Below are 144,179 nucleotides of genomic sequence, written 5' to 3'. Positions count from 1 at the left end.
TTAACCTGTAATAATGTTTGGCTCTTGTAAAAATAATATTAATTTTAATTTTTTATGTTTGAATAACTTTGTTAAAGTCAACAAATTTACACTTTAAATAAAAATATATCATCAATTAATTAATTATTTGTGGTGACTATGAAAGCCCTTATAAAAACTGGCTAAATTTATATCAACCATAGGGTGGCATCTATGGTATAGCTTTACAATAACTTGATCAAATAAACCATTTATTGTGTTTGTAATACCTATTTGTGTTGGTCCAGATACAAACCATAATTAATTTATGGTAGCTATATTATAAAATTTATACCTTCTGTAATATTTGCACACGAACCCTGGGAAGCGTTGCACACGCTTTCTTGGTCAGACGGCCCTCAAGCAAGGGACAAGGGGCACTCCTGTGCCGCCTATATCAGAGAGCATCGTTGTCGGAGTTCTCCCGGCAGTGCCGGGCAGCGCCACTAAATAAATCGTGGTAAGACATCCCATGGCTGATAAGCACCTCTTGGAGCATCGCGGTAATACAGCCCATTAAAGGTGTTCGATCCGGGAACCGTGTGGACCATAGGGGAATCGCTGTAACGCATCCCAGGCAGTGTGCGACGTTCATACACTGTGTGAACTCTCGTCTGAATGTGTATAAGTCCGCCGCAATACGTACAGTGTATCTAATTGATGTTGTATAAAGAACTGTTCAATCAAACGACCTCACTACCGGCATGAATTCTCATATTGTGTTATTGCACTTAATTATCACACCCCCACACTAACTTCAAGCAAGGATGGACTGCATGCATCTTCCCAGCCGCTCGGAATAGTACAGCCCGACCGCATCAAGGATTCGCCTCTGTCATTCCCTCGCTGGAGGTTTGCGTCGTTATCCAGTAGTCCATAAAAGAATGTCCCAATTATAAAACTTAACAGTGTCCACTGTAAGCGTGGTATAGTGTTAGGTCAAGGTCGCAAATAAAGAGTAACTGAAACAGTTTTAGACAAGTGAATGTACGAATACTACTTTTTTTATTTTCTCGTTTGCAGCGCCACCTTCACGAAATAGAGAATCCTGAGCGAAAAGCGTTTTTTTTTTTTTTGTTCTGTAATTTGCTAAGAGTGAATCTATGATTTCAGTTCAACGTGCGTTTCTTTTAGAGTTCAAATGTGATCCCCATGTCTCAAAAACATCCGCCGATGGTATAGGTAATTCGATACGACAGATCACTTTTCCGCTGGCCTCCACGTTCACTTGACATAACGCCAAAAGTTCTTATTTTCTTTGACGCTTTTTAAATGATCGTGTTTACATCCACCACTACGTAATGATTTGCCACTCCGGCCGTGTTAACCAAATTGTGGGAATAATTGGTCTTTAGGTTTGATGTGTGCCGTATAACCAAAGTAGCACATATTGAACATTTGTAAGATAAAGAAGGTAAGATTACCTCATATGTTATGTATGATTTGTTGCATGGAATCTAAATTAAACTGTTATAATATACCATTTAAATTAGGACATTCTTTTATGGACACGCTGTTTTTACCTGTGAAGATTCGCCCTGGAAATGTCCCGTAGCCCTCAGAAGTGTTGCGAAAACAATTTAGACTTAATACCCGAATTCGCGAGAACAATGGCATCCTAGTTACGCCCCTTCACGTGTCGGTGATCTCTTGATGCTCATAATGTTCCACACAAGAGTGTCATGTACCAGAAATATTTGGAAACGCGCTTGAAGATGGGAATGGGGAAATACGGGCACTAGACCCTACAAGAATCGCAGCGGGGTTTACACAGAGATAAGCGTGGCCAATGCGTCGGTCTGGCCAACTCTGGCCGCCTCGTAACAATAGTTTATGGAGAATAGTGTACACAAGTAATATGACTTCTGAAAGCCCAAAATTGTGACCAGAAAATGGATAAAAGTCATTTGTGCAGTTCACAAGTAATTTTTAACTTGAAATATAATTAAATGGCTTCTGAACTCTTTTAAGCGTGTGAATTCATCTGCAACCCAATTTCAATCTCAGTTTTAAAATGTATTATTTACCAGATAACCATTACTATGTGTGAGGTATTTTGTCTAGTTCACGCAGAGTCACAGAGCTATAAGTTATTGTTCTTTTACAGCTTCCCTAAAGGACAAGCTTCAAATGGTACACATCCCTCAACAAGCAAAGCCTAACATATTCATATTACCAACTTATTTTCCGTTATATATAAATATTTCAATTTGTGTATATAAAGCTACCACGGAGAGTAAAACAACCAAGTAAAATATCACATGAATAAAAAAGTATTAATCACTTTACATGTTGATAGCAATCAACGTCAGTAACCAAATCAGAACGCTGTTAATTCTTGGTATAGCGGTCGCAAAAGTGATGCTCTTATTGATATCCTTGAATTAAAAGTTCTGACAAAATAACACACAGTGGTAGAGGAAAAGGTAATACATTTTTGACGGGAGCTTCAGATGATATTTATTACTTGAAAGTTGAATATTTTGCATTAACAAAGCAACCCCATTCATGTATTATCAAATCTTTTAAAGTATGAAAAATGTGTTTTTTTAAACTATATTCGGGTGTAAAAAATTTAGTTTTCCTTACATCACTCGTAAACAGAGTCCCACCTTGTTATGAACAAAGTGTAGTGATACGTAGTAAGTCCTTACAATGGCGTAATGATGAAACTTACTGATAACGGATAAGATTACGGAAGCATCCAGAGAAAATCCACCATTAAAGGCAGCGCTCACCCTACACGCGGAAAATGTAGTAAGTATTCCACCAGAAAATAAACTGGTTTTATCACGGTGGAAGCAGGCAGTCTAACTTAAATTTTGTATTATAAAAACATCCGAGTGCACTGTTAGAAAACGCAGTAAATGAACGGACTTTTTAAAGAAGAATTTACTTAATATAAAAGAAGATTTCTCCGTAGTTTCAGATAACTGAATATTTGTAAAAACTTCGCCGTATTCCAACTTCTGAATTCTGTGCTTCGCTGTAAAAAATGTAAACAGGTAAGTGTACGGATTTAACAAGTTTTGAATGTCTTTGTGGAATACCACGATAAATTCTTGTGGATTCGTAAGAAATGTAAGTAGAGTCATTACCCATTAACTGACGAAGGTAACCGTATAATAATGAAGATTCTTGGATAATGTGAAGCCAGCGTTCTTCTTAAGATTAGTTTTAAACATTTTTAACAGTGTAGATGGGACTCAAACCTGGGACTTCGTAGTCGTAAGGAAACTCTTAGCAATCTCGTGCGCACACGTATTCTACAGTCGTAAAATGATTTTCTCACATCTTAATTTATTATGGCTTGGAAAAACGCAAGCTCATCTGGTGACTGGCAATGCAATCAAAAGTCATTTGACGAGTCATGGCAAAATATGAACAAAGAAAAGATACGCTTCGTGTGACGTGGGGCAGTAGGCAGTAAGCAAATCACTTTACACCAGGGTGTGCCCACGTATGAATGATTACATGGTAACGGGATGAAGCCTTTTATTTTCCAGATCTGCTCTAGGTTGGTTATATACCCACAACATTAGCTGAAGCGTTGTAGAAATATTCTTTAATGATTATATTTTATGGAAGTGACTGCGTTGAACGACGGAGATCGTAAATCATATTTACGAACCAACATCCTACGTTGTCAAGCTTTATTTCCGTAATGTATTGGATGAGACAATATGGCGATGGCAAAGTAAATAGTGACTTTAACTATGTCTTAGCATGCCGTATACTGACAATTCCTAACTCCATGATTAAATCACTGTTCAGTCTTTCGCGATCTGAAACTGTTCAATTTTTTTCAACAAGGATTTACAAGTACGAGGAATTTTCACTTTCGAGTAAATACATTTTTATGGGTTTATTTCTGTTTATAAGTCTTAGGGCACGTTGAAGCTGAGTTCGTCATTGACAGCAGAGCCAATATAAAAAATTGAACTAATTTTGATATAAATTTTTGGTGAAAGAACCAAAAAATCTGTCTAAAGTGATTTGAGGAAACAACATGACTGATATCAGAATGGCTGGACCGACTTCTGACAATTCACAGCAGTCTTCGTGTTGACGTCTCGATCATGTATAGTTTTCAATTATCATCAACGTCCAATGCGTAAGAATCTTCCAATAGTGTTGTGAAGTTCTCTGCTCTGCAGATTATAGAAGGCCGTGAAAGAGAATAATATTCTAATGTCTAACAGATTTTTGCTATTTGCAATCACAAACTATTATTTATATCAACTATGTAAATGAAAAAAAAAATCCATAGGACTATAAATCTTTCAGGACTATAAAGAGCGACCAACATTTAAAACATATTTTCGGGTTTTTATTACTTCACCTATGTAAACAAATGTTTTTCAACAATAACATATATAATGTATACGTGTATACCTGTGATATTAAATTTATTTATCCCTATTATCTATTTGTTGTGTAAGCAAATGTAACACCTTAGCCAATTTAAATAAAAGTGTTTGTTCAATTGCACAATTGTGCTTTCTTTTTGTTGTTTGTGCTTTATTTTTGTCATATTTGCTTCCGATTGTTTTTCCTTTTCGTTGATTGTGCTTCCTTTTTCTTTGATTAAGCTTTTATTTGTCAAAAGTGCTTCCAAATTTGCTTTCTCTTCGTTGATTTTGCTTCCAATTGTGCTTCTTTTTCGTTCATTGTTCGTTCAATAGAACTTCCTCTTTGTCGAGTGTGCTTCCGATTGTGCTTCCTTTTCGTTGATTGAGCTTCCGATTGTGCTACCTTTTCGTCAAGTAAGCTTCCAATTGTGCTTTCTGCTAGTCCTGTGTGTGATGTGTCTGTTTATTTCATATGTTGTGTGTCCAATGGATGTCCATTGTGTGTACTGTGTGTCCATTGCGTGTACCGTATGACCATTGCGTGTACTGTGTCCATTGCGTGTACTGTGTGTATATTGCGTTTCCCGCGTGTGTACTGTGTGTACTGTGTTTCCAGTTTGTGAACTGTGTGTGTATTGTATGTTCATTGTATGTACTGTGCGTACTGTGCGTCCAGTGAGTGCACTGTGTGTTTACTGTTCGACCAGTGTATACTGTGTGTTTACTGTGCGTTTAGTTTGTGAAATGATGTGTGAACTGTGCATCCAGTGCGTGTTTGTGTGTGTTTATTGTGCGTCCATGTGTGTACTGTGTGTTCAGTGTGTGTAATGTGTGAACTGTGCGCGCAGTGTGTGTACTTTGTGTACTGTGTGTCCATTGTGTGTTCTGTGTGTCAAATGTGTGTGTACTGTAAGTCTAGTGTGTGTACTGTGCGTACTGTGAGTTATATTATTTTGTTGAATGTGTGTCGTTTCGTTAAATACGGGTCGTATAATCTGTAGTTAAACTGAATATTTACTAATTAAAAACCTCCTGTTCTCGATAAAACAATTTTCAGACATTCTTAGTCCTTTAGTTATCGTAAAAACCTGTTCCATTGTTCTAATTGCTTGTAATTGATTTTATCGATACTTTAGGTATAAAGTTCGAAGACTTTCACTTGATTGCTTGAAATATGTTATATAAGCTATCGACGAAGAAGGTTTTGTAGTTCGGATATATCTGGTCCTTACGTCTGACATTGTACATGAGCTGCCTTCGTGGTATCTAACACTTTGCCTATACGTCTAATATTGTATATTAACTGGTTGGAAGGTATTCCAGGCATTGAAAAATTATACCTTCATGCTAGGCACAGCGACAGAAAATTTAATGCGTAGTACAGGTGTCTTGTATAGAGTCGTTTTTTGTGAAGTGAATGTTTAATAAATTCCACGAAAAGTAGTGGGAAACCTTATTTGAAAAATTTCCTTAAGATTAAGTTATCCTTATCACTTACATAGTGTGAAAAAAAAAGACGGAAGTATATGGCATCAGTGCTTATTTTAATATATGATTTTATTGATGAATTTTGGAATTTTTCCCCGAATTTCTATGTCAATAAATACACATTTAATAGACGGTCATATCGGCTTGTAGGAGGCTGGTGTATGTGTAATTTAAGCTGCTTTAAGTATTTTGATCATGATTTATTAAATAAGTATGTTTTACATAACATTAAAATTGTTAGCATTTGTCAAGTATCGAACCAAGGACGGATATCGATCGAATCAATCAATATATTAATTTCATATTTTAAAAATTAATTTAGTACTTATTTGTTATAATGAAACTAAAATTAGTAATTAATGTTTAATACCACAGAACTGCAGACATTTTTTAAATAATAAAAGTTTAAACGTCAATGTTTTTAGATTTCCAGTTAAAAATTATTAAACTCAATAACAAACATTTATGAATTCGAAAAACTAATTTAATGGAAGTCTGGTCTAAATTTGTGAGTTATAGTTATAATGAAAGCTCTTTACTGGCTTAAAACTCGGCAGGGATATTCTTTATATCACATACACATCAACTGAGTTCGTTTTTTCCCTAAAATCAGCAGGCGGGTTACGGGAGTGTTGAAGATTTTGTGGTTTTAACCCCTCCCCCGACACATTTTCCACCACAACCCGACCTTATGGATCGGAAACACTTCAAATCAGAAAAGAATACACTTTTAAAATTATCGAAATTTAGGGGGGCCAATCCACGTGGAAACAGAAAAAGAATATTTATTACAAATAGCTCTAAATTAGTGGTTTTTTGATCCTCTGACTCCCCTCTCCACTTCCCCTTAGCCATAAGGTCTCATGTTTTCAAAATATTGTATTGTCTGAGGTTCTTTATACAAAAAATTTCAACACATTCCGATGTCGAAAAGAAGATAAAATTTGAATGGAAATATTATTTAATTACATAGTCCATTCATACTTACAGATCAAGCTAATAAAAAAACGTGATAAAATACACACTTTCCGTGTAAATCAACGATTATTCTGATAGTTTTACACTTGTAAATGTGCATTAACATGAAGTAAAATAACACATAATGGTGTGATAATTATACACCAAAATATTTTGTGTAGTTTACACAAACAATGCGTATCTAAACACAATCAGGAAGTACAAATTCACTCAAATTCTATTCTGGCGTGCCAGGCAGGCACAATTCCTTGAGTACTTCTCACATTGCATCGTATAATTTTTCACCTAATGTAGGTAATACGCTTTAAATTGAACATTAATAAAAACAGAGTTACAGTATAAATCTTCTGATTGTATTGCACCAAAAATTTAATGGTAAAATTACACTAACATTATATATAATAAAAATGTTTGTTGTGATAATAATGTACCAAATTTGTGTGCGTAATTTTACACAAGCAGTGTGCATTTTCAAACACAATCAAGTGCTTATTTTCTGCACTGTAAAAAATTGATTTCTCATGTTTGAAGTACGTGTATTTTTACATGTAATTATGGGTAAGTTATGAAAACCTATAGTGTGGAATTTTATATGCAGTAAAGGCAAACCTGTAAAATAGGAATACTTGAAATCATAACTTAAAAAACATCGACTTTGTGTATTTTTACAAAAATGTATGTGTGAAATTTAAACTTTGTTGGTAAAAATAATATTAATAAAATATTTTTACACAGACGTTCACCGCATACAATCACTGCATTATTACATAGACAATATATGTGTAAATTTACATTTAAATTAGTAAAATTTGTCACCCAAATTGTAAAACCTCGCAAAAAGTGTATAGGCCTACGTGATTTTTAATGCTTAGTAGGTAAATTAACTGTCAAAGTTATATTAAATTACACCTTTTTTGGTATTATTTTACAAAAAAAACTGTGCTTTGTACATACCTGTGTAAATACATGTGCAGTTTTAAATATACTTACAAATGTGAGGTGAAAACACAAACATAAGTGGAGATACACATGACACACACATTGGTTTAAAATAATATATTTTACAATGTATCCATTAATATTTTTTAATATACACACAGTGTGATGGAAAGCAAATATAAAATGAACATGGTTGTAGTGCATCAATAGTCAAACGTTTGAGATAATGCTTTTCAACTTAAAGCAAAAAATATTGGAGAGCAAAAGTGGTTCGGATTCCTAAGAAAGCTAAGCTTTTACAAGCTGCAGAGTTTAGGTATGCACCGCTTTTATGAATCAAGTTATTAATTTTTTTAAGTCATTCTGCTAAGAGTAATTCAGTCTTGTAAGCTCATTTCGATTCTCAACTTGCATGCTTGTGCTGAATTTGCTGTGTTTAACGGCATAAGGCAGTAATAAACATTGTCAATAATTGTGGAAACCTTGACAGAAACCACAAGCGATCTAAAGCTGAGTCAGAAAACAAAATCTGCTGTCTGTACAATTTCTGTTTTGCAGCATAGTAATTATATACGATAGCCATCGCTAACGGTTTCTTTCACTTGATCTCGTAAAGCCTCTAAAGCTGTACCGGACACACATTTAATGCAATAATAACATTAAGATTTCTTTTTATGGCAATACACAAATATGGCACCAGTACAGCTAAATAACTGGGAGCTGACTTCAATACATCAACCCACGTTGAAAGGCAAATGTTTAGCTTGAACCACGAGTTCAACAGCGGAAAGGAATAGGTACCTTAAAAAATCTATTTACAATGACCTGGAGGAATGCATCTGAAATGAGAGAATACAATGTTTGGACTTACGTCATTTTTTGCCTCGTTTTATATTAAGGATTGCAAACTTTCAATTTGAATTAAGGCTAAGCCTACTTGTTGGTTTTTATGGTCGACTTATTCAAGGTGGTATCAGAGGTCGAAGTGTAACTGTTGTTACTGTTCTGGATGGTGAAAAGTTGAGGGAAAAGAGTGTAAAAGTGGGAAAGTAAATAAGGTAACCCATTAACAGAAAATGTGTTTTAAGTAATAAACTCATGCAATTTTTAATTTATTTCCAACTTCATTTTTCCTTCTTATAGTCTGTCTATTCTCACATTGCCTGTCAGCGAGTGCGGAGAAATCTTTCCGTAGCCTTCAACTTGTAAAATCATGGCAAAGAACACGAATGAGAGTGGAAAGGTTGTATGATATGTGTCTGTTATTTATCCAACTTGCTACAAGTGATGACATTGGAAGAATTATAGAACGTTTTGCTATAGGTGGTAAACAAACTATTGCTTTGGAGTTAATTGTGAACGTAGAACATAATTTGTTTATAATATTTGCTAAACATAAATTTTATCATTAATTATTTTAAGAATTAAAAAAATTAATTAATATGTAACAGTGTCTGTAGGTTTTTCTTAGTAAAAAAACTTTGCTTTTCTTTTTTGATGTGTAAACATCTGAGCTCTCGTTACGGCATTTCGTAGGAGTAATTTCTTGAATAAAACGGAAGTCTAATGAACGTAAATGTGTCAACACGATGCTTCCATCTGTCGAAGTCTCAAAAATCTTGATAAGATGACGGAGTCACCTAATTCATAAATGAAAATCGCAGAATTTACAGCGCACATACCTAACCATTAAAAAAATTAAAAAAATAATTTTGCAGTTATTTATACATAGTTTATGTTATTAATTTATAGTAAAAAAAAGAAAACATGACAACTAAAATATACGTACAATATTGCAAGCATAAATTAACATTGAAATGTAAATACATCAATTATTTCATTATACTATATAGACAACCAATTGTCATCCTTTATATTCATATTGAACGACATGATAAATAATAGAATTTCATTGCGAAATTGTTACTGTTGAATCAGCTCAATGAGGTTAAGGTTGGTTTTTTGGAATAATTTACTGACTGATATTAGTCGTTAAGAAATAAACCAATACAAAAACATAACTTGTGGTTATAATATGTGTTTTGGAATGATTCAGGTTATTATTTTATTTTTAACAATTTTGCGTTAAATTTCGTGCCATAATTTCAAATAATAAGTGTATTTGCAACATTAGAACACACAAACTTTCTCGCTACCGAGGTAACATGTTACAGGTTTCTGGCGAGTATTCAAAGAATCGCTGTTTTTGATATTTTTTTAATATTTTTTTTATCAAACCCAGTTTTATTTCAACATTCAAATACAGCAATTGCATTAGTAAAATAAAGCTTTTCAAATATGAATAATATAACATTTCAATTATATTAACTTTACCGACCTTCAAAGAAACCTCTGGATTCTCCTCTGCTAGGGAGAAAATTGACTAGAAATTTAAGGACTTATGTAGACAGGTAGAGTTATTCAACATACCATTTTAACAAACGCTTGTCTTTGACGAAATTTTAATTGCAAGTAAAACGCATCTTGAATTATATTTTGGAAATGGAATCGTACATGTGTAACATAACTAAAATCGTAAAATATATATTTTTATACATACAAACATTTTAATACTATAACGTTTGACTTTCAAGAAAAATGATTAATCTGCTCAATTTCAATTTTTAATTTTTAATTACTGCAAAAGTAAGTACCTTCCAATGCATGAAATAAATTTGCAGGTATTTGTAGTTGCTATCTGACACTGGTTACAGTGAACCGGCTCTGTGATATATTTGGCCTTTTATCTGTAAATTAAAAAAAAATATTATTTTTTCACCAAACACTATAAAATAAAATAAATAATCAATGTGGGGTATAAATTTATGGATTATCAGTGATCATACTTAAATATTTTTTTTCTTAAAAATTATAGCTGTCTCCTAATTAGTTGTAACTAATATCTATCTTCAAATAATTATATTGTGTTTCAAAACAATAAATGTGTTGCTAAAAATGAATCAACAAATAATATGATGACTAAGTGATGATTATGATAAGTGACACATCTTAACATAGGTGACAGTACATATTGTTCGCTAAAATAATTATGATTAATTGATATAATACATACCTTGAAAGTTGGCATAAAATTTTCCCGAACTACATTTGTTGAACCAAATGAAGTCATTTGAAAGCAATTATTATATTGTTGAATATTTGTCAAAAAGTGTATGGAATCTGTTCCTATTCCTGAAACCAATGAGTACAATGGCTCTGGTGGTGGTTCCAATGGTATCAATTTCAATTTACCATTTGCGCAACACAATCCATTAGCTTCGTTTTTATATTCCAATGCCTTACAATGTGAGCAAACCGAGTTCATGGAACCAATAACAACACTAGTTTGTTGAGTTTATACTCCATTTTTTATGAGTGGTATCAAGCAAACTCAGATGTTGTTATTGGCTGTTGACAATGGCAGAATTTATGAATTTGTGAGGCTTCAGGAAGACGAAAGTGTATGATGTGCGAAGAAGTGTTACCGAAAGAAACTGTGAAGTACTGTACAGATTTAACCCTGAAAATGTGTCATGGTTAGCCAACTATTTTCTTGGGGAGTATGAAGAGGCAAGAGGCAAAGCTCTATCAAGCCAAGAAAAAATGAGGGTATTTCTTCGTTATGTTGGTGATCCAGGCTTCCAGTAAGGTGTTGGTGAAGATGTAGGTATTCATCAGACATCTGTTTCCAAAACTATAGGTTATGTATTGGGAAAAATAACAGAGAAGGCAAATGTTTGGATTAAATTTCCAAGGACCCAGCAAGAACTAGAGGATGCAAATGCTGCATGGCAAGATAATTTCAAGTTTATTTGTGCAATAGCAGCATTGAATTGTACTCATATTCCTATAAGCAAACCTTCTGTTCATGGAGATGAATACATTAACAGGAAAGGTATGGCAACTTTGAACGTGCAAGCTACTTGCAACAGCAAAGAAATATTCACAAGTGTAGGTTGTTCTTGGCCAGGATCAGTGCATGATTCGAGAATTTGGAGGAATTCTGCTCCATATAGGCTGATTCGAGAAAATGCATGTGGTGCACTGATATTAGCAGATCAAGGATATGGATTAGCACCCTGGCTAATGACACCATTCAGAAACCCAAATACAGAAGAATAACAGTCTTATAACAATTTACACAAAAGGGAGAGGTGTGTGATAGAGCGGTGCTTTGGTCAGGTCAAACAAAGTTTTCCAATACTGCAACACAAAATACGACTAGCACATGACAGAATACCATCTGTTGTGCTTTCATGATTTGTTTTACATAATATAGCAAAATATTAACAAGACAATGACTTCCCTGTTGAAAACTTTGAAATTATAAACCTCGGAGAATAATTCGAAGAAGAAGTCAATGTTCGAGAGAGAGGTGTGGCTCGAAGACTGGAAATTACTCGAGTAATTCACGGATTTATATGAAAAAAATCTTTTAACATATATGCCTACCTTAGGCACATTTAGCGCTACAGTACCAGTATTTTAATTCAAGTTCATTCGAGCACATACCTAATTTTATCAATTGGTTCATACGTTTAGCACTATGTATTATGCATATGGGTTATGAGAATTTTACCTAATTTGAAAACAATTGTACAATAGGGTACAAATAATTATAAGACACTAGCTGTCCGACCCGGCTTCGCACGGCTATACTAATGGGAAAAAATTAAGCCACATCTCCCATTTACATTAATGGTAAATAAAAAAAATTCAGTGAAAATTTATTACAATGCTGTATAATGTACCGGAGAGAAAATGAATAGCACCGATGGTTTCCCGACTCGTGCACGCAAAGTACAACTGATGTACCCGTACTTCGCTACGGCAGTCTACAGGCAGATCACTCTTGCGCCGCTCATTATACATACCCCTCCTTGTGGGTACGCCACTGCCGCGCAATGCCCGTTGCCATGGAGACGCAGAAGGCATGAACAATGCAGAATCCTGTTCTCATGCAGACAAAGTACCCACTGTTGCCTGGTTTTAACTACCCATGTGATCTAATTTTCGGAAAATGTCATCCTGCGTAACATAAGGAACATTACTGTGAAGTTTCAAGTCTGTTAAATATATATACTTGAAAAAAAGGGCAATTTTTGATATTTTAAGTACCCGCAAAATTTCAACGGTGATGAGGACTGCACTAACAATGAAATAGTCGTTGCCATAGAGACGAATAAAGCATCAACAACGCAACAGCCGTTGCCATGGTGATTTCCTACCACAAACTGGAAATTTTGATATACTACGCCCCCGAAACTCCCCTTGGGATCGGATTTCCACAGAATCCGTTCTTAGTGAGCCTCTACATCACAAAATGAGTAACTATTCTAAATTTCAAGTCAATCGGGTGTATAGTTTTAGAGATCTCGTGAAGAGTGAGTCAGTGAGTGGTATTTCGCTTATATATATATATATATATATATAGAGAGAGAGAGAGAGAGAGAGATACAAGTCCTTGTCAGAATTGTAACGGGAGAGGAAAATTATTGATGGTCCGAAAAATGAAAATTATTTAAAAATAATAAAAATAATTGTAGTAAAAGAAAAAAAAACAATTTAAACACAGAGAGAGGATAAAAATTATAGTTTAGGTTTGCGATTTAAAGTGATAAAAAGTATTTAAATACTAATTTAACTCTTATGAGGTTACTGATTGCTTCGTTGTTAATATCACACGGGTGTGTTTTACTTGTATGGGAAAATTAAGAATGATAAGGCATCTATAGTGCGTGGCAACAATGTTAATATGCAATAGGAAATAAACTTCTAGCGCCTGCGGCATTGTCAACACGCACTTGGTACGTGTACTGCATGTTGTATCTAACTCCCTCCAACGCATTTGATTCTAAATTGGACTTTTAGTAAGGATCCCTAATGTTATTAATAATATAATAAAGCCTATAGCCTTCCTAGATAAATGTACTATCCAACACTGAAATAATTTTTCAAATCGGACCAGTGGTTCCTGAGATTAGCGCGTTCAAACAAACAAACCAACAAACTCTTCAGCTTTATAATATTAGTATAGATTAATGTTAAAAGGATCTTGTGTATCTTACATTTGTTTTTATTATGTAATTAAGGCAGATGGGTGAAATACCTATTAAATACGTTATTGTTAACAAAATTTGAATTTAGCAAACATTAAACTGAGGTTATGTTATTTTTCACACACAAATTTTAGTTAGTATTCTTTCCATGCCTTGGTAATTGTTGAGTTTACATACTCATGGACTTAAAATTATTCTTTACCTAAATCAAACTGACATTAACTAACCTAAACTAAATTAAACCTTAGGCAAAACAACTGTCAAAACCTAACCTAACCTAAACTAACTGAACGTGCTTGGGGATGAGCATATTATGTAAACTAACCAAAATTAACATAACCTAAACCAACCAAACATAAACAAACCTATTTGTTTCTGACCTAGCACATTTTACACATATCACAGGAACATATTTTATTAACAAACGACCTCATGGTCTATAAAAGTAGCCAATGTCCACAATTACACATGCCTTATGTTTAAATTAAAATCAATCAATCTTGTAAAGTTTTGAATATACACAAACTATTCTTACCAGAAACATGCTGCAAAGTGGGATTGCTCTCTCCTTGCAGGGCAATAAATAATAATTGCTCCCAATCTTTAAGTACAATTTTCTTGTTGCCCGTTTTCTGGACATCTGTTTTCGCCTTCAAACGAGATTTCATGTTATTTATTTTCTTAAATATTTGAGCTTCACTGAATTTTTTTCCAGAAACACCAACATACTTATCTCGTATTGACTGCAAACAGATTTTTTTTTTCCTTGCTTCTGGTGTTTGAGATTTTAAAAACACTGCCGGATAATTGCAAATGATTTTCACAAAGCTATCATCAGTTATTTCCCCGCATTCCACTTCTTCACCGTCAGAAGATGATACATCTGCCATTTTTTGGTTATGTTTACAAGCGTAACATCAGGGAATAAGAAGACTATTTGCAGCTTCACTTGAGTTTATACTCCAAAAGTAGGGTAAGTTTGAGTATATACTCTGTCATTTTTTTTCATACTGAATAGAGTATAAACTTCAAAAACATGCTCAAACTCAAGAGTAATTGCTCCAGAGTATATTCTCATTTTTATTCATATCACTCATTGGTAGTTACTGTAGTCAATTGACACATCGTACCTGAAAGCAGCTCGATTCAAACTCGCGCGATTATTAGTTGAATATCGCGCTTGCGCTTCACGCGTTTGTGATATCCGAATTCTTTCACGTTCATTTTGGCCGTTATGTTCTTGTGCAGCATGATTAGATCGGTAATTAGCTTGGTTTGTAGCATTTCGGGTTCTTCTACCTAAATTGCTTCGTCTAATAGAAGGCATATCTATATTATAGATTATTTTGTCACATTCAATAATTAGCGATCATAGGTAAATAAACACTGCACAAAATACTATATAGGTTAAGAATTTGTTTCGTGTATTAGTTGACAAAAGCAAACTCATTACGTTAGGTAACCTAAAATCCAAGAAGAAAAAAAAACTGACATTGACAGTAGTATAGGAATGGGCATACTGGCACACGGGTTCTGGGTGTGGATTGTGATTGTCGGTCCGCCATCTTGGATTGTGACGTCACGGCGGCCATCTTGGATGAGTGTAACGGGACACAGCGTAACGGGACAAGTTTGACCTTGACCTTTGACCCTAAAAATTCGCCAAAATTGGGCAAAAATTGCCCAAAATTCCTCAAAAATCACCAAAATTTCCATTTCTGTGGAAAAAAATTAAGCCAAAAAATCTCAAAAAATTCCTCAATTCAAAAATTAGGATTTCGAAAATCCTCAAAAGTCATTTTGTCTTAGAAAGAGCCCAAATTCCTAAAAGAGGCTTAAGCATCCTTGTTTACAGCCTCCGAAAAGCCTCTTACGTCATCTAGGATTATGACCGCCATCTTGGATTATGTCGTCACCGTTGCAGTTTCCGTTACGTCCGCCATCTTGAAAATCTTTATTTATTATCCGATTTTAATGAATTTTTTTTTTAAATTTATAAAAAAATTCAAATAATAAAATTTTAACAAAATAATTATAAAAAATATACTTTTACGACACGGAGTTCGGAGTCCTCGGTTCGAACCCGGTGAGGGCAAACAAATAAAAATGGCGACCGATCCTTCCCTCACAGTGGACACAGGCAGACTGACCCCCACCACTTTTACCAATGCATATATATCGTCACATAGTATGACGTCATGTACACCATCTTGAAATTTGGACGCCATCTTGAAAATCTTTATTTATTATCCGATTTTAATGAAAAAAATTCCAAAATTCATTAAAAAATTAACGTAATTGAATTCTGTTTGATTATATCGATGTACGTCCTTGGTTCGATTCCCGGCGAGAGTAAATGGTCGATCCTTCCTCCATGAAAGCTACCTAGACTGATCTACCACCACCAGTACCAAGGTATATATCATCAACTGGTATGACATCATGTCCGCCATCTTGTCTTCATCCGCTGGAGACCACCATCTTGTTTTCGTCTGATAGAGTGTGCCGATACCATGTAGTATAATTATCTGTTCACGATACTTTTGTCCTCAACTGTTGACATTGAACATTGACCTTGAACTTTGACCTTGACCTTGAACTTTGATCTTGACCTTGAAATTTGACCTTGACCTTGAACTTTGACCTTGACCTTGAAATTTGGCCTTGACCTTGAAATTTGACTTTGTCCTGGAAATTTGACTTTGTCCTTGTCGACCATCATGGATCCGACATTTTATGTTCAGTACATGCTACCAGAGGATACCACCTGCTGGAGTACGCCATCTTGTGTGTGTACTTGTATTATAGAGTACATTTCCATCTGGATAATTTTATTCTAACCCGCTACAGTGCAGTAATCATTTATTACCGAGGTGCCCCCGCCATCTTCAAATTCGACCGCCATCTTGAAATCATGTAATAATGTAGCTAGAAAAGCGGGAAAAAATCCAAAATTCATTAAATAAATCACTCATTAACTTACATATCGATTCGATCCGCTCCAGTCCTTGGTTCGATCCTCGATCGATGCAAAACATTTAATTTTATGAAAAAAATAATAATAATTCCAATAAACCATGTTCAACATTCTTAAAGAGACTTTAAATCATCTACTACCATCATCCTATCAGACATCAAGACCACCATATTGGAAATTCGTAATTGTAATGCTAGAGATTCGGGAAAAAGTTCAAAACTCATTAAATAAATTTGTAATCTATATACTGATTGATTAGATCGACTAAGGTCCTTGACACGATCCTGGACGAAGCTAAAATAAATTTAATTAAAATACCAGAAAAGTGTAAGGTTCGAGGAATAAAACACCTAAAAGTCTTTTACAAACATAACATTTATTACAAAATTTCTATCCTACTACAGAATCACTTGCGAAAGCCAGCAATCTTATAAACATTTAGCCCTGCATAGACGTACAACGACTACTTCTTAGCTCCAAATGGCTCCAAATGCTCCAAACGGCCTCCAAATGGCTCCAAAAGCTCCAACAGCCTCCAAATGCTTAACACAGTTACAAATGGCTCCAAATGCTCCAAACGGCCTCCAAATGTTTGACAGCTCCAAATGTTTCCAGCAGCTCCAAATGCTCCAAATGCTTGACAGCTCCAAAAGCTCCAAAAGGCTCCAACAGCTCCAAATGCTCCAACAGGCTACAACAGCTCCAACAGCCTCCAAATGCTTGACAGCTCCAAATGCTTCAAAAGGCTCCAAATGCTCCAAATGACTCCAAAAGGCCCCAAATGCTCCAACAGCCTCCAATGCATAACACAGCTCCAAATGGCTCCAAATGTTCCAAACGGCCTCCAAATGGCTCCAACAGCCTCCAAATGCTTAACACAGCTCTAAATGGCTCCAAATGCTCTAAACGGCCTCCAAATGCTTGACAGCTCCAAATGTCTCCAGCAGCTCCAAATGCTCCAACAGCTCCAAAAAAAGGCTCCAAATGCTCCAAACGGCCTCCAAATGCTTAACACAGCTCCAAATGGCTCCAAATACTCCAAACGGCCTCCAAATGCTTGACAGCTCCAAATGTCTCCAGCAGCTCCAAATGCTCCAACAGCTCCAAAAAAAGGCTCCAAATGCTCCAACAGCCTCCAAATGCTTAACACAGCTCCAAATGGCTCCAAATGCTTGGCAGCTCTAAATGCTTCAAAAGGCTCCAAATGCTCTAAACGGCTCCAACAGCTCCAAAAGACTCCAAATGCTTCAAAAGGCTCCAATTGCTCCAAGAGCTCCATCTTCAATTGGTTCCAACTGATTCCTATTACTTTTATCGAACTTGGCATGATTACTAACATGTCTTTATCAGTATACATTTTGACTGGCAGTGGTAACGTTTTTTACACCTTTAAGTTATAAAATTTATTTAGAAATCAGATTTCGATAAATGATAGCTTCCATCTGGAAAGAAAATATATTAATTTATCTTCAAGTTTATACACATACATTTAATTTAATCCATTATTGTATGTAGCCAGCTTCCTTCAGTTCTTTGAGTATGAAGGATATTTCTTTAATGTTCGAATAGTTTCCTGCACAAAGCGATCCATGTAGTAGTCGTAGCCTGTTAACCAATATGTTAGGATCTTCCCATGAGGTATAATCAATCTCTTCTGCTGCCTTCATCATCCTTGCATGTTTATAATAAATATTATCTCTGGTGTCTATCGTTTTAACACCAACCACAAGGTCACTTTCGTCATCTTGTCAGTGATTATCACAAGCTTGATCAGGATAATTTATTTTATTACGTCGTTTCCATCGTTTTGGTCTCAAACCACCATCACAGTCTTCGCTCTTGCATGCTTTTGGTGCTTCAGTACAGTACTCAATCATGTCAGCCTCAGATGTGTCACCACAATCTTCAATCATGCCAGCTTCTGATGTGTCACCACAGTCTTCAATCATGTCAGCACCACAAACTTGATCAGGATAATTTATTTTATTACGTCGTTTCCATCGTTTTGGTCTCAGACTGCCATCACAGTCTTCGATCTTGCCTGCTTTAGGTGTTTCAGTACAGTACTCAATCATGTCAGCCTCAGATGTGTCACCACAATCTTCAATCATGCCAGCCTCAGATGATTCATCAAAGTCTTCGACCTTGTAAGCTTCAGGTGGTTCTCCATCTTTCACATTTTCATGGAGACGACTAGATATTGGAGTAAATATATTTTCATTTCTAATGTGGTTACAACTTCCTTCGTTTGTTTTAAATTTTAAATTATTATCTTGATCTAGATCAGTAATTTTAGCATTAGCTTTTTCGCCTTCGTTCCTCTTCCGCGATGTTGTAGCCCAGTCTTCGTTACCTTTATTCATCTTAATTGTACAGGTCTTGTAATGTCTATCCAAGTAATATCTTATACCAAAGGATTTCTGACACTGACTGCAATGAAATGGTTTTTGACAAGGACCCAAATTACACTCGCTTCTCTCAAGTCGTTTAGCATTCTTTCTCAAGGTAAACACCTTGCTACAGTATCTACAGTGATGACGTTTTGATACAGCAACAAATCCCGTTTCAGGATTCATATTAGTTATTGAGACTAATGCCAGATGCAAACTAAGAGTTTTAAATTAGATATATTACTTAAATAGAACTTTTTAATTATTTCATCAGCGAGAATTAATTTATCTCATTCAAAGGTACTTGTTGCAAGTAGTTCTGCTTTTCAACAACAGATGTCGCCACATGTTACTTGCAGGTAAATAATATCTAGTTCTTTTATGCGGGATTCGGGATGCTCACTAACGATCGCAAAAGAAGGATGGCTTCGCTAGACTCCAAGGAGAAGGAAGTTCATCCATCCTGTTAGTGCTTCTTAGATTTCTCAGAGATTATTTGACTGAGTAATGATTTTTTTTTTTAATTTCCACCTGATAAAAATATTACAAGTGCTGATTTATTGGCAGAATTTCAATAATTAAATGCAACCTTGAATAAAAAATGACATGACTCATTAAGTAAAAAATTCTTCATGCAGAGATCAATTCCTCATCAGTAACCAGAAGCACTCGGAGAAAACCATCAGATGTCTAGTCAGGAATAATCAGAAGCACCCAGAGAAAACCATCAAAATATTGTCAAGAATAATCAGGAGCACACGGAGAAAACTACCATAATATTGTCAAGAATAAACGGGAGCACACGGAGAAATCCACCATATTATTGACAAGAATAATCAGGAGCACACGGAGAAAACCACCGCAAGTTTTCTTTGATATCATAAAATTTCAGGGAAAAAAATAATAAAAAATAAAAATAAATTAATGAAAAATTTAAAAAAATAAAAAATAAAAAAATACATAAATATATTCTGCTATCTTGTGAACTTCTCATTGTTGAACAATGAGAAGTTCACAAGATAGCAGAATATATTTATGTATTTTTTTTTTTTTTAAATTTTTCATTAATTTATTTTTATTTTTTATTATTTTTTTCCCTGAAATTTTATGATATCAAAGAAAACTTGCGGTGGTTTTCTCCGTGTGCTCCTGATTATTCTTGTCAATATTATGGTGGATTTCTCCGTGTGCTCCCGTTTATTCTTGACAATATTATGGTAGTTTTCTCCGTGTGCTCCTGATTATTCTTGACAATATTTTGATGGTTTTCTCTGGGTGCTTCTGATTATTCCTGACTAGACATCTGATGGTTTTCTCCGAGTGCTTCTGGTTACTGATGAGGAATTGATCTCTGCATGAAGAATTTTTTACTTAATGAGTCATGTCATTTTTTATTCAAGGTTGCATTTAATTATTGAAATTCTGCCAATAAATCAGCACTTGTAATATTTTTATCAGGTGGAAATTTAAAAAAAAAAAATATCATTACTCAGTCAAATAATCTCTGAGAAATCTAAGAAGCACTAAGCACTAACAGGATGGACGAACTTCCTTCTCCTTGGAGTCTAGCAAAGCCATCCTTCTTTTGCGATCGTTAGTGAGCATCCCGCATCCCACATAAAAGAACTAGATATTATTTACCTGCAAGTAACATGTGGCGACATCTGTTGTTGAAAAGCAGAACTACTTGCAACAAGTACCTTTGAATGAGATAAATTAATTCTCGCTGATGAAATAATTAAAAAATTCTATTTAAGTAATATATCTAATTTAAAACTCTTAGTTTGCATCTGGCATTAGTCTCAATAACTAATATGAATCCTGAAACGGGATTTGTTGCTGTATGAAAACGTCATCACTGTAGATACTGTAGCAAGTTGTTTACCTTGAGAAAGAATGCTAAACGACATGAGAGAAGCGAGTGTAATTTGAGTCCTTGTCAAAAACCATTTCATTGCAGTCAGTGTCAGAAATCCTTTGGTAGAAGATATTACTTGGATAGACATTACAAGACCTGTACAATTAAGATGAATAAAGATAACGAAGACTGGGCTACAACATCGCGGAAGAGGAACGAAGGCGAAAAAGCTAATGCTAAAATTACTGATCTAGATCAAGATAATAATTTAAAATTTAAAACAAACGAAGGAAGTTGTAACCACATTAGAAATGAAAATATATTTACTCCAATATCTAGTCGTCTCCATGAAAATGTGAAAGATGGAGAACCACCTGAAGCTTACAAGGTCGAAGACTTTGATGAATCATCTGAGGCTGGCATGATTGAAGATTGTGGTGACACATCTGAGGCTGACATGATTGAGTACTGTACTGAAACACCTAAAGCAGGCAAGATCGAAGACTGTGATGGCAGTCTGAGACCAAAACGATGGAAACGACGTAATAAAATAAATTATCCTGATCAAGTTTGTGGTGCTGACATGATTGAAGACTGTGGTGACACATCAGAAGCTGGCATGATTGAAGATTGTGGTGACACATCTGAGGCTGACATGATTGAGTACTGTACTGAAGCACCAAAAGCATGCAAGAGCGAAGACTGTTATGGTGGTTTGAGACCAAAACGATGGAAACGACGTAATAAAATAAATTATCCTGATCAAGCTTGTGATAATCACTGACAAGATGACGAAAGTGACCTTGTGGTTGGTGTTAAAACGATAGACACCAGAGATAATATTTATTATAAACATGCAAGGATGATGAAGGCAGCAGAAGAGATTGATTATACCTCATGGGAAGATCCTAACATATTGGTTAACAGGCTACGACTACTACATGGATCGCTTTGTGCAGGAAACTATTCGAACATTAAAGAAATATCCTTCATACTCAAAGAACTGAGGGAAGCTGGCTACATACAATAATGGATTAAATTAAATGTATGTGTATAAACTTGAAGATAAATTAATATATTTTCTTTCCAGATGGAAGCTATCATTTATCGAAATCTGATTTCAAAATAAAACTTATAACTTAAAGGTGTAAAAAACGTTACCACTGCCAGTCAAAATGTATACTGATAAAGACATGTTAGTAATCATGCCAAGTTCGATAAAAGTAATAGGAATCAGTTGGAACCAATTGAAGATGGAGCTCTTGGAGCAATTGGAGCCTTTTGAAGCATTTGGAGTCTTTTGGAGCTGTTGGAGCCGTTTGGAGCATTTGGAGCCTTTTGAAGCATTTGGAGCTGCCAAGCATTTGGAGCCATTTGGAGCTGTGTTAAGCATTTGGAGGCTGTTGGAGCATTTGGAGCCTTTTTTTGGAGCTGTTGGAGTTATTGGAGCTGCTGGAGACATTTGGAGCTGTCAAGCATTTGGAGGCCGTTTGGAGCATTTGGGCCATTTGGAGCTGTGTTAAGCATTTGGAGGCCGTTTGGAGCATTTCGAGCCTTTTTTTTGGAGCTGTTGGAGCATTTGGAGCTGCTGGAGACATTTGGAGCTGTCAAGCATTTGGAGGCCGTTTGGAGCATTTGGAGCCATTTAGAGCTGTGTTAAGCATTTGGAGGCTGTTGGAGCCATTTGGAGGCCGTTTGGAACATTTGGAGCCATTTGGAGCTGTGTTATGCATTGGAGGCTGTTGGAGCATTTGGGGCCTTTTGGAGTCATTTGGAGCATTTGGAGCCTTTTGAAGCATTTGGAGCTGTCAAGCATTTGGAGGCTGTTGGAGCTGTTGTAGCCTGTTGGAGCATTTGGAGCTGTTGGAGCCTTTTGGAGCTTTTGGAGCTGTCAAGCATTTGGAGCATTTGGAGCTGCTGGAAACATTTGGAGCTGTCAAACATTTGGAGGCCGTTTGGAGCATTTGGAGCCATTTGTAACTGTGTTAAGCATTTGGAGGCTGTTGGAGCTTTTGGAGCCATTTGGAGGCCGTTTGGAGCATTTGGAGCCATTTGGAGCTAAGAAGTAGTCGTTGTACGTCTATGCAGGGCTAAATGTTTATAAGATTGCTGGCTTTCGCAAGTGATTCTGTAGTAGGATAGAAATTTTGTAATAAATGTTATGTTTGTAAAAGACTTTTAGGTGTTTTATTCCTCGAACCTTACACTTTTCTGGTATTTTAATTAAATTTATTTTAGCTTCGTCCAGGATCGTGTCAAGGACCTTAGTCGATCTAATCAATCAGTATATAGATTACAAATTTATTTAATGAGTTTTGAACTTTTTCCCGAATCTCTAGCATTACAATTACGAATTTCCAATATGGTGGTCTTGATGTCTGATAGGATGATGGTAGTAGATGATTTAAAGTCTCTTTAAGAATGTTGAACATGGTTTATTGGAATTATTATTATTTTTTTCATAAAATTAAATGTTTTGCATCGATCGAGGATCGAACCAAGGACTGGAGCGGATCGAATCGATATGTAAGTTAATGAGTGATTTATTTAATGAATTTTGGATTTTTTCCCGCTTTTCTAGCTACATTATTACATGATTTCAAGATGGCGGTCGAATTTGAAGATGGCGGGGGCACCTCGGTAATAAATGATTACTGCACTGTAGCGGGTTAGAATAAAATTATCCAGATGGAAATGTACTCTATAGTACAAGTACACACACAAGATGGTGTACTCCAGCAGGTGGTATCCTCTGGTAGCATGTACTGAACATAAAATGTCGGATCCATGATGGTCGACAAGGACAAAGTCAAATTTCCAGGACAAAGTCAAATTTCAAGGTCAAGGCCAAATTTCAAGGTCAAGGTCAAAGTTCAAGGTCAAGGTCAAATTTCAAGGTCAAGGTCAAAGTTCAAGGTCAAGGTCAAAGTTCAAGGTCAATGTTCAATGTCAACAGTTGAGGACAAAAGTATCGTGAACAGATAATTATACTACATGGTATCGGCACACTCTATCAGACGAAAACAAGATGGTGGTCTCCAGCGGATGAAGACAAGATGGCGGACATGATGTCATACCAGTTGATGATATATACCTTGGTACTGGTGGTGGTAGATCAGTCTAGGTAGCTTTCATGGAGGAAGGATCGACCGTTTACTCTCGCCGGGAATCGAACCAAGGACGTACGTCGATATAATCAAACAGAATTCAATTACGTAAATTTTTTAATGAATTTTGGAATTTTTTTCATTAAAATCGGATAATAAATAAAGATTTTCAAGATGGCGTCCAAATTTCAAGATGGTGTACATGACGTCATACTATGTGACGATATATATGCATTGGTAAAAGTGGTGGGGGTCAGTCTGCCTGTGTCCACTGTGAGGGAAGGATTGGTCGCCATTTTTATTTGTTTGCCCTCACCGGGTTCGAACCGAGGACTCCGAACTCCGTGTCGTAAAAGTATATTTTTTATAATTATTTTGTTAAAATTTTATTATTTGAATTTTTTTATAAATTTAAAAAAAAATTCATTAAAATCGGATAATAAATAAAGATTTTCAAGATGGCGGACGTAACGGAAACTGCAACGGTGACGACATAATCCAAGATGACATAAGAGGCTTATCGGAGGCTGTAAACAAGGATGCTTAAGCCTCTTTTAGGAATTTGGGCTCTTTCTAAGACAAAATGACTTTTGAGGATTTTCGAAATCCTAATTTTTGAATTGAGGAATTTTTTGAGATTTTTTGGCGGAATTTTTTTCCACAGAAATGGAAATTTTGGTGATTTTTGAGGAATTTTGGGCAATTTTTGCCCAATTTTGGCGAATTTTGAGGGTCAAAGGTCAAGGTCAAACTTGTCCCGTTACGCTGTGTCCCGTTACACTCATCCAAGATGGCCGCCGTGACGTCACAATCCAAGATGGCGGACCGACAATCACAATCCACACCCAGAACCTGTGTGCCAGTATGCCCATTCCTATACTACAATTGACAGTTTGTTGTTTCAATCTTTTTTTCATTTGATATGACTTGGAGTCAAATCCTTCAAGCCGTATTTAAAATAGGGAAATGAAATCATAAAAACTTAAACTTATGAAACACTTTTGGTAACGCTAGTTTTGTTGGACTGATGTAATGACTTGAAAACTGATGCATTTTAAAGTAAAACAAATGAAATAATATCGCAAAGCCGACCAAATTGAACTATTCGATTTCGGTTTATTTTTTGTTTTGTTTTTTTATCTGTGCTCCAACGCACACTGTTTTGATAGATATGATTGAACTTTGTACAGAGGTAATAAAGTGCAAATTGACTCTTTGACGTTAGGAACATACCTACATTGTTTAAACAACAATGAGTGCTCGTTTTAGTTAGAAAACGTTTGTATGGGAAAAAGAAAAGGGCTGGTTTTAGGGTGTTTCCGGCAATTATTCGAATTTTTCTCGCGGTAAAAACCATCTTTGAACTTCAACGAACATAAAAAAAAAAAAATTGGCCAAATTGGTCCAGGCGTTGTTGAGTTATGCGCTTACCAACATATTTTGCGATTCATTTTTATATTATAGATTTATCTGTTTTTATTTATTTTAACGTAGTAAATTCAAACCAAGTAAATTTTGAAAATCTTTTAAATGCATCACAATTATAAAAAATAATTAGTGTTTGGAAAAAAATGTTTATAAGATTCCGATTCAAATACCAAATATAAAATAAACCCAAAATTGTATCGTGCTTAGAGATTCAAAATTATACAAAATAATTTTTTTATATACTCTGGAGTAATTTTTCACTTATTACCCAAAGTATTTCTACTAAATAACTTCAATAATACTTTAAAATAACTACATTTTGCTAGAGACAGAATGAGTAATTAAAACTTTGATTAAGTGCAATATTTTTTGCTGCAAGTGGTTCAACACATGTGTTAAAATAGTGTTTTACATATAGCATGTTTAAAAATTGATAAGGGGTGGCAGAAAATGCCTAAATATTTTTTTTTGACGTGACGTCTAATAAATCGATGAACGCGGGATGCACGCACGAAAAAGTGTTCCGTTACGCACATTGTTCTGTTACGCTGTGTACCGTTACGACTGTTTATAAAGTGAAGTGAAAAGTTAATGTGGTTTTCATTGCTTATTACAACAACAATTTCGGCAATAAAGGTTAATTATTCTTGCATTTTAAAAATCTGATTACTAGTATAATTTAAATTATTTATTCTTCTATTATTAAAATAAAAACGATTCAATTTTGTTCATAAAGGATGCAATCATTTCATCAATGTTTTATTATGACGTCACGTTAAACTATCGTCCGTAAACCGATTTTACAGACAACCAATTTTTTTTTTAAAGTCCAGAAACAAAACATAGGAAGTTAGGAAGCTACAGGAGCGGAAAGTAGCACGCGAATTTGTGTTCGGTGGGTTTCAGGGGACTACGGCACTGGCCGAGAGGACGAGCAGTCGTAGCGCTGTGATGATCACGTGCCCTGCTGCAAGCAGGCGACTGAAATGCTGCCCCTTGGAATGGCCACCCTTCAGGATTTTTCTGACAGTAGTGTTTTTGAAAGGTTGTCTGAATTGTTGCCCCTTGGATGTGCAGCCCCTCAGGATTTTTCTGACAGTGGTTAGTTTGTAAAGTGACCTAACCTAACATAACCTAACCTAAACTAACCACTGTCAGAAAAATCCTGAAGGGCTGCCCATCGAAGGGGCAACAACTCAGACAACCTTTGAAAAACATTACTGTCAGAAAAATCCTGATGAGCTGCCCTTCCAAGGGGCAAGTTTTCAGGATTATTTAAACACTTAAAGAAACATGTTTTCAGAAATTGGATGGGCTGCCCTTCCAGTCGTTGTACAAAAAACCATTGCCAGAAAAATCCTGAAGGACTGCCCTTCCAAGGGGCAACAATTCAGCTCCCCCGCTGCAAGCAGGCGACTAGCCCGACGCAGACACTTAGAGTTAGCCCCACTAAGTTTTGTTGCATCACCCATCGTGCTATGAAATTCCCCGGTTTCAGACAGTCGCTGGTGAAGCCGAACAAAAGTCGTCCTATTCCATACACGTATGTTGTGAAAGCGCCCATGGTAAACGCGCACTAATCCTCCTCAAGTTTAATTTATACTGCCATTACGTACACCGCTAACATACTCGCCGTCTCTGGGAATGTAAAGAAAGTATTGGCATTGCTTTTTGTTGATTTTATAATAACAACACCGTACTCACCCAAAAGCCGAACGTGTAAACGTACTACAACAAACCTCAACCCCGTGCTGTGCTGTACATCAGACTGCTGGTTGCTGGTATGTGAGGCCAGTAGTATGTTTTGGTTCCTCCGGCGCCAGGGTTCAGGGTGTGGTGCCGGTACCGTGGAGCCTGACGATTGCTCTGACGTCACTGCGGCCATCTTGGACTCAAAAATTCCTCAAAATGCCTCAAAACTGATTCAAAATGACACAAAAATTACCGTTTTGAGAAAAACTTTCTCGTTTTCTTCCTCAAAAATTCAAAGATTTTGATTTCGAAAAACATCAAAAGTCTTTTGCCTTAGAAAGGACTCAAAATCCTAATAAAGGCTTAAGCCTCCGATAAGCCTCAGCCATCATCTAGGAAAATGACGTCACCGTTGCAATTTACGTTATGGCCGCCATCTTGAAAATTTTTATATATTATCCGATTTTAATGAAACAAACTTTTTAATTTATAAAAAAAATCAATTAATAAAATTAAAAAAAATTAATTACATACTTTTTCGACAAGGAACTCGAAATCATCGGTTCGAACCCGGTGAGGGCAAAAAAAGGCTACCAATCCTTCCATCATGGTGGATGCAGGCAGACTGACCCCCACCAATTTTTTTCAAAGTAGGGGAAGGGTTGGGTAGCCCCGGACATCGGGTAGCCCCGGACAAAGCTAGTACGACTAAACTCCGCTATATAGCAGTACCAATCTGTTACGAGCCTTTGCCTTCAGCGTAGTAGACAGCCGTGACGAAGTGGGCGGCCATTGTGGAGTGTTCTGTAGGTAATACGAGTGTCTGTGTGTTTCGCAAGTGAGTTTCTTGTTACGGACATAGTTTTTAATCTTTACCAGTGTGGATATAGGTAAGCATTTGCTGTTGATATTACTTATACATGATCAAATGTTACTCGTTTTTAAAGTGTTCAGAAGATGATTGCGCATCGGGTATCCCCGGACACATAAATAATGGGTAACCCCGGACAACATAGACTAATGCGTTTATAGGAGAATTAACAACAAATAAATTGTGTGGTATTTTTTCTGTTACAGGGCTACTGGAAGATGCCAAAGTTTAAAGAAAAAAAGACAGATAGAGGGTCTTGGGGTGAAAATAACATGAGAGTGGCTATGGACCGTGTAGTTTCTGGAGAGTTGACAGTAAGAGAGGCAGCAAACCGGTACAGTGTTCCAAAGAGCACACTGCATGACAGAACAAAGGGCGTTAATTGCGGTTTGCAAGTCAATTTAAAAGCCAAACTTGGTCGGTTCAATAAAACTTTTCCGGACGAGTTTGAGGTACAACTGGCTGATCACATCCGAGACCTGGACAACCATTTAATGCTGCTCACGAGAAAATAATTCCTCACATTAGCATTTAATTTAGCTGAAGATTTGAAGTTACCACACCGCTTCAATTAAACTACTAAAATGGCAGGCAAAGATTTTTACTCTGCCTTTATGTCCAGATTTCCAGAATTAGCCTTGAGAACGCCGGAATCTACAAGTGTTATGAGAGCTGTTGGGTTTAACAGACCTCAAGTAGAACTGTTTTTCAAAAAGCTGGAATCTCTATATCAGAAGTATGCTTTCCCACCATCACGCATTTTTAATGCTGATGAAAGTGGCGTATCATGTGTTCATGAAAATTCGAAGGTAATATCGGTCAAAGGAAAAAGGCAGGTTGGAAAACTGACTTCCGAAAACGTGGAAAAAAATTACAATATTGTTTTGCATGCGCGCTAATGGTGTATTTATTCCACCTGTATTTGTTTATCCTCGAAGTCGTTTAAACGAGCGGCTAACAATCGATGCACCAAGTGAGAGCTTAGCTGTTGCTCATCCAACCGGTTGGATGACTGGAGCAATATTTCTACAGTTTTTGCATCATTTTGTGCACTTCACTCATCCAACAGAAGAAAATCCAGTGTTGTTAATTGTGGATGGACATTGCAGCCATAGAGAACTTGAAGTTTTCATGTTTGCTCGTGCGAATCACATTCATATGTTAAGCATACCACCCCATACATCTCGCAAGATCCAACCCCTTGATCGCACATTTATGAAACCCTTTAAAGGTGCATACGCTGAGGCTTGTGCACTTTGGATGAGAAAAAATTATTCTGTGAGGATCAACGACTATGACATTGCAGGCATTGTGAATAACGCATACACTAGAGTTTGTCGTTTGGAATTGGCGGTAAATGGGTTTTCTAGCACAGGCATTTTTCCTTTAAACCCAGGTGTGTTCACTGATCTTGATTTTGAAGCAAGTGTCATGAGAGACATTCCAGATCCTTCAACGAATGGCAGCACAGGTACAGAGCAACTTCCTGCGGCAAATGATAGTCTCAGCAGAAGTGTAGGACATTCTGAAGACCTGTTTACAAACCCCGCAAGTCTAATCTCAGTTCGTTCTCAAGAAAATTTTGACCACCAGTCCTCTACAACCATTGTTCATGACCCTCATCTTTTACCACACAATGCAGACAAGAACCAGCTTTCTCCTGTTAGCTCGAACATCACGGAATGTCACAGAAGTGTTTTGAACTCTGAAATGTTTCCTTCTAGCACTGAAGATCAATGTTCCCACCCTACTGAGAATGCAGCAAAGAAAAATTATTCTTTTAAGAATTCCATGCAGCATTCAAACCAGAATCCAGCCGTAACTTAACCAAGCAAAGAGCCTCAGCCTTCTACCAGTGGGCTACAGGAATTGAAATGTTCTTATTTCCAGATCTCACTGAAAAAATTGTCACCTCTTCCAAATGCAGCAGAGAAGAGAATGAATGCAAGAACATGGAGATCGCAGATAAGTGAGATCCTTACATCCAGCCCCTATAAAAACCAGATAGAAGAAAATAAACAAAATTTATCTAACAAAAAGAGGCGTACCCTGAAGCAGAATACTAATACTGCAACACCGAAATGTGCTAGAAACTCTAATGAGAGTTTTTCGATGGAGCCACAAACGAAAAGAGGCAAGCTTCCTTTGTCACGATTAAATGACAAAGTAAAAACTACCTGCATTCTTTGTGGTGTAGATTTCGAGGAGGATTGGATTCAGTGCAAGGACTGTAATGGTTGGGCCCATGAAGAATGTGCTAGTGTTGATGAAAATTATGCGTTTTATCACTGTGATCACTGCAGATCAAAATGTGTTTAACTGTGTTTATTTTCAGGATATAATTGCTTATAAAATGTGGCATTTCACTGTTTTTTATTGGACCGAATGTCTTGTCCGGGGCTACCCGACTATTCTATGTCAATCCCATTATATTAATGTTGATATTTTTGCATGTTGTAAGAAAAATTAATTATAATATTTCTATGTTTACATGATAAATTTTAAAAAATACATCTGTATTAATAATTAAAACATAAATATAAAAATTAAAAAAATTTCAATTACCTTTTATTAATTAATAAATTACTTAAGTGTCCGGGTCTGCCCACCCTTCCCCTATATATTTTGTCACCTAGTATGATGCCATGTCTGCCATTTTGAAAATCAGTAATTTCTATTTTAGAAATTCGGGAAAATTTTTAAAAATCATTTAAATAATTAATCAATCGAATCAAATAATAAAATTTTAATAAAATATTACTTAAAAACCACTGTTGCACTTATCGTTACGGTCGCCATCTTGGATTTTATAAATGTTGCATGTTTCACTACGCCCACCATCTTAGTTGAGTACGATGTCATCGTTACACTTTACTTTACTACCACCATATTGGATCCTATTAATGTTGCATGTTTCTTTATGGCTGCCATCTTGAAAATCCGTCATTTCAATGCTAGAAATTCCGAAAAAAATATATACTAAAAATAATTGCCTACTTCAAATGTTTAGTTACTTAATTTTTTTCGGTCCTCGGTTCGATTTCCGGCGAGAGTAAACCAGTAATTTATTAATATATTTTAAAAAAATCTTAATAAAAGTAATAAAAATGTCTTACACCACACCCGACATTTTGAATTGTCACCACTGTATCAATTATCTTTACGGATGCCATCTTGAAAATCTTTATTTACTACCCGATTTTAATGAAAAATGTTCAAAATTCATCAAGAAATTAACTTACTCGTCCTTGGTTCGAAACCGGTAAGAGCCAAAAAAAAAAAAAAAACAGCTCCTTCCTCCACGGAAGCCACCTACATACTGACCTCCCTCCACCAGTACCAAGGAATATATCGTCAAATGGTATGGCGTCATGTCCGCCATATTGTTTTCGTCTGTGGGATGCTACCATCTTGTTTTTAGCTACTAAGAGAGTGCCACCATCATGTAAGTGTAATTTTTACACGCTACAGTTCAGTAATCAATTATTATTACTGAGGCACCCGCCATCTTTAAATTGTATAATTATTTAGCTAGGTATTAGGAAAAAAATCAAAAGCACACCAAATCAATTGGAAATAAATATACTGATTGATTCGATCGATTCCCGTCCTTGGTTCGATCCCTGGACGATGCAAAACATCTTAATTTTATGTAAAAAATATCAATTTCAATAAATAATGATAAAGGTCCTAAAAGAAGAATAGTTTCCAAATCAACCATCATCCTATAAGCCATTACGACCACCATATTGGATATTTGTATTTTTGACCCAGAAATTCGGGAAAGATTCCAAAATTCACTGAAAAAATCACACATTACTTTATATATTGAATCAATACTTGGTTCGAGATATGGACGAAGCTAAAAATAAATTTAATTTAAATACCAGAAAAGTGTCAGGTTCGAGAAATAAAACATTGCAAGTTCTTTTACAAACATAATATTTATTTCATAATTTCTATTCTACTACAGGATCACTTGCGAAAGCCAGCAATCTTATAAACACATATCCCTGCATAGGCGCGAAATGACGAATTCTTAGCTCCAATCGGTTTATACTAGAAAGAGACCAACCAGAACCTTTACTGACATAGTCCTCCTCTTCTTGAAAGAGTTTCTGGATACCGTGTTTAACAGTTTGCTTTACATCGTCAGAACTGTAAATTACTGCAGCCGATGTCTTGAATGCATACTTATTCACTTTGTCATTGAACGGATATGGCTTTCCAAATATACAGTCAAACCACAAGTTATATTTCAAAGGTTCGTTTGTTTCTACGTCATCAGTAAGCTGATTGATTATGTTCTGTCTGATATCGTCAAGAAAATTACAAATGTCTTTCGACTCACTAAGTGTATTTATATAATAGTAGTCTTTCATTGTTCCACGAAATGCAGACTGCGCCAAGTAGAAGCCATTATCATTCACTTGTAGAGAACCGATCACAGTCTTAGGTTTAGTTCCATGTCCAGATGCCATAGCAATCGTTTGCTGCGCATCTGTTTTTTTTTTGCTTGGTCGCTTTTGAGTCTCCAATCTAAAGCGAGGAGTCGGAATTTCTGAAGGTAGTTCAACAGTAGGCGCACGGACTTCACCTTTACAGTTTTTCACATGTCGACGTAAATGATCAATTCGAGTAAACCATTCATGACACTCATCACAGCGAAACTTCATGCGAGAAGGATTCTTCGTACATTTACTCCTCCCATGTCTCCGTACATCATGAGCAAATGCGAACGACATATCACAGTAGCTGCAAGGATACCGGGTTGATGAATTCGAGCCTTTCAGACCAGATCCAGATACTGACGTTGCCGCAGTTGTACCATCTCCAGGCATACTCTTATGAACATCAATGCATCGTTGTTTTATAGAAACCTTTACTTTCTGCCGAATAGCATGACCTTTGCATATCTTCATGTGCGTTTTCATATTATCTTGTCTTGCAAATTGCTTGTGACATTTCTCACAGCCAAACATTTTGCGAGGAGGATTCTTACCACATTCTCTCTTCTCGTGTCGACCAGCATTGCTGTTGTTTGAGAAAATCTTGTCGCAGTAACAGCACCGATGTACGTTAGTTGTTGAAAAATCACCACCCATTGAAGTCTTCATCGATGGCGGACCAGAGTTTGCCGAGTTTTTCTGTGCACCCAGCACTAACAGCATAAAAGTCTCTTCTGCTGGTGGTACCACGACTTTTGAAGTCTCCTCCAATGTTAATATCGTCGTTGCTATCGGGATCTGCTCCTTCTTCGTCGCCGCTGACGTCAGGGTTCCCATAGACGACGGTACAACCTCCATCGAGTTCGACGTTAACGACGGTAAAGATGCAATCGAGTTCACAAGAACAGGTAATTGCGTGACTTAGGCACCAGAAGAAACAAACTAGGCGATCGTTACACCGTAGATAACAGAAACAAACAGAGCGACCTGCTGTTTAGGATTGGCTTATATACATGCACCGGATGAAATAATACGCTAGTCAAATCAAGAACCATTTACTATAATGCTAGAGTCAAAAAAACATTTAAAATATAAGCCCATTCAAATAAAAAGGCAGCATATTTTGTAAACACAATCAACAAAAAGGTAGCACATTTTGGAATTACCATCAACAAAAAGGCAGCACATTTTGGAAGCACAATCGAAAAGGCAGCTTATTTTATAGCAAAATAATAAAGGTAGCACAATTCGGAAACATAATCAAAAAGGCAACACATTTTCAACTCAGTAGGATGCGTTAGTTAAGTTTACGTTCCATCAGTCATTTGATCCAACTGTCTTAGGCTCCAACAATCAATGACGTCAAAAGTATTTGACTTCAAATAGTCTTATACCTGGCGCTATTTGTCTACAAGATTAGGAGGCTACGAAGCTACGAGACTACAGGACTACATGTCTACATGAGTACTTGACTACGAAGCTACAAGTAAACAGGACACCAACTGCCTTTTGCTTCAACAGCTCCAATGATATTTGACTAGAATGCTACGAGTCTACGAGGCTATGAGGCTACAAGGCTACGAGTCCACAAGGATCTAGCTTTTTACGAGTTATACATGGCTGCGGGACTGCATGGCTAAAAGGCTGCGTGGCTACGAAACTACACGTCTATGAAGCTACAAGGATACAAGTCTAACTTGATGTAAGTTTTTGGACATACGCCATTGCTAAGAACGTTTTCTGTTGAAGAAAACTAATAAATAAAATAAATAAAAATACACAAGAAAGACAAAAAACACACAAAATTAGCAATGGCGTATGTCCAAAAACTTACATCAAGTCATGCACTCCCATTGCACAAATCTTTTAAAGATAACAGATACAAGTCTACTCGGCTCCAAATGACTGCGGAACTACATGGCTACAAGATAACTTGGCTACAAAACTTCAATTCTACGAGTATACAAAACTCCTCCAACTGCCTACGAGTCTACAAAGCTCCAACTGCTCCAGCAGCATTATGTTATAAGTTTACAAGACTACTTGTTTACGTAGCCACAAGACTTGAGGCTACGTGGCTACGTAGCTACAAGTCTACGAGGCTCCAAGACATCATGACTACGCGACTACGAGCCATGAGGTTACGAGACTACGTGAATACGAGTCTTCTAGTTTACGTGACTGCGAGGCTACAGAGCTACGAAGCTTCTAGAACACAAATTTAAGAGACTGCGAGGATACAAGACTAAAAGTCTACATGAGTACTTGACTACGAAGCTAAAGTCTTCAAGGCTCCAATAGCTGCATCTGTCTTCGGCTGTATTTTCTCTTTGGATCCAACTGCTCCAGCAGAATTATGTTATACCATTACAATGCTACTTGGTTACGTAGCTACAGGTCTACGAGGTTCCAAGGCATCATGACTATGAAGCTTCCGGAACACAAGGTTACGAGACTGCGAGGCTACAGGACTACGAAGCTTCCAGGACACGAGGCTATGTGGCTAAGAGAATACATGACTCTAACTTAGTACAATAGCACCATTCAGTGGTGAGATTATTTATCTCATGCAAAATAACCTATTTAAAGTAGTGTCGATTATTGTCAACAGATGACACCACATGTTGCTTAAAGGTAAATATTATTAGTTCTTTTATGTGGGATGCAGGATGCTCACTAACGATCGGAAAAAAGAAGGATGGCTTCACTAGACACCAAGGAGAAGGAAGTTTGTCTAGCACGTTAGTGCTTCACATATGTCTCATGGTATATTATTTGACTGAGTAATGGTTGTTTGTTTTTTTAATCCCACCTGGTTAAAAAAAAAATTCAAGTGCTGATTTAGTAGCAAAAATTCACGAATTAAATGTAACTCCAAATAAAATGTCATGACTCATTAGGTAAAAAATCCTTCATGCAGAGAGTGGTTTCTCAGAATAGACAGAAGCACTTGAAGAAACCACAGGATTAATCAGGAGCACACGGAGAAAACCAACATCATATTGACAAGAATAATCAGGAGCAAACGTATTGACCAGAATAATCGGGAGCACACGGAGAAAACCATCATCCTTTTTTATATAAAATAACAGAAAAAATATTTAATGAATAAAAATAAATAAATAATTTAAAATGAAAAAATACCAAAAAAATTAATGAAATTCTGGCTTCTACTAGAACTCTATCTTGCCTCAAATGAGAAAGAAGTTCACAAGGTAGCAGAATCTAAAGCTCTTAATTTAGACCTCCAAATGCAATATATTTTTGGGGAAACTTAATTTTGCAAAAAATTTAATTATCTTCGTTTTTTTTATACTTGGAACATCTGCGAGGTTGCACAACTGGATCCGGGTCAATTGCGTAGTTCCAGACCTCGCCCGTGCGTCTGAAATCTCTTTAGTCACGGCCCGAAGAACTTGCATTCATCTCTTTCTGTTGGAAATTGTCAAGGACTCGGGCGCCGGAGGGATCCACCGTCTGCGCCGGATCGCCCCGGGACGCGCGGGCGCAACTCGGCCAATCACTCGCTCCGCCCCTCCCCTCCCCCCGGTGCTAATGCCAAGTCGTGACCGGGTCCGGCGCGACTCCCGCCGGAACCGCCTGGACAACCTCGCCTGCTGTTGGCCGGCGCGCCGGAGAACCCGCCTCTGATTCGCCGAGAAGCGCCTCGTCACTTCTGGCCGATATTTCGGTGGGGGATCACGGCCTCGGCGGGTGACTCGGCAGGAGAAAAACCTACACGACGGGCGTCTGACTCGGGAGTGATGAGGCGAAGAGCTGCCAATTAGCACCTGCTTCCTTTCAGCCGTAATCATCTTCACATACACGAGAAATGGAAGAAATAAAACCCAACCAGCGTGAAATTAGTATTCTGTGACCAGGAGTCACGCATGTTTTCCTGATGGCCCAAGATGATCAATTTATTTGATGAAATCAGCAAATAACAGACAAAAGTTCACATCCCATTCAAGGTAAACTATTGGATCATTAATTTGTGAAACAGTGTTCAGTTTAGTAGGGCCTTAAAACTATAATATCAGTAATGGACAAATGACAGACACCTGGTAACACTTGACATTATTTTAATTTACCTAGCAACCAGCTGACGACACCTTACGGTGTGATTTTGTCAGAAAATAGCAATTTTATTGACCCCTGGGATCAACTCTTCAGCGATTACAGTCACTACGTACATTTGAGCTCTTGACGCCGTATGATCAGTTTTCTATCGTACACGCACGATTTCACAATAAAAACAGACAATTCCGAAAAAAATAAGGACTTATTTTAGCTAAAGAGAGGAAATAAAAGATAAGGTGTCTTAATCGTACAAGAAGTAATTTTGCTAGTATATATTTATGAACAGGAATAACATATAAACTCATATTTAATTATAAATTAAGATTATTATCGAAAAATATCAAAAAGAGAACATTTTAAATTCACGCAATACATACAGCATACCCATTATAATTATAATTATCCAGCCAAACATCAAAGTGAGACCTGACACAAAAGAAACCATCATATAAAACATTATATTAAAATAAGCGAGACTATTTCTGTGTATCAATAAATTTCTTGATATATATAATGCATGATTTGCTAAGCTTTGTTTAGAAAAATGGAGGTAATATTTTCTGAAAAAAGTTAATTTCGGTGACAAATATTAAATTGGCCTGGCAGTTCTAAGAAAGAAGTAGAAGGAATTATGTACAGAAAATTGTAGATATATTAGTTACAATCAAAGTATACGGTACGGTATTGTATGGTTCATGTTATGAGAGTGAATGAGATTCTCTGTGACATCATATAAGTTAAGGTTAAAAAACAGTTAATACCACGGGTAAAATAAGATTGTTTATATTTTAATTTAAAATAAGGGTTTTATATTTAGGATTTAAAAGCTTAAACCCGCCAACTATTTTAGACAGACATGACTTTTCCAAATATTTAAGAAATCATATTGCTGTAGCCAAATTTAATTACAATAAAAGATTATGTGTTGGGTTAACTCCTTATGGTAACAAAAAAATGATATAAACTAAAGAATATTTCAAATAAATATTTTTAACTCACTAAAGATGAAGATAAAATAAATATAAAGCAGGATTTAAAATACGAATAGGTTCTTAGAACTAAAAAAAAAAAAATGAAAAAAACTCTTTTTATTTTTTTCAATTTGTGTATTCTATTTTTCTGATTCAATAAAAATAGCTCTGAATAGCCAAGAAATCTGAGAAGGGATTGTTATATTTTATTAAAATATGCAATATTGATTTTTTTAACGTTATGTTATTAACAAAAGAAATTCGCAAAATTAATTGTAAAACTTCCAGCCTGACAACTAATACAAATAATTATTGTTCTTTTAACCTTTTTATATGATCAAGTTGAAATTTTATCCAGACTATATGGCTATCTGTGACTCCAATATTGGAGGTCACATATTCTTGCTGTGCCTTATAAATATTGTAAACTTCAATTTGTATTTTGTGTGTTGTCATCAATGATAAAATTAAATATGTAAACACTTCAGCAATTAAATCAAGGAATGTGGGGTAATAATTTGTTATGCCCTATATAGCAAGGAATAATGCCAGCGTTAACGTGGGTTGTTTACGGGAAAACCCGAAGCATCTAAATATAGTGTTTTGACCCTGAACAGACATCACAACTACCAAGAATTTAAAGGAGAAAGACTAAAGAAAAATATGGAGCATGGTATTATTGTAAATGGTCTTCACGACGTAAAGAAAATATTTTAGTATTTGATACGATTACGAAATATTGGTTTTGTAGTTTTTTCATACTCTTAACGCAAGTATAATGTATAAATTATATAAAGACATTCATACAAAAATTATCTATATATATAAAAATTTAGCTTCCGTATGTATTTGGCCGCAAAACTCGGAAAGTATACGATGGTTTGGATTGAAATTTTTACAGAACATTGCATCTTAACAGAAGAGTGTTTATATTAAATAAAAGTTTGGGAAAATCCACCGGAAAAGTCGGAAAAAAAAGTTTCTATAACTAAATATCATGGTCACCCAACTTAGTTGTGACCACGCTCGACGATGCTGTACCATATTGTCGAAGTTCAAGCACATCAGGCTACTTTTTTTTTTTTTTTTTTTTTCCTTTTTAAAAAGATTGATGGCACACTGGCAAGTTTTGACAGTCACCAGTGTGCCAACAATCTCCCCCCCTTAAAGTTGTAGTTTGAAGTCACCCCGAGTCAATGTGGAAAGGTAGTGTTGGTTGAAGGTTGTTAGTAAGACAATACAAATTACACCCATGTCTTACCCGGGATTCGAACCCGGAGCCCCCGCACCGTAGCCCGGTGGGCCGTCGACTGCGCTACGGAGGCCGACAGCTACTCGACCATTGTGCCTTGACAACTATAATTTACACAAATATGTATATATATATATATATATTTCAAGAAAGAATAAAAAACTTTATTTAATTTGAAAGTATATTCTTTCGACTCTATTAATAAAAATACGTTCAAATTAAAAAATACATTTCGTACAATACATTTGAAAATTAAATAATTCTTATCTTATAGCTTATATCTTATATATTGCTATTATAATTTGTTATAATCACGTACGTTGTTATGATAATTGTTCGTCCAGGAAAATACACCGAGACTCCTTCAAGAACAAAATATAGTATATAATACTATCATACAAGCTGTGGCCAACCAATCCGGTGGATTGTACTTTTTGGATGCTCCAGGTGGAACTGGAAAAACATTCTTAATTTCCTTAATCCTTGCTACGATCCGTTCAAATGGCCATATTGCATTAGCTCTTGCTTCCTCGGGTATTGCTGCAACATTAATGGAAGGAGGTAGAACAGCGCATTCAGCTCTTAAACTATCACTAAACATGCAATGCACAGAAAGTCCAACATGTAACATTTCAAAAACATCAGGAATGGGAAAAGTTCTTCAGACGTGCAAAATCATTGTATGGGATGAGTGTACAATGGCTCACAAAAAGTCATTGGAAGCATTAGACCATACACTGAAATATTTGCGAAATAATCCAGATCCATTTGGGGGAGTGTTGATGTTACTATCCGGTGATTTCAGGCAAACGCTCCCAGTGATACCTCGCTCAACACCTGCTGATGAATTGCATGCCTGCTTAAAATATTCAAATTTTTGGAGCACAGTAAAAAAAATGCATTTAACCACGAATATGCGAGTTAAACTTCAGAACGATCCAACAGCAGTCATATTTTCAAGACAATTAATTGAAGTTGGTAACGGCACTGTACCTACAAATCCAGAAAGAGGAAAAATCAGCTTATCATCTGATTTATGCAACATCGTAGATTCAAAAGAGGAATTAGTAGACAAGGTATTCCAAAACATCGAAACAAAATTCAAAAATCATGCATGGTTGAGCGAAAGAGCCATTCTAGCGGCTAAAAATGTTGACGTACACGATATGAACAATAGTATTATGAACAGAATCGAAGGTGAAACAATGACATACAAATCTATTGATTCAGTAGTGTACCAAAATGAAGCAGTGAACTTTCCAACGGAATTTCTCAATTCACTCGATGTTCCAGGATTACCACCACATATTTTGAATTTGAAAATTGGTGTGCCAATTATATTGCTTCGAAATATCTGTCAGCCTAAATTATGTAATGGTACACGATTAGTAGTTAAAAAATTAATGGATAATCTTATTAAAGCAACAATTTTGATTGGACTTCATAAAGGTGAAGACGTATTACTTCCACGAATGCCACTTATTCCGACAGATATGGCGTTCGAGTTCAAACGACTTCAATTTCCAATACGCCTTGCGTTCGCTATGACCATCAATAAAGCACAAGGACAATCTTTGCAAGTGTGCGGTTTGAATTTAGAAAATGAATGCTTCTCTCATGGACAGTTATATGTCGGGTGCTCCAGAGTCGGTAAACCATCTGATCTATATGTTTATGCAAAAAATGGGAAAACAAGGAATGTAGTCCTTCCATAAGCTTTACAATAAAAATATTTAAGCTAAACACATTTTTATTTCTTCTATTACATTCCACAGCCATGCACAGTAAAATATTAAATTAAACAATTAATTAATATTAAACTGTGCCACAGCAAAGCGTGGCCGGGTTTAGCTAGTGAATACATAAAAAAAAATTGGCAGTTGATTTTCCAATTTATATTTCAAACAAATAATTTATCTAGGAATGCACTAACAAAATCCTACTTAAATAATTGTTTGTTGTTACATATTATCTTTAAAATATGTGATCGTTTCCCTACGTTATATTTAACCTTGGTTACGAGAAAATTCGTGTATTTTTATGTTGCAATTACACTTAAAATCCGAACTCGGGCACAAAATTCAATGCAGAATTTTTTTAAATGATGTCAATTGTGATAAATACACGCAATTTAATTTTTTTTATATATATTTATGGAAGCGAATAACACGTAAATTCCGTACCCGCCGCTAGAATTCGCTGCCGGAGAGGCTACGTCGACTATTGAAACATTTGATTAGCATAAAAAAAAACTTTTAACTATAAAATAAAATAGCTCCGATGAAACCGAAAGAAATTTAAAAAAAAAACTAAACCCCGGCTGATTTTCGAAATAGAATTTTATTAGAACATTGCTGATCTTTTTTTTTTAAATTCATTAAACTGTCAGTGCTGTAACGTTTCTCTTTGTCTATGTGAACTTTGCGTCGCACTATTTGCTGCAGATCGCAACACCACGGTTACTCATTTCCGTTCCTTGACTTCCGTCGCAATCACGAAATGACTCCTACCAGACGCCCTGCATTTGCTACATATTGCAACACCGCGGTTACTCATTTCCGTTCCTTGACTTCCGTCGCATTCACGAAATGACTCCTACCAGACGCCCTGCATTTGCTACATATTGCAACACCGCGGTTACTCATTTCCGTTCCTTGACTTCCGTCGCAATCACGAAATGACTCCTACCAGACGCCCTGCATTTGCTACATATTGCAACACCGCGGTTACTCATTTCCGTTCCTTGACTTCCGTCGCATTCACGAAATGACTCCTACCAGACAACCTGCACCAGTTACTCTCCTGGGTGGTTCTCGTTCAGGGCGGAGCGCCTATACGTCTTCTTGTGTTCGCATGAACGAGCACCGGTCAAACCGAACGCAGGACGTCGGAAGACATTTCGAGGTGAAAGCGATGGTCACCCGCATTTCACCCAGCGACGTTGCCGTGTTTACGCAAGCCCCAGCGCAAGCCCGTGTTACTTGGGCGCGAGTAACTTTCATTTATTCGGACCGAGCGCTTGACTCACAGGACCTTCGCGAGGCGGTTTTTGTTTTCTTTTGTTCGGGTTGGAGCCAATTAGCTGCGAGCGCGCGCGTCGCGCGAGAAACAGCAGACGATAACAACGCGGTAACATCCTGTTTTCCCACTCGCCCGGGAACACGGCACAAATTGTCCATTATGAAAGTCATTACTGAGTTTGGTCAATGGGCACGCCTGCCTGGACTTGTTTCTTACCTACATTCACACAGCAATAGGGGATGAATAAGGGCGGAAACTGCGCGTACATCAAGTCTTCAATCGCCTCTAAGCTTGTGTAGTTGTTAGTTGTTTCGTCGTGAACCGTGCTTGTAGAATTTGGCGGCAGGCTAAAACTGATAATGTCATGTTTTCTGGATCCTCAACAACGTTTATGTTGTGTTTTTATTGCTTAAACGTATTTATAGAGATCCGTCGCATAGTAAAACAATATTAGGTCCAACTGGAATCGTTGTAAAAATTTTAAATCTAATCTTTGGGTCTCGGCTTATAATAAGAGGCAATGGGGATCTCAAGCTTGTACTCTTTTAATTACTTATAGATTTATTTTAATTATTAGAACAAAAATCTGTTTAATTCGCTTTACAACTATTTTAAGTCAATAAAATGTAGTGAGAAGAATTGTAGACCAAAATATGTGAAATACATTTCAAAACATGGCTATTGAGCATTCTGAAAATTTTAAAATTTAGGAACGACGGTCAATGCTATCGCGGAGTGTAATGAAACCTAGAAAAAGTCGTGGCTCTGCCTATGGCACTATGGGAAATTAGGTAAGAACATTTTTTACAGGCGTCTGAGGGTGGTAAGTAGACATTTTTAATTGGGAGGAATACATCAGTATAAAACCGCTCATTTAAATCATGAAAACTGGCTTAAAAAAATTTGAAACTAAAGATTGAACTCCCAGACAGTAGGTATTCCAAACAAAATGCACAATTATTTACGAGTAAATTTTTTCCGAAAATGTTCAGCCGTTTCACGCATAAACGTGTATTTTAAATACCCTGCAGCGCTATCTGAGCTTATGTAATCAAAATTTACGCTTTGAATTGAACAGTCATACAAAATTATGTGAACGTTTCCGAATGTAATTTATATTTCACCATTCCACAAAAAAATATTATCATGTTAATTATACATAGCAAAATATTTAACGACTCATTTTCTAACACTTAAACATTTATATTATTTGAAACATTAAAAGAAATAATGTATTGTTACCTGCTACGTGCTGACTTCCCATTGGCCAGGAAAACCATTCACTCATCGGAAAGTAAAATTAAATTCCCAACACGTCACACGTCGTCCACACGAAGCGCCGCGGATACCACATGCTCCTGTCTCGCCGTGGCTGAGTGATCACATGACCCGCCGTGGCGGTACCTTCTGCTCGCGGGTTGGGAACGTGGCGGACGTTGCTGCGTGTCGGTGTGGTCTTCAGGGGATACTCTCTCATCACACTTCGGCCTCCACCCGTCTCCAGCCAGTTCCACCTTGAAGAGACGTCACGCAATTTTCCATTCATTCCAATTTTTTACTTCAAGTTTTCTTTTTGACGTGACAACGTCTAATGAATCGAAGAACGCCGGCTGCACGCACGAAAAAGGATGACTCATTGTCCGTTATGCACATTGTCCGTTACGCACATTGTCCCGTTACGCACATTGTCCGGTTACGCTGTGTCCCGTTACGTGTTGTCCCGTTACGCTAATTGTACGCTTGCGCCGCATCTATCTCTCTTCCACTCGATTGGAACAACCATCGATTTCACTTTTTCGAGGCACATTAGACTTGAAACACTCCCATTCGTTTCCAACTTTTCCTATCATCGTCCTATCCTTAACAGAATAACACAGATTGGAAGAAGTTAAATAGCAAACATGTATAAAAGTTATGGTTAAAATAATCTCTTCGCCAAAGTAATAAACATATTTGAATTAATGAGTGCAAATATAAGGAAATTTATCAATTAAATTGTAGATTTCATTTCACTCCTTCTTTGTATCCAGTAGTGATAATTCAATAAAAATTATTCAATTTTATTCATAAAAGAATGCAATCATTTCATCAATGTTTTGTTATAACGTTGTATTGTTAAACTATCGTCCGTGAACCTACTTTACAGACAACTATTTTTTTTTTAATATGTTGGGATTGTGAAGGTGGATTCGACATTATTTTCTTTAAATATTTCGTGAATTTTTCAAAAAATAATCGAGAGTATTTAATTGTTGATCAAATACTCTTTTTCACAAAAGAAGTTTTTATTACATGATTAAATGGAATTTAAGGCAAATACTTGTATCAGTCCTAGCATGTACTAAAACATGGAATCATGTGGTATTCAGTTATGAATTAACCCTTCGTATCATCCTTGCTCTAGAAACTTTATCATATCATTCAAAATATATATATATATATATTTAATTTAAATTTTTTCACAAAATACTGCAGTTGACTTTATTTTAACCCAAAAATTGGGATTTGTCTAACAGAAAAACTATTAAAAACAATCAAAAATGGTAATCATATGAATTTATTAAAAATCATGTGAATAAAACACCAAATAAAATAACCTGAATTATTTAGAGCCAAAGACTAATCTGAAAAAGTACAAAGAATTTTGCAATTACCTGTCGAAAGTAAAAAATACTATATTTTTCCTGTATTAAGTTATTTCAGGAAACCAGACTGTTCGGACCAGTCCTGAGTAATGGGAGTCCAGTGTCTTGTCACTATTTATTTGATATTTGGTTGACTTGTAAATTTTTAATTTGCCAATGAGTCAACCATGCCTACTATAATTCTCACAGGCACGATAGTTGACGTATTATTCAACACAAACTTATAAAACATGTAAGCGAGTCTCTCAGTACTAGCCAGATATGTTAAATGTAATTTTGGTAACTATCTAATTTAAGTGTTCTCTTATTGAAATAATTCTTATAAATGAAACTCGGACACGAGTTTAACTATGAATTATTTAAAATAGTACCGATTTTGATAAAAATAAGCAAAATTGTAATTTCAACCAGTACATTTCTGGACGCGAATCACACGTAGTTTCCGCACCCGACGCTAGAATTAGCTGCCGGTGCAGCTACGTCGACTATCGAATCGTTCGAATCACAGAGTGAAACTTTAACCTTTATAATAAAACGGCTCTGATGAAAGCTTAAAAAAAAAAAAAAAAAAAAAAACTGTTATAAAATAAACCCTGGCTTTATACTTGATTTTTCGACAAAGAAGTACTGTCCATCTTGATAAAAGTAATCAAACCAGTTTTACTTTGAAGTTAACTCTTTGGCTTTGTGAATTTCGGTTCGCGTTATCCGACACAGTTGGCAGCAATGTGGACACATGTTCAATTTTCCAAGCAACTTTCCGTTCCATTCACAAGACTACACCTAGCAAATGCCGTATACCGCATGTTGGATTGGCGGTGAAAATGGAAACAAGTGAACCGAGAGAGCCGCCAGCGTGCTCGATACCTGCTCGATACGTGCTCGATACGTGCTCGGTACCTGCTCGGGTCCGGAGCGAGACAATGGCGGGGAACTTCCCGACGGACAGGTGTGCTCCGACGTAAGGAAACGAGGCGACGTGTGGGAACGGCACGAAGGGGACAGAGGGAGGGGGTGCGGGTTTCGGGAAGGAGGGGGCTAGAAGGTTTTCTGCAGAGAAAGCCAGGACCCTCTCGCACAAGGTCCGCGCGGCGGCCACTGGTATATAAGCTGCCCTCTGACCAGAGGCGAGACATCCTCCGTCAGCAGCCGCGGAAACAACATGTCTCGTGCTCTGGTGAGTAGCGCCCTGGAGGCCTGCCTCACGCTGTCCAGCTCTTACTGGACACCCGAGTTGGAGGGCGCTGTCCAACACTGGTCTCCAGCTCTTACTGGACACCCGAGTTGGAGGGCGCTGTCCAACACTGGTCTCCAGCTCTTACTGGACACCCGAGTTTGAGGGCGCTATCCAACACTCGTCTCCAGCTCTTACTGGACACCCGAGTTTGAGGGCGCTATCCAACACTCGTCTCCAGCTCTTACTGGATACCCGAGTTTGAGGGCGCTGTCCAACACTCGTATCCAGCTCTTACTGGACACCCGAGTTTGAGGGCGCTGTCCAACACTCGTATCCAGCTCTTACTGCACACCCGAGTTGGAGGGCGCTGTCCAACACTGGTCTCCAGCTCTTACTGGACACCCGAGTTTGAGGGCGCTGTCCAACACTGGTCTCCAGCTCTTACTGGACACCCGAGTTTGAGGGCGCTGTCCAACACTCGTCTCCAGCTCTTACTGGACACCCGAGTTGGAGGGCGCTGTCCAACACTGGTCTCCAGCTGTTACTGGACACCCGAGTTTGAGGGCGCTGTCCAACACTCGTCTCCAGCTCTTACTGGACACCCGAGTTTGAGGGCGCTGTCCAACACTCGTATCCAGCTCTTACTGGACACCCGAGTTTGAGGGCGCTGTCCAACACTCGTCTCCAGCTCTTACTGGACACCCGAGTTGGAGGGCGCTGTCCAACACACGTCTCCAGCTCTTACTGGACACCCGAGTTGGAGGGCGCTGTCCAACACTGGTCTCCAGCTCTTACTGGACACCCGAGTTTGAGGGCACTGTCCAACAATCGTCTCCAGCTCTAACTGGACACCCGAGTTTGAGGGCGCTGTCCAACACACGTCTCCAGCTCTTACTGGACCCCCGAGTTTGAGGGCGCTGTCCAACACTCGTCTCCAGCTCTTACTGGACACCCGAGTTGGAGGGCGCTGTCCAACACTCGTCTCCAGCTCTGACTGGTCACCCGAGTTGGAGGGCGCTGTCCAACACTGGTCTCCAGCTCTTACTGGACACCCGAGTTTGAGGGCGCTGTCCAACACTCGTCTCCAGCTCTTACTGGACACCCGAGTTTGAGGGCGCTGTCCAACAATCGTCTCCAGCTCTTACTGGACACCCGGGTTTGAGGGCGCTGTCCAACTCTCGTCTCCAGCTCTTACTGGACACCCGAGTTTGAGGGCGCTGTCCAACACTCGTCTCCAGCTCTTACTGGACACCCGAGTTTGAGGGCGCTGTCCAACTCTCGTCTGCAGCTCTTACTGGACACCCGAGTTTGAGGGCGCTGTCCAACACTTGTATCCAGCTCTTATTGGACACCCAGGTTTGAGGGCTTTGTTAGAAGAAGTTGATCATATAACCACCTGAAACATTTTGTAAATCACCATATAAGACGTACCTACTTCAAAATTTGTTTATCGGACTAACCATCCACAAATTTTAAAATTTAAGCTTTTGTAATACTTGCGAATTAAATTAATGATCCTCGTGATCTTTATAGACACATAAATATACGTAACATATTTAGATTTTCGTACGTTTATCCATACCATTGCCGCTTGAAGATCCGTTGGGATAAAAAAAAAAAGCAAGCCATTTATTTTTTGCACCGGGCACGATCCTGATTGGCTCATTCCATTGGACACCCAACGCATATTAGAACCACAAGTAAAATGTAAAAAAAAAAAAAAATGTTTAATGGAAACTCATGTCAGCCAACTTGTGAAACCAACAAGGTTGTGCTTGTGACAATATTTCGGTGTGTTCACAATCCTCTGACGTTATTCCGACAGCCTGGCTGGAAGGTGTTTGAAGCGAGAGTTTGACGGTGTGACGGGACCTTGAATCCCTGGAGTGGTGAAGGGGGGTAGGGGTTGCTCGCAGGATACACGCTCGGCTGAGCCGCCGCGGTCCCCGGCCGCCGACCTCGGAGGTCCTCGTTTCGATCCCAGGACTCGGTCGCAAGACCAGCAGTTCACTTACTGGCTTCTCAAGACACATAACACTTCGTTAGTGGTTCCACATTAGAGGATATTTGTTAAAAAAAATTTACTTGATTTTGAATAACAAATACTAAATATTCACTTAAAAGGAAAAGTTTTTTTTTTGTCTTTAGACTTAAAGATTTTTTCCAAGTATTTGGCGGAACTCCAAAGTGTTTGTTTCAAGTTAAATAAACTTTCTACCCGTAAATTTACAAAAATATCCGTAAATTCGCGAGCAAACATGGATAGTTTTTAACATGTCGTCTTCATAAATTTACATTGAAGTCGTTTAACCGTAAGGTTTAATGAGGTAGGATTCTGAAATATTTTCCTTCTATTATTTCGCTATATTTTACACAATTTATAAAAAATTCATTAAATTACCGTGTTGTATGTTTAAAAAATTTATATATATTTAACAAGTCCTTATTTTACTGTTTGAAATTTCTTCAGGGCTATTATCATATCAGTCTCAGCATGTACTAAAATCATAAAACTATGTGGCTTACAAATTTTAGTTTTAATTTTTAACCGTTCTTACGCAGCCTTCCCCTTGAAGATTTTTTTTGGTATGAAACTTGAGTTTTTCAGTGATTTGTAAAATTAAAAATTTTTATTCATTGAATTAATTAAACAACAAAATACTAAAGGTTTAAAAAAATATTTAACCGCCTTTATTTTATAATTTTTGTAAATGCCAGAGTTGACATAAAACATTTAAAAACTTTAAATAAAGTCGTTATTTGTATAAATTAAACATTTTATAAACCATAAAATATGGTTTTATTATGAAACAATGTTTAAAACAAGTGAAAAAAATTGGTTGTCTGTAAATTCGGTTTACGGACGATAGTTTAAGGTGAAAACATCATAACAAAACATTGATGAAATGATTGCATAGTTTTATGAACAAAATAGAATCATTTTTATTGAATTATCACTATTTTGTATGGATACAAAGAAGGAGTAAAATGAAATTTACAATTTTATTGATAAATTTACTTTTATTTGCACTCATTAATTCAATTGTTTATTACTTTAACGAAGAGATTATTTTAACTATAACTTTTATGCATTCTTGCTATTTAACTTCTTCCAATCTGTGTTATTCTGTTAAGGCTAGGACGATGTTAGGAAAAGTAGGAAACGAATGGGAGTGTTTCAAGTTTAATGTGCCTCTATAAAAGTGAAATCGATGGTTGTTCCAATCGAGTGGAAGAGTGATAGATGTGGCGCAAGCGTGCAATGAGCGTAACGGGACACAGCGTAACGGAACAATGTGCGTTACGTGACACTTTTTCGTGCTTGCAGCCAGCGTTAATCGATTTATTAGACGTTGTCACGTGGAAAGCAGTATCCAAGGAGCTGAGCACGCAGGTGGTAACCACCTTAACTCGCGCGGCTCGAGCCTCGAGGTCCTCGGAGCCGTGCGGACCGCCGGGCCGAGGGCTTGAGAAGCCGCGCAGAAACCAGTTTATGTACTTGTACAAAACATTTCTCATACCAGTGGACACGGAACAGTACTTACTACAAGAGAAATATTCTTACTTTATATAACACACGGCTATGGATATTTTTTTTTTGCATACATGAAACACGTTTTTCGATACAACACTAAAGTATATCTTACGAAAATTGGAGAATGTTGTTATATTTTAATAGATTTTTTCATGCAAAATTTTTTTAAATATTAAAAAAAATCATATATATGTAATAGTTGGCCTTTATTTTTTATTGTGCTTATTAATTTTCGCAGTTCATACTAAAAAGTGATTCAGCGAACGATTTACAAATAAATTTAACTATTTTAAACCAATACAATTAATACATGCTACACCCTCATTTGTCTCTTTGCAGATTGTTTACAGTCACAATTTTGTAGTTTCAAATGATATTTACTGGTTTTCATTTTGTTTCAAAATAAAATGTGCAATTTTTCTTAGAAAAAATGCAATGACTTGTCACGCAAAAATAAACGCGTGAAAAACACAAGGCCCTTCTCCAATGACATGGATACATCTAACACGGTCATTTATAATGGAAGAAAAATAACATATTTATTTAATTTCCTATCCGTTCGCAAATTCCATAGTGCAATGAAATGTGAAAAAACGCCAAACCTATAAGATTGATTACACGTCTTCTGTAAGACAAAAAATAAATAAACTGTATTAACATCTACGGTATTTTTCTTATGTTATAAAATATTATGTGAAAAATAAAAATTTGGTGGCCTAGATTAAAAGGCCTAATCTTATTAAAAAAATTCGTATAACACGCTTATATATTACAACTATATAAAAAAATATTTAAAAAAAAATTTATTTACAACAACAAAAGAAACAAAAAAAATTGCTTAAAGATAGATATAAATTGAATTGAAACAATTTTGAACGTTGTTTTTAAAACATAAATAACCATTTATGATACAACGGCCAAATAATGAACTCCTATTGGAGGTACGAAGTTGACCTGAATGGATATCTTGTTGCAGGTGTTCTCTGCTGTGGTGGCAGTCCTGCTGGGACTGGCCAGAGCCGGGTACCTGGGTGGCTACAGCGGTACCGGCGGCTACAACAGTGGGTACGGCGGGTACAGCGGTGTCGGAGGCTACGGCGGCTACGGCGGCTACGGAGGCCAAGGCATCGGCTACGGAGGCCACGGCAGCGGCTACGGAGGCTACGGCAGAAGCTACGGTGGTTACAGCGGGTACAGCGGTCTCGGCGGCTACGGAGGCTACGGCGGCTACGGTGGAAACGGCGGATACAGCAGCGGGTACAGCGGATACGGCAAGGGCTACGGCGGCTACGGAGGATACGGCAGCGGCTACGGAGGCTACAACAAGGGCTACGGAGGCAACGGAGGTTACGGCAGCGGCTACGGAGGCCACAGCTACTGGGGCTGAAGAACCTAGCAATACGATGCTGCCAACTTCTATTCGTTTGCGATTCACACGATGCCGGTCAAATATTAATGCGCCACATCGTGGTCAATATCGATGTTCCCAACTGTTAATAATTATTTTTATATTTTTGTTTGATTCCTGAAACCATCAGTATTGTAAATTTTCAATAAACCAATTTTTTTCGTATTTTATAGTTTTTATTTATGCCAAATGTTGTTTCCTAATGACTTGCACAGTTTTATTCTACAAAACAACTTATGGTCCTACTGAAAAAATGGGGTTACATATATTGTTTTCATTGTTATAAAAATCTTTTCTGCTGAATATTATGATTATTTATAAAAATGTGTTGGTTACAGAAAAGGAATAATTCGTTGAATTTCGTTAGAGGATGTTATTAAGAAAATAATTCCCAAAAAAAATTAAAATTTTTTTAGCAATATTTTTTCACATAAAAATAGGAAGTTTTAATTACCTATATTTATTTTAATATTTTGCTCTAACAATCTTCACATATTTTACAAAAAGATGTATTCGCTGCATGATAAATCATAATATAATTTTATATATGCATCCAAACAATTTTGCATAGGCGAATGATTAGGGTAGTTCATCAAAACAAACGTTTGTCACGTAAATCACTCATTATTATGTTATTGACCACATGAAAATTTTTATTTTAGATTCATATAATAGATTTTTTATTTAATTAAGTACCCATAAGTTTTTAATCATCGTAAAAGTGGTTTTTCATTAAAGAATTAGAAAATTTAATCAATTTATCAGGGTTTCATTAATTTCTGCCACTAAAAATTATTAAAACTACAAAATTTCCATCACATATATATATATACCTATATATAAAATTATTGTAGTCTGAAGTACTTTTTATATAATACAGACATTTAAAGGTAAGTAACAATTTTTTCACGGTATTCGCTTACCTAAAAAAAATACATTTTCTAAAGTTTTGTTTTTGTATAAGATTCAGATACAAGTTGATATAGCCAATTATTCATCTCCAACATAAATTTGCATCACGTCGGGTTTGTTGAGCATATAAATAGATATTATTGATGTACGTAAAGCTTAAAACGGGTTAGTTTTCAATACTTTGGATTAAAAACTTTACACTGTAATATCCACATTTTTCATATATTGAAACGCTGTTTAATGTTTACATAATGCATTTGGTAGGAAGGTGTAATTATTAGTTAAATTAAATTATTTATTTTTTCCTTTTATCTCTCAAAAATAATATTTTACAAAATTAACCAATTTTAAATATATATAAGAAAATTAATTATTTTAAATGAACATTTTAATAGTTAAAATTAGTTGTTAGGGTTTTTTAGTTTGTTGTGTTCCGGAAAATCCATTGTTAAGCTATGGAAAACGTTAAAAAGTAACATTTTTAAATACTTTATTCAAAATTTATTAGATGCAAAGCTATGCATAGTACTTTTCTAATATTTTATTATATGAAACATGTTCATTTTCACTATAATTAGTATAATAATGATATCTAGTTTAAAATTAAATTAAAGAAACTTTTTATCTTCTTACATGTATTGGTTCATAGTTATGCCTATTTAATTCATTTATTTAAAATGATTAATTGTAATAAAAATGTTTTCCCGCCGCTTTTAGAGAAAGCGTTTTCTTTCTAGGCAGTACATGCTAAACTTCACTATCACACAATTGAAATATATGGTTACCTTTTGCAATTGCATGCAGGCGGGTCTCCTACAATGAAGCTACATGCATATTCGATGACATATTCATGCTAAAAGGTGGCTGAACCACCTATAATATGTCATAATAATTATGTCAAATCAAACAGAACCAAGTAAAAGTACCAATGCAATGGTATATGTATACGTCTTCCACTTCTGTTTTTTGAACGGTGTTTGTAAACAATTACATGTGGTGTTTAGTGTTCGTAGAAATACAACTTATTACTTTTGACTCCACATTTGGAAAATGGGAACCACTAGTTGTTCTTATAAGAAGTGTCCATTTAAAAAAAAAAATGGGTTGTCTGTAAAGTCAGTTTACGGACGATAGTTTAACGTGACAACGTCATAACAAAACATTGATGAAATGATTGCATACTTTTATGAATAAAATTAAATCCTTTTGATTGAATTATCACTATTTTGTATGGATACAAAGAAGGAGTGAAATGAAATCAACAATTCAATTGATAAATTTACTTTTATTTGCACTCATTAATTCAAATATATTTATCACTTTAACGAAGAGATTATTTTATCTATAAATTTTATACATATTTGCTATTTAACTTCTTCTAATCTGTGTTATTCTGTTAAGGATAGGACGTTGATAGGAAGAGTAGGAAACGAATGGGAGTGTTTCAAGGATGATGTGAAGGAAATGGCTTACCCAACACCAAGATGCAGTCAAAAATAATATATTTACGTCACGGACTCTGCAACAATGCTAGGAGGAATGGTTTCGTAAAGAGCAATAAAAATGTTACATTGAAATGCATGAAAATTGAATTACGCCACGGACTCGGTCGCAATGCTAGGAGGTTCTAGTTAGCAAAGAGCAATATAAAATGTGCGTAACGGGACACTTTTTCGTGCGTGCAGCCGGCGTTCATCGATTTATTAGACGTTGCCACGTCAAAATCAATGTTACGTGACAGAAGCCGTATTTATGTCAACTTTAGGTTGCTTCAAAACAAGCTGAGCTACTGCCGCACGTCCGACCAAGTAAGTGGATTCTCGAACCTGTAGGAAATGTTTAATAACATTCCCAAACATGTAGTGGGCGTTTTTAACTACTTACGTTTTTGGAATATTTGCAAAAAAAATTATTTATTTCCTATGCATATGAACATTTTACTAAAAAAAAAAAGAACAGTTAATAAATTTTTAAAGAATGATTTAATTCAATTCCTTATGGCATTGATTCTAGGATAATTTTATAATAATTGACACGATAATTTTTGACAAATATATTTCCAGTTCTAAGTGGCCAAACCTTCGGAATAAATTGTACAAAAAATGCATGGTATTTTTTAAACATTTGGTTCAAGCGTTATTTTACGTTTTGTTAATGTTCGACGTTTTACCACCTTTCATGTAAATGTGCAAATAGTTACAGAATGTATGAGACTAAAAGAAAATCTTACTTCACAATTTAAAAGATTGATTGCTCTACTGTCAGTCTAGCTTGTTTATAACCTTAAATTTTGTTAGTAAAATAAGACAAATTCTATCAAAAATTAAAAAATTAAATCTTAAAAAATCGTGTTTGCAATGGATTTAATCAATAATCAGAAATGTTAAAATATCTCATCATGGAATTGTTTTTCTATACATTACTTAAAATATTTTTATTTATTTATTTTTGCTTTTTTTAATATGCATTTCATTTGTAGAGTTTAGTTTTCAAGAATTGAAAAACCTAGTATATAGAGCAACTACGCCCTCTCAACTTACTTTTTCCATGCGCCTGAGATTCTGTGAGGCGCTTGTTAATTTACGTTTTACCGTTTGAAAACTTATGAATGGACATAGACACACCACGTAGCAAGATTATAGCTTTTTTTCTAAAGTTTATTGATAAGGATGGAAGTTTTCAATTGAGTCAATTATGTTCGCAGGGTTGGTTCATATATCTGGAGTATTTAGATAGTGTTCGGACTTTGTGACTTATGTCCTTGTTGTGTGAAGTGTTACTTGTGCCCCTTTTGCGTGTCGTATAAACAGTTCGGCAAGATGGCGGGCCGCATACAGTCGGGTCGTTTGTTTTGTATTTGGCTATCGTTTCGTTGTCATATTTGTATTCACTAAATCAGACTTTTAATATATTTATGGTCCTCCGGAATAAATTCGTTGAAATAAAGAACATTTGGTCCACACGGGCCGGATATTTACCAGTAATCGTGCGTGTATTTGTGTCGTGTCTCGTGACGCTCATCTATTGTGATAGCGTTTTTTTTTTGATCTCATGTTGTCGCAGTGTTGGTGAATACTTTATTTGTCAAACTTTCATTCCTTTATTTCTGTTTTGTGCATCAAACGGCAAAATGAATGACAAGACAGAAGTGTTAAAGATTCGTCTCGAGCGTGGGGAAAACAGGTTATGTCGTGCCGATGCACTTGCCGATAAAGTGATGAGTGACGATACGCAACGTGAGTTGTTTATCGCAACGTGTCGTGATCTGTCACAGTTGCGTACTTGTTTTGAAGACGATCACTTGTCTTTGGAGATGTTGCTCAAAGATGACCCGGATTTCAACAAAAAACAGCACAGTGATCGCCTAAATGCTTTCGACGATACGTATTATCGTGTTCAGGCAATATACATTGCCACGTGCAACAAGAATAAATTGCATGACGGCACGAAAGCACCAACTTCGCACAACCCATCTCAAGTAACTCTTCCAGCTATAAAACTACCTCATTTCTCAGGAAATCCAACATAGTGGCTTAATTTTTCTAACCTCTTTACCACATTGGTGGTAAACAATGCTCACTTGAACGATATTGAAAGGTTATCATACCTTAAAACATCACTGTCACCAGAACCACTCTCTCTTATCCAATCCCTGCCATTGATCAATGATAACTTCAAAGTAGCTTGGAATTTGATTGAACAGAGATACAAAAATCTCAGGCTTATTGTGTCACACCACATTGATGCCATTATGCAGGCATCTACATTGTCTCTTGCTCATCCTGCTTCATTAAGTGTCTTGGTGTCAGTGTTAAATGAACATATGGCTGCATTGCGTACTATAAAACTAGCAGTAGATTCTTGGAACCCACTCTTGCTACATTTTTTTGGAAAGGAAGCTAGATAACCATTTACGTCAACAATGGGAACTACATATTTCTGTGAGTGACGCATAAATGCCTACATTTGCTCAGTTTTTAGCCTTCCTTGAAAGTCATCGCCGGGCTTCGGAGGCAATGTCTGGAGCCTCCAGTAAGTCAGGGTATCGAGTAAGGCAGGCAAACTATAGCACTGTATCTCAGTCTCGCTCACAACACACTTCACTGTTTGTTGGAAACACATTTGATTCTGCTGTAAAGTGCAGTGTATGTGACAGTGACCACCCACTTTACAAATGTCCACAGTTTGTACAATGCAAGCCAGAAGACCGCTACCAGATTGTCAAGAGACTTAACCTTTGTTTAAACTGCCTGAAAGCATCTCATCAAATGAAACAGTGTTGGTCAAAAAACAGCTGTCACTCATGCAAGAGTAGACATCACTCGCTTTTGCACTTCACTGAAGCCAACACGCATACACTCTTGAAAGAAGAAGCAACTTCATTTCAGCATTCTCCACCTGAATCTGCAGCAACAAAACCTACACCAGCTGTTGCATTGGCTACAGCTCAGAGACCTGGTCAATCAGAACCCAGAAACATGTTATTATCCACTGCCTTGGTGGATGTACAAGACAGTGTCGGTGGTTACCAGAATTTTCGAGCAGTCTTAGACTCAGCCAGTCAGTTGAGCTTCATAACTGAACATTGTGCCCAGCTTTTGGGGTTGACTCGTCAGAAGGCGTTCTTACCAATTTATGGACTAACACAAGATCCCTTACACACAGCAAAGGGATTAGTTAAATGCTGCATTAAACCAGTTGGAAAAACAAACCCACAAGTGCCACTTGCTGCATATGTTGTACCGAAAATAACTGCAGATTTGCCCACATTTCCTGTACATTCTGACATGTGGGATCATGTACTTCATTTCAATTTGGCTGACCCGACATTTGCTACTTCAAGTTCTATTGATATTTTGATTGGAGCAGATTTGTTTCCATATATACTCACAGGGCACAAGCTCAGTTAGGCACAATACAGTGCACATGGGTACTCGTCGAACACTGTGGGAGTCGGATCTGGGGTCTACTTTACACTGTTCCCAGGAGGGTAGAAAGTTTATAACACTGCACCTGGGTCTTGGCTTGTTGTGGCATACTGGCATGTTTAGGGTGGGACACAAATAATCGCTCAGGTAGTAGGGGATCCTGCATGACCTTAAAGGACGTCCTGAATGGTCGGGTTCCTCCCCGCTGACCTTGTGGGTGCTGCCTGCGAGTTGAGGACCATAAACTGCAGCCACGCCCTAGGGGTGGGCGTCGCATGTGGATACAAGTCAAACAGTGTGGGGGTCGGGTCGTCACAGATGCACTCACGGCCTGCTGCCTCTCTGGCTTCGGGTAGTACCCCTCCTCGTCCCTTAGATTCGTCTTGCCATCCGACAGGTGGCACTAGGAGATGTCGACGCCATTCTCAGAGATTGGATGCGAGAGGCCCTGTCCTTCCTCGGACTCCTTCCCTTTGTCCTCCGAGTCCGGCTCCACGACAGTCACTCAGGACTCGTTCGTTCCCGTCCAGGGGCTCTGAAGGCAAAGAGGCGCCTCAGCTACCCGCCCCTCATACTCACTGTCCCTGGGCTCCGCCACTGATGGCTCCCAATACTCCCGCGGCCCCTGTCGCTGGCAGCCCCTTCTCACCATCCCGTCTCCAGGTAGTCCAGGATTGCTTCCAGGCCCTGCCAAAAGTCCTGGGCAGGAGGCCCCTGACATGCCCCCTCGCCTCAAGCCCTACTGGGCACTCCCACTCCCACATCCATGGGCGTCGAGTCCGTTGTTGCGTCAGGTGGTGTCAAATCCGGTGTGGTGTCAACTGGGGCCGAGTACGACAAGTCAATGTGTTCCGCCATGTCTGTGCCAGTGGGCGACGGGTCCATTTGGGAGTCCCCTGCCTCCCTAGGGGCCTGTGGACGTCTCCCCCTACGCGATTTTGAAGCCCTGGTTTCTGCAGAATGAGATGTCGTTGGTACAGTTGGTGTCTTGTCCTCCCCTCTGCCCTGTGTCCACCTCCATGTCCGTCACGCATCCCAGGTCGTCTCTGTGTATATTTGCCGGTCTACCACTTGGCGTCTGTACAAGGTAGGACGTAGGTACAGCCTGATGCAGAACCAGTCGGGGACCCGCCCATTTTGGCACCAACCCCACGCAGAACTTCTTGGTGCCTGATGACAGGGGATGTTGGCACACATACACCTGCTCGCCGGGCGTCAGCGCGGATGGCGGCCTGCCCGTCTGTGGCGTGTGCTGGTGGAGGTAGGTCTCCTGCCACAGCCTGGCCTGCTCCCGCTTCCCTGCCAGCTCGCCCGGCAGCGCCAAGTTCTGCCCTTGGACTAGTTCTGCCGGTGTGTACACCGTGACCATACTCGTCCAACATCTCAAGCAGTACATGAAGGCCAGAATATGCGTGTCCCATTTGCTGTGGTCCTCACCCAACCGGAGACGGAGCTGCGCCTTGATCTCCTGGTTCCGTATCTCAGTTGGGTTGGCCCTCGGGTGGTATGTGGGGGTAGTGTGGTGGTAAACCCCCCACCTTCGACATGCCTGCTTCCACCTGGCTTCTGTGAACTGGCAGCCGTTGTCGCTTAAGACCACTGCCAGGTAACCAAACTGGGGGTAGACCTCCCTTTCGAACAGGGCTATCAGCGTGCCTTAACGGACATTGGAGATGGGGTAGGCCTCCACCCACCTGGTGAACAGGTCTGTGACAACCATGAGGAACCTTTTCCCCTTGCTGCTCCAGGAATAAGGGACCCATAATGTCTACTGCTATGGTGTGTAAGGAGTACTGGGTTCGTCTGGAACGCTGCTGCTCCTCGCCATCCGAACTCCTCACCTTGCAGTGCTAACAGTGAAGACACCTCCCCAAGTACTACCTGACATCCTGGGTCAATCCCGGCTAGTGGAATTTGGTGCGCAGCGCATATACTGTCTGCTCCGCGCCAGGGTGCCCCGCGAGCTGGTGGTCGTGGAAGTACGCGAGGATGGCAGCTCAAGCATCCTCCGGGACACAGATTCGCCAAGACTCCATGTCTGAAGGTGCCCTACTCTGCAGGACCCTGTCGACCACCCTCTGGTATGGTAACACCTGGATGCCACACACCTCCACAGCATCCTTGGTGGCAGCATCTCCCCACTGCACCTGCTGAACAACACTGATGAGGTCGGCTGGGGTTCTTGGGCTGATGTGTCACCGTATACAGGGCTGCACACCCGGACGACTCCCCTATGGAGGAGGAATGGCCCTCAGGGGAACCAGGTCCTCCCAGGACCCTTCATCCTCGTACACATTGGTCGGGTCAGGGTGCCGGAAAAGCTCATCAGTGAGCTTCCCCGTCACATGCTCAACTTAGAAGGTGTAGTTCTGGAGGGTCATGACCCACCTAGTAAATTTAGACTTACGCCCCTGCCTGGTATTCAGTCATCTGAGGCATTGGTTGTCCTTCCTCGGGGTGAACTCCTTGCTTTCGAGGTAGTGCCTGTAGCGGCTGACCGCCCACACTACCGCCAAGCTTTCCTGCTCGTTTACGTCATAATTCCTCGCAGCCAGCCCGAATTTGGAGATGTGGCGTACTCCAACACTCTCCGCTTCCCATCGGGGCCGACCTGGTATAGCACCGCCCCCATGCCCACCTTGCTGGCGTCCGTCTGCAGGTACAGGGGCTCCCCTGGTGCTACACGTGAGAGGAAGTGACTCTCCCGGAACAGGCACTTGACGGCAGCAAGGGTACGGTCTACCCCGGCGGTCCAACTGTATTTCGTCTTGGGCGAGAGTAGGTCTGTGATAGGGGAATTCACCATCGCGAAGTCCGGGATGAAGGACCGCAGCCAATTCAAGAGGCCCATGAGGCGCAGCAATTTCTTTCTTGTGCATGGGGTGGGTTTAGTCTCTCTCAGTTCCAAGTGCTCCGGCAGCGGCCAGCAGCCCTCCGCATTGACGATATGTACCAAGTATCGGAGCTTCGCCGCCCCGATGCGGCACTTACGGGGCGCACATGTTAGGCCATATCTGGCCACCCGCTCGAAGACCATGGTGAGGTGTCGCGCATGGTCATTTCACGACTTGGACCAGACGATCACGTCGTCCAGGTAGGCCGTGAAGAGTTCGCCCATGAACCCCTCCAGGACGCAGACCATCATGGTCTTAAACGTCGTGGGGGCGTCCATCAGCCCGAACGGCATGATGTAAGTGTACATTTATATAAATTCTTTTAAAGTTTTTTTAATAAATTTTTATTATTAAATTAGATTATTTTTTTTTATGATTATTAAAAATTTTCCCGATTTCCTTACATAAAAATTACGGATTTTCAAATGGCGACTGTAACGGAAATTGCAACGTTAGTTTTTTAAATATTTTATTAAATTTTATTAATTTTTTTTTATAAATTTTTAAATATTTTTCATTTTAATCGGATAGTAAATAAAGATTTTCATGATGGCGGACGTAACAGAAATTGCAACGGTGACATCATAATTCAAAATGGCAGAAAACAAAATGCTGTTATGTTCGAGAAAACAAAATGACATCATTCAAAATGGCGGATCAAAGATGGCGGATCCAAAATGGCCGCCGGGGTCAAGGTCAAGGTCACGGGCATCCAAGATGGCCACTGGATCCCCGGATCCCCCTCCCTCATCCCCTGTCCCATGATGAACCAAACCTATCTACTCAAAGATGGGCAACCCAATTGGTAAATAGTGGACTGGAGCAGGTGATGGGGGAGAACACCAGGATGAGGAATAGTGGAGGACAAGGGGGATTTGGGAACCTACTAGATGTGGTGCTGGTGAGGCCTGTGGGGGTAGTAGTAGGCACTACGGTGATGGAGGGCATCAGCGACCACAAAATCCCGGTGGTGGAATAGATATGAGATGGAGGGAGGTGAAGGAAAGTAGGGAGGAAGTGGTAAGACAGTGGAGCAGGGCGGATAGAGTGGGGGCGGTGGCATTCCTAAAAATGGAGTTCTGTAGGTGGGAAGGGATTGCAGAACTAGAATGGAAGTGGGAGGCTTTGAAAAGCATATTGGAGGAAATGGTGGAATGCTTCGTACCCCAAAGGAGGATATGAAAGGGAGGCGACCCACCCTACTATGGAAGGGAGGTAAAGATGTTAAAGAGAAAGTGCAGAAGGCTCCACGCAAGAGCCAAGAAGCGAGGTGGGGAGGGGCTAACCACAGAAATGAAGGAGCTGGCGAAGGAACTGGGAAAGAAAACTATGGAAGCAAGGGGTGTGTACATGGAAAGGTTGATGGAGAAAGGGGGGCGGGGAAACTGGGCGGATCTGTACCGATATGTTTGGAGGGTAAAGGGGGAGAAGGGACTACCGGTATTAAAGGAGAGAGAAGAGCAAGAGTGTGTTAGTGACCTGGAAAAGGCTCGTTTGTTGCAGGAGCAATACTTATCGGTTTTTGTAAATGGTAGCGTATGGTGTGGAACACAAGGGGAAAAGACAGGGGAGAGGGAGGGTTGGAAATACAGAGGGATGATGTATTAAGGGATTTGAGGAGGCTGAATGTGAGGAAGGCGGTTGGGCCAGATGGGATAGGAAACAGGCACCTCAAGCTGGGATGGTAGGTGATCGGGAAATATCTGCAAGTACTGTATGCGCAGTCACTGGAGGAGGGACAGCTGCCGAGGTAATGGAAAGAGGATGTGGTGGTGCCAATCTATAAAGGGAGTGGAAATAAGGCACACCCGGCAAACTATAGGCTGGTCAGGTTGACGTCGAACGTAGGCAAGGTAATGGAGAGGCTTGTAGTGAGGTACATAGTAGAAAGGTTGGAGGAAAGGGACTGGAGGGGTTACTCCTGTGAAACGCAGATGGCGGGGTGGCTGGAGGACTTGGTGGAGGCAGTGGATGAGGCAAAGCAGGTAGACGCTATTTTTTATAGACTTTTAGAAGGCGTTTGACAGGGTGCCACACAGGAGGGTGATGGAAAAGGTGGAGGGGTTGATAGAGGACAGGCGGGTGGTAAATTTAACAGGAAAATTCTTGAGGGACAGGATCCAGCGAGAGAGAGAGTTGGTAGGGAATAATGAGAAGAGGGAAATGTGACGTCAACAACACTAAAGCTATTCCAGTAGATGGCGTTGTTAAGCAACACTAAGCCAATGAGTGTTTGATATGAGGTTAGACAAAGAAAATCAATTGTATACTTATATTATTTGTGTCTTTTTAATTCATGTATTCACTTAAAAATGCCTACACGATCTTTAAAAAAATCTTTTTTATTATGTCGGTCAGATCGAAAAATATTATTCATATTTCATCATTTCATCAGTATGTAATCCGTATTTAAATATAATTTCTAAAAAACACTATTTACAAAAAAAAATTAAAAAATATACCGAGCATAGCTCTGTCATCCAGGTACTAAATAATAAAGTTAGCATTTAGCTGATAACAAGAATTTTTTTTTCTCTCTCTCTCATAAATTCATGCAATGTACAGACATATTACCCTCGACAGTTTTATCATTATATCGAATTAGAATACAGTATTTTTTTATCAACGGTATTGTTGTGACTCAAATAACAATAATAAAATAACCACATAAATGCTTTTCTTTTTCAACATGCTATTTTATATGCATGGTAAATAGTTAATAAAATTTAACATAATGGAAAAGTGTATTTTTTTTTGTTTCAAAAAAGTCTTATATTAAAGCACTTTGTTATTATTATGAGGAGTTACCACTACTCATAATGCTTATTCTCTGCATCATTATGATTATATCATATAAATTTGGGTGTTTTTCCTTATACTTACAGAGCATTACGCAACATTTGAAATTTTACCAATTAAATAATAACCCATTTATTTAGGGGTAAATATACTGAAGTGTTATCAGATCTTTTAAAGATCAGCATCATTATTCCGTATCACAAGCTAAAAAAAAATAATAATAATAATAAATGTGAGCGAGTCTTCCAGTACTCGTCTCGGTAAAGAGTTGTTCATGTTGCAAATAAGCTTTTCGACAAAATGATTCTATGAAAATACTGTCCATCTTGTCAAAATACCTTAAGCAGGTAACACGTGACAGTTTTCGCGCACGTTCAAAGTTTTACTTCTATGGTATTACTCAAATATTAACCTGAAACATTTTAAAACACATATTATAACACTAACAATATGTTTATAAATACATTTTTTTTGAACGACTGAAATCAGTCTGTAAATAATTACTACAGACATACCTTAACCTCATTGAGCTGATTAAACTTATTATATTAATATGTTATTAAAGAAGTAAAAAAAATTATAGTGACGAGAATTGAACCACGTCACTAGAGGTTATTAAGCGCGCGCCTTATCGCTCTGCTACTTTATTTTAAATTTATTTTAAAATTTTTAATGTTTGTCTGGCCAGCCAGATTTCTTATTGATTGCAATTTCGTATGACAAGCATTTACTTTAACAAATCGGTGACTAATTAAAACGTTTAAAAATTTACACCCATGCCTTACCCGGGACTTGAACCCAGAACCCTTCTCACCTTAAGCCAATATGCATCCGACTACGCTACTTTTTTTATTTAAAAGATGGGTAGCACACAGGCAAGTCTTGACAGTCATCAGTGTGCCAATCATCTCTCCCCCTCTCCTTAATGTTGTAATGTTATGTCACCCCGAGTCATTGTGAAATTGTAGTTGTTATTGTTGGTGTATTAATACAACACAAAGTACATCCATGTCTTACCCGTGATTCGAACCCAGAGCCCCCGCACCTTTGCCCGGTGCGTTATCGACTGCGCCACGGAGGCCGATCGCTACGGAGGTCGGCTACTAAACTCCTTTGCATATTGCAAGGAGAAAATGCATTGTAGTCAGTGTAGTTCCAGATTTATCAGGTATTTTCAAACTTGAGATCACATTTTAATATGGCTAGTTTGGTTTAACAAATATATTCCGGGGTAGTTTCACCATAAAATCATCTGTGGATGATTTTGGCCTACATGCACATAATAAGTATGCATAATATACAGAAAGTTTTTTTTTCTCCATAAGACATGTCTAGTTTTGACCTAACTCAAACCCGTTTCCCAGTCAAGCTCTTTCACAAGTGCAGATATGCCCTGGGGACTGATAAACAACCCCCCCCCCTCCCCGGATAAACGCCCATTGGAACCACGTTTATTGAAATATTTTTCGCCAAACGTGAATCATTCTGTATAGTGTTCTCTGACTGAGAGTAACTTAGAAAAAGAAAGGATTATGTGCTATCACATTCGTAAGGTTAAGTAGGATAAAATTAAAAACAAATAATCTGAGAATGCTTTAGGAACTTGTTTACATAGTAATTATTAAGTTTTTATTGTTGATATCTTAAAAAAGATTTCCGTTAAAATTATTTGAGTAAATCCTGCGTTTATTTCTCGTTACTCTGTGAATTTTATGCATTGTTGTTCAATATGGAATTTATTTAAGCTACACAATAAAGATAACAATTTTTAATTTTTGGTTTAGTTACTCGTATTTAGTGTAGATATTCAAAATTATTTTCTTAACCCTAGCCTGTATTTGCACATCAGGGTATTAAAAAAAGAGAGAGATATACAACAAAAATAGATTATATTGTGTATTTCAACTCCATAGTATCGTACGGATTTGTGTTATTAGATAATACAGACAGATAGGAACTAAACGTGTTTCTGATGTTGAAGTTAAAGACGAGGGGCGGATAGACGTCGATGCAATAACGGTCTGGCTGCATGATGCGCATAAATTAAGTAAAGACTTTTGGACCAGTGGAAGGAGATAAAATTGCAGGCTGCGAAGTACTTATCATACCCATTAAACAAGGAAATTAATTACGTGATTTTCAACAACGCCGCGTGCATCCGGTACTGGTGATAATATTTTGCGGTCAGCTTCGAGCCGCTAACAGTTGCTTATCGCCGGCGAGGCAGTATCCTCGCGATAGCCGACGTCCAGACGCGTGAAGCATAGCCTGAGCCCGGAGGAAATACAAGTCTGGAGGTCTCGCAGAGAGCTCTGAACCGAGGTACCTGGAGTCCGGACAACGCGCAGAGCTCCAGACAGAAGGTAACCATTTTACAAAGCTCATGAAGAGCTCCTGAAACGATACAACCAAACACACCTGAGACATAACACCGGATTATATAGGTACTAACAACACGAGCGAGAGTGTGAGAAATAACCTGGCGGTAAGAGGCGTGAACGAACAATCTTAATATATATATATATATATATATATATATATATATATATAAATCCAGTGTCGTGATGTTTGTTTCCAGTGAACTCTTAACCAAGTCATCCGATTTCGATGAAAATTGGCATTTATGTGTAATTTTTTCCAACTTGAGAGATAGAATGGTTTTAATTTCGATTAATGATCTTAATAATTTATAATTAATAATAAACTGATTATGAATGTTGATTGTGGTTTAAGCCCGGGAAACAGTGGGTACTTCGTCTCCATGACAACGTTGCGTGCTCGAGAGTCGGGAAACAATCTGTCCTATTCGTTTTATCTTTGGTACATTACAAAGCATTGTATTAAGTTTTGTCAGAATTAATTAATTTTCATTTTATTTCATTTATTATAACTGTAAGTAAGAGATTTGGTCTCATTTCCCCCCCCCCCTATTTATACAACCGTGCTAAGCCGGGTCGGGCAGCTAGTATTTTATAAATAAATCAATAAATTATATATTATCTGGTGTGAAAAGATTAAATTTTTTTTTAAGAAATTTGTTGCACTGTATGTTTATTTTCCCTTATTAATCGGTTATGATTCTATAATAAATGTTAATAAGAGACAAAAAATGTTATTTTAAGTGCCATAATGTTGGTACTATATGTTATCTTTAAAAGATTTGTGCAATGGGAGCGCATGACTTGATGTAAGTTTTTGGACATACGCCATTGCTAAGTACTTTTTCTGTTGAAAAAAAACTAATAAATAAAATAAATAAAAATACACAAGAAAGTCAAAAAACACACAAAATTAAGCAAACAATTAATTGCTGTTGTCCACACCACTCATACAGGAATCTGATAAAATAAAAAGGAAAATCAAAGAATCAGCCTTCATTATTAGCAATAAAAATATTTTCAGCCAACAGAGCATTGAATTAAAAAATATATGGATCCCTTTGATAAAGAGAGAAACATCCCTGCAGCACAAAACAATAGCCAATACTTAACCCACCATAACCAATCCGCTTTAACTACATGGTGCACAGCCAATGGGGAGACAGCTCGTCTGTCATTGGCTGAGCAAGATGTAGACCTTTTCTCTGATAAATACCCTCATTTTCCAGCCCCCTTCTCATTCTTTACCGCGTGCTGGTCGGAGAAGGGTCAGCCTCTCTCTTTGCCTAGCCTGGCGTTCCTAAAAAGGAAGCTCAGGTCAGTGGCCAGTGCGTAAGGTGCTAGGTTCGATAGGTAGCTAGGACGCGGCGAACAGATAGGAATACCACGCTAGTTAGGTCGGACGATACGCCTGTTGTGTGCCCTGCTTTTTTCAAGGCGGGGCACCTACTTGCGATGAGTAGTAGCGACGAGGATATGGAGGTCGGCACCGCGACGAAGCGCACGCATGAGGGCAGCGACTCAGAGACTGAACACTCTGTTCAGTCTAAAAAACCGTCAGGGCTCCAGCCCACCACAACCGAGGACGACAACAGTGGCTTCACCACTGTTGAGCGTAGACAACGCAGGCGTAATAGCGATGCGTCACAAGCGGTACCGACACCGCAACAACGGACACCAACTGACGAGGCTCCGCGCTACAAACGCGTCCCCTTCGTCGTACGCAACAGCCAGGCAATCGGCAGCTTGGGCCCTGCATTCGCGCGACTCGGCGTCAAAAACCGGATGACGCTAACGAAACGACAAGAAATTCGCATCACGTTCGACGGTAAATCCGATCAAGACAAGGCGACCGCGTGGTTCAAGGCCAACAATGTGCCCTACCACACCTTCTCCCAGCCCAGCGAGCGAGGCGAGAAGGTTGTAATTAAAACCTTAGTAAATACACGCCAGTAGACGCGATCTCCGAGGAGCTCACCGCGCTAGGTTTCAAGGTAAACTTCATCAAACAGCTTAGTCGGCGGCTCACAGACCGCAACTCAGGGCAGGATATTTTTGAACCAACTCCGTCATTCGTGGTGTGCGTGGCACCAAGCGCGCACGACATCTACGCCGTAAAACACTTGTACTATACAAGTGGAATAAAGATCGAGCGGTACACGACTCGCGCGGAGGACGTCCCGCTTTGTAAGAGGTGTAGTTCCTTCGGACACACCACAAAGAACTGCGCGGAGGTTCCGAAATGCATTAGGTGCGCGGGTTTGCATCCCCGCAGCGAATGTCCCGTCCCAGAGGAGGCACCAAAGGTGTGCTCGAACTGCAGGGAAACAGGCCACACCGCGGCCTGGCGACAGTGCCCCGCGTTTTTAAAGATCGTAGAGTCTCGGAGACAGGCCGCCGCGGAACAGGCAGCACAGAAAGCTGCGCGCACAGCCTCGCGAGCACAGCCGGCCGCACCGACGCGGGAAAGTTTCCCCCCTCCCCCCGCGCCCATCAGGGAACACGTGCACCGAACAACAACAACAACAGAGCGCAGTCCGCGAAACGCACGGCCCAGCGAGCAGGCCAGCCAACCGGGCATAACTCAATCACAGGCAGTAGCTTCCACGTCATACGCGGCAGCTACGTCAGGCGTAAGCGCACGGCGGAGCAAATTGTGCAGGCTCGCGTCGAAAAAAGTCAACATAGAGCAGAAACCGCGCCAGAAGCACAGCCAACAAATAATATCACTAGCCTCGCGGAACTCGCAGAGATCTTACGCATGTGCGATTATTGGAATTTAGTGAAGGCACTCGAACCGTATTACGCGCGCATCCGCTCCACCGAGAGCATAAAATACCGCCAAACCATTCTATTGGAAGCACTCGCGACAGTGCTCCAGTAAATGGCAGTAAACATGGGGAAAACACTACAACTCCTAAACTTTAATGCATGTGGTCTCCGCCTTCGGTCGTACGAGTTGGAACAGTGCCTTGTAATATATGGGATTGATGTGGCATTCATTACCGAGACTCACCTATCACCGCATCATCGATTTAATATTTGTGGTTACACCACTTACCGCACTGACCGCGCCACTCGTGGGGGCGGCACAGCCATATTAATTAAACACGGGATTCATCACCATCCGATAGAAATAACTGGCTTAGAGCACCTAGAGGCCACCAGCATAAATATTCGTAATAAAAATGCGCATGTCTGCATGTCGGCAGTATATAAACCCCCAGATAAGCCACTACTGTAGGGCCGCGACGTCTTGGCGGGTGGACTCCCTAGAGCTCAGCGACCTTGTAATCGACACGTCCCGCCTTGCCTACTCCGCTGATAGCAACGGCCTGGAAGTCTTCATGCCGTTCCGATAACATTGGTCGAGAACAATCTCACGTACGGTGCAACACAGCGCAGATCTTAATGATACAAAGATGCGATAATGCTTTACGGTAATTTATTATTTAAAGGTAGTGCACCATTTGCTCGACTGGGCAGCTTAGTTAAACATAGTTAAACATAGCTATACAATTCTTTAAAGTTAAGAACTAAATTTGTAATTGTAGGTTGCTGTAGGAAATACAATTAATTAAGACTTGCATGTAACTCCCTCGCTGATGCTTTCTCTTACATTTGGTTTGGCTGAAATGTGAAGACGATCGACATGACACTTTCACGCACTTCAAGAACCTTACCACTTTTATGCACACGGGTTGGTATTTTTTCCATAACAGCACTCTGAAAGAACCATTTTAGTCATTTCGAGCGGGCCGAAAACCATATTTATAACAAACCATCCTCGCGTATTTTATAGTTTCCTGTTGTTGTGCTTGCTTTATAAACAAGAGAGGCTCCGGGAAGGAAGCCCTCCCTAGAACCAACGCTTACAACTATCAGTCTGTGCATTTCCTGTTGCCATTACACCTTCAAAGTCACCTTTATTTTGCCAATATTTCTGAAAGGTTAAATTAGTGTCAACCCAGGATCCATCCATGTCAAATATCTTCTTCCCAGCCTCCCTGCACTGTTTCATCTGAGTCAGGTACCGTGATCGCCAAGCAACAACGTCAGATCTTTCGAGAAGAAGTATTCGCTTATTTTGGCTTCTTTTCCACACAAAACCCATTTATTTGAGTATTTAACGCAGCGATGTCATTCCCCAACTCCATTCGATTTTTTCTTTCAAAACTGGCAGTAATTTCCTTGTTGTGGGAACCACTTTTTTTACTGCATAAAATTCGTGGCTAGTGTCTCTGATCGCACTTCTATCAAAGTCATCAACTGACAACAAACGTTTCCCATTTTTTTTGGCTTGAAATGAATAATTAAACACGAGAGGCTGTTTCACGGTCAAATTAAGGAGTGTTACATATATGTAAATATAAACATAAGGTAAAAGCACCTATTATGAGACCTTTCCTAATATGGGACCCTAGACTTTCTCAGCCGGGAGCTCCTCAACTCTAGCGGACAATACACTAACTCGGTGTAGGGAACGTTTTCTTGCGTGTGTATTGTTTTCATTAGCGAGCGAATGTGCAGACAAGCGTGGTTACCGATTTTGTGTTTTACGAGCTATCGAGTTTTCCACCGAGATAACAGAAACGGCTTACATATAAATCAAGGTAAGGTTACTTGTTATAACATTCATACATGCTGATTGCTATATAGATGAGTGGTTATGTGCATGCTAGTTAGATTGTGTTTCGTGCACTTTTTGTATCTGCAACACAATCACTTTTGTTCCGTATTGATGGCTCCTATTATGAGACCTACAGAGTACCCTTTTATGGGATACTATCTCATATTAGGAACCGGGTCTCATATTAAGAGCTTCCTGCTAAATAAAGTGTTATGCATTTAAACATGAGAGTATCAATTAACTATCGCCTTGTTACAACACAATGATGATTTATTATGTTATAATGTACTTAAATTGCTTCATATCTAATGTATAGCAATATAATTCTCGTTATTAACAAACTGTAATGACATATTTCATAAGTAATGCTGGACTTAGGATATTAATTCATAGGCATAGATTAACAGTTTTCTTTGCCTAAAATGACATTGATTTGAACTTTATTTTTACCTTTCATATTAATGTTTTGCTTTTAGAGGGATCCTAGCCGAAATCCGAAAAGGAAGAAATGGACAAGGAGCAGATGATCCTAGCTGTCAAAGCTGTACAAACAGGTACTATGGGTTACAAGTCAGCAGCGAAACATTTTGGTGTATCAAAAAGCACAGTGGAAAGTTATATGAAAAATACTGAATTGCGTACTGATGATTTGGTAAATGTGCCATTAGGAAGAAGGCCTACATTAAGCTGTAAACTAGAAAATGAACTCGTACCGTACTTCATTGAGATGGATAAAAGGTTTTATGGGTTGAGGAAATGTGATATTAAAAGGATGGCCTTCCAACTAGCCATTGCTAATGGTATCAAACACCCATTCTCAGAAAAAATAAATCAGCTGGTAAGAAGTGAATGGGGTCTTTCTTAAAGCGTCATCCACAGTTGTCATTAAGAGTTCCCCAAGGCATTTCTCACGCCAGAGTAAAAGGTTTCAGTTCTGAAAATGTGAAAACATTTTTTGGGCTCTATGTAACTGAATTTGACAAAATTAAAGGCCGTCCTCACAGGTTGTACAATGTTGACGCGACTGGGGTAACTGTGGTACAGCACAGAGCTGAGAAGGTAATATCCCTGAAAGTAAAACGAGAAGTAGCTGCACTGACATCAGCTGAGAGAGGGTCACTCATAACAGTCGTTACTTGCATGAATGCAGTTGGTTATTTTGTCCCTCCATTGATAGTGTGGCCAAGGAAAAATATGAAAATAGAACTCATGGATGGGGCACCAGCTGGTTCTATTTGGGGGTGCCACCCTTCTGGGTGGATTCAGGGGGATTTGTTCACAAAGTGGTTTGATCATTTTTTGAATATACATAGCCATCACTTGAAGACCCTGTTCTTCTTGTTCTCGATGGCCACTACTCACACACCAGAAATGTTGATGTGATACGATTGGCTAGAGAGAACCACGTATCATTCATTTTTATCCCTCCTCACAGTTCACACAAAATGCAGCCACTGGATGTAGGCTTCATGAAACCACTGAAAACCTATTATGCCTCAGAAATACAGGCTTCTTTAAGAAACAACCCTAACCGTATTGTAACACCACTCTTGGTTGCAAAGTTGTTCAGTTCAGCATATCAACGAGCTGCAACAATGGAAATAGCAGTCAATGCATTCCGTTAAACAGGATTTTACCCATTCAACAGTGATGCGTTTCGTGATTGTGACTTTGTAATTCACAGTTGTCACGAAATTCCTGATAGAGATGTTCATACCAGTGCAACTATCATCGCCACTTCGAATGACACATCAACTGGTGCAGGACCATCTAATTCTCAGCCTGTTCTGCCTATGGATTGCCCACATTTTTCTGGCACAGGGCCTTCTGATGCTAGTCCTGCTTAAACTATGGACATCACACCTATCTCTCCTAAAGACATTAAGCCACTTCCTAGTCTTTCAGCAAATTTATAAAGCCGAAGATGTGGCAAAGCATCTGTAATAACCTCATCGCCTTACAAATCCGATCTCCTGAAGAGTTTGGAAAGAGCTACAACAGCAAAAAATAAAAAAAGAAGCTGCAGGGAAATGTCATAAAACCCTGACAAAAACCTTCTGCCAACACACAAAAGTCAAGATCACGATGTTGTACAAGAAAATTAATGGAACAATCCAGCAACGACGAGTCGGATGATGATTTCGACATCTTATCAGATAGCTCTGGTGAAGAAGACAACGATGCTGAATGCCTCTTCTGTGGATGCATATTTTCAGATGAAATACATGGCGAACAGTGGATACAGTGTACTGTCTGCTGTCGTTGGGCTCATGAACATTGTGGTGCCACTGACAGTCACTTTGTGTGTCCTCATTGCCAAAAGAGGATAAAGAAATAATGTGTCCCATATTAGGAAACCTTTTTTTTCCTTTGGAAAAGTGCAGTGTCTTCCGTTTTTTGCAGAGGACATAAATTTATTATTTTAAAACAATATGTATGTATTGCATTTTATAGTTAAACATATAAAGTGATTTATTATGCGTGAAATGTTAATTTATGTTCACTTAATAAAAATATATGAATTTTATTTAAAAGGGGTCCCATAATAGGTGCCTTTACCTTATAAATTGTAAATAAATAATATATTAATATAATATACATTAATATATATCATAAAATCATATATATAATAAAATATACATTAATATATATCATAAAATCATATATATAATAAAATATACATTAATATATATCATAAAATCATATATATAATAAAATATATAATGCAATATATAATGTATGTGTTTGTATAATGTATGTAACGTAATATAGCGTAATATAATATCATGTAATATAATGTGTAGCAATATTGGCTACACTTGTAGCCAACAAATATTCTAACAAGCGGTGCAGAAAGTTTGGAAAATTGCCAAATGCAAAACAAACAAACCGCGGGTGAAATTACGGGGAATGCGTTTAAAAACGTATAATGTTGTTGTTTGTTTTTTATTTGGCGTCTCTCTGTTGTGTTTTCGGATGCGCGAAACTGATCTTTGGCTTATACCTGTGTATCGCGCAGCTCTTTCGGTTGCTTTTGCAAGAGGTACTAGCAGACATTTGTTGGCAGCTTCATCACAACACTTGATTACACTACTTATAATTCCCCTCTACCCACTATGTATTACTTTATTGTATCTTGAATGTCCTGCGTCGGGCTCCATTGCTCACTTCAGACTGAGAGCGTGGCGCCTGATGTTTTTGCTATGAACCGCATAGCGGCTGACGTGCGCGCGCAGCTGCTTCCCCTCTCATTTACTCTTCCCCGCTACCCCGCAAAACGACACGCCAAGACGTCGCGGCCCTACAGTACTTTCTAGGGATTTAAATAAATTAATTAATCCACAGCAACACTTTTTCATCGCAGGCGATTTAAACAGCAAAAACGAAGACTGGGGATGCAAAAATACTAACCCAGCAGGCAGAAAATTATTAGATCATTCGGTAGCAAATAATTACGAAATTTTTGCTCCAGGCTCGCCAACTTGCTATCCAACGAATGGCGGCATGCCTGACATATTAGATATAGCTCTTACAAACATACCAGGTGCGCAGGTTATTTCAGAAAAATTAGATGAGCTTGACTCAGACCATTTTCCGGTACTAATTCAATTAACTTTTAATGCTCAATTTTGCGCAGCGATATTTAGCCGCACTTTTGGTATTCCCGACTGGGACAAATTTCGCGAAGACCTGGAATTAACTTTTACAGAAACTCCAGCGATAGACACAGCAGATGAGCTCGAAACTCACGTAAAACTTTTCACCGACACAATTACAGACGTGCGCAAAAAACACACGAAAATCGTGAATAAAAGAGAATTTACGTGAATAAATTACCCAGATGTAGACATGCTAATCGTTTTAAAACGGCAGGCGCGCAACACTTATCAACGAACGAGAACACCGCAAGCTAGGACTGAATACAATCGCCTTAAAGCTCAAGTCTCGCGAAAACTTAAAGATTTAAAAATAGAAAAATACGGAAACTTAATAACAGAGTACGCACTCAACCTCGGCAAATGTGGCGGCTCACACGCAATTTACGAGGGAAAAATAAATTTATCTCCACACCGGCCATTGTTACAAACGCGGGCATTAAATATGACGCGATAGATAAAGCAAATGCTATAGCAGACATTTTTGAAAAACAATTTTCACCACACGAGGACATAAACGAGCCTCAGTTTACTAGGACCACGACAGTAGCTGTTAATAACTATTTACAAATCGTTCCACAAGCCGAGCCGGAACTCGTAACAATTAAAGAGCTCTTAGAAGCTATTCACTCGCGACCAAAAAATAAAGCAGGCGGACCTGACGGAATAAATTTTGATACTTTAAAGAAATTATCATTTCAGGCTATACAATACTTTCTTAAAATAATAAATGCTATTTTTATTTTTAAATCCTACCCAGCGTCATGGAAACTAGCTAAAGTTATCACCATTCCGAAACCGGGAAAAAATGCGTCACTACCACAAAACAGGCGACCTATTAGCCTCCTAAATAGCATGAGTAAAATTTTCGAAAAAATTTTACTCAAACGACTTCAACACCATTCGGACGAACACGAAGTCATTCCAGATAACCAATTTGGTTTTAGAAGGGGCCACTCTACCTCTCACCCCCTAATTAAGCTCATTGAAGAGGCCACTGACGGTTTTAACTCACGAGCGAAATTTACTGTCGCAACGATGCTAGACGCGGAAAAAGCTTTCGACAAAGTTTGGATACCTGGCTTAATTCAAAAATTAATTACATTTAACTTTCCAGACACGTATATTCATCTGGTGGCCCACTATTTATGGCGTCGAAAATTTTTTGTATCAATAGAGGGGGCGAAATCATCCACTCGGGAGCTGACAGCAGGTGTGCCGCAGGGGTCCCCACTCTCACCCTTTTTCTATAATGTTTACACAGCCGACATCCCGCGGGAACATGCCCACGTGCAATTATATGCAGACGACACTGCAATAATATATCAATCCCCGAATTTGAAGTTTGCTTTAACCAAAGTTCAGAGGCAGCTTACCTCACTCGAACAATGGTACACTCGCTGGCGCATTAAAATAAATGGAGCCAAGTCCACAACTTTAATTTTAACTAAAAAATACACCGCCCCCGACCGCGAATTAAAAATTTTTAATCAAGCCATACCATTTGTTAAATCGGCTAGATATTTAGGTTTAACTCTAGATACCAGGCTCACCTGGAAAGTTCACACCACTAAGGTGACACAGTTTGCGCGAGGCACTTTGCGCAGCCTATACTCAATGTTTAAGGCCCCCCAATTTCCTAGAAAGAAAAAATTACAGCTGTATTTACAAATAGTTCGCCCTCAATTATTATATGCTTGCGAAATCTGGGGCTATGCAGCAAAATGCCATATCGATAAAGTACAGGTCACTCAAAATAAATTTCTTAGAGCCATTGCAGATTGCGGCTGGTACACCAGCACACTAGAAGTACACCAGCTACTCAAAGTAGAATATGTAGAGGAATATATAAAACGGCAAAACAGGTCTTTTTATGGCCAGCTCCCTGAACATGCCAATACTTATATGAATTCACTTCCGGACTACGACCCAGCTGCACAGCGACAGTTTAAAAAACCGCGACTTGCCTAAGCCAGGTTATACTAGAATCCACACATCCCATGTACGCAGGGCAACTTAGCAAACATAGCAGACGTTTCCCTCTGGCCCCGATGTGCCTGTCTACGTCCTGCGGTGCAAATAATCAACATTGGACTAGCCAATGATTGACATGCCCAGGACTCGTAAATATTGCGTCAACACTACTTTTGGCCCAGCGGGGCTCTATTTTATTGCGTCAACACTACCTTTGACCCAGCGGGGCTCTAATTATAAACCAGCGACAACTCGACCGCAGGCCCAAATTCCTTTAATTACCAAATCTTTCCTTCCCCCACCTCCTCCACTAGTCCTTGCTAGTTGTTTTCCCCAGCCATTATTAATTAATTCATTAATGTAACTTTCATTTTCTTGCTAATTCGAAATGGTCAGAAGCATGCAGGTGTAGGTTTTGACCCATGCAGCGGTCCACTGCCTGTGTGTTAGGGCTGACTCCGTATGCCTGAAGGGCGAGACCCGCCTGGCAGGCTTCACCTCCAGTGCCGGCCGCGTTTCGGAAGGCATGGGTTTTTGAATTGCGACAAAAAAAAAAAAAAAAAAAAAAAAAAAAACTGGACGAGGGCATCTCTCTGCTCGAACAATAATAGAATAGGATGACATTCATTTACTAATTTCACTCTCTATTTTTCAGGTTTAGACGACAACAGCCTGGGGGCTAACTACAGCAATACTGGTTTAGCCTAACTTTGACCGAACTATACTGGAACGCAATAGTTCGGTCCTTAAGGCGGCCAGGTGTTTACTAATCTATGTAATTTCTCCTACACATCGGTAAACTTACACGATGATATGCCTGCTTGGTCAGCCGGGTATGTGCGGCCTTGGAGCTATACACTACACTCACACAACGAAATTAATTAGGCCATTTTTGCGCACACTCCACACGCCTCTAAATACAGACATCACGACACTCTCATGCATCAGTTAGCCAACTAACTGAGGGGAAAGGGTGACCTCCCCCCGCCTGACACCTACACTATTAAAAATAGAGCCAAGCAACATGCGACAGCTATTTTACTTCTTCTGGACCGTGAGCCACCTTTAATCTTAAAATCACACACATCGCGCCCCGCCGACGTTTCCAATGATTCGATCAAAGTGACGGGGTTGCACTATTTATATTGGCGACCACATAGCGAGTTATGGGAACGTAATAGTTCCCGGTATCGCTGTCACACGCTCCCGGCCGAGCATATGAGGAAACGGCGGCGGCAGCCCCCTTCTCATTCTTTACCGCGCGCTGGTCGGAGAAGGGTCAGCCTCTTTCTTTGCCTAGCCTGGCGTTCCTAAAAAGGAAGCTCAGGTCAGTGGCCAGTGCGTAAGGTGCTAGGTCGTTAGCTAGTTAGGACGCGGCGAACAGATAGGAATACCACGCTAGTTAGGTCGGACGATACGCCTGTTGTGTGCCCTGCTTTTTTCAAGGCGGGGCACCTACTTGCGATGAGTAGTAGCGACGAGGAGATGGAGGTCGGCACCGCGACGAAGCGCACGCATGAGGGCAGCGACTCATAGACTGAACACTCTGTTCAGTCTAAAAAACCGTCAGGGCTCCAGCCCACCACAACCGAGGACGACAACAGTGGCTTCACCACTGTTGAGCGTAGACAACGCAGGCGTAATAGCGATGCGTCACAAGCGGTACCGACACCGCAACAACGGACACCGACTGACGAGGCTCCGCGCTACAAACGCGTACCATTCGTAATCCGCAACAGTCAGGCAATCGGCAGCTTGGGCCCTGCCTTCGCGCGACTCGGCATCAAAAACCGAATGACGCTGACGAAGCGTCAAGAAGTGCGCATAACTTTTGATGGCAAATTGGACCAAGACAAAGCGACCGCTTGGTTTAAGGCAAACGATGTGCCTTTCCACACTTTCTCCCAGCCCAGCGAGCGAGGGGAAAAAGTAGTGATAAAGAATTTGAGTAAATTCACGCCGGTTGATGCGATTTCTGAGGAGCTCACCGCGCTCGGGTTTAAAGTAAATTTCATCAAACAGCTCAGTCGGCGGCTAACAGACCGCAACTCAGGGCAAGAGTTTTTCGAGCCAACACCGTCATTCGTGGTGTGCGTGGCACCTAGCGCGCACGACATCTACGCCGTCAAACAACTATACTACACAAGTGGTATAAAGATTGAGCGGTACACGACTCGCGCGGAAGACGTCCCGCTCTGTAAGAGGTGTAGTTCCTTCGGACACACCACCGGAAACTGTTCAGAAGTACCTAAATGCATCAGGTGCGCGGGTTCGCATCCCCGCAGCGAATGCCCAGTCCCAGAGGAGGCACCAAAGGTGTGCTCGAACTGTAAAGAGACAGGCCACACCGCGGCCTGGCGACAGTGCCCCGCGTTTTTGAAGATCGTAGAGTCGCGGAGACAGGCCGCCGCGGAACAGGCAGCACAGAAAGCTGCGCGCACAGCCTCGCGAGCACAGCCGGCCGCACCGACGCGGGAAAGTTTCCCCCCTCCCCCCGCGCACACCAGGAAACACGTGCACCGGGCAACAACAACAACAACAGAGCGCAGTCCGCGAAACGCACGGCCCAGCGAGCAGGCCAGCCAACCGGGCATAAATCAAACACAGGCAGTAGCTTCCACGTCATACGCGGCAGCTACGTCAGGCGTAAGCGCACCGCGGCGCACGGCAACGGAAATCGTGCAGGCTCGCGTCGAGAAGAGCCAGCAGCATAGAACAGAAACCGCGCCAGAAGCACAGCCAAATAATAATATCACTAGCCTCGCGGAACTCGCAGAGATCTTGCGCATGTGCGATTATTGGAATTTAGTGAAGGCACTCGAACCGTATTACGCACGCATCCGCTCCACCGAGAGCATTAAATACCGCCAAACCATTCTATTGGAAGCACTCGCGACAGTGCTCCAGTAAATGGCAGTAAACATGGGGAAAACACTACAACTCCTAAACTTTAATGCATGTGGTCTCCGCCTTCGGTCGTACGAGTTGGAACAGTGCCTTGTAATATATGGGATTGATGTGGCATTCATTACCGAGACTCACCTATCACCGCATCATCGATTTAATATTTGTGGTTACACCACTTACCGCACTGACCGCGCCACTCGTGGGGGCGGCACAGCCATATTAATTAAACACGGGATTCATCACCATCCGATAGAAATAACTGGCTTAGAGCACCTAGAGGCCACCAGCATAAATATTCGTAATAAAAATGCGCATGTCTGCATGTCGGCAGTATATAAACCCCCAGATAAGCCACTACTTTCTAGGGATTTAAATAAATTAATTAATCCACAGCAACACTTTTTCATCGCAGGCGATTTAAACAGCAAAAACGAAGACTGGGGATGCAAAAATACTAACCCAGCAGGCAGAAAATTATTAGATCATTCGGTAGCAAATAATTACGAAATTTTTGCTCCAGGCTCGCCAACTTGCTATCCAACGAATGGTGGCATGCCTGACATATTAGATATAGCTCTTACAAACATACCAGGTGCGCAGGTTATTTCAGAAAAATTAGATGAGCTTGACTCAGACCATTTTCCGGTACTTATTCAATTAACTTTTAATGCTCAATTTTGCGCAGCGATATTTAGCCGCACTTTTGGTATTCCCGACTGGGACAAATTTCGCGAAGACCTGGAATTAACTTTTACAGAAACTCCAGCGATAGACACAGCAGATGAGCTCGAAACTCACGTAAAACTTTTCACCGACACAATTACAGACGTGCGCAAAAAACACACGAAAATCGTGAATAAAAGAGAATTTACGCGACTAAATTACCCAGATGTAGACATGCTAATCGTTTTAAAACGGCAGGCGCGCAACACTTATCAACGAACGAGAACACCGCAAGCTAGGACTGAATACAATCGCCTTAAAGCTCAAGTCTCGCGAAAACTTAAAGATTTAAAAATAGAAAAATACGGAAACTTAATAACAGAGTGCGCACTCAACCTCGGCAAATGTGGCGGCTCACACGCAATTTACGAGGGAAAAATAAATTTATCTCCACACCGGCCATTGTTACAAACGCGGGCATTAAATATGACGCGATAGATAAAGCAAATGCTATAGCAGACATTTTTGAAAAACAATTTTCACCACACGAGGACATAAACGAGCCTCAGTTTACTAGGACCACGACAGTAGCTGTTAATAACTATTTACAAATCGTTCCACAAGCCGAGCCGGAACTCGTAACAATTAAAGAGCTCTTAGAAGCTATTCACTCGCGACCAAAAAATAAAGCAGGCGGACCTGACGGAATAAATTTTGATACTTTAAAGAAATTATCATTTCAGGCTATACAATACTTTCTTAAAATAATAAATGCTATTTTTATTTTTAAATCCTACCCAGCGTCATGGAAACTAGCTAAAGTTATCACCATTCCGAAACCGGGAAAAAATGCGTCACTACCACAAAACAGGCGACCTATTAGCCTCCTAAATAGCATGAGTAAAATTTTCGAAAAAATTTTACTCAAACGACTTCAACACCATTCGGACGAACACGAAGTCATTCCAGATAACCAATTTGGTTTTAGAAGGGGCCACTCTACCTCTCACCCCCTAATTAAGCTCATTGAAGAGGCCACTGACGGTTTTAACTCACGAGCGAAATTTACTGTCGCAACGATGCTAGACGCGGAAAAAGCTTTCGACAAAGTTTGGATACCTGGCTTAATTCAAAAATTAATTACATTTAACTTTCCAGACACGTATATTCATCTGGTGGCCCACTATTTATGGCGTCGAAAATTTTTTGTATCAATAGAGGGGGCGAAATCATCCACTCGGGAGCTGACAGCAGGTGTGCCGCAGGGGTCCCCACTCTCACCCTTTTTCTATAATGTTTACACAGCCGACATCCCGCGGGAACATGCCCACGTGCAATTATATGCAGACGACACTGCAATAATATATCAATCCCCGAATTTGAAGTTTGCTTTAACCAAAGTTCAGAGGCAGCTTACCTCACTCGAACAATGGTACACTCGCTGGCGCATTAAAATAAATGGAGCCAAGTCCACAACTTTAATTTTAACTAAAAAATACACCGCCCCCGACCGCGAATTAAAAATTTTTAATCAAGCCATACCATTTGTTAAATCGGCTAGATATTTAGGTTTAACTCTAGATACCAGGCTCACCTGGAAAGTTCACACCACTAAGGTGACACAGTTTGCGCGAGGCACTTTGCGCAGCCTATACTCAATGTTTAAGGCCCCCCAATTTCCTAGAAAGAAAAAATTACAGCTGTATTTACAAATAGTTCGCCCTCAATTATTATATGCTTGCGAAATCTGGGGCTATGCAGCAAAATGCCATATCGATAAAGTACAGGTCACTCAAAATAAATTTCTTAGAGCCATTGCAGATTGCGGCTGGTACACCAGCACACTAGAAGTACACCAGCTACTCAAAGTAGAATATGTAGAGGAATATATAAAACGGCAAAACAGGTCTTTTTATGGCCAGCTCCCTGAACATGCCAATACTTATATGAATTCACTTCCGGACTACGACCCAGCTGCACAGCGACAGTTTAAAAAACCGCGACTTGCCTAAGCCAGGTTATACTAGAATCCACACATCCCATGTACGCAGGGCAACTTAGCAAACATAGCAGACGTTTCCCTCTGGCCCCGATGTGCCTGTCTACGTCCTGCGGTGCAAATAATCAACATTGGACTAGCCAATGATTGACATGCCCAGGACTCGTAAATATTGCGTCAACACTACTTTTGGCCCAGCGGGGCTCTATTTTATTGCGTCAACACTACCTTTGACCCAGCGGGGCTCTAATTATAAACCAGCGACAACTCGACCGCAGGCCCAAATTCCTTTAATTACCAAATCTTTCCTTCCCCCACCTCCTCCACTAGTCCTTGCTAGTTGTTTTCCCCAGCCATTATTAATTAATTCATTAATGTAACTTTCATTTTCTTGCTAATTCGAAATGGTCAGAAGCATGCAGGTGTAGGTTTTGACCCATGCAGTGGTCCACTGCCTGTGTGTTAGGGCTGACTCCGTATGCCTGAAGGGCGAGACCCGCCTGGCAGGCTTCACCTCCAGTGCCGGCCGCGTTTCGGAAGGCATGGGTTTTTGAATTGCGACAAAAAAAAAAAAAAAAAAAAAAAAAAAACTGGACGAGGGCATCTCTCTGCTCGAACAATAATAGAATAGGATGACATTCATTTACTAATTTCACTCTCTATTTTTCAGGTTTAGACGACAACAGCCTGGGGGCTAACTACAGCAATACTGGTTTAGCCTAACTTTGACCGAACTATACTGGAACGCAATAGTTCGGTCCTTAAGGCGGCCAGGTGTTTACTAATCTATGTAATTTCTCCTACACATCGGTAAACTTACACGATGATATGCCTGCTTGGTCAGCCGGGTATGTGCGGCCTTGGAGCTATACACTACACTCACACAACGAGATTAATTAGGCCATTTTTGCGCACACTCCACACGCCTCTAAATACAGACATCACGACACTCTCATGCATCAGTTAGCCAACTAACTGAGGGGAAAGGGTGACCTCCCCCCGCCTGACACCTACACTATTAAAAATAGAGCCAAGCAACATGCGACAGCTATTTTACTTCTTCTGGACCGTGAGCCACCTTTAATCTTAAAATCACACACATCGCGCCCCGCCGACGTTTCCAATGATTCGATCAAAGTGACGGGGTTGCACTATTTATATTGGCGACCACATAGCGAGTTATGGGAACGTAATAGTTCCCGGTATCGCTGTCACACGCTCCCGGCCGAGCATATGAGGAAACGGCGGCAGCCCCCTTCTCCTTTACCGCGTGCTGGTCGGAGAAGGGTCAGCCTCTCTCTTTGCCTAGCCTGGCGTTCCTAAAAAGGAAGCTCAGGTCAGTGGCCAGTGCGTAAGGTGCTAGGTCGTTAGCTAGTTAGGACGCGGCGAACAGATAGGAATACCACGCTAGTTAGGTCGGACGATACGCCTGTTGTGTGCCCTGCTTTTTTCAAGGCGGGGCACCTACTTGCGATGAGTAGTAGCGACGAGGAGATGGAGGTCGGCACCGCGACGAAGCGCACGCATGAGGGCAGCGACTCAGAGACTGAACACTCTGTTCAGTCTAAAAAACCGTCAGGGCTCCAGCCCACCACAACCGAGGACGACAACAGTGGCTTCACCACTGTTGAGCGTAGACAACGCAGGCGTAATAGCGATGCGTCACAAGCGGGACCGACACCGCAACAACGGACACCGACTGACGAGGCTCCGCGCTACAAGCGCGTACCTTTCGTAATCCGCAACAGTCAGGCAATCGGCAGCTTGGGCCCTGCCTTCGCGCGACTCGGCATCAAAAACCGAATGACGCTGACGAAGCGTCAAGAAGTGCGCATAACTTTTGATGGCAAATTGGACCAAGACAAAGCGACCGCTTGGTTTAAGGCAAACGATGTGCCTTTCCACACTTTCTCCCAGCCCAGCGAGCGAGGGGAAAAAGTAGTGATAAAGAATTTGAGTAAATTCACGCCGGTTGATGCGATTTCTGAGGAGCTCACCGCGCTCGGGCTTAAAGTAAATTTCATCAAACAGCTCAGTCGGCGGCTAACAGACCGCAACTCAGGGCAAGAGTTTTTCGAGCCAACACCGTCATTCGTGGTGTGCGTGGCACCTAGCGCGCACGACATCTACGCCGTCAAACAACTATACTACACAAGTGGTATAAAGATTGAGCGGTACACGACTCGCGCGGAAGACGTCCCGCTCTGTAAGAGGTGTAGTTCCTTCGGACACACCACCGGAAACTGTTCAGAAGTACCTAAATGCATCAGGTGCGCGTGTTCGCATCCCCGCAGCGAATGCCCAGTCCCAGAGGAGGCACCAAAGGTGTGCTCGAACTGTAAAGAGACAGGCCACACCGCGGCCTGGCGACAGTGCCCCGCGTTTTTGAAGATCGTAGAGTCGCGGAGACAGGCCGCCGCGGAACAGGCAGCACAGAAAGCTGCGCGCACAGCCTCGCGAGCACAGCCGGCCGCACCGACGCGGGAAAGTTTCCCCCCTCCCCCCGCGCCCACCAGGGAACACGTGCACCGAACAACAACAACAACAGAGCGCAGTCCGCGAAACGCACGGCCCAGCGAGCAGGCCAGCCAACCGGGCATAAATCAATCACAGGCAGTAGCTTCCACGTCATACGCGGCAGCTACGTCAGGCGTAAGCGCACCGCGGCGCACGGCAACGGAAATCGTGCAGGCTCGCGTCGAGAAGAGCCAGCAGCATAGAACAGAAACCGCGCCAGAAGCACAGCCAAATAATAATATCACTAGCCTCGCGGAACTCGCAGAGATCTTGCGCATGTGCGATTATTGGAATTTAGTGAAGGCACTCGAACCGTATTACGCACGCATCCGCTCCACCGAGAGCATTAAATACCGCCAAACCATTCTATTGGAAGCACTCGCGACAGTGCTCCAGTAAATGGCAGTAAACATGGGGAAAACACTACAACTCCTAAACTTTAATGCATGTGGTCTCCGCCTTCGGTCGTACGAGTTGGAACAGTGCCTTGTAATATATGGGATTGATGTGGCATTCATTACCGAGACTCACCTATCACCGCATCATCGATTTAATATTTGTGGTTACACCACTTACCGCACTGACCGCGCCACTCGTGGGGGCGGCACAGCCATATTAATTAAACACGGGATTCATCACCATCCGATAGAAATAACTGGCTTAGAGCACCTAGAGGCCACCAGCATAAATATTCGTAATAAAAATGCGCATGTCTGCATGTCGGCAGTATATAAACCCCCAGATAAGCCACTACTTTCTAGGGATTTAAATAAATTAATTAATCCACAGCAACACTTTTTCATCGCAGGCGATTTAAACAGCAAAAACGAAGACTGGGGATGCAAAAATACTAACCCAGCAGGCAGAAAATTATTAGATCATTCGGTAGCAAATAATTACGAAATTTTTGCTCCAGGCTCGCCAACTTGCTATCCAACGAATGGCGGCATGCCTGACATATTAGATATAGCTCTTTTTATAAACATACCAGGTGCGCAGGTTATTTCAGAAAAATTAGATGAGCTTGACTCAGACCATTTTCCGGTACTAATTCAATTAACTTTTAATGCTCAATTTTGCGCAGCGATATTTAGCCGCACTTTTGGTATTCCCGACTGGGACAAATTTCGCGAAGACCTGGAATTAACTTTTACAGAAACTCCAGCGATAGACACAGCAGATGAGCTCGAAACTCACGTAAAACTTTTCACCGACACAATTACATACGTGCGCAAAAAACACACGAAAATCGTGAATAAAAGAGAATTTACGCGAATAAATTACCCAGATGTAGACATGCTAGTCGTTTTAAAACGGCAGGCGCGCAACACTTATCAACGAACGAGAACACCGCAAGCTAGGACTGAATACAATCGCCTTAAAGCTCAAGTCTCGCGAAAACTTAAAGATTTAAAAATAGAAAAATACGGAAACTTAATAACAGAGTGCGCAACTCAACCTCGGCAAATGTGGCGGCTCACACGCAATTTACGAGGGAAAAATAAATTTATCTCCACACCGGCCATTGTTACAAACGCGGGCATTAAATATGACGCGATAGATAAAGCAAATGCTATAGCAGACATTTTTGAAAAACAATTTTCACCAAACGAGGACATAAACGAGCCTCAGTTTACTAGGACCACGACAGTAGCTGTTAATAACTATTTACAAATCGTTCCACAAGCCGAGCCGGAACTCGTAACAATTAAAGAGCTCTTAGAAGCTATTCACTCGCGACCAAAAAATAAAGCAGGCGGACCTGACGGAATAAATTTTGATACTTTAAAGAAATTATCATTTCAGGCTATACAATACTTTCTTAAAATAATAAATGCTATTTTTATTCTTAAATCCTATCCAGCGTCATGGAAACTAGCTAAAGTTATCACCATTCCGAAACCGGGAAAAAATGCGTCACTACCACAAAACAGGCGACCTATTAGCCTCCTAAATAGCATGAGTAAAATTTTCGAAAAAATTTTACTCAAACGACTTCAACACCATTCGGACGAACACGAAGTCATTCCAGATAACCAATTTGGTTTTAGAAGGGGCCACTCTACCTCTCACCCCCTAATTAAGCTCATTGAAGAGGCCACTGACGGTTTTAACTCACGAGCGAAATTTACTGTCGCAACGATGCTAGACGCGGAAAAAGCTTTCGACAAAGTTTGGATACCTGGCTTAATTCAAAAATTAATTACATTTAACTTTCCAGACACGTATATTCATCTGGTGGCCCACTATTTATGGCGTCGAAAATTTTTTGTATCAATAGAGGGGGCGAAATCATCCACTCGGGAGCTGACAGCAGGTGTGCCGCAGGGGTCCCCACTCTCACCCTTTTTCTATAATATTTACACAGCCGACATCCCGCGGGAACATGCCCACGTGCAATTATATGCAGACGACACTGCAATAATATATCAATCCCCGAATTTGAAGTTTGCTTTTACCAAAGTTCAGAGGCAGCTTACCTCACTCGAACAATGGTATACTCTCTGGCGCATTAAAATAAATGGAGCCAAGTCCACAACTTTAATTTTAACTAAAAAATACACCGCCCCCGACCGCGAATTAAAAATTTTTAAACAAGCTATACCATTTGTTAAATCGGCTAGATATTTAGGTTTAACTCTAGATACCAGGCTCACCTGGAAAGTTCACACCACTAAGGTGACACAGTTTGCGCGAGGCACTTTGCGCAGCCTATACTCAATGTTTAAGGCCCCCCAATTTCCTAGAAAGAAAAAATTACAGCTGTATTTACAAATAGTTCGCCCTCAATTATTATATGCTTGCGAAATCTGGGGCTATGCAGCAAAATGCCATATCGATAAAGTACAGGTCACTCAAAATAAATTTCTTAGAGCCATTGCAGATTGCGGCTGGTACACCAGCACACTAGAAGTACACCAGCTACTCAAAGTAGAATATGTAGAGGAATATATAAAACGGCAAAACAGGTCTTTTTATGGCCAGCTCCCTGAACATGCCAATACTTATATGAATTCACTTCCGGACTACGACCCAGCTGCACAGCGACAGTTTAAAAAACCGCGACTTGCCTAAGCCAGGTTATACTAGAATCCACACATCCCATGTACGCAGGGCAACTTAGCAAACATAGCAGACGTTTCTCTCTGGCCCCGATGTGCCTGTCTACGTCCTGCGGTGCAAATAATCAACATTGGACTAGCCAATGATTGACATGCCCAGGACTCGTAAATATTGCGTCAACACTACTTTTGGCCCAGCGGGGCTCTATTTTATTGCGTCAACACTACCTTTGACCCAGCGGGGCTCTAATTATAAACCAGCGACAACTCGACCGCAGGCCCAAATTCCTTTAATTACCAAATCTTTCCTTCCCCCACCTCCTCCACTAGTCCTTGCTAGTTGTTTTCCCCAGCCATTATTAATTAATTCATTAATGTAACTTTCATTTTCTTGCTAATTCGAAATGGTCCGAAGCATGCAGGTGTAGGTTTTGACCCATGCAGCGGTCCACTGCCTGTGTGTTAGGGCTGACTCCGTATGCCTGAAGGGCGAGACCCGCCTGGCAGGCTTCACCTCCAGTGCCGGCCGCGTTTCGGAAGGCATGGGTTTTTGAATTGCGACAAAAAAAAAAAAAAAAAAAAACACTGGACGAGGGCATGTCTCTGCTCGAACAATAATAGAATAGGATGACATTCATTTACTAATTTCACTCTCTATTTTTCAGGTTTAGACGACAACAGCCTGGGGGCTAATTACAGCAATACTGGTTTAGCCTAACTTTGACCGAACTATACTGGAACGCAATAGTTCGGTCCTTAAGGCGGCCAGGTGTTTACTAATCTATGTAATTTCTCCTACACATCGGTAAACTTACACGATGATATGCCTGCTTGGTCAGCCGGGTATGTGCGGCCTTGGAGCTATTTACTACACTCACACAACGAAATTAATTAGGCCATTTTTGCGCACACACCACACGCCTCTAAATACAGACATCACGACACTCTCATGCATCAGTTAGCCAACTACCTGAGGGGAAAGGGTGACCTCCCCCCGCCTGACACCTACACTATTAAAAATAGAGCCAAGCAACATGCGACAGCTATTTTACTTATTCTGGACCGTGAGCCACCTTTAATCTTAAAATCACACACATCGCGCCCCGCCGACGTTTCCAATGATTCGATCAAAGTGACGGGGTTGCACTATTTATATTGGCGACCACATAGCGAGTTATGGGAACGTAATAGTTCCTGGTATCGCTGTCACACGCTCCTGGCCGAGCATATGAGGAAACGGCGGCAGCCCCCTTCTCAGTCGCACCTTTGTTTCCGTACCCTTTGCGTCTCTGCCTGAGGACGGGAGCAGATAGCAGTTCCCGAAACGTCGCTTGTTTCTGTTTTGGTAAAACTATTGTATTTTTTTTTTGTCTTTTCGTTTTGTCGTATTTTTGTCTCGTTTCAACTGATGTGCTGAATTATTTGGTTTAATATTTTTGTGTTGTCATCATTTGTGTGTTTTTTTGTTAACTTAGTTCTTTTTTCTTTGTTTTTTCTTTGTTTGTTGACCATATTTCTGTTTCGGAATATTTTGTGGTGCTTATATTCTTGTTGACAACAGCAATTGTTTGCTTAATTTTGTGTGTTTTTTGACTTTCTTGTGTATTTTTATTTATTTTATTTATTAGTTTTTCTTCAACAGAAAAAGTACTTAGCAATGGCGTATGTCCAAAAACTTACATCAAGTGGTACTATATGTATTAAACAGCTATATATTTAATACTGGGCATACAATTTGCCGTCTATCGGACTGACGTGAAAGCAACGCCAGGTTTTCACCAAAAATAAAATCTTGGTGTTGTCGGGTATTAGATACAACTTTAGTCTGTACGCTTTACAGGTCTCTTGGTACATGGTAACTAAACAGTGACGGATCCAGGAGGGGTGAATACGGGCACATGCTCCACCTCCAGAAGGGTGAATGATGCAATGGATAAAATCACTTTCGAAGTAAATTTTGGGCTATTTTATATCATATACTTATCAAAGACGTATAAATGTATAAATGTAACTATAAATACTAAGTCTATATCTAACATCTAACTCAGCAATTATCATCTAGATAATAAGTCGCGTGAGAGACTACGTGGTGAGAGACTACGTAACTATAATTCAATTGTCCTGAGAAACTTCAGATACAAGGTAAATATAATCAAGAGGCCACATGCAGAACACCTGAGACTAGGTTATTATAGTGCAGAGACCTTGAAGAGCTCTTGACACAATGTAATTATAGAATGGTGACAGTTCAGAGACCCTCGTAGAGGGTAACTATAGTGCGGAGTATTATTTCTCTAGCCTGTTTTTCTGTCGGTCCACGAGATCTTCCGTATTCCTTTATCAAATTCTATGATCTATCCCTAATTTTAAAGCTTATCGTGCCGGCTAATGACGAAAAATAGACCCACTGTCTAAAAATTTACCGCTTCTCTTAAATTTGAGATTTAAAATCATCTAAGAAGAGGTCCTTTAATGGATGTGTCAATTTTTCGATAGATATCGAATCGGATTCGATAAATATCGAATCTAATATGCACTTGATACATCTGCATTTACATATTTCTTTTTTAAATTCCACTTCTGTCATAAAAAACAGAACTTATGATAAAGAAATCTTAGAGGATCCTTCAACTTAACCAAAACATTCTACCAAAAAACCACTTAGCTAAAACTTCTGGCACGTCAGACTTTTATTATAAGTACTTTTGAAACTAAGTACTGTCGATATTTTTTATCACAAAAATAACCTACAAACATAATCTCTTACATTTACTTCTCATAGCATCAGTTAGTATTGAAGATACATACAACCAAAAAGTGAACGATGATCATATCATCACTTCCAACACAGTATTTAAAGAGGTTTTGTAAACGTGTATATTATTGGTATGTTTCAATATAATACTTCTGTAAAAAAAATTGTAACAGCTATTTTTACTGATGTGTTAAATTACACATCTTCTTTGGTACCAACACCCGTTTACTTTTTTCTATTCTTCTTCAAAATGTAATTTCCCCCAAATTTTTAAAGAATGGAATGCCACACAAAACGATTTGTTGCGCACTGCGGAATTCCGCACGGGTCGACTAGTTGTGTGTATTAGTATTCTTTTGGTATTGGATAGTCATTGCAATTGCAAGTTCTTGGGAAAATATTGTTTGTTGCAGGGAAATGTTGACCGTGGCACTCACACTGCTGGTGCTCGCGGCCGCTGCCACAGGCTCACCAACTCCTCACTCTGCAGCAGCGCAACAGCTGTTCGACTCCTTCAGTGAACGAGGTCAGCTGTCAGCAGATGCAGACACTCGAAGCTCTTTATTTTTCTCATTCAGATCTCAGTTCGTGCTTATTCTCGCTTTAGCAACGGCTGTGATCGTTACGTGTTACACGGGCGCTTGACTACTAGATAATTTCACTGTTTCGCGAAGCATGGACGCTAATCGAGCCCAGTTGGGTAGAGCTCATTAGGTCGACTTTCTGCCCCATTGTAACATTAAGGCGTCGGGCATTGCACAACAAAATGTGACTAGTTATTTCACCGAGCTTAAAAATAATAATAAGACATTGGCATCTTAACACGGGCGCCAGTCCAAATTTTGCCATCATTAAGTCTATATGTCACGACATGAAACAGATGTGAGGTTTCTTTCTGTTAGGTTATTTTATTAATGTTTTAAATTATTAATTCCAATTTTTTTTTATCTCAAATACAATTTAAAACTATTCAGATCAAGTCAAACAATTACAAAATATCTATGGCTTTTCCCCACTCACATTCACAAGGTGTATGCATAAGTAGTGAGGTACATCAAATAAAGATTACATTTAAACTGGAATTGTATTGCAAAGTTAACTGAAATAAATGTGTTTCTCAACAAAGCATTTATTGTGTTGTTGGTATCAGCCTTTACGTGGAGTGAAAGCATGGAGTATGTCTCCCATTAAGTAATGGAGGTTTAAGGTGGAAGATGCCCAGTGCCACCTCAGTTTTGAGCAGCCCCACATAGGTTGGACGTAGGTGAGGGTCGTACGGCCCATGTGGCGATCGGAGGCATTGATATTTATATATTTGACAGTTGTGCTGGAAGATCCTGAGGACAACATGCCTCGTCCACCATGCACCGCCCTCAGAGACAAGCCGCTAACCTCTCGGCATGGTAGCCACCCACCCAACTAACAATGACAACTGGAGAATTTAGCACTAAGGCACTGCCAGTACGAGATAAGTCAACATGATGCACTGACATGTGCATGGTCAGGCTGATTAACCAAAATACAATGCCCCTGGATGGCCAGGGCCAAACAGTGGACACTGGAAACAAATGCCACCAACTCAGTTGTAAATACAGAGGAGTTTTTAGCTCCCGTTACAAAATTCCTAGGAGAATCAGATAGCCTGGTGGAAATGTCTTTAAGTAAATAGAATATCTACTTATATTAAACTGACAATCAGTTAAAAAAAAAAACTATAGCCTATCCGGATCTCACACCTTCTCCTAACATTATACAAACAACAAATTACAATAAAAACGAAGCACTGCTGCCCAGTTTGTAGATATTTGTTACATTTTCATGCACTTTGGGTTTTTATGCCTATGTAGCTTTTTGCCGATTCGTTGGCCATGTTGCGGGCCTGCAAAAACACTCTATAAGTTTAAATATAAGGTAGCAAAACACATTTTTAAATGGCACCAATTATTGCAGAACCACAACCAGGTTACTTTATCCCAAAGAATTATCATTCTAAATGATCCCACAGTGCCTCATATTACTGGCCAGACTGGGGCCTGGGTTTCTGAGAATACCTAGGGAAGTAAGCCACCAGTAACTTTCCCCTTACCCCTTCCTTTCCGACTGTACAAATCGGGTCAGGCGTAGTCAGCCACTCCCAACAACAGGACCAGGTCCCCTTCTCTCACTCTGGTCGCTGAGATCGTATTTTAGGGCATAAACCCCTGCGCGATTAAATCGAGAATATCTAAACTAGTTTTTCCGGAACACATTTTGTTTCACGCTTATCAGAAGATAAAGGTGAAATGTTTGTATCTAGCTTTTGCAATGGCGATGTTTACGCCACAACTGTTCAATCAAAGCTATCTTGACAAGTTATTTGACACTAAAATCTGCCACATTAGTGAGTGGAATACCAACCGTTTGCAGCTGCGAGAGAAAGTTGTCAACGAGATAGGGGTTTCATTAATGTTCTCATTATCTTCGTCGGATGTCGCATGCATTTTACACATTGTGACCGTGTCTGGTCACAAGACGTTAAAATTAAATTTCCACCACCAAAACATTTAAGGACATGAAGAAGCTTACCTTCTATGTTAACATGTGGGAATAAACTGACCTCTTGTGACGTCACGACTCATAGATAAGCTACGGCTGTGTGCGGCAGAAGACAGTGCACTTTCATCAAAATACCATAGAAAAAGTGGAGACTTCATTCCTACACAACATCGAATTCAGTGTTACCAACTCCGGATTTAGCAAGAAGAAGAATAAATCCCGGAAATTGGTTGTTTATCGATTATGTGAACTGGTATGAAGATCTTTCTAGAACATTCGAAAATCATCTCTATTAATCCCGAGATTGGTGGGGCAATAGGTGGGAAGGGGGGGGGGGAGATATGGGTATATAAGCCCGGGATTTTGATCAGTTAGCCATGGAGCAGCAGGACCATCACCAACATCATCATGAGGCATTAGAGAGAGAGAGATTGACAGAAGGTAAGGTGTTTTGGAGAGCTAAGTATGGGTGTTGTAATTATTTGTTATGATATGGCCAGTAGAGTTTAAAGTTTTGATAATGATGAAAACAACTGTGAGTAGTAACCATTGGACTTGTGTTTTGTGCGAATATGATGCACCTGTTTTAAGCTTAGTGTTGCTTTAGGTGTTCATAATGTGGATTGGCACTTGGTAAATTTTGTTGCACCTCCTGTGCAATTTGCTGTTATTGGCGGCAATATTGCTTTCAATAATTAATTGATTTTTAGCTCTCCAAAGACCTTTTCCTTGCGAGTTGATTAATGGTTTGTTTATTTTTGGTTTTAAAGTCATTAAGCATTTAATTGTACCTTGTAATAAATTTTGGCTCTTCTAGCCTAGAGTATTGAAACCAAAGAACAGTATCAAAGTCAGGAATATTTATTGTGTATAAATTATAAAATATTTGTTATTTATGAGATCTAACTATTCTTGTATTATTTATGAGATATCTCTAGTCAATTGTAAAATATTTGTGATATATTTATGAGATCTAACTATTTTTGTACTATTTGTGAGATATTAAGATTAACAATAAACCTTAAAAATATATTTGATGTTTTCAGTCAATGTTTTTGCCACCTTACATTTTTCATCATAGGTTTTTGATGCTCACTTTGATTTGAATTTTAATATGCGGGTTAGGCCCCATCTGGGCAAGTTTTTACCTTGTGGGAAGTAACAGGGATTTTGTGCTTGCAGTGGGAGTTGGGACTCTGATGGGGCCCGGCCTCATTTCCTGCGCAACTCTGCTTACATTTGCTCATTCTCTTTTGTAAGTGTGGCATAACATTGGAGAAGTTGGTAATATTGTTTACTCTTGTGTTTGGAAAAGTTTCTGGGTGTTTGCCACAATGTCTACAGGACCTCGTACTGCATGGATCCAGTCCCTTAGCAAGGCTTCTCTGATCGCGTTACTCACAGATGCAGGGATATCCTGCCAAGAGAGCGACTCCATAGACAGTCTCCGAAGCGCGGCCCGCTCGTTAGTCAGAAAGGACGATGAGGCAGTTAGTGAACCGGGTGAGTCGATTCTGAAAAAGTTAAAATCTCTCCCCAGTAATGTGGTAGAAAGGGTTCCTCTGCTTAAAAGTCTTGGGTTGTCTTTGGTAGTATCATTTCTGGTAGAGATTCTGAATGTAAGCAAATTTGGAATATGTAGTGATAAAGTAGTGTTTGCTGCGGCATTGCTAAAAGTTTCCGAGTTACTTCAGCCTATTTTCAGTGAAGTTATTCACAAGAATTGGGATTTTGCAGGATTAAGTCAGGAAGTTTTGAGGAATGTGGGATCTAGTGTGGCTATTCAGAAAATCCGAATGCAGATTCTGGATAGGAGTCAAAGTCCCCATGAATCTATGCGTTCATTTGTTTATGAAACAATGTGTCTGGTGGAAGTGTTAGGTTTTCCCTGTGAAGAAAGTTATTTTGTTGAATTGGTATTTCATAATCTGGCCCCAGCTTACAGTCGTTTCTTCGTTTTCTCTAAGAAACCCGCCACATTGTCTGAGTTGCTTATATTGGTCACCCAAGTAGAATTAACCGTTGCTGACAGTAGTTTGAGTATTGCTCCTAAACCTAAGGTCTCAACACTTCAGAAGTGTGAATTTTGCCGTAGAACTAACCATATCACTGAGAACTGTTTTCGGCTTCAAAATTCTAAGCAGGTTAAAACCGAAAAAGGGAAAGTTTTTAATGTTAAGCAGACTAACATTTCTAATGAGTCAAGCTCCCAGGCAGAGGTTCAGGCAGTGGATAATGTGAGACCCGAAAATGGGATTGTTTCGAATAGGATTGAGGAAAAGAAGCAAATTAAATGTTTTTTGTGTGGTTAAGAAGGGCACATTCAGTATTATTGTCCGATTAAGAAAAAGCCACAAGGTTTGAATTATTTTAACCAAATTCTTAGAATGTAATGTGATCTCTCTCTCTCTCTCTCTCTCGAGATCAAGTCTTTTTATCTATGAGTATCCTGTTGTTATATGTGAGAATGTAACCTAGTTAAGCAAAATATTGTTGTTGATCTTTGTTAATATTATGATTCTTGAATATGATGTGTTCAAAATCACCATGCTCCTTTTAAGATTTTATACGCTTACTAATGATGTGTTTTTGTATGAAATATTTGAAATATGTTGTCTAGTCAAGTTTTGATCTGTGATATTAGTTTGTAGGTTGTACGATGAGTTTGTTTTTAACATGAGAATTAGTGTCTTGGAGGTCTCTCTCTCTCTCTCTCTGTTTATTTGGGAAGGGGTTGAATTACGTAGGTCTCTCCTTTTACTCCTCTTGCTCCCTCTGTTTCTGGGATTACTTCGACACCGAGTACACCGACTGCTGCTTGAGAACTTCGAGAACTTCATTTTCTTCAAGACCATCTACAGTTCAGCATCCAACAGCAGAAGCATGCCGCTCCCCCGCTACAACATCACCCACCAGTTCATCTCAGTTACATCAGCTCTGATGGCAGCTCGCCCACCAGCAGGTACTTCGTCCGCTTCCTTGAATACTTCGGCTTCTAGATCAGTGGAAACTGACAGGTGAAGACCTGACTTGTGACTGGCCATCCCAAGACTTTTCATCACCTGGAAGAAGATACCCTCCTGCAGTGAAGTTTCAGGGGAGGAGGATGTGACCGTGTCTGGTCACAAGACGTTAAAATTAAATTTCCACCACCAAAACATTTAAGGACATGAAGAAGCTTACATTCTATGTTGACATGTGGGAATAAACTGACCTCTTGTGACGTCACGACTCATAGATAAGCTACGGCTGTGTGCGGCAGAAGACAGTGCACTTTCAACAAAATACCATAGACAAAGTGGAGACTTCATTCCTACACAACATCGAATTCAGTGTTACCAACTCCGGATTTAGCAAGAAGAAGAATAAATCCCGGAAATTGGTTGTTTATCGATTATGTGAACTGGTATGAAGATCTTTCTAGAACATTCGAAAATCATCTCTATTAATCCCGAGATTGGAGGGACAATAGGAGGGAAGGGGGGGGGGGTGAGATATGGGTATATAAGCCCGGGATTTTGATCAGTTAGCCATGGAGCAGCAGGACCATCACCAACATCATCATGAGGCATTAGAGAGAGAGAGATTGACAGAAGGCAAGGTGTTTTGGAGAGCTAAGTATGGGTGTTGTAATTATTTGTTATGATATGGCCAGTAGAGTTTAAAGTTTTGATAATGATGAAAACAACTGTGAGTAGTAACCATTGGACTTGTGTTTTGTGCGAATATGATGCACCTGTTTTAAGCTTAGTGTTGCTTTAGGTGTTCATAATGTGGATTGGCACTTGGTAAATTTTGTTGCACCTCCTGTGCAATTTGCTGTTATTGGCGGCAATATTGCTTTCAATAATTAATTGATTTTTAGCTCTCCAAAGACCTTTTCCTTGCGAGTTGATAAATGGTTTGTTTATTTTTGGTTTTAAAGTCATTAAGCATTTAAATGTACCTTGTAATAAATTTTGGCTCTTCTAGCCTAGAGTATTGAAACCAAAGAACAGTATCAAAGTCAGGAATATTTATTGTGTATAAATTATAAAATATTTGTTATTTATGAGATCTAACTATTCTTGTATTATTTATGAGATATCTCTAGTCAATTGTAAAATATTTGTGATATATTTATGAGATCTAACTATTTTTGTACTATTTGTGAGATATTAAGATTAACAATAAACCTTAAAAATATATTTGATGTGTTCGGCCAATGTTTTTGCCACCTTACATTTTTCAGCATAGGTTTTTGATGCTCACTTTGATTTGAATTTTAATATGCGGGTTAGGCCCCATCTGGGCAAGTTTTTACCTTGTGGGAAGTAACAGGGATTTTGTGCTTGCAGTGGGAGTTGGGACTCTGATGGGGCCCGGCCTCAACATATTAGTCAAAACACAGCCATCATCGTCAATCTGTTGACGCCCACATGTCATTATTTTTACAATTTGTTATAAGACAATATCATTGAGACGTTCGCTTTTAGCAATACATACTTTGTACATTCTCTCTGGTGCAAAGTCCGGGAAAAAGAATTCCATTTGTGAAATAATTTTTTTTCACATATAGTTACAACTGCACTGACAAGCGAGTTAAAGTAAACATTTTGAGAATATCGTTGTAGATATTTTACATCGACAGCCACCGTGAATAAAACAAAAAACATGTCAAATATACTCCAGATTAATTTAATGGTATTACAACACCATAATCTAACAAACAGCAGGGAATAATAGGCAGTCACAGTGCGGAGGAGCAATGAGGGAATGGCAGCCTGAGACAAGTACGTGAACAAATATCGCAGCACTGCTTACGTTACCTTCAGAAAAAGCCCGCTGCAGGCAGTTTGGTGTATTTCATGGGAGGGGACCAGAAACTTATTGTACGACTAATGGTGATGGAATTGGGAATTCGTAAGGACGTGGTAAGTACATTCATCCACCGAGATTAAGTTATGTGGTGGGTTTTATTTTTCTAGTGTTACAATGGCTGGAGTGACACGCTGGCCATTCTCATCTCTGGGGGAAAATCCAGTTGTGACCCAGATAATGCCCGTCAGTACCGCCTTTACAGAATGTCTTGGTGCCTTACTGACTCACCTGGTAAATTCTTGAAGTTCACGAGAGCTTAATCACGAGAAGTGGAGTAACTAGGACGCCATTGTTCTCGTAGCTTCGAGTACCATGTCTGAGGATTCTAATGACGTGACACTTCGGGGTTCTAAGAGATCTCTCCTCAGGGCGGGACTTCGTGGGTATATAAGACAACACCGACGACCGTCGAAGGATTGACGAGGGCTGTTGGTGACGAATGCGGAATGCGAGGCTGGGAAGACACCGCAAGTGTAAAGAAAATGCGCCAGCTTTTCTTGTAATAACTATGGAAAAGCCACTTGGCATAAAAACCTCCCACAGTAAAGCGCGCTGGTTGGGACCCAAAACCCCATCTAATTCGGTCCAGGTGACCTCATGACTGAACATGCTAGCCTTTACCTTACATTTTTTAAGTGTCTGTACAGGTTATTCCTAGATAACGCCCAGCAGAAACACGTCCTCGGCCAAGTCCCAAGTTCGCGATCTCCGTAAACATTGTTGTCTCTCTGTTGTTCCAGAGAAGGCACACTTTCTGAAGCATCATCTGTGGCGGACACTGGACGGGACGTCCTCAGGCGGGTCGGATAGCGACCTGAACATCCCATCTCTGAAGATACAGGTGAGTGCGCAACATTGCCATTAGTTTATTTTTTTTTTTATTTTGATACAATACAAGTTCTTGGACATACACCATTGCAGTTTTGCACGGTTTGCCGCGGAGAAAAATAAATTAGAGAACGCAAATTAGGAAATAATAAATAAACCCACAGAGAAAAAGCCTAAATCAGCTGGCAAACAGCGTGAAACTGCAATGGCGCAGGTCCTATGAACTGTATTAAATCAAAAAATTCCCCATTGCATGAATTATTTGAAGAACCATGGAGTGACCGATCTCTACCATTTACCTGCCACAGCACTCGCTGTGGGGGGAAGCTTAATCACAAATGTGCCTGACGTGGGCTCAAACCCACGCTACCTCGGGACAAGACGACGACTAGTTTGAACCACTGCACCTTCGAAGTCGGGGGATGTGTTGGACAAGACGACGACTAGTTTGAACCACTAAACCTTCGGAGTTGTGGGATGTGTTGGACAAGACGATGACTAGTTTTAACTACTAGACCATCGAAGTCGGGGAATGTGTTGGTCAAGACGACGACTAGTTTGAATCACTGCACCATTGCAGTCGGGGTACGTGCTGCAGTTCTCTGGTGTTGTTCTTCGTTGACAGGAGCTGAACAGCAAGCTGCCGGGGGACTTCTCCTCCAGACTGTACGACGATGTGGCGTCGCGGTACGGTCTTCCGCGCAAAGGGGTGAAGCGCATGGTGAAGGAGGGCCTTTACTGCAACGGCAACGGCGTCTGCCTCTCGATAGAGGACATCGGCTCCAACTGCTGTGACTTCGACAAGGGATACGACATGAGCGGGCTGGGGATGAGTGCAGAGCGCCCGCTCGCCGACCGCCAGCCGGCACCTGCGCCTGCTCGGGTCTCGCTCCTGGCCTGATGGGGGAGACGCGCGTCGACTGGTTAGCATGTAGAACGCAGTGACTTCAGAAATATACAAAGATACAAGAAACCACGATGAATCATTTTTTCTTGAAAAAAAAAAAAAACAATTACGTGAACGAGTCTTTCAGTTATGGCCAATGACGTGGCAACATCTAACCTCGGTAACGAGAATATTGGTGTTCTCATGTTGTTCATAACTTTTATAATACGAAACTCGGACACAGAATTTAAAGTATTATTCTTAAAAATAATGGCGATCTTGATAAATATACTAAATATGCCAAAACGACAAAAAAAAATGTGATTAATTGCTATAAACATACCTTAGTCTTATTGAGCCAATTCAACATTATTATAAAATATTATTATCATTACAATGTTATTAAAAAGTATAAATAAATTTTGGTGACAAGACTCGAACCACTTCCCTTTAAGTTTACAAGCGTGAGCTCTGACGCTGTGCTAACGAGCTCGTTGACAAGGTGTTTGGAGGATATGAACTACAATCATTGTAATGCCAGTTTTATTGGGTATTTGTAAACTTCAGTTCACTTTTTACTATGACTATTTTAGTTTACCAAATGTATTCCGCGGAAGTTTCACTATCATAAAGTTACAGTTGGTCAGCACCCCAATGTTTACGAAAATGACCATATACAGCTTTATGTACTACACGTGGATCCGCCATCTTTGTTTCACGTTTCCGTTCCATTTCCACGAAAATACTCCTACCAAAAGCCGTATACCGAGACCTAAGATGTTTACAAACCAAAAAATTGTTCTTAGTGCCCATTGTAACCAATTTCACAGATATGATTTTGATCTTTTTGTTCTCAATATTTTACATGCATAATGCATTTGGTTATTAGTTAATTAACAGCGAATCCATTGCATACAGTAACTTATAACTAGAGACCTGCAAAATTCGCGGATTAATTTCGTGATATGCTACAATTAAAAAAATTATACCTTAGCGCTGCTTCTTCAATTGGTTCACTATTAATCTGGAGTAATGAGGGCCAATTAGAGACCCTCGCTCAAAGAAGTGTCGAATCACAGAAACTCGGTCGAGACGACTCACAAGTCAGCAGCCAATGAACAAGTGGCACTTGCCCGAGTGTGTAGAGTGTAGTAGAGTCTATCCTGGAGGTCATTGAATCCGCGAATTTTGCAGGTCTCTACTTATAACAAATCAAGGGAGTCACGGAAAGAATCGGCAAATGACCAGGGAAAGGATTTGCATTGGTATTTGCTGAGAGTGGTGGTTTATAGATAACAGTAAAAAAACCAAAATGATAACTACCAGACTGGAATTCTGTCCAGGGTCCTAGTGTGTATCTCCCATTTGTTACTCTTTCTCGCCAGTCGGATGTCCCAGGCACTGCGCCGTACAACAGCACATACAGTGGAGAAGAACGGACACTGCTAATAATCGCATCCGGCTATCTACTCTATGGGTTTACTTACCCTATACACAATTTAAAAGGTTGTGCCAACTGCATCATCAGGAAAAAAGAAGACAAAATCAAAACATCTGAATTAGAAACCTGGCCAATGCTTTAGCCTCTATATTGTTTGAAGGTGGCGGTTCAGTATATCCATTACATTCTCATTTATGAGTAAATTACCTTTTTAATGGAATTTCAAAAGAAAGTTGACTTTCACAATTACATTTCCAGAGTTCACTTTCAGATCTCCAATGTTTACTCATATGAATTTTAATAATGATTTTGCTTGAGAAAAGAGACCTGAAAGTTATAAATTTGGGTTTTATTTAATTATGTCAATACATTTTTCTTAAAACAATTGTTCGAAGATTTATTTGAAACTATTGAACTATTGATACATATTTTAATGTATTTAAATACACGAATCACACATGTTGAGTTTGTATGAACGACGTGCTTACAGTAGTAAAACGTGTGCAAATCTGCACTGTATATAGCCTACTTGGAAACACAATTCCTGTGGCTTCTGTGTATGAGTAATGTCGTGCTATAATTGAAAAGGGGGGGGGGGGAATACACTATCGTAGCTAAATTGCTTTAATTTTTTTCTTGTTCTGTCTTCAGTTTTTTCATTGAAATTCTTGAAGTGACCCCACGACCGACGCTGCCACCTCCCTTTTTTCCCCAACTACGTCACAGATTTGGACACAAGTTTGTAATTAACGACCTAAAATTTCACAAATTTTCAATTCATTAATGAAATGCCAGATGGAGAAAATTCCTTAAAATGTATTGAAACTACTCTTAAAAATAAGATATTAATTTTAGTGCATTCAGTAAGAAAATAGTATAATTTTACAAAGATATTGATATGATGTAACACGGGAGAGAAGTGTGGAGCGGATGAGTAATTTGGGTTGTTTCATGTCAGTTGTCCATAGAGAGAACACAAAACATCAAGTTCCAGCGTGATTGCCTTGACGTGGCCTTCATGGTGTATTATACCGTTCGCTGCAACGTCGCCCGAAGTCGGCATTGTGGGAATGGAACATTAACAAAACGTGTAGCCTTTCCCATGGCCCCCACATTCGATTACGGGCCCTGGACCCAGGATCGCAGACGTGTTCCCTCCAACCCGATTTTACAGTCACGTGCTACATTATAATTGCATGGTTATTTCATACCTACACTAGTTTGAGGATGTAATTTAACCTAATAATACAGTGTATAATTATGGTTACTATTTTATAAGTCCAAACTAAGCTTTATTTATAAAATATTCAACATGTTTTATCTAGTTTGTAAAGACTTATAATAGTTTAAACATTTATGAATAAACAGGGCTGGGCCCAGAGTCCACCCAGCCCCTCCCTTGTGGGGGCCATGCATGTCTTCCCACCTCCCAAAGAGGAGCCACCCACCGCGGACGTAGCACTGAAGCACGCCTGATCAGGAGGCTGGCTAGTCTGGTGATTCATAGGGGCGGATGTCGGGTGCCTCGACTGAAGAGCCTGTCCAATGACGTTTGCAAGAAATTACGGATATTATCCTGGACGCTACATGTACCAGACAGTGAATCAGTGACGACCAAACACATCCAATGTTTGCTACATCAGAGGAAAAATTTCCAAAAACCTTTCTCTATTGTGAATTACGATACTTGTAAAAAAAACCTATTTCCATAAACATGTAAGAGATTTTTTAAATGTGTTCCAGGTTATTTGTCAAAATTCTGTTGAATTTTTGAGTGTGCTCCGCTTATTAAAATTAATTTCAATTTTTTTTGCTAATTCTCTTTAAAAAAAAATTTTTCCGTCTCAAGCTTCAGTTTGTGTGTCGAAATTTCGATACCCACCTACTCCTGTTCATACATAACTATAAAATATTTCAATCAATCAAAATCATTTAATGGCTAGAAAACCAACACTATAAGGGTAACTGTATGTATAAATATAAAGAATTTGACTATCTTAACAGTTATGTTCATCCTGTTCACAAACTTTTATTTAATTTGTTACCGCACCCTGTAATGTAAGATTGTGTATTTGAATCCACCTATGTCCACTAAATATTGTAATTTTTTTATAACTTTTTAATAAACTACACATCATAAGGTCTAATATAAGGTGACTTACCTACGATGATAGTATGCTATACTGAAGACATCGCATTTGTAGTAGTGTACTTCACAAGTAGTGAAATAAACTAGAGTATTGTGGTCAAAGTCGAAGATGGTTGATCATGGCTGATGGACTTCTCGTGCGTCGGACACGTTCGAACATGTTCCGAAGGATTACGATGGTGGAGCCACATCATAGCGCCATAAGAAATACATCGAACCAGAATACTGTTTTTTTTTTAAATTGGGAGTATGCGGTAAGTCTACTTCCACGTTTGAGCTGTAGCGAAACTTTTATATTCGTGTGAATGTGGAATTTTTTTGTGTTTAATGTCCTAAAATTAATTATTTATTAGAGGTTTTTGGTACCGAGCGAACGTTATCTGTGAGCGATATCTGTTTAATAACTTTCAATCCAGTTAGATATTTTCGCACGTCTGGAAACGTGTTGGAGGTTGAAGAGAGTTCACGAACTGCCCTATTGGGATGCGCATGCTGTCTCGTGTTCGTGCGTGAGTGGATGAGTGGACAGATCACTTGCCTTGGCACCAAGATGGTTCTGGTGCATCCCTTGTGTGGGTGTTCAACAAATGAAGGAAGGTGGTGGATGCGGTCAAATGCAAATTAGGGGTTTCTCTGGATACTCCCCTTTTTTTTATTCCTCACAAGTGTGTAAACGTGGCGGACATTGTTGTGAGACTGCGAGTGTTCTTGGGTTGCTCTCGTTTCCCCTCTCAAAAGCGTAATGCATCGGTGTGGTTTTTATCTGTAAGTTATTTGTACCAATCGTGGAAATTCGCAACAGCGCTGCCGCCATTTTGTTTTCAGTAATCGATGAAAGGAGCACTAGTATCACGTAGTATATACACCACTTTATATATTGCGCTGCTGTCATATTAGTTTAATTCTGTACTGCTTGAAAGTCAATCATCAGACAGTCATGTCATCCGCCATCTTTTCAACCGTCTGAGACGCCATATTGAAATACTGTAGTTATTGACCTAGAAACATAGTAAAAATTCTAAAATTCGACAAAAAAATTCATTTATTTAAATGATGGCTAATTCGATCTATTTTCCTCCTTAGTTCGATCCTTGCTGGATGCACAAATTATAATTTGAGGTAAAAAATAAAGACCTTTAATTAAAATTACCATAAATATTACATGTAAAAGAAATAAAACAACAAAATAATCAAATAAAAAATTGAGTACTTAAATTCTATAAGTAAAAACACGGAAATAACTAGGGTTTTTTGATAATAAAGTCTTCTTAGAAGGCGACGCGAGTTCCTTGCATACCTTGACTTGTGTTTTCAGACCAAATATACATAACAGTTGGATAACCAGGCATGTCTATTCAGTAGCCAGGCATGTAATCGGTGCCCATGCACACCAGTTGGTGGTCAGACACATTAGTCCATGGTCAGACACGCATTCGCGTTCAGGCACATCCAGAAGGTGGCAAGGCGTATCCAGTTGGTGGCCAGGCATGTATATACAGTGTATTTAGCGTACAAAATTAACAAAAAACAATTATTTTTACCTACACACATCCAGTTGGAGGTTAGGCCATTCCAGTTTGTTGTCAGGCTAACACGATCAGTTGGCGGGCAAGCATATACTGTCGGTGGCCAGACACATCCAGTAGTTGTTGGCTAGTCACCTCCAGTCGATTACCAGTGGCCAGAAAAGCACATCAAGTAGGTGGCAAGACGAATCCAGTTGGTAGCTGGGCCTGTATATTGAGTAGCGAGGCTTGTAATCGGAGGCCAGATACATTCAGTTTTAGGCCGAGATGTCCAGTTACCAGCTAGACATGTCCAGTAAGCGACCATACAAGACCAGTTGTCGGCTAGACACAATAAGTTGGTGTAATGGTACGTCCTGTATGTGGCCAGGAACATTCAGTAGTTGTTGGCTGGGCATGTCCATTCAGTGGACAGGCACATTCGGTTGTTGTCTAGAAACCTCAAGTTGCTGGAAAGTTATGCCCAGTTGGAAGTAAGGCACGTCTATTCAGTGTCCACGAACGCGCGTTCAGTAGGTGGCAAGGCACATTTATTTGGTAGCTAAGCATGTCTATGAATTGAAAGACATATAATCAGTCACCAGGCACAATCAATTTGTGGCCGAAATGTTCAGTTATTAGTTAGGCATGTCCAGTCAGCAACCAGGCACGATCAGTTGTTGGCTAGACACATGAATTTATTGGCAAGGTACGTCCAATCGGTGGCCAGGCGCGCCTATCCAATGGCCAGGAACAGTCGTCCAGTAGATGGAATGACACATCCAGATGGTAGAAAGGTATGTCTATTCAGTAGCCAGGCACGCAATCGGCGGCCAAAGACATTTGGTTCGTGAACATTATGTCCAAATATCAGATAGGCATGTCTAGCCAGAAACCAGGCATGACCAGTTGTTGGCTAGACACATCAGTTGGTGGCAAGGTACATCCAGTCGGTTTGCAGACACAAAAATAAAATTTAAATGAACAAAAACAGCTTCTTCCAGCTTGTGCTAGATCTCTATTCTTGCTGAACAAAGAAGAAGTTCACAGGCTGAAAAACGTTGTTTTTGTTTTTTTTTTAATTTTTTTTTTATTATCTGATCTTGCTAAAGGAAGGGGAAAAAAAGCGACATTTTATATGACTTGTTTGAAAAGTATATTAAATTTTGGAAATGTTACACCTCTTGGCTTCTAACTTTATGTGGCTGGCCACCAAAAGGACATGTGTGTCCAATATATCTGACCCGGCTGGACACAGAATGGAGGTGTCTAGCCGACAACTGGATGTGGCTGGCCACCAACTGTCCTTGGTAGCATGACCAACCAACTGTTGTGCCGGTCCAACCTATATGAGGTACCTGAACACAGCCTGGAGGTGTCTAGCCATCAATAACTGGATGTGCCTGGCCCCTAAAATAGACGTGCCTAGCCACCAACAGATCGTGTTAGCCTGAACACAGACTGGAAGTATCTAACCACCACCTGGACGTGTTTAGCCAACAAACTGAATGTACCTGACCACTAAATTGTGCCTGACCACTGAATAGACATGCCTATCCACCGAATGGATGTGCCTTTACCATATACTCTACGTACCTGACTATCAAATACGCCCCTGGTCAACAAATAAATTTGCCTTGCCACACACAGCATGTGTGTTCCTGGTCATTGAAGAGACGTTTCTAGTAACTGACTGGACATACCTTACCACTATCTTCAAATGACTAGTCAATAACTGGTCGTAACTGGTCGGTGACGGGACATGGATAGCTGATAACTGGACATGTCAGCCATAAACTGATTGTACCTGGCTGCTTATTATGTTTATGGCTACTGACTAGACATTCCTGGTACCAAATTGGATGTGTCTGGCTAACTACTGGACGTGTGTGTTCCTGGTCTCTGAATATTCGTGCCTGCCCACCAACAGGACGTACCTTGCCACCAACTAAATGAGTCTATCCAACGACTGAACTTGCCTTGTCTCTGAATAGACATGCCTAGCTCATAATAGGATATTTTGGTCACAAATGAATGTACCTGGCAGCCGATTTCGTACCTGGCTACTGAATGGATGCCTGGCCACATACTGGACCTACCTTGCCTCTAACTGGATTGGTCTAGCCAACAACTGGTCGTGCCCGGATGGTAACTGCAAATGCCCAGTTAGAAACTGGACAGGTCGACCACCAAACTGAATGTCCCTGGTTGTCGAATATGTGTCTGGCTACTGAATAGACATGCCTAGTTAACAACTGGACGCGGCTGGTTAATCGACAGTCACGTGAAGATGTATTTGAAACATATGTCTTGCTTCGTACACTCAGAACATAGCAGAAATCGATAAAAATTAATAATTAGCATTTTTTTTGTTTTTGTATAAAATATGAAATAGTTTTTTATTTGGAATTGTGTAATGTTTTTTAATTCTCTAGTCTGATATTTATTTTGGTAATTTTAGTTAAATTTACTTTTTCTTTGCATTAAGCAAGGTTCAAACCAAGGTCGGACATCGAACGAATCTATCATTATTTTAACAATTTTTTTGATGATTTTTGTATTTTCCCCCCGAATTTCTATATTAAAAATTACGAAATTTCAATACGACAGCTAAAATGGTATCGGTAGCTTAATGGCGGCTGTTGGATGAGGAATTTAAGCATTTTTATAATATTAGTTGATTTTTTAATAAGTGTTTTTAACATAAAATTATTATTTTTTGTATCAAGCAAGGACCAAACCAAGGACAGAAATCATTCGAATATATTGGAGGCTGGTATATGAGGAATTTATAACTCTTTTAGTATATTTTTATCATATTTTATTAAATAAATTTTATTTTTTACCTGAAATTACAATTTTTGCATCGAGCAAGGATTGAACCAAGGGCATAACTCAATATTGTAAATAATTATTTTAATAAGTGAATTTTCTGATGATTTTTAGAATTATTTTCAGAATTTCTAGCTAAATAAATACTCTTATTCAAAAATTGAGAAATCCAAGATGGCGGATGTAGAGTCATCTAAAATGGGTGACGAGGTCCTGATCATAAACTACAAACGGCGGACATGACAGAACATAGCCTAATCCTCACGATTGGTAAGCCACAACTGAGTAATCCACCAAGGTACAGAGCCATACGAATAAAATTGTGCCCGTAGCCCCTATTTTAAAATACTTATATTGTGACATTGTACATCACATAATTATTGTTATTTTTGTGTGTATAAAATACGTTTTTTCAGATATTAATGAATATTTCTTACCAAAATTGACGCATAATTTTCTGTTTCAATCGATTTTTTATTTTTAAAATTTTTTTCAATGAAATATTTTACTGTTTTTTTGTATTATAATGCTTACTACGTGCGCAGTTAATACTGGAAAGCTATTCTTCTAACGGTTTACAGATAACTATAACTATTGGGAGTAGGTACTGGGACAAAAAAAACATTATAGCATTTTTTTTCATGTAAACGTAAAAATTTACAAATATATGTAACTTTAAATGCATTTTTCTGTTTCCAGTAGAGTTGCCTTGAACGGTATTTGTTCATCGGAGCACGATGTTGACTTTTGTTTTAATCGAATGCGGAGGATGTGACCGTGAACGCCCAGGCCTTCGTTAAGCAGGGGAACAGTGATGAGCGCGCACGGCCCTCGGTCGAAGCCTGATGGATGGCGCACGAGCCAGTACATCACGGGCGACGCTGATTGGCTAGCGTGTGTGTGTGTGTGATCTTCCCCAAACGTCTTCGTGCGATCAGGGAGGAGGTCCGAGATGCGCGCCGCAGCGCCGGGTATAAAAGGCGGCTGTCGTGCTGTCGGAGGATATCTTCGAGTCTGGTGACTGCAGCAGTCGACATGTCTCGTGCTCTGGTGAGTTTACTGTATGAGAAAAAATTACGTTTCAGCCAAAGGTTCACGTTACCGTTACTTTGAACATAGGCCGATTCGAAACATTTGGATGCCTGTCAAGCAGATAGTATCCTCGTCAGGAAATAGCATCGCCATAGCGTTCATCATCACGACAATAGCGGCTTCAGGATGACTTTTCGGGAGGGGCTATCGCACAAAGAAAGGTCGTAGTTGCAAAAAATGAAAGTGGTCAGATATTGGCCTTGGAATATTATTTACAAATCACAGGTTTCAAAAACAGAACCTTAGAAGCTCCATGCAACTTTTGATGTGATAAGAGTTCAACATATGAAATTAAATATTTAAGTAAACATAAATATACACTAATTAATACAATTGGTCTCGGAGGGGCTATCGCCCCCACCTCCCCCCTTCTGGAGCCGCGCTTGCATCACGAAGAGTACCATAACACGAGTAATGAAATTGGTTTTCTTTAGTGGTCACAGGTTTAAAATATCCATTTCGGCATAGCCTAAAGGCAAACATATATATGTTTTCCAATATTAAAAAAATATCTGATTCAATACTTGCTCATTTTCCAGCTTAAAACTAATTTCATATTATTTAACAAAATAAGATAATTATTTCAGTTTTTCCACCTTAAAATAATATTTTTCATTAATTTGCTGTAAAAACGTGGTCGTATAAAAATGTGCCTTGCACCAAGGTTTAAGATAATTTAAACATGGTTTTAAATAAATTCGAATGAAATTCATACCAAGAAAGTTTTGAATTTTTTTTAAAATTCAACCCTTGTTTTTACGGTGATAATTCGTTTCATCAAAAATTGTTCCAGCTAAAGTTTTAGATGAATTTTAGGATTTGTAGAATAAACTATAACGGATTTGGTAATATATATGTTTTAAAACGTAATGATTATTTTTTTAGTTTCAAGCCTTGTTATTTTTACCCTTTGCAGTAATGGTTCGTTAGATAAAATTAGTTTGAACAGTAGTTTAAGATAATATTTTGAAAGTTAAATAAAAAAAAACCACATGGATTCGATAGTGTACAATGTATGGAAGTTTTATTTATTTTCTTATTCCAAACCCAGGTTTTTTCAACTATTTGCAATAAGGGTTAGTACTAAAAGAATTCAAATGTTATATGATTTTTTTTTTGTTTTTCAATCCCTGTTGTTTTTACCCCTTGCAGTTATGGTTGGTCGTATTAAAAATACTTTTAGAATAAAGTTTATGGTATTATTTCTACGAGTTATAATACGTTCAAACGGATTGATATTCGTCATGTTATAAGAGTAATAGCGATCTTTCTGATTTTCAAAAAAAAGCTTCCCCATTTCTATCCCTTTGGTCGGATATTGACCGTTTACGAAGTCGGCCGAGATTTTCAATGTTTATATTTTATGTTTCAGTTTGGAAATTATTTGTGAACAATTACTGAAGTTATCGTGTCCACAAAAATTATATATAATTTATATAGGTATACTTTTGAGTTGACGATGGTTTTGGGATTTACTTATGTACCATGAACCTAAAAACTAAAAAAAAAAAAAAATTGTCTGTCTGTAAAGTCAGTTTACGGACGATAGTTTAACGTGACAACGTCATAACAAAACATTGAAGAAATGATTGCATACTTTTATGAATAAAATTGAATCATTTTTATTTGATTATCACTATTTTGTGTGGATACAAAGGAGTGAAATGAAATCTATAATTTAATTGATAAATTTACTTTAATTAGCACTCATTTATTCAAATATGTTTATTACTTTAACGAACAGATTATTTTAACTATAACGTTTATACATGTTTTCTGTTTAACTTCTTCCAATCTGTGTTATTCTATTAAGGATAGGAGATGATAGGAAAAGTAGGAAACGAATGGGAGTGTTTCAAGGATAATGTGAAGGAAAATGGCTTACCCAAAACCAAAATGCAGTCAAAAATAATATATTTGCGCCACGGACTCTGCAGCAATGCAAGGAGGAACGGGTTAGCAAAGAGCAATGAAAATGTTACATTGAAATGCATGAAAACAGAATTACGCCACGGACTCGGTCACAATGCTAGGAGGTTCAGGTTAGCAAAGAGCAATATAAAATGAGCGTAACGGGACACAGCGAAACTGTACAATGTGCGTAACGGGACACGTTTTCGTGCGTGCAGCCGGCGTTCATCGATTTATTAGGCGTTGTCATGTCAAAAAAAAATTTAAAGTCGCACCATGGTAACGGCTAAAATAGGTATAATTCCTTAAAAATCTACCTAAAAGTCCACGATGTCTTAAGCAGTATTTTTTATCACACTTATATTTTGATCATTAACAACATACATTTTCTTTAACCAAATTGCATGATTCTACTTGCTACTTCAGGTGTGTAGGTCGCTACATATTACAGTAAAATGAAATTTCTGACAAATGTACTCAGCACAAATCCTCCTTCAAAAAATACTTTTTTAATCGAACACGTAATTTATACACGTCAATAAATGTTCTAACGGTTCCTAATTCTGTAAAAACATAAAAACACTTTGAATGGCGCTTTAAAAATTATGATTTTCAAATAATTGCATTTCATTATTCTGTTTTCAGTTACAAGTGAGCAAATTGAATCTCATTTCAAGTTGGATTAAATTATATTTCATTAGCAATACAATTATTTAATTAATGGTATTGCGGCTTTTAGAGATAATGATAATGTATATAAATTCCTAAATACATTAATATTGTAGCTTTATAATATATTTCCAGCCTGTTAATTCTTCTTATAAAATATATTTCATTAACTTTTTGTTATAATTATAGCGGTAAATATATGCATTTAGTACATTATTCAGATTTTCAGATCATAAAGTTACGAGTTAACAAATAATCATTAGACTATTAACATTGTATTTAGGACCAGAGGCGATTGATACCATATATTTCTTTACAGAATGGTAGACGTTCAGAAAAAAAAAACTTAATTTCAACTCTTTGCTTTGTCAGTAATGTTGGTGGTGGTTTCCAGGTGTTCTCTACTGTGGTGGCAGTCCTGCTGGGACTGGCCAGCGCCGGGTACCTGGGTGGCTACAGCGGTACCGGCGGCTACAACAGCGGGTACGGCGGGTACAGCGGTGTCGGAGGCTACGGCGGCTACGGAGGCTACGGCGGCCAGGGAGTATTCGGCAGCGGAAGGAGCTACGACGGATACAACAGGCACGCTGGTCTCGGCGGCAACGGCGGGTTGGGAAGCTACGGCACCGGCTACGGAGCGTACGGCAACGGCTACGAAGGTTACGGGGGCTACGGTGGTTATGGCAAGGGTTACAGCGGCCTCGCAGGCTACGGTGGCACTGGAGCGTACGGCAATGGCTACGAAGGATACGGGGGCTACGGCAGTTACGGTAAGGGCTACGGCGGCCTCGCAGGCTACGGCAAGGGCTACAGCGGCGCTGGAGTGCACGGCAGTGGAAACGGTGACCAAACCTACTGGGGATGAAGAACTCAACGGCTCTACATTCTCGACCTTTATACGCTGGAACCCAATAAACAAGGAAACGTCGATGAACTTCAACAACTAGCAGCATTTCTCAAGTCTATTCTTATAACTAAAATATTAACTGTATTTTCAAATAAAAAATTAGTTATTTTAATAAAGTAAATTTTATCTCTATCATCCTTTGAGTTTTATTGTATAAATATAATTTATAATAATATAGAATAAGAATATTGTTTCGTTTATTTTATAATACCACTTTTTATTATCTTATTTATGGATTTTAAATCGAGATTGTGCAATCCTAAATGAAATTTATAATTTCTTACGATTTTTTTTTAAATTTTATGCGCGATAGTTTTAGTACAGTAGATTACCTAAATTGTAACAATTTACTTGTAAGGTATTGATTTATTTAAGTACATACTTTTAAAAGGCGTTACAAGAAAATATATTTCTCCCACAGTATAAAAGAAAATGATGAAATAAAACTTACACCACAAAGTAGATTAAACTAAAAACTGTTGTACGAAATTATTTTTTAACTTTGCTGTTACAAAGCATATATATAAAGTTTTAAATTCAGGTTTTATATTTAAATTATTTATAGTTAGTTACAGAATATAATTTATAAAAATTCATTTTTAGTTTAAAACCAGGTAAAATATCAGAAAGTAGGTATATATCACATAAGTCATATACCTTGCTATTTAAGAAGAGAATATTTTTCATCATATCTGTATTTATTACTTTCTTATACGTTATTATGTAGTTACATGATTTAAAGACTTAAACTCATTGCTGACCATGATATTGTTGTACGTCAGGCAACTATCATGGGACAAGTAAACATGGAATTTGCAGCTCTATTTTCAAATAAAAAGTGAATAAAATGCGTTTATTGTACTTCGTTCAAGTTTTGGATACTTTAAATTAGAATATCTTACTAACTGTGACGTTAGCTTCGCTCGCCAAATATTTGTTTTCTTTGTGACCGCGCTGGTTATGTGAATGCTTACACATTCTGGTGAGATGGTTTTGAACTAGCCTTGCCTCGTAGTTCTCTGATTTGTCGTAGGAGGTCTCTGTATGCTGCGCGCTGATAGCGCCACGATGGAGAAATTTTTGTGGCCGTAGCCAGCTGTTGGTAGGGCTAGGGAAGTAATTTTTTGTGAGGTTTGTGTCTGTATGGCGAGTTGTAATTGAAAATGTTGCGGTTTTTGGGGGGTCTGTCGACGATGTAACTTCAACGAGTGGAGTTGAGCCACTGTATACTATGGCAGTATTAAGCAATATAATTAACGAGTGGTGTTTTTTCAACGAGTGCATGCTAATAGCTATTGCAGAGAATACTATGGCAATATTAAGCATGACGGTTTACGAGTAGTGTTTGCAACGAGTTCGTGCTGCTAGCTATTGCAGTGAAACGGGTTGGTGCCTGGTTGTACTTCAATTCCGATTACAGCAAACGTGACGAGTTTAATGTAATTCATCGTGGTGGACGGTTACCGCATTTAACCAGGAAGTTCCGCTTGGTCTGGCACTGCTGCGTTATCGGCCAGGTTGCTTTTTTTGAAGCATGTTTTGGAGACCTGCCTTATGTAAGCGTTTTCATTTACTGTCGACGAGGATTTGAGCAGTTTTCCTTTACTCATGATGATCGATGTTGGGGAGCAAAGTAAGTTTTTGGCACTTAGTTTTAAGAACGTCCCCGATTTTGGAGTTCAAGATGTGAGTGAACTTGCTAAGACTACCCGCAAGTTAAATGAAAAGTGTCACAGTCAGCCATTTATATATTCAGTAATTTATTATCATTTTCAAGTTTGGCTGTTGGTGAGCGTTGACTATACGGTGTAAGATTCAGTAACATATTTTAATTTGAGAGCGCTACTAGAGAGAAAGTTAATTTTTTTTATTGAGGAAAATTAAATAATCAGAAAGACATATTGTCGATGGATTTTTCGATGGTGCATATTGCAGGCATTTAGATGTGTTCCTACATTTTTCTTGTAGTGAAAAAGAAGTGGGTTATATTATACCTTGAGGCAGGTACAACATGTGTGTATAAAATATTGATGTAAAAGTATATTGAACTTTGAGAGAGATTTATATACACATACGACGTTCGTTTACAAGTTTTAAATTATCTTAGCTTGTATTATTAACAGTTAACTGTTCTTTATAACATGTACCTGAAGCAATTTATTTTTTTAATATTCCATTATGTATACACATTCTAAATATTTGGTTATCTGAAGGAAGTAATGTTAAAATTAGTTCTGTTAAGATACATGCTGGTACATGATCTTATTTGTGGTAATTAGTGATTTTAAGTTGATGTTTTACTAATTATGTGAAGTATTTATTATTGCAAGTATTTTACACAGCCTGTACTGTATGTATGCGCCTTATTATATTTGTATTCTTGGGGGGAGTACAAAGTTATGCTGGCATAACCTGTGCTGTATTTGGAGTCTGGTTATCAATAATTGTGAGTTGGTATTGACTCAGTCTGAGGCATGTGGTGTGGCCTGCGATTACCATCTCCAACTCATCTATACTTTCATTTAATATTTGTGCGTTATTATTTTTGGTAAAAGTAATGGATTTATTAAAGTTAATAATTGATTACTATTATGAATGTTCCTACTCATATTTAGTGATCAGTGAAAATTTGCTGTAGAAGCGGTCAATGTATTTGTTGATGAGTACAGTATTAATTTTGTGGACAAGCACAGGTAATAAATTCACTTCACTTCGACCTAGGATTCTTTCTTTCCATCAGACTGCCCTACTACCTCCCTTTCCACTTAACGCTGTGGTTAGTGGAGAATACGGTAGTCACATAACATTAAAGATTAAAATAATAATTTGAAATACAATAATATTTGTATTTAAATACAGCTGCTGATAAACCACTTCATGCACTAATATATCTTGATGCACCTTCTGCGATGATGATCAGCGTACTGTTCCTTTCGCAGGTGGGAAACGTGGCGGGCGTTTCTGTGTTTCGGTGAGTTTTCTTGAATGTCTCCCTTCTTCCCCACCCAGATGTCCTGCCACTACTTCATTCGCACTTAATCACAGCTCATCATTCTGCAAGGATCTAGATGTAGACGATAATTTAAGTCTTCATTCCAGTATTTTTTTATTCTTCAGTTTTAACATCGTTTATTTTTACTACTTTGAACATGAGAATATTTTCACCAGAACAGACCTTATGCTCTTAAATGATTTCTTTCGTCGTTTTACTCGAATGATATCACAACTTCAATACTTGATGTAAATACAAAACCAAATCCATTATTGACGTTACACACTCAATCTTTAATAGTGTGGAAACATTTAATATTTTACAGGCGTGACCGATCTCTGATGTGCGATTAGATACGTCTAGTCACACTGTACAAATCAAATTATTTTATTGTAAAGTGAAACGTTTACAAATATACTCATGGGATTTCCCCTTATGAGTTTCATATTGATATATCACTTTAACAATAAATAATTTTTCACATGTCCATATATGATAATTTTATAAATACCTTTCAGAACAGTATATGTTTGATGAGCTCTCATTTTTTGCGCTTATATAATGCTACCAATATTAAGACACGTCTCAGGATAAAAGCTGTAGTGATCGGTACCTTAATCTTTAAGGTATTTTTTAATATGTTTATAATTTAATTTTGTTAAGTCGTTTATTATATTTACTCACCATTTTATGTTTCTTAGATTAAATGTACAGATTATTTTAATGATTCTGATATTATTTGGCACTTTTAATTGATTCTTAGTTTTATTCAGGATGTTTACATACTCTTCGCTGATTATTTGTGAAGCATTTACTTCAGTTATTTACGAAATGCCTTCACTTATACCACATTAAAAACGATATAAGGTTTGGCAGGTGATGAGAAAAATTGCAATCGTTTGATTATTAAGAAGTGGACATGCTGACGATAAAAATATTAAATAAAAATATTGAGAAACATTTTGGGCAACGAGTTCGGTAGATCAACTGCAAGAAACGAATTTCGAAATGCTATGACTCATGTTTGACAATAAACTGATCGAAATTATAATTGTACCTGCCTTTATAAAGAGGCCAGTCCTTGACAATAACTAAAAATCAATGTTAGAAAGACATGTCACTATTTACGTGACTGTCACAAGATTAACGAAAATTAAATTCTTCCATGCGAAAAAGTATTATGATGTTTGCGTTGTCCCGTAGGAGATGTTTTGGAATACGACTGTATGTCTGACGCAGTTAAATGCAGTCTACTTTGGCGTGACTGCCCATGGAAAAGTACTCTTGTATTATGCCTTGCTTCTAGCGCATGACATCATCGAAAACCAACACAGAATTGGTTTTTGCTTCGCTAGGAGTCACCACATTTGTATTATTGTAGAATGGGAAATACTCCAGACCATCAACCGATCGTAAAATCGTTGTCAGGCACTGGTTCTTTAGCTGTTGCAGAAACTTGGAATAGATATACGCATTTTCTAACCTTATACCATTTCGTTCTTCTAGAAAACTCAGTATAACGCACTATTTGCCGCAGTTGAAAGGGCCTGCCATTATGCATCATGCAGTAGAAGGCAATAACAAGCCTTGCCGCGATTCGCGCGCACTAAATACGTCAACTTGCGTAATGCGCACGGGAAAACACACTTCTTGCTTGACGACTTGCATTGTACCGGAGAAATTGTATAAAAGCAAACACATTTATACTTTCGGCTCATTTGTGCGTAAGGACTCTAAGAGGCAAGAACAAAAAACGCATCGGTGCAGAACTGGTGAGCTCGCTGATATACAAACTCTCTTTCAAGATACATGAGGCTACAGATTCTGTGGTCTAGGAACGAAACTAGCCAAACACCTAGCTCGCCGTGACATGAGTATTAATTTTCTTGACAATAAGTGCAAGCAGCACGATATTGCCTTTTCCTTCAACAAGGATCTGAAATATAGGCACGGAGCTGACGAGATATAGGCACAGGAAGCCGAAGATATAAGTTAATCGCCTGGCTCAAGACTATGAGAAAAAATCCTTGCGTAGATGTATCTAAAATCATGAAGGCCAAGACGAAATTATGAATGGGTGCTCGTCAAGCCAGCTCCAACATGTCAAAGACTTATTCACGCAAAACCAAGTGTAAAACTGGTGCAGGCGTGCAAAAACCAAGAAATAATACAGACTCTTGAAAATAAGTTTAAGGAGGATTTCTTCACTTGATTTTGCCTGCATTGGGTGCTCTCGGTGGCCACACTTGTACGACGACCAGTATAGTGCGGGCAGTCTACACTTTGAAGAATAATTAGTGCAAGCAGTTAAAGGAATCACAAAGACGGAATTCCAGCATGAAAGCTATTCCCATTGGTAAAAAAACCGGCGCAGGACTCTACTTGCAGCCTCATAAATTAGGTTGAGGCATGAGAAAGAAACTTTGGAAAAGTCCTAAGTTTTCTGCCAAAACGTCCGATCACTAATATATATTTCAACAAGTACACTAGAAAACTGAAAATTCGAGATTTCCGAGGAGTGTTTATGCAAGACCCATTACATTGCAAACCAAAGACTCGCAATTTTCAAATATTAATTTAGACGTGTTTACGGATAATGGCACGCACTGGGTAGCAACAAAAAGTCTGGAAAAATGGCCAAGTACTACGACATTTTTGGAAATTTAAGACCTCCACCAGAACTTAGACGGAAACTGGGCCGGACCATTACCTACATTGTTCTACAATTACGAAACCGAGAAGTTGCCTAGCCAAATAAACTGCGTTCACTTTTGCCTTCGCTTTGTAATTTAAAAAAAATGTTGCTAACAAAGAAGTTTTTCTTACAAAATAACTGTACAGACATGAAACCAAATCATTCGCGTCAGTCAAATCAGTCATTTGAAAGGATACGCATCAGAGTAGCTGGCAGTCCGTTTCGCACCTCTAGATTTAGATGGTGAATGGTGTATAGGACTCATAATTTTTTAATCTGCTTCCTGAAAAGTGATGGGGCCACTCAATAAATACAGTTACTTCTTGGCTATAACGAAATAGACTAAATTAAAAATTGCACCAGGGAAAAGTAATCACGGGATGTAGTCTTTCAACTACGTGAAAATCCCAAAAACACTTAAAATTTCATTTTAACATACATTGAAAATTTCGACTCTACGAAACTGGGATCATATGTGCGATGCTCAGATTCAATCCAAAGGTTTATGATGCAGGAATAATGTAAGAATATCTGCGTTTAGTAACCATATTGTCTTTAAATGTCATAAGAATAAACTGTAATAGCGAAAGTGGAATGTATCTCAACGGAAGACTAAACAACATGCTTAACGAATTTTTGCCAATGGTTCAGCCAGGATACAAACTGGTCGAAGTGCTGAAAAGTATCATTAACGTTCTAGTCATCGTGAAGTGCGCACACGTAGTCGTAGTCAGAATCAATGACCAGCGAGGATGCTCTGTGATTTTTAAGATGAAGAAATTACATTATGGAAGTACTCAAAGCGATTGGCATAAAGTTTTTGACACCGAAAACATAAGTAAGAAATAGCATTTGGTGTGAAAAAAAGATTAGTTCTCTACCCGACGTAGGTACAATCACACCTGACCGCGTAAATATTTTTTTTTTGTAATTTAAAAATGGACGAATAAAAATAGAAGACGAAATACTCAACATGTAACATCCAGTCATTTTTAACGACAGCATTACGAAAATGGAACTGTACGAGTACCAGCAATCCCTGCTCAGGCCATACGCACTACCGTCAGAAGTATGTACGTATTGATATACAGAATGAGTAATTTTTGGAATGTTTCCCAAAATTCTTGTTTAATTATTACAAATTTTCAAGATGGCAATCAATATGTCATCATCGGCTTCTTAGAGGCTGGTGGTAGAGGAATTTAAGCATATTATAGGGCTTTCCACCATATTTAATTAAATTTATATATTTTTTTACATAAAGTTAGATATTTTTCATCGTACAAATATCGATCCAATGACAGGAATCGATCAAATCAATAAGTAAATTAATTGCAGATTTTTTAATGTTTTATTTTTGTAATTTTTCCAGAATTTCTAGGTAAATACTAAGAGATTTACAAGATGGTGGCCAAATTTCAAGACGGCGGGTGCCCCGGCAATATATGAATCTTGCACTCTAGTGGGTAAACATTAAACTAACATGGCGGTAGCGCTCTCTAACAAACGAAAACATGATGACCGCCTCCAGCAAATGAAAACAAATGGCGAACTCCAGCAGACGAGAACATAATGGCAGACGTGTTATCACACTAGTCAGATATATTTATATATATATATATTCCCTGGCATTAGAGGTGAGGTCAGTCTGTCAGTGGCTTCCGTGGAGGAAGGATCTTAATGCCATTTTTATTATTCTCTCACCGGGTTCGAACATAATACTCCATTATGTAAACCCTTCTTTAAAAAATAAATACTTTTTTTTATTTTATTAATTAAGATTCTATAAATCTCAATTTCTTTCAGGAGTTTTTGGATAATAGTTACGGTTTTTCAAAACTGCGGCCGTGATGTCATAATTCAAAATTGCGGAAGGGATTGAATTAAAATTGTTATTAAATATTTTTTTATAAATTTTAAAATTGTTCCCGATTTTTTAGCATAAAATTACGGATTTTCAAGATGGCTGCTGTAACGATAATTGCAATGGTTAAGTTATAATTCAATATGGCGGCCGTGAAATCCTAATAATCGAGGTCATGACCTCGGCGACAAAAAGTGGCTTTTCGCAGGGGATTTTAAGCCACTTTGGGAAATTTTCAAGCCATTGGCGTTTTTAAGGACTAAACCGGGAAATTTTCCCTCAAAACCGGGATCTTTTCCCTTGAAAAAGTAAAAAAAAAATAAAAGAATGTTAGTTTTCAAATTTTATAGATAATATTTTTGGCTGAATTTGTTTCCAAATAACTGAAAATGTTGCACATTTTGGTAAATTTGAAGTCTTTTTGGCAAACTATTAAATTTAAGGTCAAAGGTTAAAGTCAAGGTCATCCAAGATGCCCGCCTGGACGTTAGAATCCAAGATGGCGGACGACACCAGTCACACCACACTTTGACGTCAGGCACCGGACATACCAAACTATAAAACTATACTATAATGTGTATCAATATCTGTCAGAGAGGAGCTTTCTGTGTTATTTAATTTATAATGGAAATTAATAATAATAGTTTTTACTTCCTTTCATAGATTATCTAAAACTTTTACACTTCAAATAGTTTTAAATCAAGGTAAAAGCAATAGAGATAGGCCTATCAATATAATTTTTTTCCTTTGACAAAGGTTAAAATATAACTATTTTTTTTAATATTCTCGAATAAAGAAGATATCTTCTGCATTGTATGTGCACTGAAAAAAATTCGAATTTTCTTTAAGGCTGGTTTGAAATTTATTGCTAGTAAAATTATTTTAAAACAAAAGAAAGCCATTCACAAACTACTTCAATGTTTATTAACTTTAATTTAATATAAACATTATTTAATAATAAAAAGCATTTAACAGGCTCTTCAGTTTTAAGTTCCATTGTGATAGGTTAATACTGTTTCGTGCAGTTTTTAAGAAAAAGATGTAAAGGATTCTAAGGTATTGAACCCCTACATGTTACCAATAGTATTGAGAAAGGCAGAAGCGATGAGTTGGTTTAATGAGTTACTGATTGTAAAAAAATACATTATTTTACCACAATGTGTTTCGTTAAATTTATCCTTTCAGGCAACTGAGATTAAAGGAATCGCTATTATTTATTATATTTTTACTAGCTGCAATACCCGGCGTTGCCCGGGCTGAACACAGGGTGTAGTAGTAATTGTCTTCTTAATTTTAATGTCAAGTGTGAAAATTAATTTATATCACTTTCAGATCCCAACAGACGTTGTTCTGCCAGTTTATAGTTATTTACCTGGTCTGTATGTAATTTAAACTTTAAAAAGCAATATAGAAAATAGCTGAAAAATAAGAGATTACTAATATTGAAAAGATTCCATTATCTAGCTAATGCTCGGCCTGTATTGCAATGCCTCATTCAGTTTTGTTTTGTAATATGTTTGAAATACGGTAGTTCCACATACACAAATCATCTATCCATCTCTCTATAAATATTTATCTCTATCTACATCTATATACATCTATGTATCTCTCTATCTCTATTTATATCTTTAAATATATATATATACTTCCCACTTTCTCTATATCTTCTATATATAAGTCTCTATATAGCTCTATACATCTATAGGTATATCTCTTTATCTAACCCATTTTATTATCTATACCTCTCTCTATCTCAACTTATCTCTCCGTCTCTATCTCACTCTCTCTCTCTCTCTCTATATATATATAAATATATATATATATATGTGTGTGTGTATATACATATATATATACATATATATATACATATATCACTCTATCTCTGTGTCTCTTTTATATTTAAATAAATTGTCATGCTTGCACACTTATACAACAAAAACAGACGAAGTGCCGCTATATAAAATGAAATAAACACATTTTTTGACAGGATTCGTGTTCCAACTATTGAAAAATAGTTAAACCGTCTCAGTAACCTTCATGGGCATGCGCATAACAAATCACCAAAATTTCATCGCTATCGGATGAATGGTATAGGAACGCATACGGCACAAACAAACGAAAATTAAAGACATGACAAACGCATCAGGTTATAAGCTAGCTGTAGGCCAAATTTCATTCATACCCATTCAGTAGTTTTTACGTGAAAGAGTAACAAATATCCATCCATCCATACTTACAAACTTTCGCGTTTATAATGGAAACCATAAAAATGGACAAGAAAGATGAATGCACAAACCCACAGAAAAACAAGCCAAAGTTATAAAATTTTGTTGGTCCAAAAACGACGTAAATGTTTGTCTGGGGAACCTTACTGATTTCTTCTAAGTTGTCCAAGATATATTTTTTAGTTTAATCTCTGGGTTCTCCTGTACATCACTATGTTGTCGGTGTGTTGTAAAAATTATATGTTTTGAATAATCACTGGGTCTGTTGTTTTTCTGTGTGTTGTCCAAGGTCGTTTATTATATATGTTATGTTCATTTTGCAATGGTCTCGTTGTTGTTTTTCTAATGTGTTCGTCTATGCCATTACATTTTTCCTCGCCGAATCCTTCCACGGAATCCTCTGTCCTGTCATTCATACATTTTACATCGGATGATTTTGGCTTGTTTTTCTGCGTGTTTGTATTTTCAATTTATTTTACATTCTTGTGGTTTCTCTATGACACACAGTGAAAAACAGCATTGGCGTATGTCCATAAAATGTTATTAAAGTTGTACTCCCTGCCACAAATACAAATTTCAGAGCTTTAGTTAGCGTATTTTATTCAAATAAAAATATTTTTAATTGGAGCAATCACCACGCAATTCTCTTTACAGTCCGACAAGTGCACTGTCGAGAGAGAATTTCGTGGTAACCATCACTATAACGTTATTTATACAGTTGTTTCTAAACAACATCTCGCATCTGTAACATTCAGGAAATATTCCTAAATGAAAATAATTTGGCCAAATATTTGAGCAATATCTTTGTCAAAAATATAATGAGGAAGTAAAGAAAAAGCCAGAGTTTGTGGCAATAAATAAATAAATTTTAATTTGAATAAAAATTTTAATTTCAAATAAATTTTTAACAGAAAATTATCACATCTTATAAACAAACATTTATCCTTTCAACAAACCTCTCTAGGTGCCTTATACATTTAAACAAATATTGGTTTCTAATCTTTGAAGCACAATTTTTCATAAATACATGGAGACGAGACAAAAAAATTTACGCAGTGTAAAACGCATATGAGAAGCAACCTAAAAATTAGAAGTTGAACAATTAATGTCACTTTAACAAGTTCCTCATTTCAAAGTTTATTAGTCTGGTAGTAGTCAATTATACAAAAATTTTCAATTCAATTTTTTTTTAATTAATGGACATTTAATATTTCATGGGCAGTCGCAATGCTTCGGAAACCTGAAAATGTTTTCATTGTCAGCTTACCTGTTTAAGACAAAAAGTTTAACCCAGTGTTAAAATCAGGTTTGCGGGTTAGAGCGGGTATAGATTGAAACTGCTGAGTTTGTAGGTTCTGGCTGCGTCGAAGTCCAAGATTACACTGACGTTTCGGTTGACATTGCAGTCGATATCTTCAGTTTAGCAGTTACTCGCTCTGAGTCACTGCTACCCTGAAGGTGGCGACTGCAAGTTGAAACGAAATATTTGTTAAATATTTGCCTTCAACGTTGCAGGATACCAGAAGCCAGAGCAAATTCGAGTGCTATGCATCGTTTCGTCACAGAGCAGCATGCTGACAGTTAGGCATAGGCTTAAAAAAAAATTGAGAATGTCTTGTAGTGTTTACCAGAGATGCGTAACATCTTAACCTCGGTAGTGAACGAATTCATGTGTTCTCATGTAGCAAATGTACTTAAAATACGAAATTCGAGCATAGAAAACTAAATTTGACGTAAAATTCTTTAAAATAGTGCGGAGCGTGATAAATATATGGAAAAGTTATTAAAAAATACATTAATAAACGTTAATAAAACGAAGTTTTCTAATATCACAAAATTTCGCTGTCGGAGCAGCTACATCAATTATTGGACCACTTGATTAGCAGACTGAAATTTAAAACAACATAATGAAACGGCTCAGAGAAAACCGAGAAAAAAAAATACCTGTAAAAATTCTTACCACCTGCTTCGGACCTGATTTTTGAAAAGGAATTTTATTCGAATCTTGATCATCTTGTCAAAATTCTCTAAACTGTTAATACTATAATTTACTTTTGGCTTTGTAAATATACGTTCGCGCCATCCACCGCAGACGGTTACATAGTTCTATCCATGCGAGTTCCGTTGCACTCGTGAAACCAATCTCGCCGAGTGCCGCCCGCCGAGAACTGGGATGTTGCACTTCAACAAGGAGGACGTGGAGTATGCAGTCGCCGACGTGCAAGTGCCTCACACCGAGAGCTGGGATGTTGCACTTCAACAAGGAGGACGTGGAGGATGCAGTCGCCGACGTGCAATTGCCTCACACCGAGAGCTGGGATGTTGCACTTCAACAAGGAGGACGTGGAGGATGAAGTCGCCGACGTGCAATTGCCTCACACCGAGAGCTGGGATGTTGCACTTCAACAAGGAGGACGTGGAGGATGCAGTCGCCGACGTGCAAGTGCCTCACACCGAGAGCTGGGATGTTGCACTTCAACAAGGAGGACGTGGAGGATGCAGTCGCCGACGTGCAAGTGCCTCACACCGAGAGCTACAATATTGCACTTCAACAAGGAGGACGTGGAGGATGCAGTCGCCGACGTGCAAGTGCCTCACACCGAGAGCTACAATATTGCACTTCAACAAGGAGGACGTGGAGGATGCAGTCGCCGACGTGCAAGTGCCTCACACCGAGAGCTGGGATGTTGCACTTCAACAAGGAGGACACAGAGGATGCAGTTACCAGGGTACAGTTGCGACGACGGTCCCCGCTTGCGGACAGCGGCGATGCGCGCTGCGGGCAGGAGGATGCGATAGAGAAAGTGGACGCGCTTTGTCGCGCCTGCACCTCCGTGGCTGGCATATAAGCCACTGCTGATCTGCCGGGGGACATCTTCAGCTTTTGTGACAGCGGTGGCTGTCATGTCGAGATCCTTGGTGAGTACGGTCGTGGTGCTGTGGACCCGAACATACCTTATTCAATGTAGGTACTATGCAGTACCCGTTAGAATAACGGTTTAAGAGTTAATATTTTATGCAAAATAAATATACATACGTAACATTGACAAATCAAAACAAAAATTAAAATAAGTATATTGTTATCAACTATATATTTTTTATTTTCCCATGTGTCTGCTAAATGTAGCAAAAAACTAAAAAAATATAGAAATATGAGTGCATGGCTTTAGTAGGATTTTTTTAATTTCTCATATATATTTTATTAAATTTGGACAGATTTTTTTTTGTTTACTGTGTGTTATTCGTCAGTGAGGAAGAATACCTGGTATAATGTAGTTTTCAAAAAAAAATATTTTTACGCGCTATGAAGAAGCAATATTATTTTATAAATAAAATTACCATAAAGTTTCTTAATTAAAATAGAATATGAATATTAAGTCAAACTTATATTTTTGAATTGTACCATAATAGCATCATGCAATTTACTTTAATATTGGGAGATTTAAATAAAAGTTTTTCAAACAATTTCAATAAAAATAAATATTCCCAACTACATGTGGTTCCTTCCTGTTTTTGCAAAGTAAACGCAATTTAATTTCAAATCTTAAAGAGAAAATTTTTATTTTCCGTCAATGAAAATGTTAACATCTGTACGATTTCCAAACAAAATGTTCTGCTATGTTTTTTAAAGTATTAACTATCTGAAACAAACTGTAAAAATAATAATAATAATTAACGTTCGCGTCTGTAAGAAAGTAATTTATAAATTTTTTATCTTGAGAATACCCATTTACGAGTTTGTCACCAAATAAAACCATATTACATAATAATTTCTTAATTTTATGCTAAGATAATTAAATGAGTTTCAAATGTAAAATAAAATACAAATTTGATGACGTAGAGAATTTTAACCAATTCAGTGCTTCACCAGTAAGCTAAGTAATAGACCAGGACTTTTTTTTCTTTAACTGGTTCTCACGTTAGTTATCTCTTGGACTAAACCTTTTAAGCAGGCATATTCGTTTTTTTTTATTTTACTTCAAGTAAACAACTATGATGATTTTCGATACAGCTTAGAATTGCGTGCATTCGCTCAGCTTAGTAAAACTTTATCTTGTTGCAGGTGTTTTCTGCTGTGGTGGCAGTCCTGCTGAGGCTGACCAGTGCTGGGTACCTGGGTGGCTACAGCGGTGTTGGAGGTCGCAGGAGTGACTATGGATACGGAAGTCACAGTGGCAACAGTGGCGCTGGGAGCTACGGTAGTCACGGAGGCTTCATCAGAGGCCTTGTAAGCTACGGAGGATATAGAGGCTACGAAAGCCATAAAGGTAGTGGAGGCTATGGCAGTGGCTACCCTAACTACGGTTGATATAGTGATGGTGTAGGAGGCAGCGGCAACACAGGCTACGGAAGCTATGGAGGTAGTGGAGGCTACGGCAGTGGCTACGCCGGCTACAGAGAATATAGTGGTTGTGTAGGAGGCAGCGGCAACACAGGCTACGGAAGCCATGGAGGTAGTGGAGGCTACGGCAGTGACTACGCCGGCTACGGAGGATATAGTGGTTGTGTAGGAGGCAGCGGCAACATAGGCTACGGAAGCCATGGAGGTAGTGCAAGATACGGCAGTGGCTACGCCGGCTACGGAGGTTATAGTGGTGGTGTAAGAGGCAGCGGAAACAGCCACGGTGGTTACAGTGGATATGGCGGTCACAGCTAATGGAGATGAAATATGCGATAGTTACATTGCTCTTTGTGGCCTCTAACTCATTTGTTATATTTTCTTAATTTAAGCATATAGGATTTTATTTCCTAAAAATAGGAATGTTTTAGATTATAAAATATTTTAGATAAAATATAATTGTATATAAAACTGATTTACTTTGTATGTGCTGGGAAAACTTTAAACGAGTATTTTGCATGTTTTATGTAATATACATTTGGATTTTGTTGAAATAGGATGAAATTATAAGAATTTATTTTAATATTTGTAAAAACATAATATAAATTTCAAAATTTGTTTTAAAATAAAATAGAAAATGTATTATGTCTTGTGGATTTTGTTTTAAAAATGTACAATATTTTTAAAATTATGAGGCTGAAAAAAATATATTTGATTGACAATAAAATGACTCTAAATTAAAATTATACAAGAAAATATATGCAAAAATTTAAAAATGTAAAAAACTTAATGTTTTAACTGACAAAATATGTTGATGAGAAACTCGAATCATAATTTATTTCTCATTGAAGAGGTCTAATTTCAAGCCTATGTACATGTAGAACTAATAAGAAAAATTCTAATGTATTAATTGCTCACATTCGTGAGATTATAGATTACATCTGTCCCACCTATGATCGAGGTATTTTCTCGCTGCCTGGATTTTATGGCCTCGAACGTTTATTCAGATAAAGCGGTATGAGGTGTAGTCTCGATTTCATTAGTTTTTGCATCAATACTAATATTACAAATGCGAAAGTAACTCTGTCTGTTTGTATGTCTGTTTGTTTGTAACCTTTTTCCGGCTAAACGGCTGAACGGATCGTTATGAAATTTGGCCATCTTGAAATCATGTAATAATGTAGCTAGAAAAGCGGGAAAAAATCCAAAATTCATCAAAAAAATCACTCATTAACTTACATATTGATTCGATCCGCTCCAGTCCTTGGTTCGATACTCGATCGATGCAATAATGTTTAATTTTATGAAAAAAATAATAATATCAATAAACCACGTTCAACATTCTTAAAGAGACTTTAAATCCTCTACTTCCATCATCCTATCAGACATCAACACAACCATATTGGAAATTCGTAATTGTAATGCTAGAGATTCGGGATCAAAATTCATTAAATAAATTTGTAATCTATATACTGATTGATAAGATCGACTTAGGTCCTTGGTTCGATCCCTGGCCGATACAAAACAACTTTAATTTTAAAAAAGTACCAGAAAAGTGTAAGGTTCGAGAAATAAAACAGCGCAAAGTCTTTTACAAACAAAATATTTATTACACAATTTCTATCCTACTACAGAATCACTTGCGAAAGCCAACAATCTTATAAACATTTAACCCTGCATAGACGTACAACGACTACTTCTTAGCTCCAACAGCTCCAAATGCTCCAACAGCTCTAACAGCTCAAAATGGCTCCGACAGCTCCAAACATCCTCCAAATGCTTGACAGCTCCAAATGACTCCAACAGCTCCAAATGCTCAAAATGGCTCCAACAGCTCCAAATGCTCCAAATGGTTCCAACAGCTCCAAATGCTTCAAATAGTTCCAACAGCTCCAAGAGGTTCTAACAGCTCCAAATGCTCCAACAGCTCCAAATGCTTAAGACAGCTCCAAATGCTTCAAATGGCTCCAACAGCTCGAAATGGCTCCAAATACTCCAAATGCTCCAACAGCCTCCAAATGCTCCAAATGGCTCCAGCAGCTCCAAAAGGCTCCAAATGCTTTAAAAGGCTCCAACAGCCTCCAAATGCTCCAACAGCCTCTAAATGCTTAAGACAGCTCCAAATTCTCCAAATGGCGCAAACAGCTCCAAATGGCTCCAAATGCTCCAAAAGGCTCCAAATGCTACAACAGACTCCAAATGCTCCAAAGGCTCCAAATGTTCCAAATGGCTCTAACAGCTCCAAAAGGCTCCAAATGCTTCAAAAGGCTCCAAATGCTCCAACAGCTCCAATTTCAATTGGTTCCAACTGATTCCATTTTCTTTTCTTATCGAACTTGGCATGATTACTGACATGACTTTATTAGTATACATTTTGACATGCAGTGGTAACGTTTTTTACACCTTTAATTTATAAGTTTTATTTAGAAATCAGATTTCGATGAATGGTAGATACAATCTGGTAAGGAAATATATTAATTTATCTTCAAGTTTATACACATACATTTAATTTAAGGCATTATTGTATGTAGCCAGCCTCCCTCAGTTCTTTGAGTATGAAGGATATTTCTTTAATGTTCGAATAGTTTCCTGCACAAAGCGATCCATGTAGTAGTCGTAGCCTGTCAACCAATATGTTAGGATCTTCCCATGAGGTATAATCAATCTCTTCTGCTGCGTTCAATATCCTTGCATGTTTATAATAAATATTATCTCTGGTGTCTATCGTTTTCACACCAACCACAAGGTCACTTTCGTCATCGTGCCAGTGATTATCACAAGCTTGATCAGGATAATTAATTTTATTATGTCGTTTCCATCGTTTCGGTCTCAAACCACCATCACAGTCTTCGCTCTTGCATGCTTTTGGTGCTTCAGCACAGTACTCAATCATGTAAGCCTTAGATGTGTCAGCACAGTCTTCGTTCATGCCAGCTTCTAATGTGTCACCACAGTCTTCAATCATGTCAGCATCACAAATTTGACCAGGATAATTTTTTTTTTACGTCGTTTCCATCGTTTTGGTCTCAGACTGCCATCACAGTCTTCGATCTTGCCTGCTTTAGGTGCTTCAGTACAGTACTCAATCATGTCAGCCTCAGATGTCTCACCACAACCTTCAATCATGCCAGCTTCAGATGTTTCATCAAAGTCTTCGACCTTGTAAGCTTCAGGTGGTTCTCCATTTATCACATTTTCATGGAGACGACTAGATATTGGAGTAAATATCTTTTCATTTCTAATGTGGTTACAACATCCTTGGTTTGTTTTAAATTTTAAATTATTATCTTGATCTAGATCAGTAATTTTAGCATTAGCTTTTTCGCCTTCGTTCCTCTTCCGCGATGTTGTATCCCAGTCTTCTTTATCTTTATTCATCTTAATTGTACAGGTCTTGTAATGTCTATCCAAGTAATATCTTCTACCAAAGGATTTCTGACACTGACTGCAATGAAATGGTTATTGACAAGGACCCAAATTACACTCGCTTCTCTCATGTCGTTTAGCATTCTTTCTCAAGGTAAACACCTTGCTACAGTATCTACAGTGATGACGTTTCGATACAGCAACAAATCCCGTTTCAGGATTCATATTAGTTACTGAGATTAATGCCAGATGCAAACTAAGAGTTTTAAATTAGATATATTACTTAAATAGAATTTTTTTATTATTTCATCAGCGAGAATTAATTTATCTCATTCAAAGGTACTTGTTGCAAGTAGTTCTGCTTTTCAACAACAGATGTCGCCACATGTTACTTGCAGGTAAATAATATTTAGATCTTTTATGCGGGATGCGGGATGCTCACTAACGATCGCAATAGAACGATAGCTTCGCTAGACTCCAAGGAGAAGGAAGTTCGTCCATCCTGTTAGTGCTTCTTAGATTTCTCAGAGATTATTTGACTGAGTAATGATATTTGTTTTAATTTCCACATGATAAAAATATTACAAGTGTTGATTAAGTAGCAGAAATTCACTAATTACATGTAACCTTGAATAAAATGACATGCCTCATTAAGTAAAAAAATCCTTCATGCTTAGATCAATTTCTCATCTGTAACAAGAAGCACTCGGAGAAAACCATAAGATGTCGAGTCAGGAATAATGACTGGCAAGATGACGAAAGTGACCTTGTGGTTGGTGTTTAAACGATAGACACCAGAGATAATAATATTTATTATAAACATGCAAGGATAATAAACGCAGCAGAAGACATTGATTATACGTCAAAGGAAGATCCTAACATATTGGTTGACAGGCTAAGACTACTACATGGATCGCTTTGTGCAGGAAACTATTCGAACATTAAAGAAATATCCTTCATACTCAAAAAACTGAAGGAAGCTGGCTACATACAATAATGCCTTAAATTAAATGTATGTGTATAAACTTGAAGATAAATTAATATATTTCCTTTCCAGATGGTATCTACCATTTATCTAAATCTGATTTATAAATAAAACTTATAACTCAAAGGTGTAAAAAACGTTACCACTGCATGTCAAAATGTATACTAACAAAGTCATGTCAGTAATCATGCCAAGTTCGATAAGAAAAGTAATTTGAATCAGTTGGAACCAAATGAAATTGGAGCTGTTGGAGCATTTGGAGACTTCTGAAGCATTTGGAGCCTTTTGGAGCTGTTAGAGCCTTTTGGAGCATTTGGAGCATTTGGAGCCATTTGGAGCTGTTTGCGCCATTTGGAGAATTTGGAGCTGTCTTAAGCATTTAGAGGCTGTTGGATCATTTGGAGCATTTGGAGCCTTTTGAAGCATTTAGAGCCTTTTGGAGCATTTGGAGGCTGTTGTAGCATTTGGAGCCTTTTGGAGCATTTGGAGCTTTGGAGCCATTAGGAGCATTTGGAGCTGTTAGAACCTTTTGGAGCTGTTGGAGCCATTTGGAGCATTAGGAGCTGTTGGAGTCATTTGGAGCTGTCAAGCATTTGGAGGCCGTTTGGAGCAGTTGGAGCATTTGGAGCTGTTGGAGCATTTGGAGCTAAGAAGTATTCGTTGTACGTCTATGCAGGGTTAAATGTTTATAAAATTGCTGGCTTTCGCAAGTGATTCTGTAGTAGGATAGAAATTGTGTAATAAATATTATGTTTGTAAAAGACTTTGCGCTGTTTTATTTCTCGAACCTTACACTTTTCTGGTATTTTTTTTTAAAATTAAAGTTGTTTTGTATCGGCCAGGGATCGAACCAAAGACCTTAGTCGATCTTATCAATCAGTATATAGATTACAAATTTATTTAATGGATTTTGAACTTTTTCCCGAATCTCTAGCATTACAATTACGAATTTCCAATATGGTGGTCTTGATGTCTGATAGGATGATGGAAGTAGAGGATTTAAAGTCTCTTTAAGAATGTTGAACGTGGTTTATTGATATTATTATTTTTTTCATAAAATTAAACATTATTGCATCGATCGAGTATCGAACCAAGGACTGGAGCGGATCGAATCAATATGTAAGTTAATGAGTGATTTTTTTGATGAATTTTGGATTTTTTCCCGCTTTTCTAGCTACATTATTAAATGATTTCAAAATGGCGGCCTAATTTCAAGATGGCGGGGGCACCTCGGTAATAAGATTTACTGCACTGTAGCGGGTTAGAATAAAATTATCCAGATGGAAATGATCTCTATAATACGAGTACACACACAAGATGGTGTACTCCAGCAGGTGGTAGCTCCTGGTATCATGTACTGGACAAAAAATGTCGGATCCATGATGGTCGACAAGGACAAAGTCAAATTTTAAGGACACAGTCAAATTTCAAGGTCAATGTCAAATTTCAAGGTCAAGGGCAAATTATAGGTCAAGGTCAAAATTCACAGTCAAAATTCAAAGTTCAAGGTCATGTTCAAATTTCAAGGTCAATTTTCAAGGTCAAGGTCAAATTTCAAGGTCAAGGTTATAGTTCAAGGTCAAGGTCAAGTTTCAAGGTCAAGGTCAAAGGTGTGGTGACCAGATAAATATACTAACATGGTATCAGCACACTCTAGCGGACGAAAACAAGATGGTGATCTCCAGTGGGTGATTTCAAGATGGCGGCCGTCACGAAAAGTGCAATGGTGGTTTTAAGGAATTTTTTATTATTTAATTTGGTTGATTAGTATTTTTAATGATTTTTAAATTTTTCCAGAATCTCTAGCATTAAAAAATTACGGATTTCCAAGATGGCGGACAACACGTCATGCTCACTGGCGATATATATGCTTTGAAAAAAAGTGATGGGATTCAGTCTGCCAGCATCCACCACTGGAGAAAGGTTCGGTCGCCATTTTTATTTTTTTTGCCCTCATCGGGTTCGAACCGAGGACTCCGAACTCCGTGCCGTAAAAGTACATTTTTTTATAAATAACTAGCTGCCCGACCCAGCTTCGCACGGCTATACTAATGGGAAAAAAATCAAGCCACATCTCCCATTTACAGTAATGGTAAATAATAAAAAATTCCGTGAAAATTTATTACAATGCTGTATAATGTACCGATGGTTTCCCGACTCGTGCACGCAACGTACAACTGATGTACCCGTACTTCGCTACGGCAGTCTACAGGCAGATCACTCTTGCGCCGCTCATTATACATGCCCCTCGTTGTGGGTACGCCACTGCCGCGTGATGCCCGTTGCCATGGAGACGCAGAAGGCATGAACAATGCAAAAATGAAATAGCCGTTGCCATAGAGACGAATGAAGCATCAACAAAGCAACAGCCGTTGCCATGGTGATTTCCTACCAAAAACTGGAAATAAAAAAAAATTAGGGGTGGACTACCCCTAACATTTAGGGGGATGAAAAATAGATGTTGGCCGATTCTCATAGATACCGGATAAGCACAAAAAATTTCATCAAAATCGGTCAAGCCGTTTCGGAGGAGTATGGCAACGAAAACTGTGACACGAGAATTTTATATATAAGATTTATTAAAATTTATTAATTGAATTTTTTATAATTTTTAAAAATAAATTTCATTAAAATCGTATAATAAATAAAAAAGTTAAAAATGGCGACCGTAACGAAAATTGCAATGGTGACGTCATAATTCAAAATGGGGGTCATAATCCTAGATGACGTCAGAGGCTTTAAGCGGCTGTCTCTTAGGAGTTTTAAGCCTCTTTTAGGAATTTGGGTTCTTTCTAGGGCAAAACGACTTTTGAGGATTATCAAAATCCTAATTTTTGGTTTGTGGAATTTTTATGAGAATTTTTGGTGGAATTTTTTCCCACAGAAATGTAGATTTTGGCAAATTTTGAGGAATTTTGGGAAAATTTTGCCCAATTTTGACTAGTTTTGAGGGTCAAAGTTCTATGTCCTACTTGTCCCGTTACGCTGTGTCCCGTTACACTCATCCAAGATGGCCGCCGTGACGTCACAATCAGAAATGTGGCTCGGCACCACAGGCACCACAACCTGGACCCTGTGCCCGGAGTCCCATTCGTATACACTTATATTTTTTCTCCCTACCTAGGGCACTCATAATTCTTTTAAATTTCACGTGTATGTTTTCAATGTCATTCGAGTTGTACAATTTTTTCTGTCAAATTGGTCATTATTTATACTTTGTTTCATTTTGGAAACATACGTATTTTAGGTATTATGACAAATAAAATAAAAATTAGTTTCACTAACATTCTTAGGTTTTTATTGTGTGGATAGTTTCAAGTTTAATATATTGTAAGTATATAAATTCTTAAACTTATAAATTTCTTCGAAATATATTCATAGGTTGGTAGGGCGTACTTATTTTTTCTATTGTCAATATTGTTATATATTTTTTTTACAGTACCTACTTATTTGCAAGGAGTTTGGTTTAGTGTTTATAACTTATCTGCTGAGCGTCAAGAGTCTTAGGGCTACTGAGACCGAAGAACAGAAATATTTTTCAATTATGTAATATATTGTTGAAAAATTTGAATTTTACTATTTCAGGTAGGTTGATTTTTTTTTATTAATTAGAATAGTTACGTGTAATTGCCATCTTCCTTTATTTCATATTAAACATTATGTTTGGTTGAGTGTGAGATAATTTTATTTATGTATGTTTTAATTTCATTAATTTTTTAAATATATATGTATTCTTACCTACCTACGTCTATTAAATTTCAGGTGGATGTTAACATTGTCATACCAGTTGAATAATTTTTTTTTGTCAAATAAGTTGTTATTGATACTTTTTGTTTCATTTTGGACTATGTTTTCTTTTTTTTAAATTAATTCAAAGATTTGTGATGTGTACAGGGAGTGATATCTCTATTAATTTCTATACTCCTTTGGATAAGCGGAATATGGCCACCACAGTTTTACATATAAACAAATCCTACAAATGTTTTAAACATAATGACAAATAAAAAATAGTTTCACAAACATCCTTTGTTTTTTTTGGTGTGTATAGTTTGAAGTTTAATGTTATGTATGTACGTTAATTCTTAAACATAGAGTTATTTATTTATTTATTTAGAAAATTATTCTTAGGTAGGTAATACGTTTTTCTATTTGTCAATATTGTTATTATGGTAGATAGGAGTACAGTAAATGCCTACATTCTTAAATTCCTTTATATCTCTTTCGATTTGGAGTGTTTCCGTGCCATTCAAGGTCCTCAAAATAACCCCCCTCCCCCCCCCAAGTGGTTAAAGCCCCAAAATTTCGAAAATTAAAAATTTTTTAAAAATCTTTCTCTTTCGATTTTAAGTGGATTCGAGCCATTCAGGGTCCTCGAACCCCCCACCACCCTCTGGGAAAAAGCCCCCAAAATTTCGATAGTTTTAGGAATTTCAAATATGATTTGTTTCGAGATGGAGTGTTCCGAAACATTCCAGGTCCTTTACCTCTACCCCACCCCCCCCTCCTTTTTCAAACGTGAAAGCCACAAAATTTCGAAAATTTTGAGGAAATTGTATTAAAATTTACTCATTACGAACTAAAGTGTCCGTGGCATGGTGGAACTTTTACCCAAAGTCGACTTCCCACCGAATTTTGAGGGAGGGGGGAGTGCAAATCCCCAAAATTACGAAAAATTTCTTAAATTTAAGTATACTTTTTTACTATTTGGAGTGTTTCCGAGCCATTCGGGGTCCTCAAACTACCCTCCCCCCACAAGGAGTCATAGACCCAATAATAAAAAAATTTCACAAGATTTCGAAAACCTATTCTCTTTCGATTTGGAGTGTTTTGTTTACCCCCCTCCTTCCCAGGGGTAAAAGACCCAAAATTTAGAGAATTTCAAAAATCATTCTCTTTCAAATTTTAGTGTTTCCCTGCCATTCAGGGTCCTCAAAATCACCCCTCCCCCCTGGGGACAAAGCTCCAAAATCTCGCAAATTTCAGGTATTTCAAATATCATTTCTTTCGAGATGGAGTTGTTCCAAACCATTCGAGATCCTGAACATCCACTTTCCACAAAAGTGAAAGCCCCAAAATTTCGAAAGATAAGAATATATATAATTGGATGTTGGCATGTATGACGTCGATAAACTCTTACACCGTTTGACCGATCGCCATGAAAGTTGGCACATCGAAGTGTTTTTATCATGAAGAAGGTTTTTATGGTATCCATTTTTTTGTAACTCACCACTAGATGGCGCTGTAGCGCATCAACTTCTAAACCTTTCAACCGATCGCCATGGGTAAACAGAAAATCATAGGTCACAGATACACAAACAGTAATTATGTGTCATTTCTTAATGTCCAACACACTGGACATATCGCTATCCAATTTGCTGTAACTCACGGACAATATATCACCCGGTGTTCAGCCCGGGTACTGCAGCTAGTTGTTATATAATGCTTCTAGACTTTGCGTTCTTTGACACACGTCTACACTGGAAGATTAAATACAATTTCTATGATTAAAACTACAGTATGTCCATAAAAGAATGTCCCAGACATAAAATGTAAAAGTAGAACTGTCAGCACTGTATAGATTATTTCCAAGTCACAATTAAATAAAAACTCAAACAGTTTTAGATAAGAACATGTGAGTTCTGATTTTTTTTTTTTTTGCAGCGAGAAAGAATGACTCCTCAATTAGTTGAGGGTCAATCGTAAACGTTATATGGCAACACGATGGAGCCCCTTTCCATTGGAATTTATTTGTACGTGAGTGGTTGAACGTCGAAGACCCATACCTTTGAATTAGTCGTAATGGCCGCGATGACAGTGCTATTTTTCGCTGGCCTCCACGTTCACCTGACATTACGCCATGCGATTATTTTTCCTTTGGGGCTTTATAAAAAAAATATCGTGTCTACGTCACGCCACTACCTAATGATTTGCCATAGTTACTCCGGACCTGTGAAGCAAATTCTAGAAGAATTGGACTTTAGGTTGGATATGTACCGCATAACTAAAGATGCACATATTGAACATTTGTAAAAAAAAAAAAAAAAAAAACTAGGTTATTTTACTTTTGATTTGAGGTACCTACGATTTGTTTTTGACAGTCTTAATTAAGCAGTTATAATATACCGTTGAAACTGGGACATTATTTTTAAGGACACATGTTTTATGATTTTATACATGCAGTTATAAGACACTGATACGTGGCTGTATTATCAATTTTACATTTACCATAGTTTATATTATATTCATAGTAGTATTTAAATGGCAGTACTTGCACTGGGTTCTGGGTTGGTACTTGGTTCTGACCGCCATATTGGATTTGTGACGTCAAGGTGGCCATTTTGGATGAACTTGACATTGACCTTTGATCTTAACCTTGGCCTTTGATCATAACCTTGACCTTCAAAATTTGCCCAAAAATTTGTTAAAAATTCGCTAAAATCCGCCAAAATTTCCAGTTTTTTTGAAAAACAATTCCGCTAAAAAATCTCAAAAAAATTGAAAATTAAAAATTTCCCGTTAACACGGGATTAATTCCCGGTTTGAGAGAAATTTTCCGTTTTAGTCCTTAAAAATCCCAACGGCTGGAAATGTCCATATTGAGGCTTACGAATCCATATCTGCAGCCTCCGATAAGCCTCTGATGACATCATGGATTATGACATCTTCGTTGAAATTTCCGTTACGGCCACCATTTTAAAAGTCTGTAATTATTAACCAATTTAAATTAAAAAAATTGATAACCAAAATTAAGTAATAAAATTTAATTAAAAATATTATAAAAATCACACATACGTCATCGTAAAAATAAATGTTTTATTTCTTGTAAACTGATTTCTAAGAAAGACTGAGATCTCATAATACAGCTACCTCTTTCTGTTTCTGTTTACAAAAAAAAAATCATATAGTAGGACGGCGGGTAGAATGCAAACTCAGCTGTAGTAGCTTGGCTTCTGGGTTGTAGCTGTGTTTGGCGAATAATTCACCGACGTCTCGGTCGACATTGCAGTCGCCATCATCAGGGATCAGTTACCTACTGTGTAAGTAGGTGACTGCTCCCTGATGATGGCGACTGCAAACGTCGGTGAATTATTCGCCAAGGTGGGCACGGCTACAACCCAGAAGCCAAGCTACTTCAGACAATGGCCGTGAAAGCCTGTGAACATTATAAACTGAGCTGTAGCCGCGTGGCACCATAGAGTCACTGATGCGTTCAGTGTAGCAAGAGTCTATTGGGTCGCGAGGTCTGTGAAGCCAGTTTCCGGTGTCTGGGGCGGGGAAAGCGGAGTGAGCCGCGGCTAGCTGGAGCGCCGCTGTCAGCCCGACCTCGACGGCCAAGGTTGGCGTCTGTCGTAAATATTATTCTTTCCAAGTCACTGACATGTTCAATCTTTTTTTTTTTTCACTCTCGTGTTTCCGCTCTGTTTGTTGTAATTTTCTTGTGATTTCGAACACAAGTTCATTTCAGAACCTTTCCTAATGGCTGTACTGTTGAAAGCGATGAAGAAACTGAGTTTTGTGGTTATGTTTAAAGTTCGTCTGTAAAAATGTTACGATGTGAAGACTGTATGCCGTGCAAATGTAACTGAAATAAATTACAATGAGAGGGAACAGAAAGGAATGGTCGTATGCCACTGGGCTTGCTTATGGGGCTCATAATTTTACGTTACAATAAAAATTGATTTATGATTTATCTCTATAGAATAAGTTTAATGAAGGTCGACGAACGCATGCAAAAAAGAGGATTAAGGTATTTTATTTTATTTACTTGATTATCTCGTTTATATCGAACATGTTACATTTCCTATTAAAACTAAATTTGCCTGCGAGGCATGACTTGAAAGAGGAACAGGAATCATTACGGGTAAAGAACCTCAGAAAGAGCAAGTACAGGAGTTATCACTGGTAAAAAAATACAAAAAGAGCAAGATCAGGAGTCATCACTGGCAAAGAACTACAGAAATAGCAATATCAGGAGTCATCACTTATAAAGAACCACAGAAAAAGCGAGATCAGGAGTCATCACTGGTAAAGAACCTCAGAAAGAGCAAGTACAGGAGTTATCACTGGTAAAGAACTACAGAAAGAGCAAGATTAGGAGTCATCACTGGTAAAGAACTACAGAAATAGCAAGATCAGGAGTCATCACTGATAAAGAACCTCAGAAAGAGCCAGGAACCTGGTCGAGTGCATGTGCCACACTGCCGACGGCTGTGACGGGCGTCGACGAGGCTGGGGGCGACGGCCGGGGGACAACAAGTGGTGGAAGCCCATGTCCAGTGTCCACTCCGGGCTCCTCTTGTCTGGAGCCTCGAGCAGAGAGTCTGCAGTCACGACTGTCGCCGGCTGCCCTGGCTGAGTGGCAGACTCCCTGCACCTCGGCTACAAGCTCCTCATAACAATATACCTGGTTAAGCCGCAAAAGAATTAACAATATCGGAAGGGTTACGGTGGATAATGTCCAGAAATTAAACAGTGGTTATTAAATGTCACTTAAAAACTAAAATTATTGTGTTATTAGTATTATTCTAAATTTCTTAACGTAATATTGATGGTATGCTGTAGATAATGGTTTCAATATAAATAATTTTAACTTAAATTTTGTTGAAACATAATAAAAAAGTGCGTACAAACAATAATCATACGAAAACTACCAACCATAATATTACCATTTTGCAAAAGTTCAAACCCTTATGTTGGTAAATTCTGTAGGTATTTAAAAAATAGTAACACTTTCTTTTTATTTATAACTAGAGTTCAGATTCTAAAATACTTGTACTCTCTAGAGTTACATATTGCTTGTTTTTGGGTTTATTAAAATTATCTCTTTAATTTGTGATAGAAACGGGGTACAATTTCATATTATTTGAAAATCGTGTCTCTTAAACTAATTTAGTAAGACGTAAATTAAATGTTTGTAATGATAAAAAATAAAAGTTATTAAATACTTACTATCAATATTCCACCCCTAAGGGCTGTAAAGAGACTAGTTTTAGTTTTAAGAAAAAAAATTCCTAATTTTACTAGTTCTAAGCGTAAGAAAATGTGAATGAACAACAAACCTTTAGAGTTACAAACGGTATATACATATGTGTATTAGTTTTTTGATGTCGTCTTTTAAAGGTGTAAAAAGGAAGTAAATAATGTTTCATAATGAAAATTCATAAATCTCCGTAGCAAATAAAGCCGGATATAAAAAAAATAACATGAATAACGTAAATGATTAATCACTTAAGAGTACTTTTACGATTTTTATACATTCGACCCCAAAGGAAGTGAAACGGGCACGTTAGTTTGTATAGTTATAAATCATGTAGGTAGCCAAGGAAATTAAGATAAAGATAAGAAACGAGAAATAATAAAGTAAAAACTATTATTTCATACAATATTTTAATTTTCATAATTTTTATATATTCGAATGCAAAACAAGTGAATTTATTTTTATCTTAAAGTTTCGTATCTCTTAAGCTAATCTAGTAGGACGTAATGGATATGATATGACATATAAACATGCAAAATCTACCAACTCTTTTAACAACTTGCTGAAGCTCTAATTGTTTTAAGGTGTAATATTGTAAATATGTTTTTAACATTAAAAACAATATTTTTTATTAAATCTTAGTTAAATTTAGATTTTGTAAATTATAAATAAACATTCCTTAATCTACCCTTTTTTACTCAACATTCTCACAAATATCACCTCTTAAATTGAATGCGTGGTTATTTTAGAAAAATATTTTTGCAATCTTTCAAATTAGTATTGGCAAGATAAATGTAAACATAATATAAGTTTTGTATAATTATTTTGGCACCCACATCTGCGGTAAAAAAATATATTCTGTTCGGTTTTAGTTTCGTTAAAGGATATTGCCAAATTTACTTAGTTCTAAATTTTTACATTGGATTCTGTGAGAAAAAAGAGGAGAGGGCTAATGATTTTGGGGCTTTAACTAATTACATCTTATCACAACTAAGCATCAACTAATAGGTTGGATAAGAAAATTTAAATCAGTATTTTAAATGATTTTTTAATGCGATTTTGACAAATATCCTTAAATAAGGGGAGGTATTTGTATGTTATATATTGAAATTATATAATTATTCAAAGCAGAGCAATAACCATAGTAAATGAAAGTGTTAGTGTAAACGATGGAATATACTAAGTTGAAATGAAATAGGTGCATGTTTAACAAATTTTTTAGGTAGTCTACCTCATGAAATGATAAGTAGGTAAGTTGGTATCATTAAAGTAAAAAATATTCCCGAAAACTCTAAAACAGAAGTTTTAAAACCGTATATTTATCTATACTAAAAATTAAAAAGGCCTACGCATTATCACTTAAAAAATATAATTCGTGGATTGTTTTGTAATGAATTAATTCTATTATAATCATGACCAATCATTGAACAATTTATTTAGTAAAATTGATTAGAATAAATTAAATCTTTTCTTTCAATGATAATATTTTAATAACTTTTCTGAAATTGCGCGAGCAAAGCCACGGGTTTTTAGCGAGTAAATTATTAAATGGCGTCTGGCACCATTAACTCGTATATGGTCACTTTCGTGAACATCAGACGACGTACCAAGCGTAAAGCTATACCAAATAAAACTTTATGATGGTGTAGCTATCCTGGAATACATTTTTCACACTCTAATTCTCAAAATAAGTTAATATTACAACTTTAAAAGTACTCGAAAAAATTAGAATAACATTTTGAATTCACAAAGTTCCTGTGGTAAAGTGCACGTACACAACCTGGCAAAAAGAAACTTTTTTTAAACTTTTTATTTAATGTATTTTGGATCATAAATACTGTAGATCATGTAACGAAAACCAAAATATATTTTATTTAATTTTTTATACACAAACGTATTTTACAAATTGTTGCTTAACTAACAATATTGCCTAACTAACTTTTCAGCAAACATACAGGTGGTCAAAGAAAGTTTATACTTTAAAGTTTAAAGTACGTATAGTGAATTTTAATTTAATGTAATGCTATTTTTTAATTTTAAAACGATATTTTGGATAATTTTTTTTTCTTATAAGGGAAAGGTAACCATACATACTCCTCCTATTATCTAAGCATGGAGCCAACTTCAGAGTCTGCTTTGTATATTCAGACGGTTTAATTTTTGTGTAATGATGCTGCTATCTCTAAGATTCTTTCCGTAAAAATTGTGTCGGTGGATGCGAAACGTCCGCTTTAATGAATCCAGTTTATAGCCTCGCTCAAGCTATCGTTTATTAAAACGGCTGTTGATCTTTTCCCTTACTGGGATTCAGTTTGGACACGTTCTGACTTGATGTAAGCTTTTGGACATACGCCATTGCTAAGCACATGTATGTCTGTAGAAGAAAACTACAAAAAACACAAAAGACAAAAACACAAATGAAGCAAAAAATTGCTGTTGTCAACAGGATATAAACACCACATAATATTCCATAACAGGAATATGGTCTACAAACAAAGAAAAAAACAAAGAAAAATGCAGTAACAGAACGAAAGAAACCCCATAAATGATTACATCACAAAAATATTCAACCCAAAAAAATTCAGCACAACATTTGAAACGAGACAAAAACACGACAAAACGAAATGACGAAACGAACACAATAGTTTTCCAAAAACATCAGAACTCAAAAGAGAACTAAAAAAAACCACAAATGATGACAGCACAAAAATATTGAACCCAAAAAAATTCAGCACAACAGTTGAAACGAGACAAAAACACGACAAAACGAAAAGACGAAACAAAAACAATAGTTTTCTAAAACAGACACGTTCTGGAATACGGCTTGCAAGTTAGGTTAGTGTTGTATCCAAGCAAGATAGTTATTATTCGCTATTTTATCAGAACCGCTTGAAAAACTGCCATCAGAGCACTACTACAACACTGGGTCACTTCGCTCTCCTAAAGTCAAACTTATAATCCTTGTGTTGTTCACTGCAAAAATTAATAGTGTGGGAATAAAGATTGAGAGACGCCAGAGGAGAGCAGATAAGTTGGAACAGTGACAGGATGCAACTGTTGGGTTTGACAGTAAGCAGTGACGTGTCCGAATAACAGGACACTGACGAACATTGAAAATGCCAGATGTAAATTATCTGATTCCGGTACGGCTTCAAACTATCCCCAGTCTCAAAAATTACGGATTGTTTCCGTCAGATTTCGAGCCCACAAAGTGGTGTAGCCACTGTTAGAACGCTGCTGCGATCTCCTACATAATTAAAAATAAAGTTTGTTGGCTGCCTGAGATTGCATGCTCACTTGGCAATACCGAGTCTCCTCATGATTGTTCTGTGTTTACCTGTGTTTGATAAATGGCCGTGTGTATATTGTTTTAAAAGACCATATAAGAAGAGATTTGTACTACAAGTCACTCACACATAAGCCTTCCAAAAATATACACACCAAAATAGTTGTTCTTTTGACGTGACAACGTCTAATAAATCGATGAACGCCGGCTGCACGCACGAAAAATGGTCCCGTTACGCACATTGTTCCGTTACGCTGTGTCCCGTTACGCTCATTGTTCCGTTGCGCAGTGTCCCGTTACGCTCATTGTTCCGTTACGCTGTGTTCCGTTAAGCTGTCGGCGAGTGCAGTAATAATAGGTTATGTTACAATTGACTAAAAGTTATGGTTATTAATATAATTGATGATAGATATTTGATTACAGTTTATTTATATGAAAACTTGTTCATAATTATATTTAAACTTTATAGTTAAAAGCCAGGTTTTAAAATTAATTACAAGTCATCTACACGTGAACTGTTTTGTCGACTGTTTATAAAGTGAAGTGAAAAGTTAATGTGGTTTTCATTGCTTATTACAACAACATTTTCGGCAATAAAGGTTAATTATTCTTGCATTTTAAAAATTAGATCACTAGTATTATTTCAAGTATTTATTCTTTTATTATTAAAATAAAAATGATTCATTTTGATTCATAAAAGTATGCAATCATTTCATGAATGTTTTGTTATGACGTTTTCACGTTAAACTATCGTCCGTAAACTGACTTTACAGACAACCAATATTTTTTTGAATAGTTCAGGGTCTCCTCGCAAATGTCTTACTAGTACTAGCGGAGACTCCTCAAGAAGTAGCTTGGTTTCTGGGTTTGTAGCCGTGTCTTTGGCAAATAATTCACCGACGTTTCGGTCGACATTGCAGTCGCCATCATCAGGGAGCAGTTACTTACTGTGTCGACATTGAATTCGCCATCATCAGGGAACAGTCACCTACTGTACAGTAGGTAACTTGCTCCCTGATTTTGGCGACTGCAATGTCGACCGAAACGTCGGTGAATTATTGGCCAAGGACACGGCTACAACCCAGAAGCCAAGCTACTTCAGACAATGGCCGTGAAAGCCTGCGAACATTATTGAGACTCCTCGTGTTCCTGTTTGGGTCGCTGACCCCAGAAGAAGGCTGAGGCCTCTCCCGATGGCTCGCCGCCTGAACGGTCAGAGCTCCCGGACTCGCCACGTGACCGCCAGGGGCGCGCGCGGCGAGGTCAAGGCTGCCAACCACGCAGACCACGCATAGACCATGCAAGAAAATCACAGTCGTTTACGAAGCACGCAATTCGCCAGACCTCACCGATTGAAATTGTAAAACACTAGAAAGCATATTTCTATCCCGGTTTTTTTTAATAACTCATATTTATCACCAAAACTAAAGAAATTGTATAATATTTGATTTTAAGAGATTTTTTCCCCACTGTGTGAATGTTTTGCAACGTAATTATCGCGAAATTCAAAGAACAAATCGTCTGCGTCTTTAAAAAAATTTCGGAACACTTCTCTTAAAATATTTCCGTCGAAAATGCAAGCCAAAACGCATAAAAGTTGGAATTTTAACGATACTTGCGTTGCGTTATTGCGTCTTGCAGAGTTCACGACCCGGTACTGAAAAATGCGATTGCTGAACATTTTGCGTCAGGCGTTCCTTGCGTTCTTGTTTTTCTTGCGTGGTTCATAAACCCTGGCCTGACACAGCTCCCGACGTAAAGATGGACTCCAGACCAGAGACCGCCGAGAACTCTGGACCAAGTGTAGAAGGTTCGACATCAAGTAAACTAAAGTCTTCTGCACACACGCCGTGTGAGTTATTTGAATTCCTGCCCGCAATTAGGTATTAGGTAAGTTACAGTCTCATCGACAATTACTGCCGGGATTACAAAATATTATTAAAAGAAGCGTGGTGTCTTTAAAGGTTAAGATAAAAGAATATGTAAAGTTATATTGTGATCTTATTTTACAAAAAAAAAACATCTATGAATCCCTACAATATTTCTCGAAGATCTTGTATTTCTGAAGTATACCAGGAGTACACTTTTCTATTTATGTTTTTCGCAAATTTTGTCATCATGTGTTTTGCAAGCATTAAAATGTCTCGCGAGTAATATTAGTTATTAAAATTTTTGCGTGACTCGTTCCGCTATTATAAATAGCTCATTTTAATAGAGCTAGCTTGGAAAGTAAGTAGCAATGATCAAATATGTATGTTGCTAATAGGCCACTTGGTGAAATCAACAAAAAAAATAGTACATTATAAGCACGAAAGATCTTTGTAAACGCAGTGACAAACATGTTTTTGAGTGGCAACAGAACCTGTAATAATTTTTTAAGAAAGTGGCAGTTTTCTTCCGGTGACCACAGCGGGCAGTGACTGGTGACTTCAGAAGCACTTCTCGCGTGGTAGAAGCAGCTGGCCCAGCTCGAGAGCTAACAGCGTACAGCCCCTCTGACGTCACCCAGAGACTGTCCCCCAGCGACAGTCGAGTGGTCAGCCACTCCGGTTCGTGTCCCAGGCGGGGTCGAACCCGGACACTTTCACTCGTGCTAAACGTGGCCGATGTTGCCTTGAGATGTTCTATTTACTGGAAACCTTATAAGTAGTAGTACATTTTGGTTCCCCTTGCGCCCAAGCTGCAGGCTGTGGAGCCGGGAGCCGACCGCCATCTTAAATTGTGACGTCACGGCGACCATATTTGATAACCTTGACCTTTGAGCTTAAATTTGACCTTGAATTTAAATTTTTTTCCAAACTTGGCCAAATTTCGCAAAAAAAAAACTCCAGTGTTTTAAAAAAAAATTCAACAAAAGTCTCAAAAAATTAGAAAAATTAAAAAAATTAGAAAAATTAAAAAAATTCTCTATTTAAAGGTAAAAATACCCTTTTTGAGGGAAAATTTCTAGTTTTATTCCTCAAAAATTCAAAAATTCAAAACTCGAAAAAACCTCAGAAGACATTTACCTTAGAAAGAACCAAAATGTCCTAAAGAGGCTTAAATTTCCCGACGACAACCCTTCCCT

The 144,179-nt window shown here is 38.5% G+C and overlaps 3 protein-coding genes across 5 annotated transcripts; all 3 read left to right on the top strand.

Annotated features, from left to right (window-relative positions):
- Nucleotides 1-45,676: 45,676 nt before the first annotated feature.
- LOC134540124 (keratin-associated protein 19-2-like) lies at nucleotides 45,677-50,859 on the top strand. The gene is made up of 2 exons (XM_063382649.1): nucleotides 45,677-45,751; nucleotides 50,263-50,859. Exons 1-2 carry the CDS (start codon nucleotides 45,737-45,739, stop codon nucleotides 50,671-50,673), a joined length of 426 nt encoding a protein of 141 aa, XP_063238719.1. The 5' UTR covers nucleotides 45,677-45,736; the 3' UTR covers nucleotides 50,674-50,859.
- Nucleotides 50,860-64,421: 13,562 nt separating this feature from the next.
- Nucleotides 64,422-97,964, top strand: LOC134540077 (uncharacterized). Of its 3 annotated transcripts, none has more exons than XM_063382537.1 (5): nucleotides 64,422-64,590; nucleotides 89,182-89,294; nucleotides 92,648-92,806; nucleotides 96,904-97,004; nucleotides 97,617-97,964. In XM_063382537.1, the coding sequence occupies exons 2-5, from the start codon at nucleotides 89,186-89,188 to the stop codon at nucleotides 97,890-97,892; spliced, it is 645 nt and encodes a 214-aa protein (XP_063238607.1). In that variant the 5' UTR covers nucleotides 64,422-64,590; nucleotides 89,182-89,185; the 3' UTR covers nucleotides 97,893-97,964. The 3 variants fall into 3 exon arrangements, with proteins under 3 accessions (XP_063238607.1, XP_063238608.1, XP_063238609.1); XM_063382538.1 differs by having other exon boundaries at nucleotides 64,423-64,590; nucleotides 92,708-92,806; XM_063382539.1 differs by lacking the exon at nucleotides 92,648-92,806 and having other exon boundaries at nucleotides 64,428-64,590.
- Nucleotides 97,965-106,789: 8,825 nt separating this feature from the next.
- Nucleotides 106,790-110,510, top strand: LOC134540219 (keratin-associated protein 19-2-like). Its single transcript, XM_063382819.1, has 2 exons — nucleotides 106,790-106,854; nucleotides 109,871-110,510. Exons 1-2 carry the CDS (start codon nucleotides 106,840-106,842, stop codon nucleotides 110,339-110,341), a joined length of 486 nt encoding a protein of 161 aa, XP_063238889.1. The 5' UTR covers nucleotides 106,790-106,839; the 3' UTR covers nucleotides 110,342-110,510.
- The last annotated feature ends 33,669 nt before the right edge of the window (nucleotides 110,511-144,179 follow it).

The sequence above is a fragment of the Bacillus rossius genome, chromosome 16 (assembly GCF_032445375.1).
Source record: "Bacillus rossius redtenbacheri isolate Brsri chromosome 16, Brsri_v3, whole genome shotgun sequence".
In the NCBI taxonomy this organism is placed as follows: domain Eukaryota; kingdom Metazoa; phylum Arthropoda; class Insecta; order Phasmatodea; family Bacillidae; genus Bacillus; species Bacillus rossius.
Note: the sequence above shows the minus strand (reverse complement) of the source record. Positions and strands in the feature narration are given on the sequence as shown.

Bases quoted from the DNA above. Each gene is read 5' to 3' on its own strand.
- LOC134540077 (XM_063382537.1), top strand. From the start codon at position 89,186: ATGTTGACCGTGGCACTCACACTGCTGGTGCTCGCGGCCGCTGCCACA. The intron at 92,807-96,903 runs GTGAGTCGATTC...CTGTTGTTCCAG, and splicing joins TGAGGCAGTTAGTGAACCGG to AGAAGGCACACTTTCTGAAG. The intron at 97,005-97,616 runs GTGAGTGCGCAA...CTTCGTTGACAG, and splicing joins TCCCATCTCTGAAGATACAG to GAGCTGAACAGCAAGCTGCC.